Genomic DNA, 125,323 nt, shown 5'->3' with positions numbered 1-125,323 from the left:
TCCTCTTCCCACTGCTTCTGCCACAAAACCGTGTCAGCCAGATCCATCAGATCCATCACTGCTGTGCCGATGGTAAAGCAAGTTACACTGCTTAAAACCAACAAACAGAACAGCCTAAAAATACCTGTTCCTAATGATATTGCATCATTGTTTTTTCCAGAAGAAGCACATATACGTTTCAAGTGAAAAGCCTGATTCTTCCTACTCCCACCAACAGCTTTTGGCATTAACGGCTCTGTTCTCCACAAGTGGGGTTACACCATTTAAAAAAAAGCGTAAGGATAATGTGACCAGTATCTTCCTCTATGAGCTGAGGCTCCTGAAACGGAAATTTCAAATTGAAGTATGCAGGGGGATTGGACTAGATGATCTCTAGAGGTCCCTTCCAACCCTAAGCATTCTATGATTCTATGATTCTAAGTGAATTGAGAAAAAAAAGAGAAAAAAAAGAAAAAAAAAAAAACCTTTGGACACTTGGGTACTCTGGGACTAACTGGTTCTAGAAAGTGCAGGAGGGCCCCGGGCAATCCCAGGGCTGAAGTTCCACCTAGCGGTCAAATGCACAAGGTCCTGGGGCCACCACCGCCTCCAGCAACTTGCCCGGGAGCGCACGGGAATGGGGAAAATGGCAGGGAAGGAGCCAGGCAGGGTGGGAGCCTTCCCACCGCCACGATGGGGAAAACGGCAGGGAAGGAGCCAGGCAGGATGGGAGCCTTCCCACGGCCACGATGGGGAAAAGGGCAGGGAAGGAGCCAGGCAGGGTGGGAGCCTTCCCGCGGCCACGATGGGGAACACGGCAGGGAAGGAGCCGGGCAGGGTGGGAGCCTTCCCGCGGCCACGATGGGGAAAAGGGCAGGGAAGGAGCCAGGCAGGATGGGAGCCTTCCCACGGCCACGATGGGGAAAAGGGCAGGGAAGGAGCCAGGCAGGGTGGGAGCCTTCCCGCGGCCACGATGGGGAACACGGCAGGGAAGGAGCCGGGCAGGGTGGGAGCCTTCCCGCGGCCACGCGTGCTCTGCCCAGGAGCTCTCCACATCGCTAAACCACGAACAAGACCCCGGCTGAGCAAGGACAACCTTGCCAGGAGCTACGTAATGATAAGGGACAGCAAAAACTGCCATTTCCAAACTCTCCTTTATACACATAAATGTACACATATAGCTCCCAACTTTCCTAACGCTCTCACAACATTGCAGGTCTACGCTGAAAGCAGAAATCACTGCTCTTTGCTCAGTTGTGTATTTTCTATTCAGCCAAGCAAAAGGGCCACGATGCAGATTAACCTACAGATTTCAATCCTGCCAAAGCTCGTCTTGGACTGACTGCACCAGGATCAGCTCAGGTGCCTCACACGTGATATACATGAATGAAATAAAGAAGTTGCATAAAATTTATTTTTCCATCTTGTTTTACAACATTCCCTTTTAAATTCTTACATATCTGCAACATAGAACTCCACAGAACAATAAATAATTGGCATTCATATTTCTCTTGAATCAAGAGTATTTACATGTTATTTAACTAGACAACAGGTACAAAACACCGGCATCACAGTAAATATCATTTTGACACCAGAATCCATTTCCCCAATTAAAAATTAAATTAAATTAACATTGTAAAACAATTTCAACAATTAAAAATGTTTTGAAAGGCATATAAGTACACAAGTTGTAGTAGGCAGTAGTAATGGACCATATTGACAAAGCTGTAGAACCCAGGATTTCATGCAAATCAGAGACTTAATTATGCATTAAGTAAGTAAATAAATAGGTAAATAAAAGAGCACATCCACCTCCCCCTGTGGGATGTCCCTCCTCCAGTGGGAAATGGGTTGGCCCTTAGCCCTGCAAGGGTGGAGATGGGACCAGCTGTGTGCACAGGACTCGTGCAATTAGTAGCTCATGTATCTGCTTGAGTGCAAACCAAGGATTAGCTGGTGGAGAAGCTCTTTTTTAGAGAAGAAAAGCAAAACACAAGCTTCAGGGATCCACACATCTAACTGACGGGGGTCCTCGGCAACCCCTGCCCACCCACAGCGAGGTTTCCCTGGGGAGTTGCAGGGGGTAAGAGCTCGTCGTGGCGTTAACTGCAACAGCTCTGCAGACTGCAGCAGAGCCAGGGACTTGGTGCTGCTCAGTTTGGCCCAGGAGCAGCTCGGCACGTATTTCTGAATGCTGAGAGGACATCAGGGAGCTCCCTCATCACTCACCAACCCAATGCTGGTAAGACACTGTGCAGAGTGTGTCCTCGCTGCAGTTGCATTAGGAGCTGAGCAAAACCACCACGAACAGGACAAGCTCGGTGGCACTTCCAGGTGTGAGCAACAGAAGGGAGGCAACGCGTAAGAGTTAAAGAAAAAATAGAGAGGGTGACAGCAAACCCTGAATTCCTGCAGTGATGAAGAACACGACAGGGGTTGTCACAAAACCTACGTGTTAAACAGCCATGGGAGCAACAGCACTGACCAGACCAGACACCTTCCAAAGCTGCCAGGGGAGCAGGAGCCCACGGGCGACATTCGCTGTCGTCCCACAGCATCATCCGCAGCACCGCAAAGCACACGAGTTATCTGAACTGCTGCAGTACACCAAATATTGAAACAAAAGGAACATGAACACAAGACAAATTCTATGAACAAACAAGGTACTACACGGAAAAGGAAACCTGCTTCACCCTGCATGAGTTATGAGCACACTAGAGGAAAAAGATGCAATTAATTTCCAGCAAAGAATACATTTATTCAAAGGTGTATTATGAACATATGCATTAAACTTTGCTTTTAAGAACATTTTTTAAATAATTTAAGGGAAATGGTTCACAGACAGTGCTAAGCATGAAAAACACAAAATCATTTCTTACTCCTACTGCTTGTTAGATAGCAGTTTTAATTTTGATTGCTTTAAAAAAACGCAATGTGTACCCAGAGAGAAATTGCTTCCTGGATTTACAACCTTGTGCAAAAAACTAGCTACAAAGAAACATAAGCCCTACCCTAAAATACAGCTACAGATTACTAGCAATGCCACTAAATATGAGCTCCTTATTAAGGTTATGATTCAATAAATATTACTGAAATCACAATTCACTCCCTTTCTTGGTATAAGCTAGTATTTTGCAAATATGGTCCACTCTGTGTAAACTGTATTGACTTCAGGAAACGGTGAGTTCTACCATATATACTTCTCAAATATTTACATACAGTAGCATGGCACTGTTATTCTCGCAGGACATTTAACTACTAATACACAATAGATAGGGACAGGGCTCTTACATAGGTGTATGTCATGTATTTTCCAAAGGACAAGAGAGACTTGACTTGTCTGTCACAAGAAAGTGCCTGAATAAATAAATAAATAAATAATCTTGACTTAATATTTAAATCTACTGAAATCAAATATTGATTGGGGAATCCAGAGCATCTGCAAGGCTGACGCTATCCAGAAACTGAAGCAAGCCACGACAAAGACGACACCAAGAACCCTTTTAGCAGAGTGGCAACCACAGCAGGCTGCTTGCCCAGGGCTCCTCAGGCCCTCCTTTTCCTCTGCCAGACAAGCCATTTAAAAATATGGGACTTTCAGGGCACTTCCCAATTTGTACATACTACTAAAGGGGGTGGATTTTGGTCTTTGGAACTTTTGGAAAAGTTTGGAAGAGAAAGAAAGGCAAGTTTTAAAACCATTACTGACCAGATGCATACTGAGAATTAGCTAAGTGTCCCTAGGCGCTAGGTTGTTTATGAAGGTGGTTGCTAAGAATTAGGACCCCACAAAAGAGCCTCATCAGAAGAGAGCACAAAAGAAAAGCCCTTGTTTGAGATCTAAGGGTTTGCCGTTCTTATTCCTCCAGGATTTGGAAACATAACTTTCTAAATTAAGCACACAAAGAGGACACCATTGAAACCAGCCTGTTTTGACATAGAGCTCTCAGTCCAACACTGTCATCTACAGCACAAATTCCACTCCCAAAGGTGACATAATAGAACCCATCACCTGTATGGATTTGATTGACTCTCTTCCCTGAAAAAGCAGAAAAATAAAAGGAAGAGAAGTAAAAGGACACAAATTAACACGGCAGACCTGCATGACCTGCGTGTGCTTTCCGCCTTTTCTTTGGACCTGCAGGAGGATCACTGAAAAAAAATCAGAGCCCCATGAGCATGGGTGAAGCTGCCTATTTTGCAATCTCCCCAGTTCAGTGTGTTTCCTATGAATAAATAATCTTTAAAAAATAATCCAAGAGGAGGTCTATAATCTGTGAATATTTTTAGAATGACAGAGAAATAGGGTGGCTAGCAAAGTGGCTATGAAGAGAAGAAGGCTGAAGGAGAACATCAGACGTACGCCAGACAGAAAGGCAGGAGCAGCAGGACACGGCACCCTTCAGTCCACTACCCCTGACACCACTGCTGTTTACTCTCTAAATCACACCAAATGACATGGGTGGATGGACTGGTACCATCCTCTCGCCCTGAGCCAAAGTATAATGAATTTTTCCAGTTCTTCTCCAGATCTTTTGGATGTTGCTTCATCTCATCTTTGATATTCACTCCAATAAATTTAATAAGTTAAAGCATGGAAGGCAGGCCATGTTTCACAAAGGCTTCCTCAAAGCACTTGCCACACACCAGCCACAAAAAACACGGCTTTTTAGAACTGAAAATTCAAGATGTACCACTATGGGTCAAATAGAGGCTCCAGCTCTCCTTTTAAAACAACACTCCCATTTTCCACCCTCATTTTGACAACAGAGCTTTTCCCACAGTGTTGTGCTGCTTGAGACAGTGGGATACCTGCAGCAATGGCAACAGAAGCTGGTGCTCCACTGAGAAGGCCCAGGGCAGCACACGGAAGCCACAGGAGCTCCTGCCCCTCACACCAGCACAGTTTCCTTGATCTGCTTTTTAGAGGATAAGGGAGTTCTGGTTGCTGGAGCCCCCGGCCTCTCTGCACAGCCAATCAACCAGGTACAACAGTGGCTTTTATGGTGCAAGAGACAGCAAGCAACTAATTTATCACCGACTGAACAGCTGTTAGATGAGACCAGTGGTCTCGAAAAGCTCAGTCACGTTCAACCCTTCAAGGTTCCTATAACTCTCTGTTGTTCTCCAGAGCAGTCTGTGCATGCATTGTTTATACATAGCCAATGCTTGCGATAAAAAGCAAAACTCAGTGGGTATTTTGAAGTTTAAAAATAAATAAATAAATGAATAAAACCAGTTTGCTCTGCACACTGGGCTACTACCCATGCTACAGCCTCCACGCCTGCCTCTCTGATCCAAATTTGATTTTGAGGGCAAGTTCTCAAAAACTGCCTCTCTGCAGAGATCGTGTCACGAACATCATCCACCTTGGAGTGCCTCAGCTTCTTTGTGGCTCATCTTCACAGTTTCATGCTAACAGGAAACAGATTTTGTGTAGCTGTGCAGAGCAGCAGCTCCCTGACCTTTCCTTTCAGTCTCCAAGGATTTGAGACACGTCTGCCGCATTGTCTACGGGACACTTCTCACGTTGTCAACACACTTTACGGCTGATCAGCTGCAAATTTCTTTTCCAGCAGGGGTTTTTGATTTAGATAATTTTCTCTTACACAAATAAACAGAGAGTAAAGCTGTTATGTCACCAGCTCCTTTCAACAGGAAGCACAAAAGCTAAACAAAAAGGATTTTTCTTCACTTTGGATTATATTTCCTGCTCTCCAATCGCTGGATACTACCAAAAACACAAGACTGACCACAATTCAACTGAAGGAAAATCTTGAACAGGCTTAGATTCTCAAATGTGTGTAGATGTGATGTTATGAGAATGGCATGGCACAAATCAGGAACTGGCTGTCAGCAATATAGTGCATCACCTACAGTAAAGACTTTCCAAGATGGAAAAAGAACGTACCTACTTGACTCAAAACCATAAATAATATAAAACAACACAACACCATGTAAGGAACATCACAGATACTTAAAAAGTAACTTAAAATTTTCATCACGTATAAATTCCAAGGTCAGTTAGCAGCTTTCAGATACTCTGCATCACACATGAGAAACCAATCGTCATTGCAGTTGCATGCATTTTACCCCAATTAATTTGAACAAAAGTGACAAAATTGGATGAACTAACGAGAGCCTTTACTCTCAAAAAACTCCCATTTATCATTAAGTTTCTGTTCACGGCAGTTGTTAAGTCTGTTTCAATAAAGCAGCATATAACAGAGATTACCATGAGATCCTTACGCAAATACCAGACGCATTCAGCATAGTTACAACTACATGATTTTCGTCTCTCAGCCATGTGCAGGATTTGTCTCTGGTGGGCAAAGAGAGTGGCCCTATGACGTGAGCTTTGAATAGCTTGGGGGAGAAAACCTTCGCCGCAGGTACTTGAGGACGTAGAGGGGCAGGCAGCTCACCAGGGTGATGACCGTGACCTTCCACAAGAACGACAGAGTTGCAATGAAGTAAACATCTGTTTAAAAAAAGGAGAAAAAAAAAGAGGGGGGAAAAAGGCACGAAATCAATGAAGATGGGAAGTAGCTTTGGGAGAAGGCAGAGAGAAGAAATATAATCTAACTGTACTAGCAGCTTCACCTCTCCAGATGCACAAAAGCACAAAATCCCTGCAGTTTGGTTCCTTGCTCTCCCTCCCTTCTCCTTCACCAAAGACACAAGCTTTCTACACACACAGTCCTCATGGGATTCCAGCAAGGCATATAATTCATCACAGGCAACTACAGACATAAGCCCCATATGAAATAGGGCTATCCATCTTCTGGCACTAGTCAGCTTTCTTTCAATGCACTGCTTGGATGCTGACTCCAGGAGTTCCTGTCTTCTGCTTGCCTGGTATTCCAGCAAATCATTCAGTTCTGGTATCTTGGAAGCAATGCAAGAATAGCTGAAGGATCATTCAAAATGGAGCCAGTATATCCATATGCAAGAGATTCAGATGTATCACACTGGGAAGCCATCCTCATTGCCCTCAGAGCTCGCACAACTTTATGGAACTAGCAGTGACATCTTGTGGTTCCCAACTGAATACTTAAACAACCTCTAGCGAGCTGGAATTTGCCAGCTACGAGGAGAACCTGGAATTCCTCATCCTATTTCCTTTTGCAAGGGACATGAGAGAAGTATTAACTCTGCTTCACGCAAGTGGAAGGGGAGTGGGCAGGGAAAACAAACATGACAAGAGAAGGGTCCCCTTGAAGCAAACAGAATTAGGAAGTTTTACAAGGCAGCCACTTCACCCAGTTAAAAGACAAAACCTTTCAAGCCAACAATATGGGCTCATATTTTTAGCCTCAAGTTCGGTTCCCATAGGGAAATAAAGACCATTACTGTAATGATAGTTTACATGTGCTGGAGCTCTGAAAGTAAGGGTGAGATTCCCTGGGCAACACATAATTTACTGACCACCTTCACCTCCTCTAGCGCTTGGCTATGAGCAGGAACGATCTCTTAAGTGCCTCCAAATCAAAGAGACTTTATTCCCTTCAGAACCACTGTAATTATAGATATGCTGACTTCATCAGCAGCCTTTAGGCTCAATTCATGCCCTTACAGTGCTGTTTCTGTTCGGGTCACTAAAGCGATTGGAGTGAAGAAGATGCGTTTACCCTTACCAATAAACTCATGTAAGAAGACCAGTGAGGCTATGTAGCAGGAGAGACTAAGCAGCTCAGCCACTATCATGAGCCAGTGCCACGTCTGGATGGTCAGAGCCACCATCAGCAGCTCGGTGAGAATGAGGGACGTGAAGGAAATGGCGACGATGTGGACAAACTCCGACTCGAAGAGGAGCAGCGCTCCGTACATGATGATGCTACCTGCCAGAAAACAGAGAGTTTCCACATTTTACCAGTCTTAGCCCTAAAACCCACTGCTAGGCCCAAAAAGGCTGAAACACACTCATATCCCGAGCCTGTTTTTTTTTTTTTTTTTTTTTATAAAACCTGTTGGATTTAATTACAATGGATCAGTTAGGAGAGAATTGATGAGAAGACAGGGAAAAGTTACTGCCGAGCTGCTCGGACTTTTACAACATTATCATATTTATAGACACATGGAGCTAGGAAATTAATGCGTACGATTTTGGCAATTGGAGACTTCTAAGATCATGAAACTTTATCCTCCCAGCAAAGCGGTTGGTCACTATTTAGAGGCTAAAAGATATCAAATACTTCTAAAACACACCAAGCTGCCTCAGTGCCCAGATGGAAGTAAGGTGCTGAAAAGCTCAGTGAATACAAACTAACCTCTTTTTGCACTACTTTGGCCAAATTCTCTCCTCTTTACATTTTCCCCTACAAGAAGCACACATTAAAGCACTATTTATGATGCTCTGTTTCATGCTCCTATTCTGGCTAGCCAGAGAGGCTCACAAGGGCCCGGACAACCACCTGCACAAATAAGTCATGTTAGCAGCATGAGTAATCTGCACCAACAGCCATCACATGAGGCTAGTTTCGGAAGGGAAAACCTGCAAGTGACTGGAGCTGGAGCCACAAAGTTCAAATCCAGCTGTGAACTTTCCAAACTTCAGGGCTGCTCAAGTTTTCGGAGAGGCTCTTCTCTGCTAGCAACTAGTCCAATTGTTTGGCCTGCTGTTTTCTAGTTATTTAGCCCATCAGCAGTGAAGTCACTTTAACCAAGTATTGTAACCAGATAGTGGTCTTAGCTCAAAAAGAAATCTTTCCCTCAATGCATCACCCTCTGGCTTTAGATTTCCACTGCTTGTGAATTTTCTATAAATGCCTTGGCTTTGCCATCATGTTTATATAGCAACAGAAGACCACTGTCTCTGTCATGGTGTTCTACCACACTAGATTTCAGGGGATAATCTAGAAGTTTTATATTCTTGGCTTTGCTCTCTTCTTAAGGATAGTAATATCGTTTAAATCAATAAGCATTAGCTGCTTATTCTGGCACATTTTTTCCAACTCTTGTTGATAAAGGAGTTTTGGAAAACAACATAATTTGTCACAACATCATATTGCCATTTCAACTTTATAACTCCGCATCGTGTGCCCATTTTCCATGATTTCTGATTATCAGTAGTAGAAAATATTTATGTCTGAGATTATTTAATCAAAAAAACAAACAAACCAATCGTAAAGAAAAGGCCTGCTTAGACATACACTTTAATTACTATCTCCACTTTTGCAAAATGAAAATTATAATTAAGGAATTTGGTTAACTGTTTCAACAGCTTGTGCGTAGGGATATGATCAAGATTTTGAGCTCTGTTCCAGTACTTTGTTAGAGATGGCGATGAAGCAACCTCAATAATTGTACCAGCTAATGGACAGGTTTAGATAACACACACGGGAATGCAAATCCACAGATTCTGTATTTTGCAGCATTAGTAACCTGCATCATTCATGGATTTGAAAAGATTTTTCCAAAGAAAGGAAGAGTCACGAGCTCCACTTTACAGATGGAACAATGGAAGCACTGAAAGGAACTTGTCCAAAATTACAAAGGATGGTCCCAATACGAGGAGACACAGAGCTCTGAACTTCTACGTTGTTGCCTATGACAGTGTTGGCTGCACAGCTAACTTAGCCGACTTATCTAACTTCCTACAGAAGCTAGAGAGTCCCTATCTGTTAATACTGATAACAAATATGGACAGGTATGCACAAACAGAAGTTAATTTCTTACCTTGATAGATGCTAATCAAGACCCATATCAAAAATGTTTTGTATGATAGTGGTCGCCCCTAGAGAAAGAAAAAAGAAAGTCGGTTAGAGTTTTCTTTTATGAACATTCACTTACAGACCAATCTAGCAATTAATAAAACAGAGTTTGGAGGTGACTTGGAAATAAAAACCACAAAAGCAGACAACCAGCCCCAAGGCATTATCTCTTTATTCTTATTTTTTGTGCTGCACGAAGGAGGCCTGGGATTTCGGATGCTTGCTGCTTGAGCAGTACAGTACAGCCTCTTCCTTATTGCACACGCAATTAATTCAATATAAAGATGTCTCATGAGCCTCATCATTGTGCTGTGAATTATGTGTGTGCATATTTGTAGGCACATATATATGTACACATTAATATTATATTTCTATACACATGCACACAAATCACATCATATTGGAGGCAGACAGGTTTTAAAAAAGAGCATCTCCAGCCAACAGAGCTATACCAACACACACAAAAAAAACAAACCCTGTGTTTCGACCAGGCCTAAGGATGGTTGGAGAATTAGTGGTTTATGACATCAGAGACAACATGCAAGTGAAACCAGATGGAGACTTATTCAGGCTGTTGGAAAAATAGGCTTTGCTTCTGAAAGTATCTGTTTAACAGAAATCCTTGAGGGAAGGATCTGTTGAAGACTCAGTCCACCCTTTCCTTCAATTAAGAGAGATGTTCCCAGTACGCATACCCCAGTTACTCACAAATGTTTCCAGGGGGAGTGGGGGTAGGGAGAAAGCAGCACTGAAACCAGAAAACCAAAATGCACCAAGGACAAAGTTTACCTTCTTGATCTTTCTATGGCAAATATTAAACACATTTTTCTTTGTTTAAAGAGGAAAAAAACCCCTCTCTCTTCCATGCTAATCCAACAAAAAGGGCACATAAAAAGGTCTTTAAATCCATTTAGAACATCTATGAATCAAATTTTCATTCTAGAATTCAGGTGACAACCTTTCTCCTCATTAAATGATGAGATACCTTCACAGAATCACAGAATGGTTGAGTTTGGAAGGGACCTCATCTAGTCCAACCCTCCTGCCCCAGCACCTAGAGCACGTGGCACAGGGTCATACCGAGGCAGGTTTTGAAGAGTTCCCCTGTGTTTCTTTTCCGGCTTTAGGAAAGTGCCAAATGCCTGAAATTCTCCTCCCTCTTCATTTTGGAACAAACTGGTAATATTAAATCCTTAGAATAATCCACAGAACAAAAATTCTATTTCCCAGCCGTTTCTAATAAATTGTATTTCATGCATCATTCAGCAACAAACTGTAAGGAAATCAAGTTGTATCTGTTAGCTCATGTTTGCCTTTAAAAGAACTTTGTTTGGAAAATGTATGATAAAATTCTGCATCTACAGATAATATATTCAACTCTTCTAGAGAAAGTTCCAAATCAAGGCAAGTATTGTAAAGCAAAACACAAAAGCAAGGATCTTCCAAACCTTAAGAAGGTCTTTATAGAGCTCTGGGTACAACATTGCAACTTCAGACTTAACATCTTTGTCCAGGACTAAAGAAAACACTGGAAACATCGTGTAAATTGTAGAGTACCTGGGAAGGAGGTGAAAAAACACAAAATGATCTAAGGATTAGATGAACAAACAGAAACACTTACCTACAGAAACGAAACAGTACTCTCGAAATCTTAATGCACATTGTAAAAATCTGCACTACACCAGAGCTTTGGATGTAGGAAAAACCCAAAATGTTTGTTTTTTGAATAGCTTTTGATTAGAAACATCCAGAGCTGGATGATTCAGGTACTGCAACGTTTATTAAGGAGTCTGGAACAGACCTATCCCACCCCAAATACTGCTCCGCAGTTTGGGCGCAAGGAGCTGTTTGGGTCAGGAAGGAGCAGGGATGAATTTGCTGTGCTCTTTCTTTTTAAAATTAATTATGTGCTTGATAGTATACAAAACTGTGATTGCAAGGGAAATACCAGTGTACTTTACGCTGCAGTCGTTGGTCCTGTTGACAAGCCCAGGTGAGGGTGTCTGGGGTGAGCACACCTGGGAGCAAGAGGCTGCAGGATGCCCTCACCAGCCCCTCTTCCTGGAAGAGCAGCTTGCTGTTGCTTTCTGCTATTCCAAATCAGCCCCGTTCCCTTTGGGAAGGCTGCTAGAAGGGTTTGCACTGCCCCAGTGCCTTCATCCCACTCTTCTGTGCCACGCGGAGACCAAGATCACACCTGCCCCCCCAGAGCAGCATGTGAAACACTCAGAGCAGAGCCAGGGACATGCCCTGCGTGACAAGGGGCCAAGATCTATTCGTTATGTATAGGTTTTCCACACAACTAATAAAAGAAGTGAGCTCTTACCCAATGATGAGAAACCCCTGGTAGAGGGGAACTGAAGCAAAGTAAAATACTGATGAGAAAACAGCCTAGAAAAGAAAAAAAAAAAGAAAGAAGAAAAAGCTTTTCAGACATGAGGTACTGCAGTACAAGTTGCAGCTGAAAAATATATTCTGTTCGAACTGGAAAGTACTTGCAGTGGGATCTCCAAATCCCTGGAATGAAGACAGAAGAATGTAATATCATCTCTTTTAATTCCTACGCAAACCATGGATGAAAGCTATGTTTAATAGCAAACACTGGAGAAATGAACATGGAAAACTTTAATTCCATGAAAAAGAACTTAAAGAGTTTCCTCCAAAGCCCACTGGCTTGATCAAAGCCATGCAGATGTTATGAAGGTCAGGTGCATATTTACTTGCATCTCACCCTCAGATAATGTTTTCAGAATGTAAAAGGAATGAGCACCCACTAACACAAACTCCAAAGCATTAAAGATTAAATTCTGGACAGATACAGAAATTAAATTAAAAAAATGTAAGTTTTAGATGTATCTCTCAGAGCAGGCTGGTTTGTCCCCCGAGTTCAAACCTTTTGCCTTTACTCATCCTTCTCCAACATAGTTATACTAAAAAGTGGAGAGGGAATAACCAGACTTCTCAAACATATTTTACTGAAAAGTCTTAGTTTTGAAAGGATGTATTTATTAGTACACTATGGTGTAAAAACAACTCCCAAAGAACAACCTCTGTCCTTAACTGCATCTTTCACTGAAGTGAACACAGCTAAGAATGGAATTTGGCTCCAACCTCTTAAAATGTCCTTAAGCTCTCCCTGCCAACTGGCAATTGCATTTGTGTTTCGCTGGGGCTCTGCACACCAGCAGGGCTTGAAATTTGGTAAATACAACATCTGTTTCTCAGGTTCCCTTTGGAATGGAGAGGAGCAGACTGCTTCCACGTTGCTGCATGAGCACTTGGGAAAGGCAGTGTGTGCTTCAACCACCTTCCCGGACGGCTCCCGGGAACGCTCCTCCCCACCGGACCGAGGCTCCGGCAGCCTCAGCGGGGCCCGAGCCAGCTCCTCTGCAGAGGGTTGCTAAACTGGTCTCACTGAGCGAGGACCTAACTTAAAACGTACCTGTAAGTAAGAGCACTTGTTCTTTACAAACAATGCCCTACTACACAATTAGGTGTTTCAGAACATCACTGCATAGCAGCAATAAATATGCTATTTCATAGCAGTGTTTTCTAAGGCAAAATTCTGTTTGCCCAGTTTTTAAAAAGTTGCTAATGTTGGTCCTGAACCAAGAACTTTCTCGCATGTTTTCAGTTCAAAGTAAGTCTCAAGTTCTAACCCATGAACATTTCAAGGAGAAGAAATAGTTGCATCTGATTTGAAATGCAGAACCTTTGCTTTTTAATGCTTTTTTTTTCACCTCACCATTGGAAAAGCCCACATGAAACATCCCATTTACCTGCATTGTGCTGATGCACAAGCTCCTGTGGATTACAAACTGGCTGAGAGCTGCCGACCTTTTGTAACTGTTCCTTCCATGCACCATTAGTAAACGGCCCAGATGTTTGAACTGAGTAATAGAGAAATCTGCTGCAAGTGAAGCCTGTTTTCCTTCCTGTGTACAAGAGTAAGTAAAAGCGCAATGAGATCATTTCATTACTGAAAGCAAAGAAATACCATGCTATTATTTAGCTACCACAGACAGAATTTCAAAGAAAATTTACATTGCATTAGGTGGGGGACAGCATTACCTCAGTAATTCTGCCTGTCACCAAGCTCTTCAGCAAAGAGCAAAACTATGGAAAGAATTCGCATTTGACCCTTGGCCTCAGGCTCTGAACAACCAACCCTCTGCCTTATGATTCACAACACACATGTTAACATGATACGCATTTTACATCAAGTCCAATTTAAACACAAATTTTCAGGCTCGAAAGTTCACTCAGTCTGAATGTGTTGGCTCACTGCAAGCAGCATCCCTGTGCGGCTTCCAAATCCCATCCCTGCATTCCAAGGAGCTCCATGCACAAACCTGAGTTCTAACTTGGGGTTTGCTTTCTACACTGATAAAATCGGTTCTTAAATTGTACCTGCAGTAAGTATGTTATTAGAGCAGTTACAGCTCCATTATTTGGCACATCAGGAAAAAAAGAGTCCAAGATCAGGGCATCTTAAAAGACTAAATAACGAGCTTGAGTTCAACTAAACAGTAGCCTAGTTTGCAACCACATTATTTTTTATGTTAAGGCTTGTGGTCTGGTAATTTGTTCTTCTTGCATGAGTTTCTGATGATTTGTTTAAGCGTAGCTAGCAAACTAACTTCAGAGGTGTCAAATGATGTGGGATAAACTGGGAGATGATCCCACCTTTCCTTCAACGCCAACACCACAGTCGGCCTCCTGGATCATGCTGACGTCGTTCCCTCCATCCCCTGCAGGGCAGAGCACAGGTAAAGGACATTGGCAATTAAACAACACAGGCAACTTGCAGTCCCACTGAAGGCCTCTGCGCCAGACCGTAATGCTAGAAGAAACATTCAACCCATTAACAAATGTGAGACTTTAAATAGAAACTAGGAAATTAAATTCTTTAAGCAGCTTCTTACAGAGCAGCGAGTACTCAAAGCTGCTGACCACCCAGTCTGGTTTGTAGGGTATAACATTTTACCTGTGTGCTGAAATAAACATCCCATATTAGCAATGGCTTTGCAAAGACAGCACCCCAAATATGTGTCACCAAAGTTTCCATGAGCAAAGCTTCACCTTACCAACCCCCCCACAAAAAAAAAGAAAAAACGAAACAAAACAAAACAAAACACTCTGTTCCCTAACTCAGCATTTCCAGGTGTTACAAATGACCCAGGACAAAAAAAAAAAAAAAAACTCGAGGACAAAAAAAAAATTTGACACACAGAATCACTCAACCTTAACTAGTGAGGCCATTTCTTAGTTCAAAAATAAGCATAATAAATCTCTTATTGTGCAGTTGGACAGTAAAACAAACAAACAAAACAAAAACAAACTAAAAACCAAACACTTCTTTCCAGCTTCAAACTCTGATTGCTTGCAAGCTTAAGCTCACAGAATTCAGGCCTTAAAAGAAAAGAAACAAAAAAGAAAACAAAGAAACCAGTTTACATGCTTAAAACACTCTTTAGTCTTTCTGTATTAGGCATAGCTATAATGCCCACATACACATTAAATCAAAGATTCTTTGCCTGATACATAACCAGGAGTGAGCCTGAGGAGATGCTAGGGGAGGCCTTACCTGCGAAGGGAAGCTCTTACCTACGGCACAGGTGAGTTTGCCAGTTCTCTCCTGGAGCAAGCGCACGATCTGAGCCTTCTGCGTGGGGGCACATCTGCAGCACACCACGGCAGGGCACTGGCAAGCCAGCTCCATGAACTCATACTCGTAGTATTTCAGACACACCTATTTCACAGAGAACAGAAGCGTCACTGATTATTTGTGCTACAAATATGCCTGTAAAAAGCCAAATTTGGCTGTAGTGTGTGGAGACTGTGTTCACAAAGAGTCTGAAGGGGCTGGAGTTTACCTCGAGCGAGTCGCCAGAAATAACAAGCGCGCAGTCGTGTTTCCGGCGGAAGGCGTTCAGCTCCAGATGGGCTTCTCCACGGTTGGTCACCTGGAAAAAAACATAGCAACTGTGGAAGGACTCGGTTGAGGTGAAAAAAGGAAACAAAACAGTCCCAAAGGGAGCGAGAGTGGCATGGGCAGGCAGCACATTTTGCTATTCAACTACAGCCAGATAAACAAAAGCTCAAATTTGGGTCAAAAGAACATATATATTTATATATATATGTATATATAAACTCCCTCTACTTCTGGGCTACAGTTACAATCTCAACACCCCTCCTGTCCCCATATTCCGTGTTTGGAACAAGTCCTGAGAGAGGCTTGTGTGCTTTACTCACTAGTCGGAATATATGGATGTCCTGTGTTCTCGTCACCAAATGTGCATTCTTGGCTGTACACGTGGCTGTCTCCAACTTATCCCCTGTCAGCATCCACACCTGAAAACAAACGTTGAAAACATTAAATGCAAAACTTGTCAACTACATCTTCAGGACATCTGGAAGCATAACCTGCCAGTTCAGGCACATAATAGGATTGTTTGAATATATACACATTCTTAACTTTCAGAAACCCCTATTTTTAAAATGGGCAACAAACTCTCCTGTATGAAAGAAGGCAGAGCTTTTAAAGGCAAAGGAGATTACAAACTGAAAGGCAAAGGAGATCACCAACTACGTGCAACATTTGTCCACCTGCAACATTTCAAGATGCTGCTGATAAACCCCACAAAATGCAAGCTAAGGAATGCGTATGCGTGTGTTAATGTGTCCCATCCCAGCTATTTCTTGCAGGCTGAAATAAGCAGACTGTGCTGCAGAGATCCCTCATGGCCCTGCCTGAGATGTGGATGATGCAACTGGGTTAGCTCACTGCTGATGTGTGCGTCTGGAACAGACCTGGCTGTTTTCATATACACTGCTCCTTTTATTTTGTGCTTCGGGTGGGGGGCATTAGAGAGCCATGTCAGCAGCAACACTCCTCCAATCTGGCAGGGAATTCCCTCAGTCGTATAAATATATCAGAGCTGGGTTTGTTTTTCCACTGCCGTATTTATTCTTTGAAGACAACGCCCAACAATATTTAAGCAAACTTAAGAAAAAAAAAAAAAAAACCCAAAACCCAGACAAACAAACAAAAGACGACAGCTATTTGTTTAATGATCTGAGGTTGGAAGAAGATTTGATCTCAACAAGATGGTTCCTGTAACAAAGTATAAGGCTGTTTTCAGCCTGGCTTTCCCTCCTGCAGGCAATGCCCTGCTAGATGTGCAGTGATGGTTGGGGACGATAGGGAGACCCGCGCTCGGGTGACAAGGTGACAGGGAAAGCGAAACCGCTTTGAGCACGAGGTGGGGACGGTGCCGCCAAGGACCCGGCTGTTCCCCCCACTTCCTTGCTGAAGTCCCTGTTATCCATCGGGATGTCTCCGAACAGAAAGTGCTTCTGGAAGCCCATACAAAGCTTTGGATTGTGCTTCCTATCCCAGACAAGAGCCCTGCTTTTGCATCTGTAGTGCAGCCCAGATTCAAAACGGAGAATCCACAGCCTCCTGCTTTTACCTCCTTTTTGCCCAACTCTGAGTATTTGGTGCCTTATTTTCCTTCTGCAAATCCGTGATCTGACTGGCAAATTTTTAGTGGGGAATATTAAGCAGGAAATATGCCTGGTTCTTCACCAGTACGTACAGCTCGGACTATTGGTGTTCGAGACTTGGAGGCAGAAGGCTGCAAAGCGGGACAAAAGCCTCCCTGCTCCTCATTCTTTTGGCTCAGGCCCCCTCTGGCGGCTACTCCAACACATTCACAGGCACAGCTGGTACTTCAGCCTCGGCATGAGAACTCGCATGCAGGGGACAGGACAGATCTAACCAGGTCTCATTTTATGCAACCACTCGAACGAAAAGCTTATGCAAAAGCAGACCTTAATGCCAGCGTTTCGTAGCGTCTCCAGGGTAGGGCGGACGTCCGCCTGCAGCTGATCCTCCACTCCGGTGAGGCACAGCAGCTCCATCTCCATCTCCAGGCTCTCGATCACCGTGGCCACCTTCAGCGAGCGATCGTGCACGCTCAGCTTCGCCTGCACGTAGCGAGCCTGAGGACAGGGCAGACACACACTTGCAGTCACGGCTGGTCAAGCAGCCCCTCTCTGCTGCTGTGGAGCACAGGGTTAACCATGAGCACCACCCACGTCTCCCCGTCTTCAAGGGTGGCACCTGCAACGGCCCAGGAACACTAGATGTGCCTTACAGAGCAAGGCTAAAATATCTGAGGAAGTTTGGGGTACTTTGTCCCTATCCTGAGCTAGCTGGACAGTCAGTGCATTCTGTGTCCTTGGCACACAAGTGCACAACAGTTACTGAAGTGACACCTGCAGAAAGCCTGGAAATGACTCCCTCACACTACAGGTCTATCAGTGGCTTTCACGACTAGCACTTTTTCTACAAGCAAGGACAAGAAACATGTCGACCATCATATCTCTGCATTCAACCAAGCAATTCTCCTTTGAATTCTGCCTCTCTGGGGTAAATAAATTTATGCTGTGGTTGGGGTCTCACATAGGGACTCTGTGCATGGGATTGGCTATTTCCATGAAGCCTGGCTGGGTTATATTCAGGGGGACTGCCGTTTCCATAGATACAAATGTAAAATTAAAAGCCAATTAATCTCCCCCTCAAAACACAAATTGACTAACAAATGGTTAATTTATAATTCATATATTTATAACAACAAAAGACTATAAGGCAAGATTCCTGAACTGTTCTGGAGGGTCCTGGATAGGATCCAGTTTTTTACATATCACTCAAAACAGTGTTTTGATTAAATTAACGCAAGATGTCTAAGAACAACAGTTCTGTCATGAGGACAAGGAAGATGAGAGGCTGTATTACCATGAGAGGTCTGGGAGAATCACTTCAGTAATTACTTGTTTAAAAACAAAGGAGAAACAAAACAAACAAAAACTTACTTCAAAGTCTTGATACTGCTCCTCAGTCAGAGACTTCTTGGCTACAACAAGAACCCTCAGGCCTTCCCTCGCCATGTTACCACACTGCAAAGAAGAATCACGCTGAAGACCATAAACGGCTTTTCGAGGAAGAGGATTTATGCACAGCATTGCAGAGATTGCCATGTCAGATAGCAGGTTAAGAAAATAACCGTCCCATTTGAGCAACCCCATTGAGTCTATAACATTTGATAAAGTGCACGATAAACTCAAGGGTAAAAAAAAGGAGGAGATCTGAAATGGTTAGTAATCTCCCCCAGTGATCAGAAACAAAAATGTCCATATCAGTATGGCAAAACCACTCCATTAATTTCATTTTCTCTGGCTGTAAGTGATAGGACACAAGCCTTTGACTTGAAGACCTACAATCTCTGGCCATAAAAATCTTTGAAACAAGACTAACATATTATCTCTATGATCACAGGGAAGAAAAATCAGTAACTGAAGTTCCTGCTATGAAGTCTGCATCCACATTACTGCTTAAGTGGCAGACACATGATCCCAGCAGAAAGCTACCAAATGTAGTTTTGAAATTAAACAAACCCTTCAATTTAAAATAAGTCCAAATGCAGTATCAAGTACATGATAAATCTGGTGATTTTGAAAGTCAGTCAATTTTGAGTAAAATCTATTTCACCTACAGGAATTATCTTGCATTAACTGTATTGAAATTGCCACCTGCCCTGTTTTAAAAGGCAGTATTATTGCATGTATATTTGTCCAACTGCTAATCCAATGAATTGTTGTATCAACGATCTTTCAGCTTGCAGATGTTATAACAGGTACACCCATCCTAGTACATTAACATCAGCAGCTTTGCCCGTGTCACCCCGGCACAGGAAAAGCTCTTGCCCAAGAAATCCTCCTGATATCTGAGGATGTGTGTACCTCTTCTTCCAGCCAGTCGTTGTACTGCACGATGCCAGCCATGACCACATCGGCCCCCTTCATGTAGAAAGTGATCTCGCCTGTTGATTCATCCTGAAGAAGACAAGCAAAAGCATCTCAGCTGGGCACCCCATTAGCATGTTTTGAGTGGGTTTGGCAAGCTGGGACGAGATTTTTCTGCACAATTCATAAAAATGCAGTGCTGTTAGGTCAGGCTGAAGGTCCACCTAGCTCATGGCCACAAGGAGATGCCTATTCGATTGCAGTTTGGTTACTCACAGCAGGAGTTAATGCTTTAGACAACGATGATCAGCTCTGAGTCAGCAACGCATGATCCCCAGATACCTCTTGCTTCTCACAGCATGTGCCTTTGGAAGAACCACTGTGCACCCCAAAAACCTGACTTCAAACCTTATACCTTCCTGAAACAATAAAACAGGCATGCAAAGCTTGCAGAAATCACTAATTTACCCTTCTGTTAGGAGCACAATAAGCATTTAAACTTGTCACAGAAAGGTTAGGTTGCTGTCTGCCTTATCTGATGCAAGTAATTTGCAGGCTGCGAGCAAGGCATATTTACATTACTGCAAATTAAAAAATCCCTTCTAACCAGACAGATACCTAAGGAGGTCACTGCTATTAGGATTACAAGCTAATGGAAACCCTGGCAATTTCCTCAAAGGAGACAAAACAATGAGTAAGGAACAAACTGCTCTGTAAACGGAGACAGCCACCAGGGATAGGAAGAAAATAAACTTAACACGCAAAACCAAAAGGCCCAGGAAGGTCTGCAAATAGACATCTGTGAACGAAGAGGGGGAAAAAATACCTTAAAAGTCCTACGAACACTTTTATTTTTAAACTATTTAATATACTTGTCAACTTGTCATTGCAAAAACCACCAGTGAAAATTCTCAACCATCTGAGTAGAGGTAAAAGCCCAAGAGCCTCTGATGCAAGGAAAAGAGAGCTTCCATAGGTAGCTAGGAGAGGCAGGTACTAAACATGCAAAAAACGTCTTCGATAATGAAATTTAGAAGGAGACAAGGATAGCCAAGGTCCTTTGATGAGCATTCTTGCCAAAGTCATAAAGATCTTTACAAGAGAAAATCTTACAACTGAACTTCAGGATGTTTTTCAGTGTCTTCTGGCATGCTCAGTGTTCATATACTGATAGACACACACCCCACATCCCCCAGCTAAAATACATGTAACTACCAAAACAACTAGAATCTGCTTAAATAAAACATAACACTTCTGGCAGCAGCAAAAGGTAAAGGTTTATCTATTAAATTATTTGATTAAAAAGTGTCTAACAACATCTCTGTAGGAAACTGAATAAAGGCTCCACTTCCCGTGCTGCAGAGCTGGCTTAAGATAGTTTAGATTTTTTTGTCCAATATAAATACTGTATCAGCTATCTCCTTGCATTAGTCATTTCCTCTCACCAAGTTCAATAGGAGGTTAGTGCGTTCTCATATTATGGTAAGATCACACTATAAATCTGCCCAGAGATTTGCCAGTTACATTGTTTTGAAGAGGCATCTTTTTCCACCGTGGTCTGATTCTGGCCATAGTTCAAAGGCATCTTTCAATTTCAGATATGACAATAGCACTATCTGTGTGTTACAACAAAGACCATTCCACACGGGTAAGGGGAAAAAGAGCAGAGAAAGAAGAATGGAAAATGTGGTCAAACAAACAGGCCTCCTTTCAAGAGGGAGATAAGTAAACAGGACTGTAAAGAGTGGCTGCCACACTCGAACAACACTTCTGAGAACTGGATAAGAAGCTACCAAGAAGCTGATCACCTGCAACAAGCAGATATCGCAAAAACATCTCAGGGCCCGGGGGGAAGATGGACACCTCCACCAAGGACTTCAGCAACAGTATCACTGAGCTCGCTGCACACATCATTCAGTGAGCTTCTCCACCCAGAACATGCAGGAAGCCTGACGAGACGGGGTAACCACCTCCTGCCAGCCTCAGAAATAGCAGGTTAGAAGAACGGGTGATATCTGAGCAGGAAGTGTTACCATTTTAATTCTACTTACTGCACCTCAGAGCGCGGACTGTGGTTTCGCTCTGCAGTTCCTCCCTGCCCCGGCTGCTCATTGCTCCTGCTGCCCTCTGGTTGCTTTATGCTGCTTTCCCTTCCATTATTTCTGCTTTTTACAAATAGGCAACGCAGTTTTATAAAATATGCTAAAGAGGTAAGAATCAAAATCTTATAAAAATCTGAGAAAGCAAGCCGAGAATCAAAACCAACGTGAGTGCCTACACATGCATATGTGTATACTTAATGAAAGAAAATTTTACTTGTCAGTTACTGATTTTAAAAGCATTTTCTTTTTAAATAAAAATCTGCTCGAGGATAGTATTTCAGAGCAAACAGGAACATGACAAGGTAATAGCCAGGCACACAGCCAGGGTCTGGGACAGCCAGTTCCTGTGTTTTGCTGCAGCTCACTGGGGGCAAAATAAAGATGCTCAGGTAACAAGTGCAACAGAGAGGGGCTGACGTCCTATTAACAAGAAAGATCTTGTCAATAACAAGAAAAAAGAGCGTCTTAGACACTCACCGTCTGGGGCCTGATGTTGCTCCCCGTGACCACCAGTGGGAGTTTGGCCATTCCCATCAGTAGCACTAGACCAAATACAGAAGGTACAGCAGAAACCTTTTCCTTCTGAAAGGGGAGGAATACAGCTAACTGCTTTTTAAAAATACTGCACATTCAAATCACTGGTTTGTCATGCTGTTGTATGAAGAAGGGGAAAAAAAATGCTCAAAGACAGCTCCTCTCCAGTTTTCCAGTTGGATTAAAATGAAGTTCAGGGCATTTGCTTCTCTGCTGAGCATATGAACACAGTTTAATGAAATGTGCAGCAGTTGGGATTGTTATTCCCCTCTCTTTTTTTTTTTTTTTTTCTTTTTTAAAACAGCTTTGAGAAAACATTATCTCTTCAAAAGCTACACGCATACAGCTACAAGCTTATGCTAAGCCATGGAGATGGAGGCTGTTTAATCCTCCCTCTTCTATTGCTAATAGCCTTTAAAAGTCTAAAGTTGTTTTCACTATAAAAATAATCTATCTGAAGAAATTACACCTGTTGAACTTGAACAGTGAGCCCAATATTCCTCGCAGCCCTCCAGTGCGGTACCAGACACTCGTCACAGCTCCAGCAGCAGCTCCCTCTGTTCACGCGCGCTCGGTCCCTTCTCCAGACTCAGATTTGACACGCTGGTTACTTTGCACAAGCTCATCCTGCCAGCTCCCTTCATCTAACACTCCTGCCCTCGGGCACAACTCAGTGTTTCAAAGCCCGGAAAACTTCAGATGGAGATTTGTATTCCTGTACCATCCTGTGGCCTCTGCTCCAAAATGTAAAATCCTGAGCAACAGGAGATGGAGGCTGGAAATGCACAAGTGCATGAGCTTTAGCAATTTCAGTTTGTGCTGAACACAGACTGCCATTAAGAGTGGAAAAAAGTTATATTACGGGCACACATTACAGTTCCACCTTTATCACTTTTATTACTTAAAAAAAAAAAAAAAAAAAGAAGACAACTGAAGTTCTCCTTAATTCCTGCTGTTGAGCACAACCACTGCTTTGCCCAGCTTCACCTTATCCTTCCCTAGTGCACAGCTGTGTGGCACAACACGGGGAAGGAGAACAAGTTGTATTATTAGCTGGTCACAGCAATGGGGAGCTGTGAAAACCCAGCAGCAGTTTATAACCTTAAGAGATACGAGCTGCTGCCAAGTCCCCCCAGGAGCAGCACCACTTCACACCCTCATGCCCCGGCTGCAGGAGATGTCCAGGGACCTTTCCGCAGCCGCTTACCCGAACGATGATTCCCATCCGTTTGCTCTCGTAAGTGAAGGGGAAGATCTGCAGGATGGTGAAGTTCAGGATCTGGCCGCCCGGTGTCCTCAGCTGCACAGAGGACTGGTCTCTGCCCACCAGCGTTAGGCCCACGCTCTCCGTCCACTGCACCAGGGCCACCTAAAGGCAAGTGGGGCCAGAGGTCAGGGGACTGCTGGGGCCGCGGGCAGAGGTCATGGCAGGGAGCGCCACAAGGGAAGGGACAGCGGGTTGTAGCTGCAAAAGAAGTTCCTCAGTCATTAAGGGCACGATGGAGCTGATCCGATTCCTACCTCGGCCACATGAGGAGAACAAGCGATCCCTTCAGTGCGTTTTTCCCGAGGGTTTTCCCTAGGGCCCGGCCCTGACAGAGCTTCGCTCCAGCCAGGGGAGGGTTTACGGATGGTGCAACCTACGGCACAGGCCACCACGTCCCCTTTGGTCAGGAGAACAACGTGAAAGGCAAAATAGTGTCGGTGGAGGAGCCGACCCGAACATGGCAGCAGCTCCAGCACCAAGCCCATGGGACAGGACCACGAGCGTCACCCCAGCTGGGAGCAAGGGAGGTTCCTGGAAGAGAACCAGGAGTCCATGGACAGCAGGACGACAGACAAACTGCCAGGCAAAGCCCAAGAGCCACGTGGAAGCTCAGCACCTGAGAGAAGTGTTTATGTGTATATATATATATATATATATAAATAAATAAATAAATAAATAAATAAATTTTTGTTTCCTGGCTTACTCTGTTCGTAGGCTCACTGAAAGGTTTATCTTTGTTTTCATTTGTATAATCACACCTATTTGTAGCATTTAACTTCTGGTAAAGCACGAGGAAGTATTCAGTTTATTCCTCGCAGGGCTGAATAGTTCTTTACTTTGGCAATCTAAAACAACTACTGTAACACTTGGGCTAAATCATTAATATATAATCTTATTCTGAAACTTGTGCTTTATCACAGGCTAAAGCTGTTCACATTCATGAGCAAAAAAGCCCAACACCAGCCTAGCTCCAGCACTCAAACCACTGCTTCGATTACAGCACCTGGGTCCAGTCCAAACTTCCCAACAAAACCGACCGCCCCGGGGTGAGGCTGTTGAGCCCTCAGTGTCTCATCGTGCACTTTGTACCCAGGTGCTCTGGGCACTGCCTGCCCTCCTTCAGCTACATGCTCCGAAGGGAAACCCCTTGGGAAGTGAAGGCAGAGATACCCTCTGCACAAACCTACAGATATCAAACCTAGGCTTGGGAAATCCTGTTTAAAAGCCACTTACTTCCTGAACATGCTCCTTCAGATTGCTCTCTGAAACTTCAAATGAAAAGCTTTGCATTCACCTTGCATTTACAAGTCTCAAAGCCAGAAACACTAATGCACAGTGGAGTAAGTCACCTTCCAGATTCATCTCATCATCTCTTGTGTCTTTCCCCAGAGTTATTACCAGTTTACATTCTTCAATAAAAAAAGGATATTTCTATCATGTTCCTCCAGTTTAATGGACAGACCTATAATGGACTTTTTATTTCTTCAGACAGTCTTAAATCGTCAGATAGAAAAATAGTTGATTTGGCTTTGCTCTAAAAGACCTTTAAATCAATTTATATTAACATATTAATATGAAGGCATATTTTCAAAGGTTAGAACAAATGTCATAGAATCTTCCAAGCTTATATTTTTCCAAGGTATCTTGAAAACACCATTAGACTAAGGAGGTGCATATTTAGCAATTTCTCCTAGCAGTTTTCCAGAGCAGAGATGCTTCTGCAGCTCTGGATAATAAATAATTGTTGAGACTCCTTCACGGCACAATGTCACACGGGCATTTGTTCAGCACACACAGCACTAGATGTTTGAGTGTCCATGCCCATAAGGTAGGGCATGGACAAATCCCTGCTCCCAACTCGGCCTATTAAAGCATCTTTTATGAAGTTCTTTGACAAGCATCTCCTCCCTCCATCCCTGCTGGGCATCTCATTTAAATCACATGTCAAGAAGTATTTAAACCTCCCCCAAAAATAAGCTTTGAGCAGAGTAACAAATGGGAGAGTAGTTCACCATACGTGCTATGTCATCTGTCTGTGACAGACCTTGCATTGCACGACCCTGTTCATGTTGGATGGCACTAAGTCTCCAAAAACACACTCTAGCAGAAGGGGAAGGATAATGAAGGAAATTCCCCACTTCTTGGGCTGTTGGTCCCACAGCATTTCTTCTTTCAGCCTCTGATAGACCCCAGGTGAGCAGCATCCAGGAGCAGCTCAGACCAAGCACTGCTGGTCCCTTCAACACGCCAATCTGCAGCCTCTGTAGTACTTGATGAATAACTATGGAGGGGGAAAAATCACGTAATTTAGAAGCGTTTATCCGATCTACTGAAAGCATTTCAATGGCCATCCCTGTTCAACGTGTGACACACCAGGACCTTGCCTGTAGAAAGCACCACTGTGCCAGCAGCCAGTGACCGCAGCAAAGGGCAGCCTTGTCGTGGCACGGGTGGGAACCCGCGCGTGGCAGGGGACGTTTCCAGAGCAGCCCAGGACAGCGGGCGTTTATTCTGCACCGCTTAAGCAGGTAAGTAGCTGCATGGGCTCCCAGGCATAGCAGAAGAAACATTTGAAGACGATATATGAACAAATATTTTTACGGCTTAAACAAGTAAGATTCAACCAGGTTGGAAGCCCCTCGCACATCCAGAGTGCCCCTGCTCACCAACGTGCAGAAATCAGTTCATCTCCTTGCTGCATTCCCAGGGCCAGGGCAGGCTGGCGCAGCCTGGCATCCTCGCCCCCAAACTTCACTCTGACAATTAAATTACCCCAGCCACCGCTGAAATGGATATCGACTAATAAATTTCATTCTAAAGAGACAAATTGATCCTTCTGTGTTATGAGCTGCTCGACAAATGTCCCATTTAGGGCAGAAGCCGCTGGCTCGGTGCACCCTTTCATGTCCTGGCAGCTGCGGGACGTTGTGGGGGTTAAAGACTGTTTGCCCGGGAATCCCGGGCGCTCTTATCTCCCATCAGATTATATCTATTTCATTTCCCCTGTTAGTTACTGTATGGCTACAACTGACACGCTTGCAAAGCCCCAAGGCTGTAACCGATATCTGAATAAAGATACTTCAAGAGCTCTAAATGGCAGCATGCACAGGAAACAAATTTAGGAAATCCTGCTTTCTGTTACAGGAAATGAATCCTATGCCAACTGGTAGAAATTACCCTTGCCGTTAAAGTAAAGAGAATACAAGTTTTTGTACTCATTTCATAAACTGACCTTCCCTGCCATGGCAATATTTTATTGATATAGGATTTCAAAGGCTGGCTTTAACAGGAGTCCAAAGCCATTCCCCTACAGGGGATGTTATTTAACAGCATTGCTCTCATCTCAAGGACTCCATTTGTGCTGATCCTGCATTTTCTACCATCTAGTATGACACAGGCAGAGCATGTCTAAACAATATTTGTATATCTAAGAGCTACAGACAAAATGTCCTAAGTGCAGCAAAGCATATCTGATTTCTGAATCTGCTGTAATTCTCTACTTAGGGCATCACAAGAAAGAAAAAAGAATATAAACAATAATCTTGGAGGAGTTAGTTATCGTGTTATAACAAATCAAACAAACAAACAATAAAACTTGAGGTATTTTAAACAAATTGCTCTGTAAATATCTGAAAGACAAATGAGCACAAAGGGGAAAAAAAAAAGGAAAATCAAAATTACTGATTTCACTACATACCACAGTATACAAGTAAATAAACAGAAGATCTGTGTATAAATAGTCAGTATATGCATTATGGGAGAGAAAAAAAAAATATCCCACAACCTTAAATCCAGATCACAAAAATTACCATCTGGAAGTCATTCAGATCTCATTTCAATCCAGAGACAGTTCCTTTCTGTAAAGCTCCCTTTATGGGCAAGGGAACACAGTAGAGGAGGAAAGCAGGTAAGCATGACGCAGAACCGGATTGCAGCGCGAAGGCAAACGCACGCACACGTCGTATCACAGAATCATAGAATCGTTAAGGTTGGAAGGGACCTCTAGAGATCATCTAGTCCAACCTCCCTGCACATTTACGTTAGCTGTAAAACCAGGGAAGAAGTGTTCGTTGTTGCTGCAGGCACATCTATGGAGGAGGAGAAAGGCCAAGCAGCTTTTTGGCCTTTTTGGCCAAGCGGCCAAATGCAGACAGATCGGGGACACAATCTCAGTATATCATCGACAGGATTCTTATGGAAAATTTCATGTTTCTTAATGGTGAAGAGCAAGTATAATTACACAAATTAATAGAAAACTAATTGTTTTTCCTTGGTTGCACTATAAAAGTTGCAACCAAGACATGCAACCAACATGAAATATTTTCAAAGATTTTTTTTTTTTTTTATGCAACAAGGAAAACTGGAATTATGTTTTTATCAACCCAAATGGATTCTGACCTCATCAGGGCTGGAAGCCTGGTACACCCTGCAGGAGTCCTCGTAGTGCCTCTCGGCCTCGGCCTGGTCCGTGACGCCGTTGGACTCGTACACCGGAGTGACGTTGTGGCACAGGGCGATCGCCTTCACCGCCTCGTGCACTCGGCTGCTCATGGTTTTTCGCACCTTGGTGGCCAAGGTGACACCTTTCAGAGCAGGCGGGTCCTGAGGTTGCTTATAGAAAAGGAAAGTGGAAGAGACTCTTAGTAAAACTGATTTTACTTGCTTCCATGAAGACCATCTAAGTATGAGTCCATGAGGACTCTTATGATGTCCCTTGGATGGAGGTGGACTCTTTGTGTACCTTTGTGCTACCATCCCAGGAACGCTCCCCAGCCTAACGCAGCCATAGTGTTCTAGGTGGAGGAAAGCACCCCAAGAGATTCATGGAGAAAATAACCCTTTGTTCCAGATCCATGAAACAAAGATGAGTGAAAGATCAAAGTTGCACAAGACCCAGCGAAACTACTCATTGCCCCACAAAAGAGCAATGGCTCTGGAAATTGAAAGTCAACTGGGTTTTCACATGTAAGTGCATATAATTGCTGATAACAGAAAACAGATGTCTCGTATGGATCTAGAAAATCTTAATTGCATTCATTTAATTTTTAATACTATTTTTAGTATCAGAATGGGACTTCTCAGATAATTGCACAATTACTAAATTATCCTGGTGGAAGAGGGGACACACAGTGATCTAGTTTCCTGCTCTGTTAACCTTTAGTGTCAAGAGGACAAAAGTTTCGCTTCCAGGTCAAAGGCCACAACATGGTAAAAATAAGAGTAAAGAATAAGAACTACAGTTCAAAATGAATCATTGCCAGCAAATGCTTCTCATTATAAGGAAACTAGCTTTGTCATGACAAATGCTTTGAGACATGCCCTTTACCAATATTAATTGCACAAAATGAAATGTTATTTTTCAAATTCTAGTGATTAAGTAACATAAGATCTTCAAAAATAACAGCGATGATGAGTAGCAATATTTTGACAGGCCTTTAACCAAAACAAGACAGTAAACTCATGGTTGAAGCGCACTTAAATTGACACATAGCACTATTTACACATTGGCCTCGGTCCCATTCAAAATGTCCTTGACAAATATTGAATATTTTGGAAAGTAATTAACAACTAGCCAAGTTTTTGCCCTCTGGAGACTGAATACAGAAATGGAGGCCACTAGATCCGAAATGTGTTTTACACTAAATGTACAGTTCAGTCATTCTGGAGTCTCTACACAAGGAAAAGCAGCAGCCACTACGAAAGTTGTGAGTGCAGAGGTAGAAGAGAGAGATGTCTTAGGTAGTTAGTCTCACGATTCACACAAAGACTGTGTTGTTGGAAAATGCTACCTGAGACACATGACAATGAAAAAAAATAATTACTCAAAATACCAGATATTTATCAGCTGCCATATGCTTAGTTAAAAATAGATCATAGTCTGACTGGGGAAAAATCAGGGCACTAGATTACTGAGTTCAAGGAAAACTGCTGTGCATCTTCCCTCACCATGAACAAAAATCCAAAACCAAGGGCCTAGCTAGAAAGTACAGAGTGCCTTTTCCCAGGTGAGAGCGTAGGCTTCATGTTTTAACATAGGGTGCACAGAAAGTGCACTTAAATCTACAGTCTTTAGAGCAAAACAAAAACAATGTGATACGTAAAATACAGGCTACCACCTCGGATGCATTTGCTGAAGGGAAAAGCACAGGCACTTTGTAAACTATCTCTGTAGTAACTGTAGGAATGAAGCAATTCCACAAGCATTAAGAATTGAAAATGCTTGGCTTACAACATGGAAATATTAACCCATCACTAAGCACTGCAGATTGCAGCTGCGGAATCACGTTTTAGAGAAACTCAAACAGCTAATAAGTGCCCCCAAAGTCAGAAGTTGAAGCTGTTAGCTGTAGAAACAATCTACAAATGCAATAAACAATTGTGACAGTATTTGTGTGTTAAGCATGCAGTGACCTTCATACTTTTCCAGAAAGTAAAATTTAATAGCTAGTCCCTGTCACATTAATTCAATAGTAGCCCAGTGACCTAGAAAATTATTTTGTGAACATGGAGTTAAGTAAACCAATTTAATTTTACCTGCGTGTATATACTGAATATGTGGCTCTGCACTTCGTCCATAGAGTCCAGTCCATAAGCTACTGTCCCCAGGTGAAGCCTTTTAAAAACCATCTCATTCTGTGTAAGGGTTCCTGTAAGCAAACCGGCACCAGAGCCTGAGTGTTAACCACCACATTATTCCCCAATGCAAGTTCTGCCCCTTACTGTACCCCAGATCAAAAAGAGAAACTGGGCCAGGAGTGCAGCTGGTTACCGTGCCGAGCTCTCCGTGCAGGGTGAGGCCTGGGAAAACACCGGCACTCATGAACCTGAGGGCAGATTCTCCTGCAAACAGTGGTGCACTTCACTACAGCTGGGAAAATGAGGTTATTTACCCAAAAGTCAATGCAACTAAGAATGTGTGGACCCAGTTTTGGTACTCCCGGAGCCAAAGAAAATTTCTGGGAACAACTTGAAGAGGGGAAGGTTTTCCTTTGAGTCCAAACTGTGTTCTCTGGATACACACCTGTTTTGTCTGTGAGCAAGTAGGATATCCGCCCCAGCTGCTCTGGAATAGTGCTGGATCGAACGACCGTCCCAGGGATTTTGGAATCTCTGCGGATCACCCAGCTGTAGACAATTTTCCCCATGTCCAGATTCACACGTAAACTACACCGGAGGAAGGGAAAAGAGAAAAACAAAACATATCTGCAGTGAAGCTTTGGATAAAACCATCATGAACTTCCACAATGTAATAAAGGACAGGTCTTGCATACCAAAATGGAGCAGCCAAACAGGTTGCTGAGGGAGAAATATATTCAAAGTGAGTGGCCAAGTGGCAAATAGGGAAAAAAGCTGTGCATTGCTCCACTGATACGGTCATCAAAGAAGATATAATTTGAGAGAAAGATGAACATGTGTTAGAGAGGACAATATGACTGAGGATCAGACAGCAGGTTAAAAATGGAACTGAAATTAATTCAAACCTACACTGAAAGTAACAGTTTGAATATGACTATAGAGTAATTAAGCATTACAATTTCCACATCCTATCAAAGACAATATAAAGACGGTATAAATCAAGACAGGATAAACTCTTACACTATGTAACAGAATATGGCGATACTGTATAAATGTGACATCTCTCTGCCCATTTTCTGCTCTTCTCATCAGAGAAACCAGGCGACCTGTACAGTGAAAAAGGTCTGCCTGCACCAGGCACTGTGGTCTATTATTTCTAAAGATATTCCAGCCTCATTTTGCACTCAGTTTCCCCCGGCATCACATTCTCTGGGAGCTACAAAGCCTCTACAAGTCTGTCTCTTGCTAAATTCTACCAAAGCACTTACACCCTGGGGAAAACCAAGCTGCTACCTCCTTAAATAACTAAGCTATAGCTTAAGTTACAGAGCATCAACAGCAAACAGGCTAACGTGCTGGATGAATTTAGCAGGAACAACCAAGCAATACCTATGTTTAAACACTCATCAGATTTCTGTTTCTGGATCTGCTCAGTTACCAAATGAAGAACTAGTAAGAATTCAAATGTCTATTTGTACAAGAAACATGGAGGAATATGCAAAAGAAGCAATGTTTTCCTGGGAAAAAATAGCAAGCGCCTTACCTGATTGGAATGATGTTTGAGAAGAGGAGAAGAAATCTTATGATCTGAAGATACCAACGGCCAGCAAAATGCTGAAGGGCCACCATGACGAGTGAGACCACCACGAGAGCCCCAAAGAGGATTTTGGTGAGACAGTTCACTTCCAAGTCAAAGAGACCAATCTAAGCAAATCAGAGAGACATCTCAATCGCACAAGTGAAGATGTAAGCTCAGGGCAGTATTCACAAAAGGAACAAATTATCATGTCCAAAGAGCCATTCCCAATTAATAAGCAGCTTCTCTTTATTTAAAAGATCACAAATGTTCAAACTGCCGAACTGTCATCAGCTCAATAAATGAGACTTGCATCCTCTGGAAGCTGAGAAATGCATGAAGAGCAATGCATGAACTCATGTTGTCAAAAGCTGCAGATTGTAAGTATCCCTTCTCTTGACCTTGCTAGAGTAGAACACAAAACATTATATATCTATATATAAAGAACTGTATAAAATGACAATTTCACTGATTAAAAAAAGTAGACACAAATAGAGTAGAATTGAAAAACTTTTTAGTGGAATTTGATCAATATTCATATTATGTTTTCCCTGTAGCACATACACATACCATTTGGAAGGTTCTTGGAAGATTATTATTATTAATTTATCTCTCTTTTATTTAGTACAAGGCTCTGCTTCCTTACCATACCTTACTTCTTGGGTTTGAAGTATTCATCACACTGCGCAGCTCCCTTCCAGTGTAGAGAACAACTCCCACAACTGTACCTAAACAAAACAGCGCCTGCATCAGTCTAGGAAGAACAACTGCAGTTTCATTTTTTTCTCTAAAATGCCTCAAAGACTCTTTGTTGTATCCACAGCCTCAACATGTAGAGCAGTTTCTAGCAGCTTAATTGCAGAAGCAGTAGCAACCAGGGACTAAAGAAATAGGTTCTTGCAGAATAAGGCCCAGGAACACAGACTTTGAACATGAGACATCCTACAAGAAGTCAGCAGATTGCAATCACATTGCCCATACTTGATGTGACACCACATCAACTAATAAGCATGGAAAGAGAAGTCAACACCTCTGCTCTCTCACCTTTCCCTGGCACCCTTTGGATGTCAGTTGTCTCTCCCACTATAAATAAAAACTGCAAAGAAGGAAAGATTTCAAGTGTTTCCTCCCACCACCTAAATTGCATTTATGTATTTGTAAATTTGCTTTATACCATACAGTGATCCTCCATCTGCTCTGTCCTGAGCTGCAAGATATTGCCAGCTAGCTTGGACAGCACGTAAGCAGCATCACGATCAGTTCTGCAAGCACCCACAAGCACCAGGCAGCAGCAGAACCCAAGCATGTCCCTGCTTGAGGAGCAGGGTTGGATTACATGATATTTAGAAGTCCCTTCCAACCTCAACCATTCTGTGATTCTGTGAACTGGGGAAGGTGTTAATCAGATACACCCAACTGAACTTCACTGCTGGCCGTGGGTACATCTACATACAAACTGCTGCTTGTTGAACTTCTATGGTGTCCGTTATCTTGGTGCAGAAACATTCACCCTGACCATCCTGTACCCGCAGGGAGAACCTGAGCTCCCACGAGTGAAAGGAGCCATGGCAGCACCACCAAAGTCGTGCTGGGACAGCTTCATCCAGACTTGGCATGGCCTGCAGCAGCAACAGAAACTCAGAGAGGACACGGGTTCATGTTTAGTGCTCCTCACCACTGCATGGTAATTCTTCTGATCTCCACTGACAAACAGCAAAATCTAATGACTAGTAAAGCTGTGAAATTACTAAGTCACTAACCTATGTCAAATTAGTCTGGTTTTGAAAAAGAGATCAAAGTCTCCATCACGTTTTAAGCGTGTCAAAATTAAATCAGTGCTCTGGGCTGTGGTTCTTCTCTATTGGTGAAGGCTGCTACATATCAGAACCAATGAATTTCATCAGCTTTTAAAAATAGATTTTAAAATGAAGTAATTCTATGATTCAGCATAAACTATTTGTCCAGTTGTTGTTCACACCAGAAGGGGAGTCATGCTAACTCCTACCTTACGCAACAGATGGAGCTGCTGGGAACCTAACAATATATTTTAATGTTGCATCCCACAGTTTCTAGAGAGTTAAGAGCAACAGCGCTCTCCCTTTTCTTCCTGCAGACACATAATACCATTTAGCACTACAAGCCACTGTTTTTCTACAGGTTTCTCTCAAAGACTTTGCAAAAGACTACTAACAAAAAGTTGGTTACTGTCAGAAGTTTAAAAGCTGCTATTGCCGAGGTCCAAGTTGCTGCTAGAAAATTTTAGGATCTGTAAAAATGGGGAAAAACAACACTTAAAATGCACTGCTGGAAATACATTGCCATTTTATATTCTGCTATTCCCCTGCTCCCATTAACGACCAAGGTTTTAACAAGCTGCAAAGTGAATTATTTTTAAATAGGACTAATGCAAAAGAGGTGGTTTCTAAAAATACACTGGGAAGCATTCTCTTAAAAAACCCAAATCTCTGGAGCCAGATGGCAGAAGGTGGCAAGATCACTGCAATCCAGATCAGCAGATGGCACAGCAACTCCAAATCAGCTGCAAACAAGCAGAGTTAGAGCGGCTCCTACTATGGCAGCAGATGGAGAAAGCCACATAGCTCTGTTTCATCTTCAAGCAAAGGCTGTCCCAGGGAGATGGCATCAGCACAGCCTGACAGCTTTTACTTGCAGAAGAAAAATACCCACAATTTTTTCATAACCAATAGGTTTTTCTATACGGAAATAGCATCCAATATGCATGCAATGTATGTATTACTGTAGGATAAACAAAACAGACTATTCTCTTGATCAAATACATCAAAATGATAAAAAAAGCTATCAGAACTAGAAAACAGCTTGAAGACACACTGATATGTACAAAATGAGTGTTTCTAATTGGTTTAGGAATATCCAAACCAGACTGCATTACATAAACCATTCTGACAGATGAACACATTTCTAAATGTTTTTCATATTATCTGAGGCCACAAAGATGTTCATCTACTAATAACCTTGCTTATACTCAGAGAGAATATTAAATTCAAAAGGCAAGTTCATTTGGGCAAAGGGCAGGTCTTTGCATGTGTTTATAGACAACAGGACGCAGCAGTGCTGGTCGAGATTCCTAAAGGTCCCTAGAAGAGCAAACTAAGGAGGCAGAGCAGAGCGTGTGCCCTCTGTTTGGGAAAGGGCCTGTTCACGGACGTGCACACACACAACACACGGGCAAAGGAAGAGCTCCAATCCTGCACGTGCACTAGATGGGCTCCTGCTCATGGCAAGGGACATTTTCCAGTGGTTTTAGTGAGACAGTTCAGTGTAACACAGCCTTGTGCCTAAAATTCAACCACACCACTGCAGTGCCATGAGGAGGCACATAGGTTTTATGAATTAAGAGCTGATAGGAGTTAAATCTGCAATAAAAGAGATGAGAAAGGATAGGACGGAATCACAACAAAAATGCAAATTGACTTTCCTTTTTATGGTTTTTTAAAGCTGCAGGAAAGGGAAATGAAGATAAGTTACCTACCTCATGACAATTACTGATCTATAAATAAAACTTGCTGGACTAAACTATATTTGGATATCTAGAGTTTTACGATCCTTCAGTCATATCACTGTGACAGCACTGTAATACATTGCAAAGAAGGGTCAGCAGAATCAGATGGAGACATGCAGGAATAAAATTTATTCAGCATTTTCTGCCACCAAAATGGCAAATCAAAAGTTTTCAGTGCTTCACAAAATCTACAGAAATTCCCATTAATAACTCCATATACAGGTTGCTGCTGCCCGGTGAAACTTCTCCGCTCAATAACTTTAATCTGAGAACTGTATTATAGAACTTCTTGCTCTTTCTGTTACCATCCCATAAACCTTGCACACCACACAGGAGGGGAACAAGGCTTTGGTTTTGATAAGCCTGAACATTAATCTCGTGCCTTGCAATTTCCTTAGATAGAGACACCAAAATCTGTCAAATTTGTTTTTTTCCTTTTCCAAAGTATACAAGACTAGAACTCTTTGGAAGCACTTACCTGGAGATCTTTCATCTTAGCTTCTGTTACCAGCATCTATTTGACACCATTTCTGTTACAGATTAGAGTGTCAATGTGGAGGGCAATTAAGTGCTATTCTGGTGATAGATATTAGAGAAGTGCCCAAAGGCCACTCCAATTCTTTCTCATCTAGGAATGTCCAAGAGGCAATTAGAAGTCAACTCAGTTCCCCAGAGGTGTTAGGACAAGTGGGAAACTTCATTCGAACAGCTAATTTCTCTAACTGACAGAGATCATTATTCCATTACCAAAAGACCTTTAAAAATTGTTAACATACTCCCTTAAAAAAATTACACATGCCTGTGCCTTACCTGATGCAATCACTGTGCTGGCCCATAGGGTGTTTTCTATGCTTAAACTTTCATTCACTGGAGGGTCACTGTCTTCCTACAATAGGGGAAAAAAATAGTCCCAAACTAGTCAGTAATTTAAGAGAGCAGTTTATGGCAGAGTTACATATAAGTGGACAGGGATACTGGGGAAAACTGGCAGTGGGCTTCTTGTATAAGTTGGAGAATTTTCACAAACCTAGTTAAATCTCTGGTTGAGTTAAGAACACAGGCACTTTGTTTCAGTGTAGTGGAAAGGTTGAATAATAAATCTATTAAAATATCTCTTCCTACTGAACACCTCTGGGAATTATAAATGAGAAAGGGACTTGTCAGAAACCCTCCTGGGGCTACAGTAAAATGTTCTTCTCGGTAGCTTCATGCTGCTTACAAGTGTTTCTCTTTCTATGCAAGATCTCACTGAGAAACCGCTGCCAGGCTCAGCAATTCCTGGAAAGACATCTGACATGTACCAAAGAAGAAAAGTTATAAGAAAGTGTCATTCCTCTCAGGTGATTAATCCTGTAGATATTCTGATAATTCTGTAGAATAGCAGCACCTTTGCATGAGAAAGTAAATTAATGCTTGCTCAGGGTTAATAAAAAACCTGCCTCCCCGAGCTATATGCGCCCCTTTCCTGGCAGCACTAGTTTCTATTAAAACAGATTAACCATACCTTGTAAAGATAAGAGGGCAAACTCAAAATTTTGTTTTCAACTGAAATACCAGCAAACAGATGGCCAAAAGTCCTGTCTCCTCTTTGCTACCCCAGCATATGTTTTCTGAAAACTCCCTGGAGGATTTAGATGCATCTCAGAATTTTCATAGTCCCAGGAAGATGAGAGATACAAAAAAAAAAAAAAAATCCCAAATAGGCAGTGCATCTTCCTAACAAGCCAAAATAGCCTTTTTTTAAACAGGGGTACTTTAGAGCAGCTCTGAGCCTCTGCCCTTTTACAAGGTATAGGTAACTAGCTTACATCAGCTGCATGCAATTCAAAGCACAAACACACCTGACCTAGAATCAAGACTACTATTGTCTCACCTAAAGAAGATCCCCTGCCCTATCACAGCTGGGAAAATAACTTTAATCCTTGAGAGTCTGTGGTGGTCCTTCTGAACAGGCACAATGATTACACACTGCCAGACTTGATCTATACATTCAGATCCAGTATCTTGAGAACATGGTCCTCTATCTTGAACAGTTTATAACATTATCTTCAAATTAACGCTTCAATAACCATATATTTCTTTCAGATTTAATTATTGTAGGATTTTTACGAAGGAAAAAAAAGTTGAAGGAATAGCAACTCCTCTCTCTCTCCTGAAAATATATTGAAGTTGTTTCCTTGAAACTTTCAAAAGGTTTGCACTGCAAACATTACCTATATTATTTAAAAGGTATATCAGGAAGACTCACCCTTGTGAAGGTTCCCACAAAATTATGTATATCAATATTGGGCTCTTCTGCATACACATAGGATCTGATCTGAAGCAGGTCCTATAAAACAGACATGTTTTAGCAGATGGTTAAACATTTTAATAATATACAATTTTTTCCATCAAAATATTTCAAACAAGAGCCACTTAATCAAATTATGATAATTATTAAGTCATATTACTTCCCAGATACCAACTCTTCAAGTAGCAGAAAACGCAATCATTATCCTAGCTTCACTGACAGGATTTTTCTAAGGGTATTTCTTGAAGTGGCACCACAGACTCCCAGGAGTTCCTAACCTGCTGGTGCCTCCATAAAGAAAAGTCTCATCCTGAATAATCCAGAGAGTCAATGACTCTCTCTGCTTTTGAGTACAGATGATAAGAAGATATGCCTATTCTGCACAATGCTTTCACTGCTGACTCCTTCACACGTAGGAACTGTTCACTCCACTAGTGGATGTCCTTCTTCCAAATATTTGTATCAAATAAACTTACTGAGTGTTTTACAGGGAGAATTTCAAAAAAATCCCAGGTATTCACATTCTCTTTGTTTTCTTTCTTTGAACATGCAAATTATTTTTGCTAGAGGATCTTGGAAAACAGTGTTTGATGGAGGTTATGTGCAAAGCAATTCTAAATTTACCATTTTTCTCAAACAGCTGATTAGCTGAAGGAACTGAACATTTGCAGATAAATCATACATGCTTAGCTGGCAAGTGAAGTGTTTTGTAGGAACGTGGCTTACAGAAGCAGTCGGCAGTCTCTGGGTGCAGGTCACGGGGAGGCGCAGTTTCCAGTCCGTCTCACCATCCAGCTGATCGGTGCGCAAGAAGCAAGACCCTGTAGGTTTTCAACAGCAATTAGTGCTCCCTCTAGATGTGTTTTAGGAACATCAGTAACTCATGAAATTGCTTCATAGCTAGGACACTTTTCTTGCCCTGAAAACAGCATCCGATTTAGAGCAACATTTGTTAATGTTGCAGGAAGGAAAATAACATCATTCTTGCATCACGCACTCAGTTCCTTCCAACAGTCTAGATACAATGAGATGCTGCATTATATTTTCAAGATATTTAAAACATTCTCATTAGCCTTTATGTTTTTCTAAATGTTCTGACCAAACCCCTCCTTATCTCACACTTAACAAAACAAACCTGAATGGTAAGTAAAATGATTTACATCAACAGTGCAAGCCACTGATTCCAATTATCTCCATCCTTTAATTAAGCAAAAATTAGTGTATAACAACATGACAAGCAGCGTTCCACTAAAATTTCTAAATTCTCTGGCTCCCTAAAATTTAACTACTATCTACTTCTTTCATGTTTCCAAAAGACAATTTTATCTAAGCAACCAGTGAAAGGTTAATGACTATTTTGACAATTGGTTCCAGATGTTTACCATTCTTCTCCGACGTCCTCAGGAAGATCATGTCAGCAGGGACCCGCTGGTTCTGTTGCGAGAAGAAAGGCCATTATTGTGCACGGAGCCCCGCACGCGTGCGCGACCTCCATCCCCAGCCCCACGGTGACGAGGCAAAGGGCTCGCGAGGAGAATGTGTATTTCTTTGTCGGGCTGGGCTTGGCATTCATGTTGCTTTCAACCCCGAAATCGCTTCCCTGCAGAATCCCAAGTGCAGAACAATAACCGGTGCCAGCTCCCACTGACCAGCCCGCGCTAACGTCTAGGTTTACAAAAGAGCCACTGAGCAACCCTGGAGGTACGAGGGAATTTTAGACTAGTGTTGATTTTCTTTCAAGAAGCCCTGCGCTAGCGGAAACATGCATCTTGAGCATAGCATCCTTTTTCTGTCCTCAATACTATCATAACGATGCTTTTAGGGTGCACGCTTACTTGCATGGAGATTTGTTCTTATTTCTAAAGACTGTCATGCTATTTTCAGGATGGGGAGAAAAAATTGAGGAAAAAAAAAGAAGTGATTAAATATCATAATACCTGGCACCCAATACTCTGAGCCAATCACAAAGCAAACTAGATTTCAAAATACTCCCTTTTTTACAGGCTTGCGCAAAAAAAAAGTTTTGCAACTAGCCCACACACACGAACCTTTTCAACGATGATGAGGTCTCCGACTTGTATGTTGGAGCTCTTCACCTTCACGGTGCCTGCGGAGGAAAGACCCAGGTGCATCAGAGCGGGACACGCCATCGCCACACGCTCCTCGGCAGGAGGGCAGCAAGGCGTCCCCACATGGACTGTCCTGCCCAAGGGAGGCTCCTTGTGCCCACCGGGCAGAGGGGTGGTTGCCACCTTCAACAAGGGTTGAAAACCCTTCACTTGAACAGCAGCTACCCGCCTCGGTCCTGAAACTGAACCCCCCGTTGGCTCTCTAGTGACAGCTCTGGAATGGGCCCTGGTGATTTTTCACACAGATGACAGGGTGGGAACAGTGAGGTGACAACAGAGCAGCACCCACCTGTGACTCCTCTTCCCCAAGCAGATGAAAATTTAAAGCTTAAACCTTCAAAGCAAGACCTGGGAGCCACAATTAAACAGGCCTGTGTTTGCATCAGGGCTCTTTCCTGTGGCAGCCTGTCCTCGCCACCCGCCTCAGCCCCACTGCCTGCACAGGCCACCTCTACCCGCATTGTGTGGTGGTCTCAAGGGCCTCCCAACCGTGGTACAGCAGGGGACTCGTTTAACAACCAGCTCCAGCCATCTTCGATCATTAGCCAGCTCCAGCTCGGGCTTGCCCAGCAAAACTAGCGATCTGTAATCAGCGAAGGCCAACGTGGGCTCTGCACGTCGCCCTCCCCCGGCCAACAAAAGCCTCTTTAAGCAGCAGCGCTGCGAGCGGGAGTCGGGGCAGCCCGCAGAGCTCGCGCCCAGCACGGACAAGGCTCCTACTGTACCGCCACGCTCGCTCGGGGGCCGCGCGGAAGGGGGGATGGAAATTAGCACGAGGCACAAAGGTCAGCGGGGTTTTACCCCGGCAGGCCCTTCATTAGCATCCTGCGCAGGATACGCGCCGGCGTTCCTGCTCCACGCTGACAAAGAGCGGCATTCTGAGGCAGCGGCGGCCTGCTGCTCCGCCGCGCGCCCCGGCCCAACAGCGCGGCCACAATTACACCCACAATCATAAGCAGTCACAGCCCATCTCACACCTATCTCCTAGGTCTTTCGTAGACTCGGAGGTTTGGCTGGTGAGGGTTTTTTTAAAGTTAAAAAGGGTAAACAAAAATCAACGCTGGGCTAAAGTGTCTCCGAGGGGGCAGGAAGCATAGCAGGGATTAAGAGTCCATTACGCAGCGGCTTAAAGAGAAAAGCTGCACTCCAAGAGGATCCAAAAAAAGCATCCCTGGCAGTCTCTGTATGGGCTATACAAAGTTAGGCGCTATGACACTAAAAGGGTCTGACAGATAACATCTCTTCCTCCCCTTTTAATACGGTTATTCATGAAACAACAAAAAGTGCTTGTGAATATTCTCCTGCACAGAGGAGGAAAAACTGCATTCTCTCCCCACAGGCATAAAAAATCCTAAATCACTGTGCAGAGGGTCTTGCTGAGGAGCCGAGGTTCTGTTTAACCATATTTTATGTGCTTCCCTTGACGGGCACAACTATTTACTTGGTGCCTAGCAGCATGGGAAGCACTACCTGCGGGTTTGGAAATGGAAAGGAAGCTTATTTTCATAGCACTTCTCTTAGTGATGTAAATTCACGCTGAAGGAAAAAAAATAATAATGCCTGGACAAAGCTCAAACATGATGATTTCCTATCATTACATGCATGAAAGGATTTTTGGACCATTATTCTGAAAACAACATGATGTGCTTCAAAATTTGTTTCACTCCAAAGAAACTGTGCCTGGAACAGATTCCTTGTGCCCAACAAACTTCTCAAAAGCTTTGGCTATTTTAAGGTGAAAGAGAGGACAGAAGTACCTTTCTGATCAACATGCTTTTCTTTCTCTCCTCCTCCCATCCTCCTTAAATAACTGTTGTATAAATTAGATTCCCCTTTTAGATAGCAAAACTAATTCTGCTTTTCCAGCCATACTTGTGGCCTCTGATGGATGACATCTCTGCAGTATGTACCATATGTCCCACTAAGGGGGCACAGGACCAGATGTTTCCTTTGACTCAGGACTCCCACAAAGCAACTTACTTGCATTAGTTTTATTTTGATCTTGGGAATTCCATAATTCCTTTTTCTTTCAGTGTAAAGACTGCTAAATACTAGATGCAGATTTTCTCACACATGTTTAAGAAACTAGCTAAGATCCGTCACTTCAATTCTCACTTCATTTCACTTAAGAACTCCACTTCTCAATATTGTTCTAATAAATTAGTGCTTTTGTAAATGCAGAAAAATACTTCCCTCTAAATACGAACATGCAAATTTAGAAATAGTGTGGATTAGTGTCTTGTTACCAGTCTATATTTTAAAAAGTTAATCAGAATACAAGTCAGTCAGATACACGAGCAGCTAATATTGAGCTCTAAATGCTAAAATGAATCAATTCTTAAAGTTTTAATAATATTTGTTTGCATTTTGTATTTATCATTGCTTTATTCTGAAAAATGTGTATGATAAAAAAGTAGAAAAAAGTAGAAAAAGAAATGGAAATAGTTTGTATCATCTTCGGCTTTTGGAATTATCACCAAACCAGCAGTGTGATAGATGTATCACAATACAGGTTATCTAAAGGCTTAAATACATTAGCCAGGAGAAATGCCTCTTTGTACCAGATAAGCACCTAAGTGAGATCTCACAAGAGAGCCACATGGTTTTTAATCGAGGTAGAGATCAAAACACATAATGTGGAATTAAAGATGAAGCAATAGGTTATTAAAACATGTCAAATGTACCCCAGAAACTGAAAAGGGGATTGTTTGGATCGGCTGCACCAAACTCCTGGCTTTTGTAGCCTTACGCTTTATAAACTGTGGAGTAAGACTCAGAGGGTTTGGGAAAATATTGTTTTTATATGGCTGGTAAATGCCAATGATCTGTATCTTAAGTAGCACCCCTCAGTAGGAGGTCTCTTCCCATTTCTTGCTGTGGAGTTTCTCTCTATTATGCTGTGTTACCCGAGGGGGGTGAGAGAAGAAAAACAAACCAAGAATTTGCAAGCATGGTTCTAGCTTTCTGTCAAGCAGAAAGCAAGCACGCAGCCCCCCGAACACAAGCGGTCTTGTAGGTTTATGAATAGGGGATTGAAATTTGATTGTTTTTTGTTACAATCCAACAACTGTCCTCTAAATAGAGCGTTCTATTAAAAAAAGATGCTTTCCAGAAGTCTGCTGGGTTCATCATTTTGGAACTTAAATGGATCAGAGCAGTAGAAAGGAAAAACAAGTTTTAGAGTGTTTTTTCTTTGTTTGCTCTTTGTTATGTAAACTAAAGGAACCTGGTCGTACAGAAAACACACTACACTCTACTCTGCCTCACACCATCCTCCAAAAAGATTAGTCACTGAAATTTAGCAACTATATTCAAAGCAAAATGTGATCCAAAGAGGATTCTGCCTTTTTCTATTTAAAGAAAGCAGCTTAGCAAATCTTAGAAAGCTTAACAAGTGCAAATAAAAAATATAAAATAAAATAAAAGAAGTCATATAGAGCAGCAAAGCTGCAAATCGCCTATAGTTACAGAATACCACAGGTATCAACGTTAGCAAGCTGGATGCTGGAGAGCTCCTCGTGTTGAGGCAGAAATTGTCCTTGGAAAGGCAGTAGCAAGGACCGCTCAACTGAGCATACAGCTGGTCTCTGCTGAGTAAAAGAATTCAAAGCACGGGAAAATTCACACAAAGAGGACAAGAGGATCCTGGTTCAGGAAAGCACTTCAATCTGTGCTTACTTCTATCCCTATTCAGAAAAGCATATAAGCATGTGCTTAAGTCTCCCCATCTCCATTCAGAGCAGAGTATGCGCTTACAACCCCGGGCCAGGGAGGCCAAGGTTGGAGATGGGAAAAACTCTTCTCCAGTCCTCTGCTTGAGGAGCAGCTTAGCAAAATTACTCAGCAGAAATAAAAATAGCTTGAAGAAAGCTTCAGAGATCCATTAGGCCTGTTATAGCCAGTCCTGGAGAGCAGCAGTGCACAGCTTCCATCTCTGCTAACCTCCACGTCACCAAGCACTAGCTTTAGAGGTGAAGCTATTGTGCAGCAAAACACATATAGATCTCAACATTTCTGATGGCTTTTGTGCACCAGCACCCTTGTGCACTGCCCTTTTCATACAGGACTGTGCTAATATCCTGAAGCATGAATTGTGTGTTACAACAAAAGAAAAAGTGAAATTACCCATAGGCTGTCTGCAGCAAGGCCCCTCTGGAGTTTTGTCAGCTACACTGAAAATTCATGGCAAGAATGTGTTTAAAAAAATTAACTTTGACATTTGCTGCTTCTGCTTCTCACTCAAAGAAGTATTTGTTAGAAAGCTTATCTACATCTCAACCATGCTAATAGATAAAATTAAAACAAATAAAAAATCCTTTGGTTAAAAGCATCCAGTGCCCTCCCATGTGGGCATCACAAGCTACTCCTATGTTTCCATGTTTGTAGATGATGCTTGCAGGTGTTGAAGTTTCAGTGAAAAAAAATGAGTACTTGAGTCTTCTTGATAACTAACACTATTAAAGGACTCTGAAGCATGAGTGTGAGAATGAATAATTTTGACTTTTCTTCCCAAACTGTTAGGTGATTATAAATGATTTTCTGTGACTTTTTCCTACTCTAAGCTATACTGCTTGGAGACTCTCATTACTTTTTCTTTTCTTCCCCACACACAACACCAAACGTATGTTACAAAGTAAAATAAAATGGCTTAAGATTTTCTGCTAGTGCCCAGCTGCCAATCCTCCTTGGTTTCTTTCACAAAATTAGAAAAGTTAAAGGGTTGGGGGGAGGGAAATCATTCATGGGAAACGTAATAGCAATATGAAAAGAACTAAAGGAGAGGTCAGGCCCCTTATACATCATTGAATGGAATCCAGAAGGCAACTCTTTTATATCTTTAAATAGATGTAGTACACCCCTCTTGGATGGGGCTTTTGTTGGTTGCCAAGCATTTTAAGTGTTGTAGTAAGAACATGTTATTAAAAGGGGATTTAATATTCAGAAACTCCAATTCCTTAGTTTGGAGTTGCCTCATAAGTCCCAGCATGTGAAATATATACAGCCCTAAGCAATCACGCATAAAAAGAAGGCTTACTCTTAAAAGTGCAAGTGTTGAAAACAGCATATTTTTCGTACACCTAGTTCACTACATATTAATCCAAGAGTATAAACTTTATAGCAAAAAAAATGGAAATAGAAAAAAAAAAGTTGCTTAAATAGCAGCTTAGTTGCTTAAATTTAGTTCATTCTCAAAAAGGCAGCCCTGGCCTCACTGATGTTGTCATGGTATTAGCAGCAACTCCACAGTAAAACAGCCTTCGATTTTTCAAATGAGAAATCAAGTTAGGTACAGGGAAGCTGTACACGATAACCAGCATCAATGACCAGATACAACTGACAGGCTGTTGTCCTAAACAAAAAAAATGAGCTTCCTGAACTCCTCACAGTTGCAAGAAGGGGCTAAGGAAAATATATACAAAAAATACAGGAGAAGACACTGCCGATACTGTGGTGCTACATCAGCCACTCCTAAGCACAAAACACGACAGAACATCTCACCCGCTCTTTTAGTCAAGGGCTGGCAGGGATAAGTCCCTACCCAGCTCAACCCAGAAAAAAAACAGTGGGACTCGGCTTCACATGCTCAATAAATGATAGGATATGTCAGCATGACAAGCAAACACCATAAATCCAGAATGCTCTTGCAAGGTCCTTCGTGCACTGCTTGCTTCTGCATCATTATAACTTGCAAGGCAAATGCTGGAAGGGTTCCCAATACTAGATGCTGTATCTAGGTGTGATTTCAGATTAACAGCCGAAGTGGAGCATTCAGAGATACCTCCTGATCAATGACAGTGTCAGGGTACATAAACATTTCAAGCTACCTTTATTGCTAAGGATTTTACCCAACTTTATACCTTGCTCAGGAAGCCTACTCTCACCCGAACCCACCTTGCACAGCCCCTTCTGACACCATCACACCCTTCCCACTCCCCTTTCTCAAGTAAAGTCATGTTCTTTCCATTAAAGAATATGAAGCGCTAGTTTATAGGAATCCTTCCTACAGTGGTCTCTCTTTCCCACACAGTGATCAAGACATACAACACAGAGAGACTAAAATTGGAAGAAAACCAACAAAAAGCCAAGCTGTAGAGCCCATGTTCTATAGCCCCACATCCTTGTCTTCTCCCTCTGATGCTGCTCCCTGTGGTTGCACCCCTTCCTTCCCAACACACTTGGGAGGACTGCTTGCACATCACAGCTTTGTGGGAAGGGAAACATCTCCCCTTGGAAAAATCAAATTCCAGACCAAGGCCCAGATTTCATCATCTTCAGCGACACCAATTTGCCAAGGAAAGACAATAACGATGGGAAAAAGGAACAAACGTAGTGAGCCTACATCGGGGTTGGGGTGGGCAAAGGGGTGAACAGAGAGGGTTTAAAGGAAAAGGGCCGCCCGTGCGGGCCGACCTCTCGCCGTGAGCTTGCTGTAGATCTGCGAGTTCACTTCCTTGTCGCGCATGTAGCACCTGATCTCCTCCGTCGCCTCGCGGATCACCGTGACGGCGAGCACGAACCCCTGCGACAGAAACGGGTGGTGGGGAAGAAACGGATGAATAAAAGGCCAGGAAAAAGGAAAAAAAAAAAATACATGAAATACATCCTTCTCTCAGCAGCGTTCCACCTTTGCAAAATAAATCTTGAAGTCAGAGCAAGCATCTACGCTAGAATACATGCACAGGATGCTTTAAGAAAACAAGCAAATAAAATGATTTAAGATATACATTTACACTCCAAGTAAAAGGCAGCAAAAGAACTCCTTCCGGAATAAATAAATTACCTACCAGGGGTACCCAGTACGTGTAAAGTGCGCCGAGCCTCATTTCAACCACAAACTGAGAGCAGGCCAAGAGTAAGAAATAAAGATTGAAGAAATATTTGAACTGGTTAAACAACACCTAAAAAAGAAGAGGAGAGAGAAGGTGAATGAGTTCAGAAGTTATACGTACTGAACTAACTATAAGAAGCAGTTTTGCTAGCTGCTCCAGTGTGTGAATGCTAACACAGGGCAGGCTTATTGCAGCCAGGGAAATTCATTTCTAAAGGTCAACTTCCTCTGCCTGCTGCAGAACAAGTCGTTGCGAAGCTGCCATGCAGCCGGGCTGAACTCCTCAGCAGAAATACATCATTCTGCATTTATTTTAAACTTCTGACAACCCCCACTCTGCAAAGTAATGCTCAGACCAAAGAGCAACAGAGCCGCCTACTATATTTAGATTGCAAAATCATGCTGAGCACATGCTGAAAGAATTCAATGAACTCAGAAAGTCTGAGCATCTCCTATTTAAATAGCCAACACCACAGCGCAGAGTTGGGCGCTGGGTTGGGAGGAGAGATGGAGAAGGAAGCGTTAGGAGAGCAATCTTCTCTCCCAAGGGGGAGGGACTCGAGAAGGGTGGAAAAGCTCTCAGCATAGGAAGGATGAGGAGAGGAAAACAAAACAAAAAAGTGCCAGAGAACATCCCTGGAGAACCGCCCTTGTTTCTCCTGTTGCCACCAAAACTGCATGTGCGACGGCCAAATCGGCAGCTCCAAAAGCAGCCACTGCCCGTCCCACACAACCCTCTCCCCAGCTTCGTGACTGGCATTTCAGGCCCTTGCACAGCAAGGGAGGCAACGAGGGCCTCCCTTTTCATCATCACACCAGACAGGCACCTGCTTTGCTGGTGCCCTGAGACACCTTTGCAGGAGGTCCATGTGACACCAGGTCCTTTCTTACTTCCTCTGGCTCAGTTTTATACCTGTTCCACTCCAAACCATTGGTAACGGGGAAAGGAATAGGACAGGGTGACAAGAAGTGACTTTGTTCATACTCACCCCAGGAAGGAAGGTGAAGAAGTTGTACTTCTGGTTGTTGATCACATTGCGAGGGTACCTCTGGTCTCTCTTTTCGGGGTGGCCAAGCCAAACGGTTCGAGGCCTCGGGTCTCTTCTCCCACAGCATCTCATGCACTCGCAGCACCTAGGGGAGATGCAAAGTCAATTTACAACCCATGTTTCTTTGAGTGGCACATGCTTAACATCCCGAATCCTCTCTACAAGTTGAGCATCACTCCTTAGCCCATCACCAACCACCTCTCCCCTGTTGATTATCTACTATATCACAAGCACCTTAAGACCAAGACCTCACCATTTTCCCAGATGCAGATGCCCAGCTGCCCTGAACCCCCGGAGGCCTGACTCAAATTGCTGAGCTACAAGCAGACATCTCATCCAGTGTTACAGTGTCTAATAAACATGGGAAGCTCCATGTCCGGAGTTGGCTAGACACGTGTTGGTGCTCAGATGCCCCAGAAGCCACGCGTGGGTTCACGGTCTCCTCCACTTGCTCTCTGGAAACTGATGTGTGGGGAAGCATGGACTACGTTCATGCTATGTTCACTCATACTAGGCCAATATAACCTCTTGTACTTGTTTTCTTCTGCAACTTAATCCACTTGGTCAAAAAAGAGCTGCTCTTGTTTCATTAAATATTTTCTATTAGTATGTAGCTCATTAATTCTCAATTACGTAGCTCAAAAAATTACTTTTTACATCTTATCATGCCAGTTTTCCAGGAAATTCTCCAAGATAAATAAAGCAAACATTCATATCACAGCATGCTGATTTTCTTCTTTCTCAGTTCATGCCCAGGTTAAAGAGATTTATTTAACATTTTCCTGCCCGGTACTAAAGGCAACATGGAACATCTGCAAGCCGCAGCACCTCTGCTGTGACCAGCTGAAGAGCCTGCCCTCTTCTCTGCTGGGGAGATAACCAAAATGCAGGCTATCAAACACAAACTGAGCTGGCCCTCTGGACATGAACCTAACCCAGGAGCTTGCAGCCATCCTCACTCGTCCCCGCAGCTCCAGCAAGGCCAGCCTGGCTGTCACCCATCCCTGGAGCACTCGAATGCAGCGCATCATCCCCCCAATGTAGGGGGCTGCCCTTATCCAAGGTGATGTTTCCCCCAGCACAGTCGGGTATCACACACGATACATCTGCTGCTCTGAAAGTCACCGAGCTGCCTGCGAACATCCAGCGAGATGCTGCTTCCCTCGGCCAAGAGCAGGGATTAGGATACAGGAAACCAGCAGCGGGAGCGGAGCAGGAGCTGGAGCGCTGGAGCCAGCAGCCCAGCACTGCCCCTGCTCCTCCTGCGAGGGACCTCATCTGCAGAGAGCGGAGCCTCTGTGCCCAGGCACCAGGCTATTCCCAGCCTCACAACAGGAACGCGTCACCACGTGTCCCACGGGCTCCTGGCGGGCAGTGCCACACGCTGGTGCCAGCTCTGTATGGGTCACCGGTGACGTTACAGCACTGGCCGAGCCCGGGAGCCTCCTGTACCAGCATTGATGCGCTGGGAGCAAATCCAGCTCCCACGAGGTTACCCCAGGAAGGTGCGAGGGGTTACCTGCACCTCCCCAAGGGAAACTTGAAAATAGCCTCTCTTTCCAAAAACCGAAGCACTGTAACCTCCCAGACCACTACAGGGTCATTTTCCTGTTGTCACTACTTCTTACTGAAAGCCAACCTCCTCCCAGGCCCTCTTGTTCCTTTAGTAATAGTCCTATCCAATTTCAGTGACATTTGGAAAAAGCTTAGAGCAGCCATACTGACTAACCGAGGTTTCAGAGCGCTAACAAAAATCTCTCCAGAAAATAACACTGAGATCTCCCTTGAATTACAGCTTTCTGCTGCAGAGGTAGAGATAACTACACATGTAACGGAAAGAAAGAAAATAAATAACCATTTTGGGAAATCCGGAAGCATCCGGCTCCGAAGCCTCTCACTTGCTACAAGATACATAATATCATAATGATGAACAGAACTTACCACCGCCCTTCCCAAAGTGGCTTTATACAAATACACCATTTCTTGTTTCATTCTGCGCTGGATGCAAACGAACAGAAACAAGTCTTACCAGTTAAGTGAACTCATTCAGCATATAAAAAAAATGAGAAAACAACTTGGCTTCAAGAAACAGGTACAGCAAAGGTATCCCGATTTTATTCGGCACTACAGGATTACTGCTATGAGCACAGGTGTTGTCCAAACAGAGGAAAAGCATTTTATGGCTCAAAGGGGCTGCAGAGCACAACACAGCACTCTGTATGCAGAGTGCATATGAATTGCAACCTTTGCACAGTGTAGAAACATCTCTAACGAGATCTAGAGAACTCAAATACTCATATCCAAACCCGAGTGCTTTAAATTCTGCCACATTTGGTAAAAATCCCTACTGCTTTAGCATTCACCCTGATACAGACATCAGCAAAATAAACTGCTGGCAGTACAAACAACTCAAAACACTGATCACTACGAACAGATTGGCCAAGTTATTCAAATGAAATAACTGGAGCCATGTTACCGTTCGAGTACATACGAGAGGCATCAGACTCGCTGGGGTCTTCTAGTACCACTACTGCTGCTTCTGATTATCCTAAGAAACATAATCCACGCCAGAACCCTAAACAGAAGTCAGCCCCAAAGGTTACGCTTGCTCCTGAAATTATCAAGCATTTTGGTTTTCCTCTTTAAGACGAAAGAAAAAAAAAAAAAAGTCTTTCTTCCCCATCTTCCCCACTGTTGTATATAATACCTGCCTCAAAAAAAAAACAAGGCAGTTAGATGGTAGAGATGGTATAAGCATTAAAGCTAAAAGACATTGAAGACATTTCTGAAGTACATTTTGAAAAGTGTTTATTAGTTTGATTCCTTTAAATTATTGCAGACCAAGCAGCAAAAGAAGTCTTCAAGAGTAACTTGTATCCCAAATATATTTTAAAGGAAAATAGTGAAAACTGTGGTTTTCACTCCACAAATTAATAGAAAATACATTTGCTCTATGGAACAAATCATTTCCTCTCCTTATGTGACGGAGAAAGACACAAAGTTTAGCCTTGATTTCATGTTTTAAATATTTTCATTTCGAGTGACCTCTGTTATTAAGCTTTAAACAGCCTTTTGCCCAGGGGCGTAAACCTGGTGTTTACACACTGAGTTTCATCACAGCTTCCCAGTTATGGGCACAGCGAGCAGCTCCTTGCAAGCAGACATCTGAAACCAGCCACCTTTGTTTACTTTTTAGGCTGGGCCTCTTTTAGGGATTTTACTGAACAGTGAGATAAAGAACTACGTACCTATATCATATTTACAATAGGATAAGGCTCGAACAGAGGACTACTACAATCTAATAGGTATTTTATTTGTGGTTTTCATTTTTTACAGAGTAAAATGCACTCACAAAGAGAAAATTTAAAGACAAATATAAAATAGCAAAGCCAATATCCAAATATCTCACCCAATTTTTAAACTAATATTGGAATTTCCCAAAGCAGACTTCCAGATGTTTTAAGAAAATAACATAACAGCCTTTTTCTTTATAAACATATATGAAAATGACAAATGAACACCACGAACTAGCAGAATGCTTTGCCTTAAGAAGGCAGCACTCTGCCCAACTGTTTACACTTGATTAAATTGCTCTTCACATTCCTCAAATTACTATGAATTCAATATACCATGAATGCTAACACCTATCACAATATCTTAAACACAAGCTCGTGGTCCTGCAAGGCTCCTCACCCATGTGCTCATCTCCCTGAGGCACCCATGGCAGTAGCCCCCAACACTGACAGCAGCCTAAGCAGAGGGAAACAGGAGGCAATTTCACAAAAGTGAAATAACCCAAACTTTAGCACACGTTTTGCAGTGAAAAGCACCACCTCTCACTGCATACCCATCATGCAGAAACCTGTTGCTCTAGGAAATCTAACTTGCAAATACTCTGTTACTATTACGCTTGAATTTTTTTTAAATCAATCAAAAAATAAACAGTTCATGTAACAAGAAAGGACATGAGAGAATCTGTTGAATAAAAATAAATTTTGTGAAATTCCTGTTTTAAAGTTTTAACAACCTGCTAAGTTACAGGGAAAACAAACTGAACAGCTAATTAGACAAACATAAGGGAAAATTTCCTGCCTAGTGAGTTTTTGCAGGCAATTATCCCACATGCAGAACATCCAGTATTCCCACCAGTACTAAAAAGGCTCCTAAACAGCCTTTTAACAAGGTTTCTGTGCAATACGGAGGGGTCGGAAGGCAGCGGCAGGACCCTCTCCCTGCTCCCTCCCTGAAGATGCTTCACGTGCACTTGCAGAGCTGTGTTGGGCGCCTCCTGCTCCTTTACATCCCATCCCTATTTTTGGTAACAAGCTTAAGGACGTGTATTTTGTAAGAAGGGGCTGCTCAGGCCAGCACAAACTCAAGGTCCCCTCTTCAGGGCAGGGGCTGTGTCACGCTGCAGAAAGCCTGAGCTTCCTGCCAAGGGAACAATATTGACATTATCAGGATAACACATATTTACCAGCAAGAGATCAAATGGCTATATTCTTAATAGGGAGAAAGAAAATGCTCAGAAAGAGAGCTAGAAGTGTGCTTTCCTGCCTCAATACTCTTGATTTTTTTTCTAATCAATCTTATAAAAAGAATATGACAACTACATGAAGCAAGCTTACACAGGGTAAAGAGCATTGATTTTTACAACTTAATCACAACTTGTCCAAAAAAACAAACAAAAAACAAAAAACCCACCCATCCACCCACACGTACCATAAAGTGCAAAACAAATTACAGCCACTGAGAAGAATCTAACACAATGTGAACAGTATCCCTGACTTGGAGTCCTAGAAGTGACCTGGTCCTTACTTTGCACAAGGGTTTACACTAATGTAAGCTGAAGAGCACCGAAGTCCACTGCGAAACAGTGCAAGAAACAGAAATAAGATGGATGGACCATCAGATGCTACATTAACTGCCATGACCGAGGGGGGAAAGGGTAGGGGAGGTATTTATCTATTAACTGTGGCATATTTTATAGAGAAATATTTGAGAGGAAGAATTAAAAAAGGCTTTCATAAGTATTTTCATACAAACCTAATAGAGTGTGCTGTGTTGTCCTAATGTTGGAGTAGTATTTGTCAAGACAACACTGAAGTTCACCAAGGTATTTCTCATGTCTAAACCACCACTCACATTTCTCATACGCTTTCTCGGTGTTTCTCACGGGCTGTGCCATTCAGCAACAGTCCTTGGCATTTTTAATATACAAACAAAGATGCCTTGTTTTGGTTTTTTTTTCCCCTCCCATTAATAAATAAAGATGCCAAAGGCGTTCATGAGCAGGCAGCCTTGCGCTGTGTATCCACATTGCTCGGGCACTTCCCGGTTCCCGGCAGCATGACTGTGCACGGGAGCGCCCGGGAAGGGGCAGGGAGCCAGGCGCTTCCTGCAGCCGGCCCTGCCCATCCAGCCGGCCGTGCAAAGAGCCTGGAGCAGCTGGACAGGGGCACATGTCACTCCCCAGCTGGTTTGATGGGGAATTTGCCATCTAAATGGAGCCGGAAAGCACGTGCAACAAGCACCTGAAACCGCGCAGGAATCTTCCTCCTCCCCTGCCTCATTCCCTAGGCTCTGCAACCCATTTATGAACCAAGGTCTTTCACACTGCTGGGTTCAGCAACGCCTTGCAGGACTGCAGGCTTAGACCATCGGCTGTTAGGGAGGATGTTGTACCAGATGTTGGATGGAGCATCTGGGGGTTCCAGGAACGGGCAGGTTTTCTGCCCAATCCCAGCCCTTTGCTGCCACTCCATCCCATGGCACCTCCCGCTATGCTTCCTCCCTTCCCAGGCGGCAGAAATACAGCAACTTTCCAAATGTTGCAAGCACTGTGAAGAACATGGATGAATTCAAGGAACACGGCTGCAGAATTTAGCTCGCGCCCTTTGGGGACGCCCGGGAAGATCCATGCTAAAGCTCTACTTGAGGATAGACAACCAGCTCTCACCAGTTTACTGAGCTGTCTGTACCATCCTGCTGGCATCTCTTCAAAGCAAACTAGAGGCTGAGACTATAATGAAAACCTTGCAAGGATGGCACCTGCCTCTCAACGCCTTAATAATAATTATTTTCTTGTTTTCTTCATGCACAGGAAGACTTCTATTAAGTCATTCAGTACGTGAGGAGAAACCTGTTCCCCATCACAGAGGACGAGTCAGACAAGAAGGTACCTGCCTGAGAAAAACTAACAAGGGAAACTGCAGCTAGGGTTGAGTTAAGGTGAAGTCTTGGTTATCCCTGGGTTTTATGTATGAAGGAAGGTGACTTACAAGCGCTTTGGTCTATGCTTTTCTCTGAGAGAACAGAAGAAAGGTCTTGATCATGGCCCAAGTTTCCCAGTTCTCTCTGTTCTGCACCCAATATCAGGGACTTCCTGACTGATTTCTCCTTCGGTTTACAATCTGGATAACCTGCTTTGGATTTGCTGTGTTTAGACGCTTTTCTATACTCCTTATTACTTAATCCACTAACTAATGTGCTGAAGGCGACTCACCAATAAAAAAAGAGTTCCCAATATGTATGGTAAGTTGCCTCTTCAAAAAACAGAGTTACAAATTCAGACTACTATCAAGAAAAATCCCAAGCCATCTTCCTTCAGACCATTATATTACCAACATTCCTGGCCAACACAGAAATTATCTCTGTGATTGCTGAGCAATTAGGGCACCATAACCAACTGGGCTGTAACTTAGGTTACACCATGTTAGTTTCTGTTAGACACTGCTAACCACATGATAATACCTACGAGGGACTTGGAGGACACTACAGAACATCATGTCAAGAAATCCACCGGGAAACTTCCAACATTCCTCATGTCTCCGCTTCTCTCTCCACCACGTAACTGATGCGACCAACTTGCTGCAAAGGCAGCTGCACCCTGGGGACAACCTCTGCTCTGCGGCGCGAGGGAGGCTGCGTCGCATGCAGGTCACAGCTCTGTCTGCAGCACAACCTGGTGTGAATGTTACTACGTCCATTCTTAGAAACCACATTCTGTCAGTGAATAAGCGACGTGGAGCAATTTCAACTAGAAGAACCTGAACCAAAACTGTCAATAAAACCCATAAGGAATAAGGAAACAAGTCAACTTTCTTTTGTTCCTAGAGTCATGATCGCCTTTAAGATTTAGGGTTATTTGCTAGTATCGCTCATCACACTTTAAAACATGTGATCCAGGGACAAATTGTGTACTGCCATAATTGACAGGTAACTTGAATACCCTGTAAAACCCAGTGTGTACAAACCCTCGTGTCTGAACAGTGGCGCAATTTCTTACTGAAATAGCACGAGCTTTTCCCATTTAACCTCCTGCATGGGAAAACAACCCCACACACGTATCTCCTACACAGAGACACACCACACCTGGGATTCCGGATGAAAACAGCCCACGCCCACGATACTGTAACATCCCCCGGCAAGGACATTGTGTTGCTTCAGTTGAACAGCGCTTCCCGCATGCAGCTACAGATCTTTGTTACAGAATTATACGGGCTATTTCGACGATAAATAAATAAATAAATAAAGGCAGCGCTTGCCAGGGCTGTGCAGGGCGCACCTGGGGGGACACCCTGCGAGCCCCGGGCCCCTCCGCGGCCGCCCGGCCCCGGCTCTCCCCGCCGGGCGCCGCTTTGTGCACGGGGCGGCCGCTCCCGCTCCCGCCCGGGCCCGGTTCGGTTCGGTGCCAACGGGCCGGGGCTGCCGCCGGGAACGCCGCGGCAATGGCGTCAGGAGCGACCTGTCAGCGCCTGCCTCTTCCTCCTCCTCCTCCTCCCGCCGCCGGGCTCGCACCGCGGCCGGGCGGCTCCGCCGCATTCCCAGCGCCCGATCCCGCGCACCGGCCCCGCGCGCAGCGGGGGCAGCACCGCCCCGGTCCGACCCCTCCGCGCTCCCCCGTGCCCGGCCGGGCCGAACCGGGCCGCTCACTCGCTGCGGCGCTTGCTGTCCATCCGCTTCTTGTGGCGCACGGGCTGCAGCGGGATGTTGTCGGTCATGGCCGCGGCGGCCGCGCCGGGGCGGAGCGGAGCGGGATGCGCTTCCCGGCAGCGCCGCGGCTCGGCCCGGCTCGGCTCGGCTCGGCTCGGCCCGCGGGGGCCAGGCTCGGCGCTGCCAGCGCGCAGGTGCCGCCCCGCCCAGCCCCGCCCTGCTCGGTTCGGTTCGGCCCGGTCGCGCTCCGGCTATTGCAGCCGGCCCGGCCGCCGGTTGCTCGGCTTTTATCCCGTGCTTGGCTCTTATCCCGGATCCTCCCCGCCGCTGCCCATCCTCAGTGTGTCCCCGGCCCGCCACCCTCCGAGCGCTCCTTCACTCTGCCCCTTCGCACCCCGCTCCTCATCCTCACAGGGCTCAGCTCGGCTCCATCGTCCCCGTGCACCGGGCCCGCCACGCGCCGGCCCGTGGGTTTCTGGAGCCACCGTGGATGGCAGGTGCCCACGAGGGCTGCTGGCTGCCAATGCATGGAGGATGCTTGAGGTGCAAGTCGCATCTCCGTGTCATTTGGCCATTTACCCCTCTCAGCTCAGTTTTACAGCGCTGCTTCCTGCACTGCTTCTGTAATGAAGCCATTTAAATGATGTATACTTCTCTAGCAATGTTATAATCAAAAATGTTGGTCAAATCATTTAACACATTCTTCTAAAAATGTGGGATGTTAAGTTATATCTAGAAAAACCACAAATAGGGAAGCCTCAGAGGCTAAGTGATATCCAGTCAGCCACCAGAAACAGAGAGGATAGCCTAGTTTGATCAGAGTCAGTGAGAAAAACAAAAAAAAAAAGTAGTTGAGAAAATAATAATACTGGAGAACAGCAATTTGCTTTTGCATGGTGTGACTCGTTAGGCTGGTTCCATGTTATGGTTTCATGTCTGGTTGATGAGCACCCAGCCCTCATCCTTGAATATTCCTCTTCTTGCCCCACGAGGCATAACTCGTTGTGCTCTACATCATACCTGCAAAGTGACTGAACTTATATTAATAAAACAAAACAACAAACAAACAAAACTGAGAGAGGTCTCATTTATTTATTTATTTCAGCCAGATCCTGTTACGGGTTCGATGCTGGGCACAGCCTTCCAGCAGCTGGACAAGGGCAGCAACTCAGGAGCACCAGGGCTTGGGCCAGAAACTTCTCCCGTGGGACTCACTTCCCAGAAACCACCCCGTGGGCGTTAGGTATTTCACTATTGACAATTTGTTAGATGTTTTCTCTAACTGAAGCCTTGTTTATGCTGCCCACTGCCTGTGTATCCACAAGGTCAGTAGACGCCGTCTTATCACAGTAGCATCTTCCTGTTCAAAACCACTGAGATTTATACCAGGGCACTTACACTGACGGCGGAAGCGCCCAGTGCAGATAAAGATCACAAAAGTCGTCCGATTGACACGTCCATCTCAGCATCTCACACTGTAGCCCTGTTCCCCGCACAATCTGAACCTTTTTCAAGTGCAAGATCCCCAGGAGCTTTCCTAAAAGGATGCAGCACCTGCCCCAAAAGCTTCTAACCCACAGCTTCAGGTTTGATTTATTCGGTGTGATTAGACCATCTGATTCCAATGTTAAGTTTGCGTGAGAATCATGTAAGCCCACAAGTTTTCTGGTGGAATTTTCTCTTCATAAAATAATTTATAAGCTATTAATGAGTAATTTAAATGATAATATTTTCCAAGTGAAAAATTAAGGCTATTAGAAAAAAATAAAAGCAAAGACTACATATGAAATAGAGAGAGGAAAGACCAGTGAAAAGTAGCAAGTCCTATGAGAACTCACCAAGTGTCAGCTCAGGTTATCCCATGGATTACAACAGCACAAAACCTGCAACCGTCATTTAAATTTTCTCCTTTTCAGTTGAAGTGGAGTCATCCCGACGTTTTGTAATAAGGACATTTCAACAATGTAATTAATAGAAAAGTTATACCAGTTTCAGCCACAAATACAAAGAATGCTTGTGTAGATATTTTTAATGCCACTCTACACCTATTGCAGTTTTCCTTACAAAAACTGTTTGTAGAACTGGCTTTTAGACTCTCTTTCAACATAATTATATTTTAACTTCTTACTCTTATCAATCTTACTTTTCTTATCAACTTATAAGGACAGCTGAAATAGAAATCCCTTCTCCTTGCATAAACATTTCAGCTCATGAAACATGTTCCAATTTTTCTCAGTTTATTTATTTTTAGTGAAAGGAAGGATATAGACGATAGAATTCACTTTATGTGATAGTAGTTTAGTAAGAGCAGCAGTTGAAAAACCTAAACAGGATATTATACTTGACCAAAACTGTTATGCAAGATAAGGCCATTGCCACAAAACCACTGGTCTAATGCTTTATAACTGGCTTAAATGAGAATCATAACCTCAAGACTTGAGGCTCAGCCTGTAACTGAAACAAAACCTCTCAAACATCAGGGGTATTTTCTTTGAATTGGAAGTGGCACCAGCTAGAAGGTTTGAAAGTGCCAATGTTCTTTTAAAGCATCACAGTTTGGCTCTTGCCATTTCTGCGTTTCAGGACAGGGACGGATGACACGACTCCTTTGCATGGAAAGGAAATTTGTCCTTTCTGTAGTTTCCTCACTTTCCCCGACTCTGCAATCCAAGAGATCCAGGCTGCTGGATCAGCCTCGATGGAGGAGGGAAGGGACATGGGCCCGGCTCACCTGGAGCTGGATTAAAAAAAAAGCAGTAACGCACGTAGCAAAGAGCAGCAGCAATTGAGCCTTAGCAAAAGGAAAAGCCATCACACCCTGAGGCACCCAAGGCGTCCAACAATTGCTCACCCCCTTCTTCATATTTCTGATTTGAATTGTGATGCTTTTGACTTTCAGTTAGAAAAATCACTGCTAAAATTAAGACAAGGCTGGGCTGTAGCCCAGCAGGCTAAATATTGTCCTTACCGTTGAGCTTGTGCAGGGGTAGCTTTGCACAGGGATGTGAGGGTGACTTCTCCGTCCGCAGCAGTTTGTGCTCCCCAGGCTCCCAATTCTTTGGTTTTGGCGGGGGCGAAGCCTTTTTCATCTTGTCTGTTGAGAGGGAGTCCCCGGTGGAAAGTCTCCAGCCTCAGATGGAGAAGTTGGCTTTGTTTAATCAAGTGCAATAAAACCTGCTTCGGTTTCTCCGATGCCCCTGGCTTATTTTTCTGATGTTTGACTTTAGGAAGTGCAGAACTTGAGCTCACTGGCAAGCCCTGCACATTGAAGAATTCATGCTGTACAGCTGCTAATTAAAAGGACTTAATTAGCTTTCATAGTTTTAAATTATTATCTATGTTTTTCTCCTCTTGTCCCTGCTTGTTCCAGGGTTTCTTTTGCTCAAATGATTAAATTAATCAAGTTTTTTTTTTCTTTTCCCCCTTGAATGGTTTGTCTTAGCACCCATTCTGAGCCTCTTGTTCTGCAGCTTCTGAGACTGTCCTGCAGGGAGTCTTTATCACATGCTGTTAGTGCCTTTATTGCTGTACAATATCCTGTTTAACAGTTTTTGTTTTTGTTTTCCTTTTCAAAGTCCAAGGCTGAGCTCCTCTTTTTAATGAAGAAGGCTGTAAGAAGCCATGAGGCGACTGACTAGAATGACTGAATACCTTTTTCCATAGCAGAGAGCACAAGTGTGCTGGTTTTGGCAGCAGGACTCTCTCTGGTGCACTGAATACTCACGGGGTGCCCGTGTCTGCCACGCAAGGACACCAAGATGAGCAGAGGTTTGCTCTGGCCACTGACCGACTGCAAGTGTCTAAATCAAACTCTTGTGTACAGCCATTTCATATGACATAATGAGAACAAAGTCCAAATCCTCAGAGCAAGTATTGAGAAATCAACGGCTTTAAAGAACATAGAAGTAATAAACAGTATTACAGGTGGGTGCCTCATCTCCTCCAAGGAATTAGTCCTAGGTGACAGTTTCCCACTGAAACCAAAGGATGTTAATTTGACAGTGCGCTTGCAAATTCTACTTACTACCTATCTAGGACAACACGCTATATATTTTATTCTGTTTCAATTGTGCTAGAAAACGAGTGTTTGAGTCTTTTATGCATAGGACTCCTTCCTTGCTTTTGCCCGATGAACATTGCAGAAGATGAGAACAAGAAGATTGTTTGGATTTTTTAATTCTGGAAGGCTAGTTCCGTTTTGGAGTGAGACGTACTGAGCTACATTCACTTTTACTGTCCTTGGCATTTTTCTCTCAGATCACAACAAATTTCAGGTAATTCTGCCTTGTAAAGAGATGGCTCAGACCAGAGGTGCATCCTGGCTGCACAAAACACGTGGGATCACACAGGCAACCCAGGCACAAGCAAATTGAGACATCATTATTTGTGCCTGCTCTCAGAAGTGCTTGTTTTACACATATGAGGATACACATTCTCTGTCTGAGCCTTTAGCCTGGTGCCTCTGGCATTCTCCACTTTGTTTCAGAGGTGGCTTTGCAGCTCTGCCACCTGCAAGGAGCATCGCCAGCTGGTTCCTAGGGGCTGGGAGTGGTGCTGGGGGCTGGAAATGCTGCATTTGGGCTTTCCTGGGCAGCCGCAGGCACGGGGCTGTTTGCCCATGCTGTTGCCTCTAACCATAAGAAGCAAAACCAGCGGTTTTGGAGACAGGAAGCATTGCTTTTTCTAGAGGCAGCATTCAAGCCCACTCAGACCAATACATTCACTCTCCTTTAAAAAAAAAAAAAAAGGACAAATGTAAGCAAGATCAGCCTAGTCCAGGGCTAAGAGCCACACATACACAGGCACTAGGAAGGCACACTTCTGTAAGAGAAACACGAACGTGAACCAGGATGCCAAAGCAAGAATCATTAGCAGCACAGTATCATTGTATATGTGCCCTAAGTCTGCACAAGATGCATTCGTCTTTTAAATTTATCTTTTAAATGTCTGAACTCAGACAAGACTACTGCGATTAATTGGCGAGTTAAACACTACCAGATTATAATGCACTGTTAACACCTGCATCTCTGATCTGAACGGATGGCTTTGATATTATTTTTCCTTTTGACAAGTGGGCGATAGCGGATATCCTTTAAGCCTATATTTAATGAAGCCCTCCATAAATCTATCAACACTTGCTAAGGGAAACTACAATAAAGCTCCTGCTGCCATAGGCTGTTACTGAGGGAACATTTGGCGTTCCCATAATGAAGTTTCAGAGCAGATACTTTTCACGTTGATCTGAGGAAGAGCAGGTTTGGTATGGGATCTTTTTCTTCCTTGCACAATTGGATGTTGCAAATCAGCAAAACAACCCTTCATTACATATCCAAAACAATAATATTGTCAGACGGTTGTTCCTATACGTAGTTGTTGAAAAACATAAACAAATTAATAGAGAAAAGAGTACTTTTTTCTTTTTTTTTCTGGAAAATAACCTCAATTATTTTCATTTTGCTAGCTCTTGAAATAATTTTTCTGATAATTATTTTATAAGCTTTCGCCATATTGATGGTTACTTTTCTGTTATATACCCTACAGGTGCAATAAATGAGTAGCCTTAAACTGAGCATAAATTGGTATTTGTTATTTTATATTTGCAAACTTTACAGAAACATCTGTATGAAGTTGTTGCTCTGTCAACTAGAAAAAGACTGAAGAATTGATAGGGGGAATAGAAAAGCCTTAGATACCTCGAATCACTCGCTTGAATGTGTTGCTGACTTTATGGGCCCAGGTAATCTAACAGGCTTCATTGAAACAACCGCTGTTTGGCCAAAACCAAAAGAACCCAAACCTATAAACTCTGGAGCAGACCCAGACTTTGCAAGCCCGTGTGGTTGTTTGCACGAGGAAGGACTGCAACAGCCTCGAGACACTAAGTGCATGTGAAAAGAAGATTCACTGATTTTAACAATCTTTGTTTAATATATAAGTAGCCAATATATGAAACAGAACACTGCTGCTCACTTAGTGGATTCAAAAGCGTACTTTCAATTGTATAAAACATCGCTAGGTGCTGCCAGCTTAGCCTGGTTCGTTCACCTCTGTTTAGAGAGAGGCTTTCATATAAACCCTCAGTAATGCTTGGGTACTGCCTGAGCCCACTGTTAGAAAATAAAGCAGACGAGATCTCCCAGTTCTCATTTGAATTAGACATTTTCTGCATGAAGTAATTTACTCAGAGAAGTTAATGTTTGGGGTGCAAAACACGCCAGCCAGAGAGGCTCATGAAGAGCTCTGAAAGGACAACCTCGCTGCCTTAGACCGGGGGCAACATCCAGCGTGCAAAGCAGCACAGCAGGCACTAAAAATCCTGTTTCCCAATAAATCAACATTTGCCAGACACCTTCTCAAGTATCAGCGGTATTAAGAGAAATCAAAATGCTGTAGAAAACCCTTGTGTTCATAAGCAATGGGCCCAACGCGCGGCGGGCCGGTGCGCGGGCCCCGCTCCCTGCTCTGAGCTGCGTTTCCTGCCCTGCAGCGCGAGCGTTTCTAGGTCAGCGCGAGCGTGGGACGGAGCGCGGCGCAGCGCCCACCCGCGCGGGGCAGGAGCCCTCCGAAAAGCAAAGCTGGACCTTCCTGCTGCCAGGCACGTTGCAAACACAGCAGCGAGGAGGACAGGGAAACATCCCATCAGCTGACACCATGTTGGAGCTCAAATTGACCATTTTAAGTAAAGCAAGCTTCCCCATAGCACCTGCTGGTAAACATGCCGCTTTCACAGAGCGGAAGCTGCTATGCAGGTGCAGTAGCAGCAACACCGAGACCAGGACAGCGCTTTAGGCCAAGAGAGAGGCTGATGAGCCACGACGGCACATGTGCAATGCTCAGTTCTCCTCTCACACCAGTGTTAACTCACAGTAAGCTCACCGCTAATTTCCAGCAGCATAGAAAAGAAGATCAGCTGTTTTTTTTAGCTGTTAAAACTCAAGGTGGCTTCTACCTCACTCAGTTGCACACTGGGGTGTGCAAGCAATAGCTGCAATTGAGTGGGCAATTCTCAGCACTCCTGGCTTCAGGAATGCAGCCGCTCTCTTGGCCCCTTACAGCAGAAACATCCCGGTAGCACCGGCCACTTCTCGCTCCGGTGGTAGACAGCAGAGAGGTCCTACCTGTTCTTCACATTTCAGGGCAAGATCCATGATTTGTCCCCAGCACGAGACGCACGATCACAAGACACAGCTCTGCAATGCCAGGCACCAGGACCTGGAGGATAAATCATTGCAGCAGCGCAGTGCCAAGGCATGCACTGGTCCACTTCTACCAACAGGTGCCCACGGAGCCACAACGTGGCTGCAATTCCTCTGAGCAGCAAGGGTACAGGGCAGCCACTCACTGAGCAACCAGAAGAGCTGGCCCCCATGCCAAGCAGGAGACTTTGAGGAAGTATTCTGAGCACTTGTATCTTTAATTAAACTCCTCCTGCCCGTCCCATTAATCTCCTATTGGCTAGCACACTCAAAGAGCACAGAGATCCAAATACATGTTTGTATCTTGTTAACACAACTAGATGGAGCCCCCAGCTTGGTACCTTTGGCGATAAAGCTTCACTGGACACAATCAGAATCTACAAAAAAAGACCCCAGATCTTAAATGAGAACACACAGAGGAAGACACAGCTGCATAGGCACAGTAAGGCAGGTTTGTGAACTGCTGGGTTTCTGCTTATTTACTCCTGCTCATGCAGCTATCATAGCAGCAAAAACATACAAATGGTAGCTTTTTCCTACTTCTTATCATTGTGATCTGAACAGCTATGGTTGAAGCAATCACTCGGGTTTCCTGGAGCAGAAAGGGGTGGTCACATCATCTATTTTTACCACAAAGCATTCTACCTTCTGGAACTCCAGTGCTACTTTTAACCAATCCACACAGAACACACAGTTTGAGTGAATGTTTTCCACCTTTTTGTGCATATCCATCAAAGTTCTGTTAACCCTGCTCCTGTCCCTTCCTTTTCTTTACCTTCCTGGACAACCTCTCTTCTCTCTCCTCATCCCTCCTTTCTTCCCTCTGGAGCTGTTGGACTGCTGGAACAGTGCTAGTGCCTTTGCCCTCTGCCCTTGTGCCAGGGGCCCTATGATCAGGGCAGCAGCAGCATACCCAGGTTCTGCACTGTTTCCTTCCAGCATCACATCCAACAGCAAAACAGAGGCAGTAGTTCAGCTTGCAGGTAGGTGCCAGAACTTTTAACTCTGTTCTTTGCTACATCAGGGTCAATGTTCCGAGCTCAGTTTTCCTTTTGCTCTAAGGCAAAGGGAGTCTTCTGGCTTTCTGTGCACCTGGCATCATTGAGCACAGGCAATGGGGTGACTTGGTGTTCCCATTCCCTAGGGTGAGCACAGTACCTAGTTATTGTGCTCACTGCTGCTGTTCTGCTTTAGCATGGGAGAAATCAACATTCCTGACAACTATCAGTCCCTGTAGTAAGCCCCAAGCAGTCCCTAGAAATAGATCTAGTGGAGACTCCTCCACTGTTACCCAGAATCTATTGTTTGAGTAAATAGACAGGAGGAAAAAAAACAAAAACAAAAAAAAAAAACAAAAAAAAAACAAAAACCAAAAAAAAACAAACAAAAAAACCAAACACACACAACATATAACCCAGTATCACAGACTTAAAAAAAAATAATAAATAAAATAATAAAAAGAGTCCTTGCACAAAGAGCAAATGCTGCATACCCAACTTACCCTTCAGGAAATAAATGTTTTGCCAGAAAAAGTTAGGCATTGAGTGTGGAAAAAGCCATCCCAAAATTTATTCTCAAAATTTCAACAGAAACGCATCAGTAGATACTCAAAACTACAGAGTTCTTAAAAGTCATACATTCACAACGCAGAAACTTGACAATTGGGATGCCTTTGCATGTTCTATGTAACAATATCCATTTTACAGTGTAAACAGGTACTGGTATGTTCTTACTTACAAGTCCAGCAGGAAAGGCACAACTCGGCATACAGAGATCATAAGCAAGAAACAGGTGCAACAACATTACACAAACTTGGTAATATGCAGTTTTATGCAGGGCCTTCCACAACTGAGACTGGACTTGAAGATTTCCTGCAGCCAAAAATTAGATGTCTTTCCATCATTCAGTCCTTTCACACCAAACGCTCAGTTTCCCATCTAGTTCAGATTCCATTACACATACAGTTCCAGCAGACGTTAGAGGAATAGTGAAAGGTAAGTCCAGTAAGTCTTCAGGTGCTTCCACTAATACATCAGGTTTTGGTTTCACATAGTGCATGGAAGCATCTGCTTGAATCTCAGTTCATTACAGTGGTCATTAATAGAAAAATAGACACTACATCTACAAAAGGAAAAAAATGAGGTAGATAACTTAGAATCCAGATGACTATCCCAGCAACCTTCATACAACACGCCTGGATCATTAATTACCATTTTGGTAGAATGCAATTCACAGACCACCAAGAAACTTAATGACCAGAGTAGGAATGCCATCCAAAAACCCACAAAGCATTTAACCTAAGCATGAATACTTCATATTTAAATACAGGTTTACACAGAATGATCTTCTATATTACCCAAACAAAAATAAAAAATAAAGTCTCTTGCTAAGGAAACCAGTTCCCATGCCTACTTGCAACAGTCACCTGAGATTCCTTGCAGAGCTTTTAGACCTGACTTCCCAAGGCAAGTCTTCCCTTTCAAAATACAAGAAAAAAAAAAAAAGTATATACATACCCACCCATGCTTGTTTGGGGCTCTTGGTATTGAAATAAAACATCTAGGAAAAACTGCACATCTTTGGAAGTAGGAGTTTTGGCACTATACTTGAAGGACTGTCCTAGTAGTAGTATTAAATAAGCAGCAGTCAACAATACAGAGAATCCGTTCCTTAGGAGCAGTGATTAAAGAAAAACAGCAACTTTCTCTTCATAGAACTTTTGAGGCAAGAAGGAACTCATATATATATAAAAAAAGATTTTTTTTTTGTAGTTTTTATAGCCATTATAGTAAAAAGTACATTCAGAAACCACACAGAGCCAAAAACCAAACAGAAAGACTACTTCTAAAAGGGTGGCAGACATTCTAGGATATTTACCCGCATTAATAATTTTCATTCGCCATCAGTAAATATAAGCTTTTCCATTAACAGTAGGTTGTGTCCACTCGGTCAAACCCCCAAGTATTTTACTCAAAGAGGTAAATATTCTAAACTTTGGAATTTCAAGTTGTAGAAACTTCAGTAAGGCTGTACAACATTAAAGTCACACGTAATAACTACTTTGCAAGACCCGCATCTTTCCAAATAGAAGGAACTCCTATTCTTTATTATTTACTATTTGCAAAGCAATATCATGATTGTACTCTGGGCAACTCTTACAAAGACAACCATAAAATCATTTGCACGTCAATAGGAAAATAGGAGGCTGAAGTGGAATCTCTTAAAAATATATGTTTGTGTATATATATATTTGTTCTGTATGTCAACTTCACTAGAGTTTTTAACTAACAGCAATTTTGTTCTCCTCCATGAAGTGAGGGAACTGGTGTTTTGGCACATTGTCTGCAGCAGCACCACTGGCTTTCTCCATATCAGAACCAGTCCCAGACTGGGTCCCGTCTATCTTGGAGACCGTAGCAGTATTTATTGTCGAACCACCCGCAATGGTGACCGGCAGGGTCGGTAAACCACCACTCTGGATCACCGAGATCTCATTAGTCTTCATTGCTATGCCATTGCTGAGTACCGCTGCGTACTGATTCCATACTGTGGGGTCAATGCTCACTGAAGGAGGCATTATATCCTTTGGAAACATTTCAGATACCTTCTTGGGATCATTGCCCAGCAGAGCCATGGGGTTATCAATTGAGAGCCTTCTTCCTCGCCTGGCAGAGTTATTCCACATGTGAGTTCCTACATGGACCTTTCAGGGAGGGAGGAAAGTAAAGAGAATCATTAATACTTCAATTTTTATGGTACACCCACGCTCCACCTTGCATAAAGCCAAGTTGCTCAAGAGAAGGCATGTGTGCCCAATTTGCATCCAGGTTAATAATTGAGCTAGCTAGTTCTTGCCTCACATTGTTTTGTTCCTTGAATTTGTAGGATACAGTCATTCTGCAGCTGTACATAACCATGGCTCTTTAGATGTCACTGCCAGAGCGCTTGTAGGATAAGGTTTCTTACATTTAAAGAGTAAGCAAAATTGGCTGGGTTTCCTCCTCCACCAAAACCACATTATTTCTCATGAACAGATCACACTGACAAATGCTAGCAAGTGGAAAATGTCGAAGAACAAGAATTTGGAGGAGACGTTACACCTAAGCTAAGGTCTTCCACACCACAATCACTGCCAGTGCTTCCAGCAAATGATTGCTCACAGGAGCTAAGCATTTTTTCCTCTCCATCAGCATTTACGCAGAGACCAGAGAGCCTGAAGAGCTCGTGGGAAGTGAGAAGTCACTGTGAGGAACCTTTGAGTCTCTTATAGAGCAAGTGGATTAACCTGACAATACACCTAGACTTGTAGCATTTCTCTAGCAAATGCCTAGGCCCATATACCATCTCCTGCACCATCTCAGGAATACCTTCTTTCAGTTTTATCCCTCCTCTCCCCACGGCCTGTTTGAAGCAATGAAGTATAGTGCACATATTCTTTTAAACACCATTTTCTAGCATTTAATATGCTAAAAATAACACCAATAACACCACCAAATTCAAATGAAAGCGAAGCAATCACCTTGATAAGGTCTAAACTATCCCCTACTATCAGGAATGAGGAAAAAAAAATCCAGTTAGGGTAAGACTTCTGCAGGGGACACAGTTGCGATCTCAATAAAACCATTTAGCCAGGAAGTTGCATGAAGAAATTCAGGAAAGAAACAGAAGTCAAAGATACCCACTCAGGAACTTGAAGTCCAAGTTGTCCCCAAAGACCAGACAGGCAAGTCTCCCTCTCTAGCACGGCTTTCCTTGACAAAGGAAATCACAGCCTAAATCCCTACAACAGCAGCAGTTTACCTTCAGGTTTCCTTTCGTTGTAAAGGCCCTTCCACAGATGGTGCAGGCAAAGGGCTTTTCACCGGTGTGGGTCCGCTCGTGGATCTGCAGGGCGCTGGCGGAGGAGAAGTTCTTCCCACACGTGGTGCAGATGTGCTGCTTGGCCGGGCGGCAGAACTTGGGTCGCGGCACGAGGAGCGGGGCAACCCCCGGCGAGAGCGCTGGCGGCCCGATGAAATGGCTGCTGCCGATGGGACGCTCGCTGGGCATTTCCATTTTTATGAGGGCTGGTGGGGCTCTAACGAAAGCAGCTGGAATGCTATTTCGACCTGGAAAGACAGTGAGGATGACGTCTATCCCACCTTCTTCTGCTTCCAAGCTTTAATCTGACCCAAGATAGCCAGCCCTGCCTTTGTAGCTGCACGAGCCTAACAACATCCTCGCAAAGCCCTCGCTTAGTCCCATGTAGCAGGACTGCCAGAAGCTTGCAGGCAGGTTGAGAAAGTAATCAGCCCATCCCTGATGTTATTTGTGAAATTAGACATTAAGGCTACTCATTTTTGATCAAATTTAGCACTGAGGCTGATATGGGTCTAAAAAGCTCAAAACTCCCACAAAGCATTCCCGAACTTCAATTCCATGTTCTCAGGTTAAACAGTTTTGCATTAAATGCAAACCTAGAGCAGCTTGCTTTAGGGAGCTGTAGAGAGTTACTTGGTGAATCTGAGAGATAGGTACACAGACTCTGCTTATTTTAAGGATCTCTATGCCCTCTTGCAGAGAAAGACATCATTTAATCTTTAAATTTCATTTAATTTTGTGCCTGATTTTACAGTCAGAAAAGTGAAAAACACCCCACCAGCTTCCCACAGCACAGTCCCTTCTCCCACAGGGAAGGAAGAGGAGGAGCAAACCGAGATGGTTTGGACGCCTGTTGGATCTTTTTGGAAAGGGTTTCCCCGCTAGCGACACCACCCAACACACTACTGACAGCATTTCAAATAACTCACCATATTCTCCATTGGCAAAGTGTAACCCAGGCTCCTCTTTAATGACCTTTCGACCAATATTGCCGTATGTTAAATCCAAAGCACCGACACCTTCCATTTCTGTAGACATGGTCTCAGGACCCTCCGCTTTATTTCCCACACCTGCATCTTCTTGATTGTTGAAGCTTGGTGACTTGGACCTCACGCTCTCAGCCTGGCTGGTGGCTGGGGACAGAGCTTGGAGCGATGCAGACTCAGAGGCTGCAGGACTCCTGCCATTCTGGTAATCTGGATCTCCCACCACCGAGGAAGAATCATTCGTCATGCCGTCGCTTTCCGCAGAGCCGTTGTCACTAGACTTCAAGCTGCTTTGCCGCTGCAAGTTCAAGGTGGAGTTTACAATTTTCATTTGATTCTCCAGTGCAGTGATCCCAGAGAAACCAGCTGCTGCGGCTGGGGAATCAGACTGTGCATCATACGGAGTAGGTGGCTTTGAAGAATTCCTCGGGCCATCCTGACAGTCCAAATCCTCTTCCATCTCTATGCTCTCCACATTTTCATCTGGACGATTGACGTCTCCGTTCTTCTCAGCCACAGTAGGATCCACATCAGCGCTGTCGCAGGCATTTTCTGGCATTGGTGTGTTGGGTATTTGTCCCCCCATATGCATACGGATATGCTGCTGCAACACAACGGCATTTGTAAACTTCTTCTGGCAAATAGGACATGAATGCTGCATCTTCAAAGGGGTATTAGCTCGATGGACACCATAATGGGTTTTAAGGTTCCCTTTAGTGGAGAAGGCACGGCCACAGATTTTACACTTGAAGGGCCTTTCCCCGGTGTGAGTGCGATAATGCATCTTGAGGGAACTCTGGCAGCTCAGCACCCTGTGACAGATCAGGCACTCATTGGGGTCAGCAGTGGATTTATCAATGTTTTCAACCAGTTGCTGAAGTTTCGATGTCTCCGAGCCTTGCTCATTGGACCCGCTTACATGGAAGATGCTCACGCCGCATGTCGCTTGAGGCGAACTCAAGCTCTGCTCTGTGCCCGATTCATGACCGACTGCCCCTGATGAAGAGGATCCACCTTCGCTTTCTGGAGAAGGCCTTGATGGCAGGTCACTTGAGAACGTACCAGTGATGGACTCCTTGATGCCTGATAGATTGGAGACATTCTGAGGTGTGCTGACGGCCACAGAGGTAGGCAGGGTTGTGAGGAGAGGTTTGCTATCCACAATTAGGTTAGACTCATCCAGCGGTACAGACATCCCATAGGGGATTCCACTGCTGGTGGGAACATTGTCCAGGTGCTCAGGAACTGGATAAGGATTCATCTTTATGTGGGGGTACTTGTCTTTGTGACGCTGAAAATGCACTTTAAGGTTTCCTTTGGTCGTGAAGCGGTTACCACAAATGTTACACTTGTAGGGCCTTTCACCGGTGTGGGAGCGGAGGTGAATCTGCAGGGCGCTGTCGTTGCCAAAGACTTTGCCGCAGAATTTACACTTGTGTTTGAAGAAAGGCTCTTCGGCAGCACTCGGTTTGCTTTCAGACACACTAATGTTGGGGGGTTTTCCTTTCCCCTTCTTTGAGGGATCTATTACTGAAGAAACGGCCGAAAGCGGGTTTTGGAAGATGACCGAGTTGGAGGCCTGAGGTAGCAAAGGATTCGGGAACCGAGAAATGGAACTCGGGAGGCTTCTACTTGCCTCCGGCTTCAAGGGGAAGGAGGAGGAGAGGCCAGCAGCCAGCGAGCCGGCAGCCGCAACGCCAGTGTTCGAATGAGGTAGTTTTCCTTGCTTCAAGGATTCCAGGGATAGGCTCTGGCTCCCGGCTTTCTGTCCGATCAAGGCAACGGCAGCGGAGAGCTGCTGGGACATGTGAGCACCCAGCGCTTTGAGCGGGTCAGCGGCGGCCGCTATGGATGGGTGCAGGGCGTGGGGAGCCATCATGGCGATCTGAATGCGGATCTGCTCCGTCAGCTGGATCTGCTGGAGCTGCTGCTGCTGCAAGCACACGAGCTGCTCCAGGATCATGGGAATAGCGTTGAAACCGGCCGCTGAGGAGGAGATGGCATCGGAGGTACGTTGGTTCACAGCCACTTTAGTGCCACGTATCGTCTGCAAAGTCACATTAGTGTTGGGTACTTTGGATTTTGGTAGATAGCTCAGCCCGGGAGCAGCAGGTGTAACAGGGGGCTCTATTTTAAGATACATTCCTCCCACTGATTCCACATCAATTTTTCCTTCTCTCTTTTCCATAGAGCCAGTGCAGCCCTTTGCCTGAGCATCCTTGCGGGCCCTGCTATCCAGTCGATCACTTGAGAAGCTCCCTAGAGAGGCTTCAGAGAAGCTTTCAGGGGGTACTGTTCCCTCACTGTCATTCATGATTAGGACAGGTGGATTTTTAGTGCAATTTTTCTTATGTTCAAGAAATTCAGAGAGATCAAAGAATTCTGCACAGCATTTCTCACAGATTTTGGTTTCTTCCGTTCGGCACCTTTTGGAACTCATTTCACCATCTCCGTCACCTGGGACGCCTTGTGGACTCCCTTAAAGACAAAAAAGGAAGTCACATTAATTACTCAATTATTGCTATTTTTTTCTCATTTTTAAGATCACTGACTTCACCAGAATATCAAGCTGTAGGTACAAGAGACTGGAATCAAGTTCACATGTAGACCTAGAATCCTTTGGTTTTCTACCAGTTCAGTTGCATCCCAATCCTCTTTTCCATAAGAAACAGTGCGAAAGGAATCACACAAGGCCTGACAGAAAGAGAAGGTCACTGCAAGACCCTTTACACAGGTAAAAAAAGGGTCAGTGCCGTTAAGTCTGTCAGTCCCTGAAAATGGCTGAAAAGGACCATCACCCAAAGCAAAACAGAGAAGGTGTCTAATATATAAAGCAAAAAACCACAAGCTTAATTTGCATTTTTAATTAATTTAGTAATGCGTATTTTACTTACTAGGGTCTCAGTAATTCATACAAGACTTCTAACCCAAGAATTTTAGAGTAGTTTTAATTCAATGTCAACATGAAGCAGCAGCCCTTCCTCCCTTGGGGAGGTAATTACTACCGAAGAAAGCAAAAGTCCAATGCTAGCTTTGAAAATACTCAAAGCAAATCTATGTAAAAATATAATCTTCAAAAAGTCACAATAGCAAAGTGACTAATTTATAAAATCCCCATAAAGGTTTGAATCTGCGAGTCTGAGGATTAGAAGAGCCTACGAATACGTCCTGCTTGCTGCATTCACAGGTACTGAACTAACCCCAAATCACCCTAGAGCAGGTACTGCGTTTAGCTGTGCTTGTGACTAGTCTGCCCTTTAAACGGAAGGAATAGGAAAGTTTGCCAGCCCGCTCCTGCCTCCCCATTGCCCACAGATCACACACACCATCGCGTGCCAACAGCAAAATAAAATTCAGAGAAATATTAGTACTGGAACAGAGGTTACAAGAAACTGAATGCAAACAGGATGTTTCTGCCCAGTCCAGCCTTCCCCAGACAGAAACCCACCAGCCCCCATTGCTCAGGTGTGCGGGGCAGGAGCATTTGAGAGGTAAAACCCGAGGTTGTACAACCACGGGAGATGGCCCACACTGGGGAAGCATCTCCTAACTCACCGGTGGCCGCACGCAGCAGACCCCGACGACTCGCAAGCACGCGGTGCGAGACCCCTTAGGTTCACGTCTTGCGTCCCCACTAATGCACCTTGGGCTTCAGCTCTGATTTCACATTACTAACCCAAGACAGTCTTCAAAAACAGAGCAAAAGGTGGTGCAAACACGACAGCTTCTGCGGCTTTCGTTTCAAAGGTGGAACAACCACACATCTGATACCCGTGTATATCCTGTACATGGCAGGGTGGGGAGCCAGCATGTCCAGGCTGCAACCCAGGCACGTTCGCTCGCTCGTGTGGGCCAACGTGAACAGCTCTGTGGGGGAGGATATTGTGAACCCTGACATTTGCAAGGGTAACAAGGGAATTACATACAAACAGCCACAATATCAAGCTTCTCTTATGTTGAGTGACAGAAAGTGCACATAAGTCTCTTTACCCCTCAAAAAAGGGAGAATAATTAAGAAAAAAAATCCTAAGTACCACAGACCTGTTGCGCTAAAGCCTACAAAGCAATAAATCCAGATCCCCAAGACGCAGTTCTGTTAATAAGGGTTAAAAACCAAAATCCCAAAGAGCAAGAGAATGATGTTTCAACACAACTATGGAAAAATAATGGTTGAACCTGTCATATCTAATCAGCTCCACTGGGAGAGTAACTTTGTCTCTTTTCATTTAACCTACATAACTTTCATAAATGAAACAAATGAGGATAGAGATTTTTCCATACATTTGCCAACCTAAAAATTATTAAACTGATACTACCTGCAGCTGATGTAATTTTATGGGAAAACACAAAAGGAAATCATCTCTGCCAGTTTCTTAAGTATAAGAACATTGACTAAAAGTTGATTAATAAATAGGGTCACCTGGGGTGGAGAAGAGCTGTTTCTAAATTGCCATCTTTGAAGCTGGTGTCTGAGCAGACACAGCCGAAGATGCTGCATGTTGGAAATGAAGCAGCTCTCCTAACCATGCCACAGAAACGTGAGGGTTTTTCGTAAGCGCTTTCATGATAACTATTCCCATCCAACAGGAGCATGACAGAACTGCAGGCGAGGACAACACAGCCTTTTCCCTACCAAATTCTACAGTATTTGGTACTTTAGCCATCCAGTCTCCCAAGTCCCTCTGTACAGCCTCCTCACACTGCAAAATAACCTCAGGTTTGAGTGCAGAAAGCACAAAGCTGCTCTGCTGTGAGCGCCCACGTTTCACACCACAGCTTGGATCTCTTGGCTTCAAGGTGAACTGAAACGCCTGCATGAGAAGACTGCTGCCAACCACAAGGAGATACCCCAATAACTACGCATAGATGCATCCTCATACTTACTGCCTTAGAGTGAAAAGGCTCTCTTTGTGCTCATAGAACCTTCTTTGGTTTTATACCATCTGAAGTTCCCTTTTGCACATGCCACCACAGTGCCTGCTCCTGGTTTCCAAAATGCAAGAGAAATATGTATTTTTTTCTACCCCTAGGCATCAGTTGGCACATTAGAGAGAAACTGCAGCAAACCAAGCATGGGCACATCAGGAACGGGCAGGCAGACGAGCCCTGCCACAGGCAGCGCTGCCACTGTCACACACTTTGGTTTCCGGCTCCCCTGCTTGACAGTAAAGCATCAGCTCAGGACTCTTAATAAATCCAATTTCCAGCTTGTGCTGCCCTGCTGCATGCTGCAGGACAGGTAGGATGGAGTTGGGCTTCCTTTTCCTTCCACCTTAGTGGAAAAGGAGTGAGAGCTTCTCCCCGACCATCATAAGGGTTGAGATGCGGATGGTAAGAGCAGGATGCTAAAATACTGTGCTGTGGTTGGAATAACAAAGGAATAATTTACTGATTCTTAAATAAATAAGGAGGGGGAAAAAAAGCTTCTTGAAGCTCTTCATCTTTGCTTCTAGCTACATCCTCTCCCAAGTCTTGAAGGGGCACCCAGTGACTCCAATCAGAGCACCTCATTTACCAAAAACAACAACTGCTCAGCGTGGGGGAGGGCAGCGCTTATCAGTGACATGTATTTAACGGTCTTAAAACGTGGGCTTGCTTCTCTGCAAAGAGAAGTGCCTGTGTGTGCCTCCCTCTGCGGCTGCCTCTGTCCAAATACTGTAAGAGTATTTGCCGAGGAGCACGAGGGTCTCCAACAATTGCCGGTGCACTTGGGTTAACCCGCTCCAAAGCTTCCCAGGGATAGACCTTCTACTGATTTTTTTTTTTAATCTCCCCACCCCCGAATTTCAGGAATGTTATCTCTCAGCATCTAGTTATCCAATAAGTTAGAAGAATGCAGTAAACCCAGCAGGGGGGGTAGACTGAATCACCAGCAAATGGATGGAAAAAATCCACTATTGTGTAGGACAAGGCGGCCATCGACAAGGAGGGCTGATAAAGTCCACAGAGCTTGAATTAATTTTTGGAGGGAATCATGAGGCAAGGAGGAAAATTAGTCTTTATCTGGCGTGATTTGATTTCAGAAAGGGTGTTGCTACTGTACCACTCACCCAGGCAATTAATGACCTGATTTTTTTCAACTGTGAAAAATTTATTTCACTTCAATTAGGAAGAATTGCTTAGAGCTCAACTTTATTTTATTTCTTTAGAAAAAAAATACCTTTGGTGAGGTTACTTCCCCCTGCTGCCCACCCCAACTAGGTTTTTATCAGCTTGAAAAGTACTTTAGCATAAGCAAGTTTATGCTTATGTCAAATAAGCAAATAAGCTAAAATTAATTTATGAAAGTTAAATAAATATCCTGTCCCTAAATGCTAAAACCTCTGCCACAAGCTCCCCAATCCTCTCAAGACATTTTTCTTCTTGCTAATCCCATATGGAAAAGAAAAAAACAAGAAAGAAAAAAAAAGGAAAAAAGAAACACACACAGAGGACATTTCAAGAACTTTAAACTGTAGAATGTCTCCTCTCTTCCTCCACTACAACACACCATTTTAGATATACTTTCTGTAACTATCACTAAGCAAAAATAGCTTGCTCGAGCAAGCTAAATACATTTGACCAAACCCTTATCGAGAAAGATTCCCAAGGCCTTATCTAAGGTTTTCTACACTGAATTTATCAGCAACATTTTCCTACCCAAGGATAAGCCATAAACGTGTCACACCTCACCTGAAAGCACGTTAAACTGTGGTTTTCTGTCAAGGCTTTAACTTTTGGATTATCCATCGACTGCTCTACCTAGGTGATTATCCACTTAGCAAAGAGGAGCATTAGGTAGGAAAAACGATAGGAAAAGAGGGGAAAAAAGCGCAAAATAATATATGTGAAGAGATGTGAACTAAAAGTGCTCGCAGAAGCTATGTGCTCACACGGACTGGAAAGGGGCTGCTCGGAGACACCAGGTACCTGATTCACACAGCGGGCACGGCACTGGCTGCAGAGAAGCCCCTCCACCCACTCCTCATGAATCCTCCCAAAGCGTTTCAAAGGGCCTTAAAATAAAATAAAAATAAATGATAAGAAGAAAGAAACCCGCGGCCCGAAGTGCCTGCAATGCGGGACCACCCCGCTCAGAGCGGCGCAGCCCCCGCGGCCCCGGCCCGCGGGCAGCAGCGCCCGCGGCACGGGCGAACGCCGAGAAAAGAGAGAAAAAAAATAAATAAAAAGAGAGAAAAGAGGTAATAGAAAAGGAAGAAAGAGGCAAAAATCTCACGGCCCGTGGCGGGGGATGCCCAAAACAGCACGGAGCGGAGCCGCCCCCCGGCTCCGCGGCGGCCCCGACCCCCCCCTCCCGCCTCCCCGCGCCCCCCAGCTGTAAACGCGGCGGCCCGAGCGCGCACTTAACACTAGGCCAGTGTTTAAGAGCGAGCTAAGCGGCCCAAACCCCGCTGCCAAGGTCAATTGCATGAGAGTCCTAATTGTGAGCCTGACATCAACTTACCACCCACGGCAAGCGGGAGGAGGCAAAGGTTAGAGCAGCAGCTCTGTCAAAACGTCACATGCCGCCGAGCGCAGCCCGGGGCCCGGCCACCACAACCCTCTAAAGTTGCACTTACGTAAAAGGAAAAACAAGGCAGCCCCCCCGCCCCCTCCCAGCCCGGCGGCCCCCTCGCCCGCAGCGCTCAGCGCCTCGCGGGGCCGCGCGGAGCCTCCGCGCCCGCGGGCTCCCCCCGCCGGCCGGGGCCACCGGCCCCACCAGGCCTCGTTTGGGCCAACGGCAAAAATAAATAAATAAACAAACAATCCATTTCTTCCTTAAACCGCCCCCCCCATCGCCTGACCCCTCTCAGCTTGAGCAAAAAGGGAAGTATGAAGTTGGAGGGGACTGGAGCACGATTGCTAAAATTCGCGATTTTTAGCCAGCCAGCCTGCGGTTGGATACTGCATTTTTAAGGCCAGAGCAGCGTTTTAGCCGCGGGAGCGCCGCACAAGGGGCATCTTCTCGCCCTTTGTGGCGATGCTAATTCGCAGGCCGCGGGGCTTCGCGCCCCGTGCCCACCTGCTGCGGCTTTGACCTGGTAATTGCTGCCCAGGTTGGCAGGACTGTCCTGCAACCCGCAGCGTGGCGCGGAGAAGAGGGTCCCAAAACGCTTCCCCCCGCACAGGGGCACTTGCAAAGCGGCACAAAGGCGGCTCCGTTTTGTTATGGCGCTTCTGCATCTCCTCGCTAATTTCTCTCCGGCAGCATTTCCACTTGGCTCGGCGACTCCTTAATTGGGGCACTTCAGGGCACATCTCGCAAACGGGCAGTTTCAGGCCCGTTTCGGAGCCTCGCGGGCGCTAAGAGACGCCCAGGGGGGAGCCTCGGGGGGTTCATCCCCGCAAGCGCCCACGGTGCGCGCGGCGGGACGGACAGCGCTTTAGCGGCTCGGGACCGGCTCGGGACCCCCCCGGCCCCGGTCGGGGGAAAGGGCCAGCTCTCCCTCCCCCGGCCCGGTCCGCACGGCGGAGCGCGGCCGCGGGGCGGCGCCCGCAGCACCGGCAGCACCGGCCCCGGTGCCCCCCGCCGCCGCCTTCACCTACAGACCGGCTCCGCGCGGGTCGGGGGGAGCCCACCCCCCAGGGCCGGGCAACTGCTGCAGCTGGGGCATTTTCACTGAAGGTTTTGCCGATAAAAAGGAGGAAAAAAAAAGCCCCCACACCCCAAACAACAACAAAAAGCAGCTGCCCGCTGCCCCATAGGGGCCGGTGCGCAGCGATCCTCCCCCCCAAGCCGCCCCGAGCGGGCCGCATCAGGAGTTATTAACCCTTTTGTCCCGGCGCAGCCCCGGAGGTGGCTTTGCAGCAGTGGGCAGAGATTTACATGTGGAAACATCACCTCCATCCCCCAACCTAACCATATGCACAAAGGAAAACAGTCATGCATTAAACATGGGATTTATTGCCTTCTGGCCAGCTTGCTGTTTCTTAAGTCACCATTAACCGGACCCAACAATTGCACATTTCGACTCAAAGAAGAGTTGGGGGGGGGGGAAAGAGGAGGAAAAAAAAAATCTCAAATCTCCTGTGGTTTGGGAATAAGGCGCTCACGTAACGTATTGGTATTGATCAACTCTAGGACGGGGAGAAACCCCAAACCAGCCCCTTAGAAAGGCAGAGAGCTCCCAAAAAGGTCCGGGGGGTGAGGGAGAGGTAATAAAAGCTTTGGAATCAGCAACTTAACAACTCCTAATCACAGCGCAGCCCGCAGAGCAGTCGCCCCCTCGCCCCACGCGGGACGCGTTCGCTCGAGCCCCGCTCCGCGCCCCGGCAGCCCCGCTCGCCGCCACCCCTTGGACTGCGGACCCCGGCCCCGCTCCCCGCGCTGAGATGCTGCCCCTCCACCTCCCCGCCTAATTCTGCGGTAATTTGGGTCAAAACGCCACTTCGCGCTGCCCTCCTCGGGGCCGGGAGCGCCGCGGAGGAGGGCGCCGAGCCACGCTGCGAACCGCCCCGCTCCAAAGCGCTCCCGCACACCCGCCCTGGCTCACCGGAGTTATTTTAGGAAGTCGGAAATCAAAGATGGCTGGAGGTCAAGCTACAGAAGGTCCAGGGCGACTGGGTTTTCCAACAAAAATAGTCCAAGGGCGCTTTTTCTTTTTTTTTTTTTTTTTTTTTTTTACGCCCTACGAAAACCCTCACGTAACCACCGCGAAAGTGGTAAACGGAAAGATCGGGAGACCCAAACTCGAATCATTTCCTACCCCCGAGGAGATGGTTTGTGACTCCTTCCCCTCCCCCCCCCCCAAAAAAAAAGCGAAAAAAAAAAAAAAAAGTCCTTCCCGCCTCGGGCGCCTTTGGGGGTCACTCGTGCAGGCTGCGCCCCGCGCGCAGCCCCACGCGGGGGTCGGCGCAGGCTCCGCGGGGCCGGGCGCAAGGGGTGCCCAGGGGAAGGGCGGGGGGGGGCACGCGGCAGCGCGGCCAGTCGAGGGCCCCCCCCCTCTGCTCCAAGCTGCCCCCCAAATTGGGGGGTAAATAAAGACGCGCCGTTGCGCCCTGCAATAACATCGTGGGGGCCCCATCGGGGATTTAAATGGCCCCGCAGAGCAGCGGGCACTGGGGGACCCGTGGTGGAAAACGGGCCCGTGGGAAGGAAGGGGGGCACGTGGAGGAAAAAGAAAAAAAAAAAAAAAGGCGCCCCGCGCCCGGCCGCTCCGCGGGGCAAAGTTGGGAGGCTCCGCGCCGCGCTCGCGCCTCGCTCCGCGTCTCACCACTTGCAGCATCTGGGGGCTGCTCCTCGGAGTTGATGTGCTGCGGTTTCGCCTGCTTGCGTCGCGACATGGTGCACCAGCATCGGGAGCAAAATAGTAGCAATTATTTTCCTCTTCACAACAAATTCCTAGAGTTGGGAAATTACCCCCATTGGGCGGAATGCGCATGTCAGAGTAATTATGATTATCAATAATGCATTGCGATTTATCATGGGGTCCTGACAGCTGATTGGCCTGAGTCCAAGGGCTCGCAGATTATTCAAATCAGGCCCATTGATCCGGGCGCCCAGGGGCACCCTGGGCCTTGTAGTCCCGGCCCGCCCTGGCCCGGCCCGGCCCGGCCCGACCCGCCCGGGCGCCCACAAAGGCGCGGGGGCTGCGCGACTCGCTGCGCACCGGGGCCCATCAGTGGGAGCGAAACAGCAGGGCGGGCTGGGTGGGGGGCAACACGTCCACCCTCTCACCTGCCCTTCTTACACCGGGCTCTAAAGTATTTACATATTTATTTATTTTTCCCCTCCCCGGAAAGCCGGCACGGGGCTCGCGCTTCCCTTTGTCGCGATAAGGTCACGAGGGAAAGGGCGCGGGTCGCCCGAGTGGCAGAAAGTGGGGGGAGCTCCCGGGGGCCGGTGCTGCGGCAAGTCAGGGCGCTGCTAAAAGGGGGGCCAGGCGGCGCTTCCCCTTGTGTTATTTGCTCAAAGACTTCTTGTGAGACTCTTTTTTTTTTCTGTGAGGTTGAAAAAAAAAAGAGCCAAGAACGTTTTTAAAAACAAATTAAAAGGCAGAAACGCAAAAGTGTGTGTGAAAAAAAAAAAAAAAAGTGAAGCAAGGGAAAAGCAACACGTTGAGAGGCTTTGCAGAGCATCGCGCAAGCCCGTGCACTGCAGGACTCTTCATGTCGGCTCCCCCTTGCGCTCTGTTCCGCGTGTCACCGCGGCGCGCGCTGCCGGGGCAGCCCCGCCTGGGTGGCCCCGGCCCCGGGGCGGCGGGGGGGGTCCCGGGGGGCGGCGGCGGCTCCGGGCCGCGGGACCGGCACCTCCGAGCTGCGCTGGCGCGGGCGGCCCGCGGGGCTCCGCGCAGATGCGGGTCGCAACATCTTGTGCCTCTTTGTTCGCCCCGGCCGGGTCTGTCCATCGCAAATCAACCGGATTGATGGAGAAAATGGAGAGGAGGATCGATTTGTTGGTTACGGATTTTACGGATTCAGGAAACCTAGGCTCAGTTCCAGGGCTTGGGGCACCATCGGGTTCACCAGCAGCGATTTCCCGTGGCCCGTGCCTCAGTTTCCCACTGGCAAAACGTGGGCGCTAGTTCCCCAAGGTGCAAGGTTGTCTGGAGGATCATCCAGCAGTGTCTGTGTGGGGTTCAGATCCGCGGTGTGGTGACAAAACCGAATCTTAACAGCTGGCAGGAAGGTAGAGGGAAGGAGCGATGGTTTATGACGAGGTCGTAGCAGTTGCCACAGGCCATTGCACAACACTACAATCTCCTTTAACAGTTACCTCATTAGCATTTTTAATTTGCGAAGCACCTGGGTTCTGTGCAGAATTTGCTGTATTCTGAGGTTTGTGCCTGCAAACACGCAGTGTTCGTGATGCTGCTTAGGACTGACTTTTTGTGACTCTTCAGGAAGGGGGAGCTGTCGTTTGTATGGGACAGCCATGAAAAGATCTTAACATTGGAGACCAATGTAAACAGTGCATCATGATCTAATTAGTTATATATCCTCTTGGGGTTTTGTTTTGTTTTTATAGTGTCTCTTAAGGGGCTGTATTTAGCTAAGGATAATACAAACTTCAGAGAAATCTTGCCGAGCAGAAGGTACCAACTCTCCTCTTTGGACAATTATTGAACATGGAGGTCAGGGGACACATTTTGTTTTTCAGGGTACTTTCCTTGCTGTTTCCTCTGCACGCAACTGCTTTGCACCCCCTGCTCATGATGCACTTGTGTGCAGAGAAACTCTGTATTTACAGTACAGAATAAAAGAAATTATCAGGTATTTAAAATCACTCTGACCATTTTTATGTGGTGATTACTCCACCCTCATGTTGCCTAAGGAGCTTCTATGCATTTGTTTGCTTAACTGGCAGCTTGGTATGCTCTTTGTTTCCAAAGTGTGTCCCGAGGAAACAGACTGTTAGGCAAGATTGATACCGATTGATCCACAAATAGATATTTATATTGATTAATTTTCTCCCTTTACACTTGATATGCTCAGTATAACCAACAGATTTTCATTTATTACACCTACTGCTACCACCCCCCCACCAGTGAATTTATTAAACACTGTTTTACGCGTCAAGCTGAGAGATAGGCATCCCTGTACAGTAGATCTATATTTAAAATAGCTAACTCATGTGGAGCATTTGTACTGAATGTAAAAGAATATATTATATGAAATCAATGGAAATTTTGGTATTGATTTCCCAGGCTTGGCTTTTCAGTCAGTGTAGCTCTGTCTCACTGAGAGAATGGAAATAGAGTAGGAAAGTGTTAATTTAAAAAGAAAACAAAACAAAAAAAAGGAAGCAAAAACCATGAAAACCCAGCGCAAGGGACCCTGGTGGGAGGCTAACACAGGCAGGGCAAGCACCACTGGCTGGAAACTGTAGGAAGGAGAAATGCCACCAGGAAAGCTGCTCTGCCTGTACCTCTCCGGGCAGGAGTTCCCAGGCAGCAGTGATTACAAACAGGCTGTTCTGAACGGTTACATCATACGCAAAAGGCATGTTCCTCGGCTTCGCTGCGGTCATATGGATTAGCATGATTACAGCTTCTGGATTTGAAAAATAGCAGGCTTCCTTTCCTGGCTTGACATTTATTTATTTTTTTAAGAGAAGTCCAGAGGAACAATATCCTACCACCAACAGAGCCCAGGCATCGCTCTTGATAGGCAGCGTTCCAGCCCCGGCCCGACCCACCTCGGTGCTGATAAAAGCACCAGCTTTTCCTGATGCCCCACGTTACGGGCACGTGCGACTCGGTGCCACGAGAAGCTGTTGCCAGAAGCAGGAACCACCGCTCTGCCCAGCCAGGGAAATTCCCGTCTTCAGGATGATTAGGACTATGAAAAATCTCATAAGAATCCGTGTATCTAAGTATACATATATGCCCCCCCGTCCCACAACAGACACTCAATTCCACCCATGCAAGGAACACTTTTCTCTACCCATGCTGTTCTGTCCTTATCAGCTCAGTTTATTGCAAATTAAATGAAAAATAAAAATCCTTTTCTTACCTCCAAATTCAAATTTGAAAGACAAATAGAGAAGTCCTATTTTCTCAGTTGCCCTGCTACCTACACCTTTATAGGCATATTCTCTTCTGAGAATAAAAAAAAAAAACATTCTTCTATAATCTTATTGCAAGATAAGAATACAGCTTATTACAAGTTAACTGCCCCACTATAAACTCGGGCTCCTTGAGCATTACCTAGTTTGGACATGGTTAGGAAACCTCAAGTTTGCTGAAGTTGACCACAGCTCTGTAGGTAACGTAAATCAAAGTAATTTATGTTCATTGTTGGGGCAGCTAATCAAGATTAAAGGCAGGACCCAAGACATTCAAATTTGGAAGTGGTTATTAAGTAAGTTAAATTGCATATGGTAAAGTACAGAGGACTCCTTCAGACTAACTGAATCCAAAGTCAGGAGACAGTCTCTATAAACAGTTTTTATTCCATTATAACTGTGGCAATTAAGGGATATTATTTTTCCTCTATAGGAATAAAAATAAGGTTCATTCATTTTCTTCCTTCATTCCTTCCTTCCTACCTTCCATCCATTCATCCATCCATCCTTCAAATGGCTTCTGAACCTGCTGGCAATTTCAGCTGAATGACCAAAACCAGGCAGCAGTTCTGAAGACCTTGTGAAGGTTCCTGCAGACTGCGTGACCCTTGGCACCTGGGTAGGGAAGAAGGGTCCCAATCAACGTCCTCACTGAAGGAAAGCAGTAGGGTTCAAGCCCTCTCTATGTACAACACAGCAGCTCCCCAGGCAGGGCAGGTCTATGGCTGGTGCCACTGGCTGGTGACAGGTGACACCAGCCACTGTCACCCCAGAGCCACATACATCCATTGGCACTGGCTGCCCCAATGCGTTAGGGACTGAGCAGGCAAAGTCCAAGGGGTGGGATAATGATGCAACATAAGTCTTTAGAAACAGGCTCTTTTAGCTCACTGCTCTGGGAACAAATTGCTTATTGACCTATTTGTACTTGTAGTAGCACAACGGCAGTTATATAGGCACCATATACAATTTAATCACTTTATTCACAGGAATGGTTAATACTAATACAACTACCCTCACTAGAGGGATGGCCCTATGTTTTACAACAAATACATATATATAATATTTATATTTACAGAGCAACATAATCAATGAGGCACCATTTTGCACAACTAAGCTTTAGTTTAAACAAATTTAGAAGCTCTCCTGGAATTGCTTCTCATTTCCCAGTCACAAGGCTGAAATCTTTAGGGTAGGATTTTCAAAAGAGTTGGCATTAAGGGGACTTGGACACCTCATTCCATTGGACTCAGTCTTAAATATTCAAGACATTAAACAATAAGTAAAACCGTAATAAGAACTTCTACGAGGTGTTAGTAGAACATCATATTTTCTTCACATCACTGAACAAAAGCAGTGTCCGTGCTACACCATCACAGACCTGCTATTAATAATTAGTTGTTCTGTGTGAAAAGCTATTTATCTTGCAAGCTTTCTGATCAGGGCAAGTCCTGTTGGCTTAGGAGCTGAGGATCTGCAACACCAGCCTATTGCTCCATTCCTGGTATCTGGTCTAGCTCTAGTCACTGGGAAGAAGTCACATAATTTTGCAGTTATGTTGCAAGAATGATATTTGGAGGCTGCTGGATGGAGGGGGAAGGTTTGAGGTAGCATGATCAGCTCTCCTCCCTTGCAGCATGGGAAGGCGAGGGACAAAAGTGAGGGTTTAAGGAGCAGAAATGAGTTTAAATGCTTTGTTGGCCTCCCTCTTCACCTTGTAAACCCATTTTCTGGTGCTCAACTTGACAGCGCTGCCGATTCTAAGACATTTTGTAAATGCTGGGGAACCACCTTCATAACGATACTGCTAACGCAACTAATGGACTGTTCAGTCCCATGGGTTCCACGCTGTTACATCAAAGATGCATTTTACCAAAGATGCGTCTGATCAAAGATGCAGGAAACAACTTAATTTGAAACCTTAGATCTCCCAAGCAAGGTACCGAGTAACACAGGAATTGTAACTTTTTTTGGGGGGAGGGAGAAAAAAAAAATACACCCTCCCCCTGGCTCCATAGGCAGGAGGAATGAGAGGCATGTGGGCTAGGCAGGTAAACAAACAAATCGGTGGCTGTTTGTTAAAATGCCCAAGCACTTCATCTAGGCAAGAGCAAACACGAGCAGCTCCATTGCTCACCACATGAAGAGTTGTCTCGTGTAGTATCTCGTGTAATGCGGAGGGTGATCCAGCTTTTCCACAAAACCAAAATGAACGTTTTTAAGGAATGGATTACATGCATGTTAAGTGAATAGCATCCCTCGGGTGATATTTATCCATTTTCAAACGCTTGCTTCTGAATAACAGTAAGATCAGAAGTAAGTGGTAACTTGTCACCATGGGACAAGTTCCCATCCTTGAATTCATCCTTGAATTTCATGACCCAGTGGTATGTGGAAGATAGGAAGGGAAATCTTGTGAGATCTGGTGCTTCCAGACAAGGTATGCTTTTTTTTTTTGTAAGCACTAAACTGCTTTGGAGCCTTTGGAGGTGTCTAGTTATTGCCCCTTCCCCGGTGGGGATATAGGCCCTGCAGAAGAGCTCAGGACTAAGGGCTGTGAGTGGCAGGTGTTGCCACCAGTGCCTCGGAGCTGCCTCCTGCCCTTCAGTGACTTGCCTGGTCCCCTACAGCAGGGTCCTCATATCACGGATCTTGGACAGTTGGTTTTCATTAGAAGGTCTAATTCTGCAGTGGACATCAGGCCATAGCTGGATGCAGTTCTGAAATACTTAGCAAAATGACACAATGCTAGATACAATTTAGAAGGTAACAAATTAGGACAACCTCCTCTCATATCCTTATCATCCTAGATAACTGTGATTGAATTGCATGGAGTATTGCTTCATAGTCAATTCCTCAATACATCCTGCCTCTGCGTTATCCTAAAGTGCAGCTCCTTGCGCTTCATGAGCAGCAAATGAAACGTGTTGCCTGTCATAGCAAAGGACTGAGCTCGCTTTCAAGAGCCTCTTCCCAGGTCTGTGCTCCTGAGAGCTGCAAAGAAAAGTGGCTCTGGGTCCCAGGCTGTGCACAAGAATTTTGAACCCAGAGCTCTGAACCCAGAAACTGGCACTTTTTGATTTAAACGCATAGCTCCAATTTTGGTGATATTTCCAATACCACGCACATAAATAAATATTTAAAGGGATTTTGCATGTCTGGCTTTTCATACAGATGTTGAGGTACCACACTAGTAAACTGAGAACCCACTGGGGTTAGGATCACGTATTTGATAATATTCAGTATCTCTACTTATTATATAGAACAAATCAAAATTTTACATGGGAGTCTATTTACACAGAAACATTAATTTGTGGTTATAATGAGATAAATCCCCATTTAGCTACTGTATAGCCATGCAGTTATACTATGATAATTAAGAGAATTCATATAAACATGTCTTTAGTCAGAGCAGATGATTCAGTTTGAACTGGGGTAAATGGCATTTTCTGCAAGGTGTTTCTTCTGCCGAATGCTGCTTTTAGCAAAGGACATTATTGCTACTTAGTTTTCTCCTCAAACAAAGGGAATATCTTTTGGTGTCAGTCCAGCTACAGTTGTCTCCCAACACGGATCAAACAGGCTTCAGTCTTCATCAAGGGAGCTTAGGTGCAACCAGTAAAACTGGGAAAAAAGACACCTGGAACAGGTGAATGAATACACTGGAAACCAGCAAAGTTGGGACAGAACTAATTAAATTCAATCTCTGTCCTTGAGTTTGATTAAACCTGATGGACATTCTTGCTGTTTTGCCAACCAAGGTCACTCCAGCCTCCCAGTTTGGGGATAAATAATAATAATTTCAAAAAAACTAAAATATTTTCCCCTATCAATCTCAGCTGTTTAATTGCAACCCTGTTCACGCTGTCTGATCAGACTGCTGTCCGACTTGCTTTCCGAAACACCGGATAACTGTCTAGAATGAAAAGTTTCTCTGAGTGTGGAGCAGCTGCGATCAGTGACCTGTTTGACGCTGCACTTTGCAGCACGACGGGCCAGAGGAGCCAGCATCGCTGTCACTCCCCGCACGTCCCGTCCCCAGCGCTCTGCTCTTGCACCTCATCGCTGCTGGGTATTTATGCCAGCCGCACGGATGCCCCATGTCCCTGCACATCTATCCGCTGTTCCTGCCTCGTATGCTCTCCGGGCATGGAGCAGCCCAGGGGAGAAAACAACAGGATAAGGCTAAAATAATCATCGCATCCGTCTCAGTCCAATAATACTTATTAGGGCCTTTCAGCTTAGCAGCTTGTCAGAGCTAGCTATAAGGAGAGCCTATGTTTGAAAACCAAGTGAAACTGGCCCCTCACAAGCCACTTTTCAACATCTCCTGCTTTCCAGCTCCTTGCGGCTATAACCTGGTTATCCCTGATTACAAGTGTTCTTCAACAGCTTGAATTTAATTTAGGTATGTTAGCTAAGGTGCAGTCTACTCCACAGACTGTAACTAGATTAAGGGACAGATCGGCTATAATTGGAGGCCCTGATTGAATTAGATTGGGATTACAAATATAATTGGATACTATCCTATTTGAGACACTTCAAAGGAAATATATCTTCAGAGCATGAAAGCTCAAAAATCAACAGACCTTTTGGAAAACCTTGATCCGTTTCCTGTGTGGATGTAGCGGGTCCTGTATCATTCCAGTGCCTTTTGCAGAAATATGTTACTTAAAAAACAATTGCATTGGTGGAAACTATAAAACAGGCTCTTGGACATATGTTCCCAGATCCAAGATAACATAACCCTGCAGATTCATAACCTTGCTAGTGACACAGCCAGATTAGGTTAAAACTGTGCCCGAAAGGCGCTTTAAAACTCAGTAACAAGTTCTAAGTATAGACTAACAGGCCTCAGGTTTTATTGTAGGACATAAGCTCTGGAGCCACAGTTTAAGCAAAGAATTCCTTTTGCTGACATGGCTTTTGTAGACATTTACATCTGAAAAGAGCAGTTGGCTGAACAATGGTGGCAGCCCTGGTTCAGTGCTTGACACCTTGCAGCATGTAGAGGACAAAAGCTTGAAAACATTTTTTTTTTCATATGATATCTTTTCTTGTTTGTGGCCTTTAGTCTTTGCTGTACTGTGAGCTTGGAGCCACCAGAGACCTGGTTAAGTAGGTCACACCATAAACAGGCTTATCAGAATAACAGCAGGCTCATAATTTAAGCAGGAAAAATGTGGAGAATACATTTTGTGGATGAAAACTGTAAATCTAGCAGTCTCTAGCAGACATTAAGGAGAGGGGGAAAAATGAAAAAAAATACAATTCGGCCTTCAAAAATACATAATCCTACTTCAATATAAGTTTCCAACACTGTTCAGTGATGACTATAATGCTCCATTCTGGTTCATGTATGAATGACTTTGGGTCTTTTGGGCATCTTCACTTTATTCAATATCCTTATCCAGAATCTTCAAAAGGTGCTTCTATTGGGGAAAATAAATAAATAAATAAAGCTATACTCACACAGGAAGCTATCCATGTCTCAGGGGAAGATACCAAATTTGGGTTGCTCCCAAGTTTGCCCCTCTCCTGCTCCACATGCATAGGAGTCTCTGAAGCAGCCTCAGCAAATCTATAATGTCCTGAGCCAACTCCTGCAATTCTCCACTCTGCTTCATGCCACAGAAAACACGTCAGCCCCGTTGCCATTTTGGATTAGGTAATCTCAGGGAAGATGACAAATGCATTCAAGAATTTCCATGCCCCTAAATGAGACCCATAACCACCATCCCAGCAACAACAAAAAAGGGGACTTTTGGGCTTCTTTGTGAAACAGCATCACATATCCAGGAAAGTTTTTATCTATATATTGCTTATATACACAAGATTTACGTTTGCAATTAAATTTCAGTATAAATTAGAGTAGTCTGTGAGGCTATTTAATTGCAGGTGCAAATCAAGTAGGTAAAACCTCCTTTTGCTTCCCTTTTCTCCCTTGGATTTGTATGCAGTTCATTTCTGAGCTTCACAACTCTGCATATATTTTGCAGGTGACAGTTTACTTTGAAAAAGGCATCGTATGGCCTAGCTCTTTTAAAGGATCACTTAGTAAATGATCTCTTATCCATTTTAATTAAAGTGATTATTCAACAAGAAACTCTTCTTGTTAGGCTTAGGTGCATAAATTCACTCAATTTTGTACATCAAGAGAGCAAATCATTTCCAAATATTGATATATGTTGAAACTATTGATACAACACAAAAGATATCTTTCTTTTAATTGAGATTTTCCCATTTCCAAGGCTGGTGTTATGTGACAACTTTAGCATGAACAATCTTTATCTCCCTGCTAGTTAATTGAGAGAGGTCAGATTACTTCAAGGAGCCAATCACTCAGGGTGGGGGTTGCTGTAATTTAGGACATCAGGAATTTTGACTCCAAAAACAATTCTTTTCAAACTTTTCTTTTCATCTCAGAGATTAACTTGTAAATTTTCGGGAGGTGGGGGTTGGAGAAGAACAAAATAGAAGCACAGAAAAGATTGGTAGTCATCTTAAGCATACTAAAGGCTGGCCAAAAAAAAAAAAAAAAAAAGGCAATTTCCTTTATTTACTAAGCTTGCTCCATTCTGGATTGTGCATGACTTGGCAAAGATATATTGATTTTTCAGGAGTTTCTTTTTACAATTACAAAAGAAAACAAAATTACTGATTGGGAAGGAAAACTTCATTGTTCTGTTTTGTAAAAGAAACAAGTTTTGCTTGTACTTGGAAGAAACAGAAATGCATTAAAGGAAAGACAGAAAGCAGATGATGCTACAGAGATCAATACAGAAAATTGGGTGAAACAGAACATCTAGTATGTCTTAAAAAAAAAAATCATATTGTTTCCTATAAGCCTTTGCAAGCTGCACTTTGTCCCCAAGACCTCCTGATATGTTTTAAGATAAATGATTTTTTTTTAATGATTATTTTGAGAGAACTAAAGCATGAGAAAAACTTGGGGTCTTCGGGACTATGTGAAGTGATTTCTGTGAGGCTGGTGAGGTGCCAGCGGTGCAGGAGGGCAGGGGTGGAAGGAGGAAAGGCTCAGAGCAAGCTGCTCTCCTGGTGACAGGGGTGTTGGAGCCAGCAGGGAGGTTTCAGGGGCACAGAGCAAACCTCAGCAAAAGGAACATCTCCCCCCTGATCCAGCTTTGTACCACTATATTTTTAATTCCAACAAATGAATGCTCTGATTGAGCAACCAGGATGTGGTTCCCTGCACCAAGGTGGACTCATGTCAACTCAGCACATCGAGTCCAATAGATAAAGCTTTATAGCTTTTATTTTTTTAAACACCCTACTCTACCTAGCCAGAGCCCATTGCTAATGCAAAAGAGGAGCACAAAGTCATGAGTCAATTCACCTGGTCAGGCTTCACAGAGCCTAAGGAAGGAGATTTCCAACTCTTGGAGCACAGGAGACACCTTCTCCCACACATCTCTGCAGAGCCTCTACTTGCCCCTGAAGCAGGGGCCACCCTTGGGGTGGGAGGTATAAATGGGCTCCAGCAGAGCCTGGGTAACTGTGACACCTGGAATGACCCATCCACCCTCTTTCCACATCACCCCTACCTTCAGCCTTCCTTTAAGCACTGTTGCTTTCATTTACCCAGCCTCACATACAATCATGTTTTATCTGCGAAATGTGATGAAAATTCCCTCCCTGCATCCATAAGAAAAGAGAGAGAAAAAAAAAAAAAAAAAAGAAGGAAAGCATTAGTGCTAGTTTGAGAAGATATTGAGGAAAACTTCCTTCATTTGAGGAATCTGTTATTGTAGGGGCAGCTGACAGCACTTGGGGACATGAATGACTCCTATTCAGGGCACTCGCAGGGAGCAGTTTCTCCATCTAAATGGTGCTGCTCAGGTTCAGGTTACCAACTCCCAGGATATTTGATGTGTCATTTAGAGCTGAAGTTCCTAGAGAAACAAATGATTGTATGAGCAGCCTCTCTTCAGCAGAGCTGTAAAGTAATCTTAAAACACTCGGTCACAAAGAAAAGCCTGGAAATGTGGGGTCTCCATAGGGTTCCCCCTAAAGTCACAAAACCACAGAAAGTAAATAAATAACACATTTCATGTAAATACATATGCATATTTATATATATGCACACATACAAATCTCAGAGGACTCTAATTTTGAAGCTATTGGGAAATGGAAACTAATACCTGATTTTTTTGAATCCCTGTGCTATATAATGCTGTGTTTATCTCACTCTTACGTGAAATTTATTCATCCAGACCCAGCGCATATTCAGTTTTGCAGATACTATCGATGATATGTGAATAAAAGAAGACACAAGAAATCGTGTTTCAGCCTGAAGGGAATATGAGCCTTGGTCTCTATCTGGTTTTAGTCTGATGATCACAGAGGGTAAAGCGAGTACAGAGATACAACTTCTAGGGAATATTAAAAACAGGGAAAAGAAATATCAAAGGAAATAGACGTAAAGTAATGGCAAAAAAAAAAAAACAGCAAAAACCCCCAAATCCACATGCATTCTAGCACTGCTGAAGAATGGCTCGTCAGCATGATCTATGGGTGCAAAGTGACAGATTCTTTGGTGGCAGAAAGTTGCCTCAGCAAGATTGAGTCTAACTAAGTGTGTAGATCCAAGGTGGGCCCCTAGCCATGAAACAGATTTGCCAAATTGCTTTTGATTCATTATATTTATGATCTCAAAAAGCTTATAAAATATTTTTTATTTTCCTTTCAGAACAGAGTAAACATAACTGAGGAGGAGGCTGGGTCAGCAGTGCCCACCTGGGTTCTGGTGCATACGAGGTCTAGGCATCTGGAACAGTGCCCAGCTGCAGTGAAACCCTGGGGATGGACTCCAGGGTGCAGGAAAATTCCTTTCTAGCTGCACAGCTGGATCCTGCTGCATTCAGGGTTTATCGCCTCTGTTTTCTAGAGCCCCATTCCCTCTGCAGGGTGTTTGTCCACTTCCCACAGTGCCTGGCCCCCAGAAAATGATTTTAGGACCACTGAAATGACTCTTGAAACCTCTTGAAAGGGGTTATCTTTCTAATCGAATAATTATTTTTGACACAGGACATCGGCAAATGGTCAGGAAAAACAGTGTGAAAGACTTAGCTTTAAGCTGCTGCAAGACAATCAGCCACCACATTAGGTTTCATCTTGATCCAAATATCAAGGTGTAGATCAAACCCTGAAGCCTGAGATTAAACCACCCTAGAAAAATAGAAAGCTATTAGCAATAGTGGTTCAACAAAGATAGCTCTGTCATCCAGCGCAGGAAACTTTCTAAATCCTTGTTCTTGGTGGCCCGTGAGTCCTACAGCCTAATAAATCACTTTACAGAAAAAGCATTTCCTCTGAATTTGCTGTCTAATATGATAAAATATCTCTTGAATGTCATGTCCCCTTTTTATCTGTCTCTCTTCAAATTTTAAATGATCTTAACTTCCTGCTGGAGTTGGGCTATTGTTTAATCTTTAAAAGCTTCTTGCCTGATTTTCAGAAGTGCTGAGCACCCAGAAACTCACTCAATGAGCCTTCAAAATCTTAAGATCCACGCATGGTTTTTACGCTTAGCCAGTTCAAGGATGCCATTGGTTTGAGCCCATTTGATATAACAGATTTCCAAATTAGTGGACAGGGGAGCATCACGTCTAGGCAACGTGTGCTTCATAGAGGGACCCAGCATTTGCTCCAAATGCTCATTTAGGGAATTAAAAACAGCAATAAACCCCAAGTCCGTTTCTTGCTGCAGCTAGCAACTCACCCTCTACAGCTCTACGGAGTATTTAATCTTGCAGAGAATATTCACAGCCAGCAAGCACATTAGCAAGATGGGCTGCGAACCTGTGTGTTACTGTTATTGGGTCTCCCTGTGGGAATGTGGGTGGGCTGAAGGCTGAATTTTTCAATAAAAGATGCACGGGGCGAGAGCAGGGGTGCGGGCGGACGGGCCGTGCTGGCGAGGCTGCTCTGCATCTGAGCCGCCGCGATGGGAGTAAAATATTTTGCTTATAAAGAATTTTCATAAACATGTCTTAGGATGTGTATTAGAGGTACGTCTTGGGATGTGCATTAGGACTAAGCTAAACAAAATGGTATAAACACAGGGACGGCCTGCAATAGGAGAATGAATGGGCTGCCCCGGCTTGCTGCCGCGGCTCCCGGCCCTCCAATCTGGGCCATGCCTAAGCACAGGGCACAGGGAATTCGAGGAGCCTGTTTAAAAATAAAAACCAAAAAAGCACATTACCACATCAACGGCTCTTCGGCTAAAATTAAAAAGGGCAGACATACCTCAAGAGGAGTCTCAGTGCCAAAAATATCTAAACGTTTCTGAGCCAGAGGAAAGAGCAAATCAAAGAGATGGAGGAAATCACTGTTAAGTCCGTATCCAAAGTGTCCTGCTGTATTTTTAAAAGTATTTAGGCTTGTAGAAAGTATAAATAGGCAGGCAGCAGGATTTCCAATAGAGTCAAAACAGGGCAGGTGCCTGATTCTCGGTGAAATTCAGAAATACCTCCAAGCTAACTTCCTTTTGTCTCCCAGTCTTGATTCCAACTTAGCCCTGACATAGGCAAACCTCAACTGGAAAATCAGATGTTTAGCTTTTAAAATCCAGGGGATGCCTAAATATAGATCCAAATACCTAATTTGAGAATTCCACTAAACTTCTGTTTTAAAACTACTACCACATCTAACCTATATAAAGGCATAAATGCACACTGAATAATAATAATTGGATTCAAATGCTTTCATCCAGATAAAGTGCAGCAATTGAATTAAAATCTCCAAGGGTTTTGGAGCCACAGTGGACAGTGTAAGTTATAATCTAGTTTACTGTATAAAGTACTAATTATGTGTCCATGGTATTCATCAGACTAGAATGTTTCCTGTGTGATGGAGAAAAGAAATATGGTAAAGATTAAATTAATTATGCATTTTTATAGATGAAACTGTTTCTAATATTTTGTGACTAACAATAACTTTAAAGAGCGGCCGCAAATATATAGCATTTTGGAACCTAGAGAGATTAAAATAAATAACATATGGACCCAAATCATCTGTCAGGCCTGGATTGCCGTTTTGGTAATGTCACTGTTAGAAGTACAACACTTTATTGACAAATAATAAGAGCCAAAGAGCATGCTCGGTATGGACTCAGTAATATTGTCTAAAAAAAGGACTTTTTACTGCCTCAGACTAGGGAGTGATTTAAGCTAAACTGACAGCAAGCCAATAGGGCCTGGCAGCCCAGAGCAGCTCTGTGCTTCTGTATTTGCAAACTGTGGGGAACAAATAACTATGCATTTCCCTGCTGTCAGCACTACCCATTCACCTATTGCAAGATAAATGAGGAGTTCATCCTGTTTTACCTAAATCTGATCTTCTTGCAATGCTGTCACTATATTTTCATGATGATTTTGTGCTTTGCGTCCCAGCAGAGCTGGCATTTCTCAGGGATGCCCCATTGCAGGGAGCCCCATGGGCACTTGTCCTGCATGGAGCCACGAGCCTGACCCTGCTTTGCCTTCCCTACCCTCCTCTGCCTCGGCTCTGGACCCCTTCCCATGTCACTGTCCCAGCACGGATTCTCCCGGGAAGCTCATGACCAACATTTTAGAAGAGGACTCCTGTTTACAAAGCAGACACAAATTTGTTTTCCTGATGGGAGCAATTAATGGCGATTTTTTTTTTTTTGGAGCAGAGGCTCTGCTCTGCTCAGCCCAGCATCAGGGTTGGATCGTGTCTGTGAGAAGGGCGAGCACCTGGGAAAACCATTTTAAAGCCCAGAGTAGGGCTGGGGCATCACCCCAAAACACCACCCGCAAGGAGCCAACAATTCCCAAACAAGGATTATCCGTGTGAAGAGCTTCACTCTCATCCAGTCTTTTATTTATTTATTTATTTATTTTTACTGTTTTTAACCATTTCCCCATATACTCTGTGGCCCTAGCTTGCCCAGGTTCCCCCTTTTTGTGCTTCTGCTTGGCCTCGGAGGCTGCATCGCTAACAGCTCGGTGCTATTTAGTTTTATTTGCTCTTAAAACGAGCAAGGCATTCTTAGGATGTGTTACGTGATACTACTGTTTTGTTACTTCCCCTGGATAATAAACAGTCTGGAAATTAATGATTTATAAAGGGTTAGTGTTTGTGTGACAGAAACTAGGACAAGTGGCTTGACCCCGATCCCATCCCCACCTGAATACTGCAGATGAGTCACTCCTGGCTTAGGTTCTTTCGGGATTCTCCGAATGCACGGAAGTCAAATGAACATATAAGCAGTGCTGGCATCACGGTCCCCGTCGAGGGGACAAAACGTGGGTCACAGCTCCTGACTGCAAAGAGCAGAAACGCGAGTGCAGCCAGGGAGGCCCCGTCCCGCTGGCACGGGGCGATCGGCCCGTGTTTGTTGTACAAATAGGATTTGGGAAGACACGGTGTTGGCCCCTTGCACAATCCTGCCGGGAAGCTGCTCCCATGGGCTCATCCATGGGCTGCACGTCGCGGCAGGGACGAACCTTATCTGTGGTTTCGTGTTACTGAGGCGCTGGGGCAAAAGATGTTGAGTTTCCAATAATCCAGCCCCGAAAATACACCCAAATATACCCAAGTGCAATCGCTCGAGTGCGCAGCTCTGATTCTCTTGAAATTATTTACTTACCCTTTTTTTGGTGGAAAGATACTCAATCACACCCCTTATAAAATAAACCTGAGTAATAGTAAGTGATCTAGCAACAATCCTGAAGTCACTGCCCAAACAAGCGGCTCCTCCACCTACATTTCAGAACAACTTTGGAGGATTCGAAAAGGTTGTTTTCTTTAAATCCTGCACCTGCACAAATGTCATTAAAAAGCCAAACAGAAATACTAGAAAGCAGTTCTCATGCAAAATCCTGATGCTTTCAGGATACCTGGACAATCCGTGGGCAGCCTGTGGGATACAGTGAGGCCAGGGCACAATGGCCCTTTGTCACCGGCTCAGCGGAGGCTCCAATATAATTTACCATACAATGGCACAATGTAAAGGATGTGCAAATCTGTAAACACCCCCCAGGGTTCGGTGGGTTTGAAACAGCCTGGTGAGATCGCATAACCTCAACTGCAGCTGTAGGAAGGTGATGGACATATCAGCCACCCTGCAGCTCAGTTACCAAGGCTCTGGGTCAATGTCTTTAAAATGCTTCCAGCGTCACGGATCGGCGGCTGTGGGAAAAGGAAGAACATCGTGGGGTTACGTGTGGGGTTTTGCTCACGTGCTCCTGCGGGCAATGGATGATGCTTGACATCTCACAGGGACTTCCTGAGGACACGCGAGCAGCAGCCCCGCTGACTCCGTGTGTTTTGTAGCCAAGAGCATCAGCAGCTCGAGACTGCAGGAACAAAAGGTGCTATGAAAACTATAAGTTGTTATTGTACTTTCTCAAAGATTAATGACAGATCCCAAAGAAGAGGGCAGGTCTACAGGCTGCTAATTTACTACCAGTAAAACTTGGTTTAATAAAGTTGTGGTAAATATTTTCTACTTTTAAGACCCTTTAAGCCTTCAAAGGCTCCCATTTGCTTTAGGGTCCGGAGGGATCCTGGTGCCAACAAGACATGTTTCATTAATTACATTGCACAAATAAGCCAAATATTGCACAAACGTGTGTAGCAACAGCAGGAGGAATGCAGCAGGGGCTGTTGCGGTTCCACAGAGCACGGCCGGGCGCTCTTTGAAGGCCACTGTCGCTATCTGCACCCAGACCTATCACCAGAACAAGGCTCCCAATATTCCCCCCTTGAAGGCACAAATCCTGAACTGCCTTTCCTGATGCATGGCATGGTTTTTTTTTTTTTTTTTTTTTTTTTTTAATCAAACAAACAAAACCCTCACACAGACATCCCTACTCTATGGTACCTTGCTGTTGTATGGGGATTGCACACAAATTGCCAGAGGATGGAGTCTGAGGGGAGATTCCTACAATCCCTTTTCCACGCCAGACTCAAAGCATCTTGCTTTGAGGAGTCAGGAGGTGCCAAATTCTGCAGCCACAGTCAGGACCTTTTCACTTTACCAGAAAATGAAGAGACCAGGCACAGTGCAGCAAAACTGGACCTAGAGGCATGAGGAACACCCAGAGATTTCACAGCCATCAGCAAAAGATCACTGAAACCACACCAGGACCAAATGCTGCTGGAGGAGCTTCAGGCAAAGATGATCTTCCCAGTGGGCATGAGGGGAACAAAATCCCCCTTTCGATTTTGCTGGGATCCTCTTTACCTTTCAGCTTGCATAAGCCATGCACAGGCCAGAAAACACTGCATTGCACTGGGCAGATGGAACCTTCCTGCTAAAATGCACTTGCAGACTGCAAGGAGATAACTTGTCCAGCATTTCTCCCTATTAACTCTCCTCATAGCTCAGCTCGACAGAAGAGCAAGTGCAGAGGCTGCTGCGGCACTTGCAGTCGAGGGAGACCTTAAGAGCATGTGTTGACAGTGCGCCGTATGTCAGGCCACGTGCTGCTTTATGTTACCGGGAAGGAACTGTACAGGGCTTGTATATGAATTTTAAATGAATTGTTAACACGTTTTATGAATCTGGTAAAGGAGTGCTGATGGGGGAGAGCGCACATGTCTGTTGGGCAAGATGGAGTAAATAAATCATGGCTTTCACAAGATAAAACTTTATGGAGCAGCAATAAACAACAGAAATACTTCTAGCAGCATTTAAAGCCATGTAAAAGGAAGCTCGGAGGGCTGGCTGCCCCGCAGGACATGCTCACAACAGCTTATGGGGGATGGATGGGAGAGAAGCTCCTTTCCTGGAGGAGGGAGGGCCAGAGCTGTCAACCTAGGACCTGCTGAGCTGTTGTTGTTCAGGGTCTTTGGTCCATGACACCTTCCAGCACCTGCAGGTGCTGCTTGCAGCAGCCATGACATTTTGGTGCCTTTGACATCGTCCCGCTCGTGCTCTGCCTTCCTCCACCATAAATTCCTCTGCTCTTTTGTACCGAGAAGCATCCTGGACCATGGGAGGGATCTGGTGTGTCTGCCCCATCCCTCCCATCGGGATTCATGCTCCTGGCAACTATGTGGGAAGTTGTTTTCTAGGGGCATCGGGGAACACTAAGCCAAAGCTCAGCCGAAAAATGGGGGGAAAAAAAAACACGTTTATATCATTGCTTCTTGAAGTTCCTCATGAAAATGCACTGCCTGGAATGTGTCACAGCCTGCTGGCCAGCCTGGTGAGGTGGCCTCAGCAGGTCCTCTGGGAGGAGGGTCCACCCTGGGCTGGGCAGGCAGGAACTGGGCTGCACATTGTGCAGAAGGTGCTGGTGACTGACATATCGTTACTCGTGAGGGATCCAGAGGAGAAAATTGGCTGAACTGAAATTTACCAGAGGTTTCCAATATATCACCCGAGTGGTGTGGACACATCTCCTACCACAAGGAAACAAAACTCCTTTTCTAAAAGTATTTACCAAGTTTTAACATGCACCTGCACAGAAGCTGAACTCTAAAAAGAGCTTTTGCAGCTATTTTCACAAATTAATTTAATGCCAAATCCTCTTAGACATCACAGACTATCATAATGCAAAGAAAGCAACCAAATAATTTATCTGAAAAAAAGTAGCTCTGCATAATTGACATTAATTTTATAGATATACTATAGAGATTTTCCTGAAGAAAATAGTAAAGTGATCAATTTGACTGCTCGCAAGATTACCAAATCCTATTTACACCTCAGGTTCTTCACAGTGTCTCTGCCAGACATTGATTGATGCTGCTAGAAAGTCCCTTTGCCTGCCTTTCCCTGCCCTGTCACAGTGGTTTTTCATATTCGCTTTTGTCTAAGACCATTGCTAGTTATTTTTGAAATACACCAGCTATTTTATAAGGGCAATTTATTTGTTCTCTGTTTGCATTTATTTCCCCAACATTTAGAGAAGAAATAATTGTGAACAGTGGAGGTGATATTTTAGGACTACCTGAAGGTCTTTCCCTTGGTTTTGGGGCTCTTCGAGTTTGTCTAGGACCGAGAACCTGTGGGTCTCTTGGAAGTGCCTCAGCTGCTGTCCTGCCTTCCTGTACAATGAGCTGCTCAGACTGGCGCTTAGAGCCAAGCCTGGGGCTTAGAGCCAAGCCTGGGGCTTAGAGCCTTGCCTTCTCCCAGCTCAGCTGCTTCCTTCACTGCTCATCTCTCGGGGACCTCCTGCTCCCACCAACGATGCTCTTCATGTCCTGGGGCAAGTCCGGGAGGTTTCCCTGGGTCAGGCAGCAGCTTGAGATCCAGACGTGGCTTCAAACAGAGCCACTGCCCTGGACAAAGCTGCAGGAGGATCTGCAAGGCAAAAGGGCAACTCAGGATCTGGAGATTTTTCTCAGTAATGGGACTAATTTCTGTCACTGTGATCCTTGGGCAGCAAGAGTCAAAACTTGCACCAGAGCATCTGCTGTCATTCTTCTGAAGAACAGTTTGGAGCAGCATTTTGAAGGGTCTACACAGCACCTCCAGGGATGACAGAGTCTTAATACCGGCATGATAGCCTAGTGCTATTTTGAGAATAATTTAATTTGATCATCCAGCTCATCAGCTTTTACTAGTGGGAGTCAAGCCCCATGTGACCCATGCAAGGATATCTTCACTTTGCCAGCCTGGCTTGGTAGGCCTGCTCTTTTGAAAAACCTAAATGCAAATACAGCTACAGTGAGGAGCTTCAAGTTAAGATAGTGCCATGAGAAAGCACAGATCTCCTTAATCAGGGGATTACTATTCAGAGGATTTTTTTCCCCAACTTGAGTCAAAGTGCAAATGATACTTATCTAAACTTACCCAAATGGCTTTTAGTTCAAAATCTTATGTAAACAGGCTTTAATAAAATGAGAAATTTGATCCTGCTTTACCCAGCACTGTCAGATTTGGCATGAAATAGTTCACTATATTTGTAGGTATATCCTTTAGCACAATGAAATCAAGAGGCGTTTTCACTGAACAAAATGGGACTGATTTTGGTCTCCCATATGTGAAATTCAGATTCTCAGGCTTTTGATTTCAGTTTGATTTTGCTCCAGAACAACATTCTGACCCCTGATTTCTTCCCTGTCTGTAGATAGTGGAATAATCACAATTTGTTAAAACTAAGATACCAGAGAAGCACCGAGTTGGCTTACATAAGAGCCACAGGCAGTGGGAGGTTTCTGGTCACAGGGGAAGTTGGTACTTTGGACAGACTCAGGTTTCATTTGCCCCCATTGAGAACGAGGAAAAGGCAAGAAGATTTTCCAGCAACCCTGAAGTTTCTGAGTTCCCAGAAAACTCCCCTTAAACCTCAGGCTTATGGATATACCCGTAGAAGATGACAGCTGAATTATTAAAAGGAAAGAAAAAAAAAAAGCAGAATAGTAAATTAAAAAAAAAAAAAAAAGTCACTTTCCTGATTGATCCCTTTGGGTTCAGTGGAACAAAACATACTGTGACTGGATCCCAACAGATCTGCTCCTTGGTGTCATCATACAGCCCTCAGCTGATCACATCTCAGCTGATGTTGCAGCTCGGGGAGGGCGTAGCAGAGATCCAAGATAAGTAACTTTATTTATATACGACAGAACCCCCGTGGGCACATTTTAAAGCATCTTGATATAGAAATAAAACAGGAAGATGCAAAAAAAGGGGTGAAATTATTCAGGATATACAATGGAGGAATTTTATTACCAAACTGACTACGTTATAAATCAAGAGCTCTGTAAATGCAATAAAACAATTGTTTAGTCTGCATGATTCATACCACAAACCTCAGTATTCCGTGTTTTGATCTTATTGCAGCAATAAACTGTCTAGACAGCAATTAACAAACTGTTTTTTCTTCAGATGTTTGGAGTGCCTTTGCTGCCTGATCGGCACTCAGAAATACAGGGCTTTTTCTTCTATTCCTATTAATTATCAGGCTGATCAAGAAGCATGGTTAGCCATTCTCTGTAATTGTACAACATCTCTCTTTAAGTGAATTGCTATAGGAAAAATACCAATAATATTGTTTTTCATTAGTACTAAGTAGCTAAGATAAAGATTTATTTTACCATGGTGCTCTGGAATGAGCTTTAGAAGTATAATTTATACTGAGAAATAATATAACATTTTAGGCCCTGCTTCAACGAACTGCTTTAATGTGTGCTCGACTTCAAGGATATGAGTAATCCCAGGAGAACACACGCATTCACATTTCGATATGTAGCAGAATTATGTCCAAATAACCGATCTATGGGGTGTGATTGTCCCCCTGCAGGACACCCCACTTTTTCCATGGCAAGCGGGGCAGTAATTTTGCTCCTTAGTCTTATGTTTAACTATCGCCAACAGGAGGTGAAGGGTTCCTAAAGCCTGGGATGGTTTCTGGGGGATTAAAAAGAGAAAATGGAGAAAGCCCTGCAGAAAAAGATGAAAGACATCTTCTTTACTTATTATATATACTGCACACATTATACACATACATATATATATGCCAGAATGAAGCCTTATAAAAAATGATGGTACAGTGGCACAGTAGTTTACAAAAAGGGGTATGACCATCTTTTCCATGGTGGCCTGTGCTGGGACCACTTGTTTTTCAGGAGTGACTGAGGGTGCAGAAAAACACATGTGTCAGCCAAAGCAAACGGTATCGTGCGGCTGTGCCCTGGGGTGTAGCGTGTTTGTTCGGAAAAGGCACCGAGTTGTTACATGTGTGTGTGCCTGTAGTTACGCTCATGGACAGGAAAAGTAACAGAAAGGAAGAAAATGAAAAAAAAAAGAAAGAAAAAAGGTGAATGTCCCTGTGCTGCTGGACAGCTCCCGTGAGCCCCCACCGTGCACACGTTGGGGGGACCCGCAGCTGCCAGCTCCGGCTGTAAGTCAAGTAAAAACTGCCAATATGCAATAGCTCAGAAGCAAAATCATTAAATTAAATCTGAAGCGTCTTTTCAGAACTTATTTGCAAAGTATTCCTTCCTTTTTCTTTTTAAAAATGTTTTTTATTATTATTTTAAACATGCATTTTTTTTTAGTCCCTATTGTGGTCGTAGAAGGAAGAAAACTACAGGAAAAAATAATGATATCTTCTCAAATTATCATTAAAAACCAAAAAGTGGCATTTTAGCTGAAAGGGAACTTTTCAGCTAAGCTCGCTGTGTTTCACAGCTCTTATTCAAAGTGCTTCTAGATGGTTCTGCAGAGAACTGGAGTTCTGGGTGCTGTTCTATCCCTGAGAGGCAAAATAGTTGCCTCTGCACACTATTCATAAAAACACATATTTATAAAACACACTGTAAAACACTATTTATAAAACACACTATTTATAAAAATACTCTTATTTTCTTTTTTTCTGTTTCTCCCTTAAATAAACTCATTCTCTTGGGAAGATGGAAAGAGGAGTTTGCATTCATTCCACCATCCTCTCTCTCATGTTTGGGTGCCAAGCGGGTATAACAGAACCGCCCATGAGACAGACCTGCAGCTTGGATAGAGTTTCCCTAGAGAAAAACCTTGGTCTTTGGGAACGGAGGAGAACACCCGTGGGAAGAACCGCAAGGACTTTTCAAGCGGTTAGTAGGACACACGTCCAGACAGATCCACCCCGAGCGTGCCAACCTTGACCGTGGCCCTTTGGATCAACCCCAGTCTGCCTGCACACACAAAATGCTTTTAAGAGTTTCTTATCTGAAGGAAAATGGGGGCTGGTGACATCCTGGCCTTGTCTGGCCACCAGGACAGGGCCTGGCAAGCGAGGAAAGCTGCAGGAGCGACCAGCTGGGGTGGCAGTTTTCCCCTTCGGTTCGGATGAGATAGTTTTGCTGTATCCCCACTAACACCCTTTCAAACTGTAAATCCTCTTCGGCCACCCATAGGATTTTACCTCCTCTGAACCCACTCACCAGACTGGACATCTGCAAGATGCACCAGGTCGCACTAGTGCACTCAGAATGGGCTTCAAAAGGCAATTTAGCAGAGCCCAACACAAAGGTAAAACCGTGTTTCAGCGAAGACAAACAAACAAAAACTCCTTGGCTCCTTTAGTTATTTTTAAGATGCTGTAGCACTACAGGGCAGCTTTCACAAGAGAGATGCTAATTCCTCTCTCTTCATCCTCCCCCTCTTCCCCAACACACACTGGCCATAAGCCTCTGCCAAAAATATGCAGCTGCTGAAAGAGTTTTTGCTTTTTTTATTTTGTTTTATTTTGTTTGTTTGTTTTTAATCATTTCATTGATTCACGCTCTTTCAAATACCACATATAAGTCACGATACTGGTCTTGCTACCTAGGAAATCTTCAGAAATGCTTTCCTTGGAAAAATTACTAGGACCACATCAGTTGCTTAAAACAGAAACAACACATCCCGCAAAGCTCACCTGCTTGTAGTTTTATTCCAGACCCTAAATTCAGACTGTTTTCTTCTGAAACATCCTAACTTTCTCAAGGCTGAGCCCAATTTCCCTGAAAAGCCACAGTCTGGTAGAAGAATTCGCTCTCCCTGGGAGTTCTGCAGCAAAATCAAGCAAAACCAGTTTCACATGGCTTTGATTCTAAAAAGAAAGATCAGCTGATGCTCATTTATTTCAGGTGAATTTCAGATTGAGAATGAGCTTTCTTTAAAACTCAGTGGGGATTTATATGGTTAAAACCCCGAACTCCTCAAACCCTGGCAAAATAATCCAATGAATGCTATTAATCTTACAAAACCAAGTTTTTACACAGCTCTGGATATAGCCTCGTAGGAAGGCAAAACAACAGCAAAACCCCAACAAAGCCAAATCCCACGGAAGCATTTCAATATTCCACATAGATTTTGTTACATTTTCCTTAGGTTCAGGCAGCCAAACAGTGAATCTAATTAACTGGACACAGGAGGGCCCTTATGAATGGAATGTAACATAACCATACAAAGTAATCTCGTTACATTGTAACAAGAGGTTAAATACCACTTCCTGCTATGTAGTAGCTGTTAAGTATAGTATTGATGAAAAATATGCTAATAACGCCCCTGAAAAGAATGGCTTAGTTCTTGTTAGCTAATCTCTGCAAGCTGTTTGGTAAGCGGCTTTTGTATTATGGTTATATCACATGCACATCAAGCACAACTGCTCTGCTCTGTCTATCACCGCGTTTTAAACGCCGCGATTGTTTTTTTCATTGTTTTTTTCCCCCTGTAGGGCAGATTTACATATATATACATACAAATATCCGTGCACACACAAATGGGCAGCGGTTTGATGTGCTCCCCAGCACCCTCCCGACCCCCCTTCTCTCTCCTCCTCCGGCATCTCCGACCGAGGGGATATTGCGGGACACGGTGCTGCCAACTGCATCCACGCTAAGGACACGAGGGACACGACAAAGTTTGCGAGAAGGGGAAATGATGGCTATGCTGAAAAGGCATAAAGTTGCAAATAGGGCCACACTAGGGCTTTTTTTTTCTTTCTTTCTTTTTCTTTCTTTTTTTTTCCCCTCCCCCCTCCCCTTTCTTTCTCTCTCTCTCTTTTTTTTTTTTTTTTTTCTCCCCAGATTTATAGAGCTGCAAATGAGAATTGGGCCTTTTTTTAAAAAAACTGAGAAGTCAACAGAAATCTGCTCGTAAATGATTACTGTTTACACCTGGGGGATAATTATTAATCAAAGCTCACAGTTAAACCTCAAATTTTAACTTGAGGATACCATCAAAAACGCTAACCCCTTTACATGGCAGTAGCTGGTGTGGCCTTTCACAGCCCCTGCGCCCCTTTGCAGCTGGATTAGAGTGTCCGCATCGTTCTCGAGGTGTCCGTGGTGCAGGCAGGGACACCCTGCAAAGCCTCTGTGTCTCATCTGGGCATGGGACCATCTTTATCTGCAGAGCAACCCTCTGTTTTCTTTTCTCCCTCTTCATTTCCATAAACAATATGCACAATTCTCGGAGCCATTCAGTCTGCAAATAAAGGCGGCGGGCTAAGTAAATTTGCTTCACACCAATTATTTTTGTGGGGTCAGTGAGTTAAGCATTAAAGAACACTGCTGGGGACAGTATGATTTGTGCTAGGAGCTGGACAAAAGCACTCAGCACATGGCATAACATGACATTTATTGGGAAGCTTTGTGCCATGAGTTAATAGCAGAATAATCTTTTTCTCTTAACAACCCTGAATTACTCATTTTACCTCCTAACCCAGCTGCACTGTAAGTCACTTTTGTAAGTCACAGCATATGAAAGAAAGTGAAACCTGTGCGATTTTTGGAAAAAAATAATAGAAGGAGAATTGATTGCTCGGTTCAGCAGTAAGTGGTTTTGCCTCTATGCACAGCGTGAGGGTGAGTAGTCGTCAAATTATTGTGTAGTGTTTCTATGCAAATAAAATTACGGAAGGAGAGAACAGATTAAAATGATGGGAAGCCATGGAAGCAGCCCAGGATCCAGTTGTTGCAAATTTACTCAGCTTTATTGCCACACTCCCCATAGCAGCTCCCACCAGCAAGAGCCTGGCCTGGGGTCTCTCCACTGACTACAACACAGGGCTGGTGCATGAGCAGTAAGAAACTGTGACAAAATGCTCTGCACAGGGTAATTGCTGATGATTACATTTCAGACAAAGCGCTCGGGCTTTAACAAAGCAGCACGGCAATATTTGCCTCATTGGAAGCCAAATTATACAGCAGTTATATTGCTATTAATGGAAAAAGGAGCAAGTCTTGCAGTCGCCCTCCTCATTTCAGGAGGGGAGGTCAGAGCTGGGCCCGGATGCTCTAGAGAATTTCAAAAATCCAACTTAAGCAGAAAACCATGATCTTGCTGAAAAAAAAAATAGAGATCAGACCGAGACTAGAATCAATGGAAATTAGATCTGGAGAAATCACTGCAGGATCTGATGCTTTATCATGCTTCTTTGGACAGAACTAAAAAGTAATACCTATGCTGGCACCTTTAGGAGGACAAAGTTGCTTTGTTTTCGGAAATTTTATTGGCTTGGAGTAAACCAAAAGTGACTATCATATCTGCCAATAGAAAAAAATACAATAAAAGTACAGATGTTTGATTTTTTTAGTTTTTTTTTTTTTTTTTAAAAAAGAGATCTCATACATCTAAAGGTGCATGCCCCTTGAAATGGAGCGAAAACTTTGGAATAGCAGCAGACTGAGCCGTCGTTCTCCTGGTCCCTCTGCGGCTCGGTCCGTGCCAGGGTCCATAGCCAAAGAGGGGGCTGGGAGATTTCCAGCCCAAAAAGGTGAATTAATTAACAATTTAAATAACTTCTCATCCACCCAAGTTCATACTCAACTTCTATGAGCTGACTGGCTGCAGACAGGATGTTGGTGGGATGCTGAAGTCATGTTGAGATTATAAAACAAGTCGCGCAATACAAGTATCACGGTAGAGAACTCCCCCCCTCTCCTTTTTTCCTTTTTTTCCGTTTTTTTTTTTTTTTTTTTTTTTTCCTCCTGATTTTAGAATATTTTACTAAAGGAACATAGCTCCCTCCTCCCGCTCCTCCAAAAAGGATTAAAAGAGAGCTCTATTCTTTCTGTATTCTAATGCCTTGTTTGTTTTTAATAGTAGAAATGACCATAGCTCTTTCAAGATAGGAAAAAAATAATAATAAAAAAAGCAATTAGAGGCCTCATTGGGTCGTCTCTTTCTTCAGACAGTGTGAATATCACTTAATCACAATCCAACAGATAAACCTATCCCTCACCCATTTGCGGTACTTAAGTTGGTAAGGGCTGGAGCAGATCAATACACATGTGCTGGGTAAAAGATGTCATTTTGTCATTTACAGTAAGAGACAGTGCAAGGGATGCGATATTTGCTTTTTTCCTCGAGACGTCTGAGTGTCAACGATAACATCCAAGGTCTTTGCCTTTGTCACAAATATTTGATTGTCTTTTTAGCACCCTCCGTCAATAGCAAACACCTCCGACATTTACTGTCTGCTGCCCATTTTCAAAGGGACAACAATGCCAAGAACCACACATCCGTCTGCTGCAGAAACTTGTGAAACTCTTTGTTTCATTTTTTTTCCCATTGCCCTGAATAACCCTCTTGTCCCATATGGCAGCGAGTTTCAGTTCATTGCACCTCTCAGATCTGGGTGAACCAGGCTATGGTGCTGACAAAGGAGTCACTTCCTCCAGGTATGAAGCAGAAGGGGAAAAAAAAAAAGTTTTATAAGTTGCTGAGTATTTTCTTGGAATTTGGTGCTATTTTGTCAAGCCTGGGAAAGAATGGCAAATTTCACTTGAGTCATCTTCCCATTCTTCAGTGTTAGAGCTTTGAATGCCCATGCAGTGCACGCATCACACTGCTGCTTTTAAGGGGAAAACAGGCAGTGTAAACAGTGCTGAAATGAAAATAGCAAATTCCACAGTTATGACTCCAGTAAAAGTTACTCAGGCATTTAAATAATGGGACTTCCTATTCCTCAGATATCTTCCTTTCTGAAGAATTGTCTCAGGAAGGGATAGCATCAGGGATCATAAATTGTCTTTTGGCTTTTCAACACTTTACAGGCTCCCATGCATCTCCAACAATAGGAGTGGGGAATGACTCTTAACAGCTCATTAAGGCTGTTTTTGCCAAATGCAAATAATAAAAAGGCCTCTTAAGAGACTGTCTCATTTTTATTCAGAAAAGCCCACTACAGAATATAAAAAGATGCCATAAAATGGAAATGCAATAGAAGAGCCAGCACAGTTATCTTCGGTGTCCTTTGTAAGATTTCCATGCTGACTGGAAATCTCATGGACATTTCTGGATGCATTGCTGAATGATTCTGCTCCACACTAAGATGGTTCCTTCAGAAGGGCACTTGAAAATCATAATGTTGTGCTAGCAACACACAGATTTCTGAGGAGTAAGGGAGGAGGAATAAACAGTAAGGAGAATTTAGTGGACTTGTGTAACACCCACTATAAGTTTTTTACTATTAATCCACAGTTCATTTTCTCAGCATTGCTCTTACTGTAGGCCTCACTCGTTAGTGAATCTGGTCTTCCTATAGGAAAGAAAATACACCACGGCTCTGCATGAAAGGCCATTCTGTCCCCGGACAAGAAGCTCTTTCCCTTCACGCCATGTGTTGGCCAGAAGCTCCTTTGAGGTGGCCGTGCGGGATGGCAGGAGGGTCTCTTGGCCGTGCGGGATGGCACCTCGAGGGGACGCTCCATGCAGCCCTCCTACCTCGTGGCTCCCAGCCTTGCTAAGGCTGTGAGAGAGGATCATTCCCAGGACCCCAACAATCCCGGTACCCACTTCCCAGCATGGACACTGGTATCTGAACCACCTATGGAAAGGGAAATATGCACTGAGGCCAAATGGGTTTGGAGCTCATGCTTCTGCCTTTTCCTCCCGCTGCAGGAGATGCAGAATTCAGTCCAGATCATGTTAGTACCTATCATTCTAACACCTAATTTTCAGAGATTTTAAACACTTAACGCTTTCCTTGATTCTGCTAAGAGTCTTGCACGTGTGTTACTTTTAAAAGTGAGGCCTGTAGGTAGTCTATGGCAAAAGTCACCAAGGTATCCAAAGCTGGAGACAGCACTGCAGCCTGGTTTGTATGCCCAGGATCTTTGGATCCATCTCGTTCTTTGTTAAATCCCAGTCCGTACATGCGCCAGGGGCAGTGAACAGACATGACCACGGATTTTAACTGAATAAGACAATGACTTCAGCGTAGCTTGACAATAACCCTGTGAAGATTAATAAAATGATGACATCAAATTATAGTAGTTGATATGCTGGTGATTTACTGAGTTGATTTACTCCATTTTTTTTTCTTATAATATTGTCTGGAAAAAAAATCCTGAAAGGTGAACACTTACTTAAATCTGAATTATACAAATACCAATGGATTTTCCTTGTCTTTGTTATCATCACTATCATTTCTTATATAATAACACTAGAAACCCACACTCCCCCTGTGTGGATGAAACTTTCATTACGGGAATCAAGCGTGTTATCCAAATTGCCCCACAGACACACAAGGGATTGCCATGAGGAGCTCGTAGTCTTTCTTCACAATTAGGACACTCCATAAGTATGTTGTACTCTTCTAAATCAAGTTTAAGAGTTAACATGAAGATCTGACTTGGTAACTTTTCCTGAGTAAATACTGAAAAGAAAAAGTGAAACAAAAGAAAAATTTATGGGGTGAGGATAACAGAATTTGGCCCAGACGCTAATTTGGCCACCTCTGAGAACTTCTCTTCAGCCAGTTCTCCTCTGTGTTCATTCCTCCCATGGTTTCCTCTGTGCTTTTCTTGGTACAGCCTGGGTCACTGGGATCAACCCTCTGAATCTAGATTAGATTTTGCTGAAAAAATACTTATATATATATTTATCGTGTATATATATATATATATATATATATATTGCTATATATATATATATATAATTGGTTTGGAGCTTCTCTCTGGTGCAAACTTGGAGGATTTCTGTTTTTGGCTTACACAGTTGCTGACGCTGTGCCACACACAAGCTTACTTTGTGATTTATTGCAGTTTTCACTACCTTGGCCTTTCGGAGTGGAAGGATGGGCAGACTTGACTTTTTAAAATGTAAATGAACCAGAACCTTGAGAGGCCTTGGGATATTTTTCAAACTTCCTGAGTGCCAGTAAAAATGGGTCTCTAGCATTTTGTATGGTGGGAGACCTGCAGGAACCAGGAGGATGGAAAACGGTGCTGAGGTCTTAAACAGGGGAATCCAAAAACCTCTTCCTGCTCTTGAGGACTTTACCTCCGGATAAGTTAACTTTCCCCGAGATTGCAGTCTGCTTCCCGCATCCCCCGCCCTCCCACATTTAAAGATTGCATTGATTTGATAGTGGCTCATTGGCACCATGCCCTATAAGGAAAAAGACAGTAGGGTTAAATTGTGAATAGCCCTTAGTTTTGAAAAACTGCTGAGCTCCACCATATGGACTGCTATATGGCAAGGAATATGCTTTATTGGCATTGCTTGGAGGTTTACAAGCAATCTTCTTGAAGTTTTAATGGTTGCTTGGGTGATTTATCCTGTCTTGAGAGTCAGTGCTGTTAGGAGGCACCCAATTCTTGAGCTCTTGCTTTCCTTTATTATGAAAACCTTTAATCTTTCCTACATGTACCATAAATAACCTCATTATGGCCACACATAGAAAATGTAACAGTTCCCATGTAAGTTTTGACTTTTTACTTAGCACTTTTATGAGCTTCTTTAACTTCACGAGGGGGATACTTAATATATAGCAGCAAAGATTTGGGGGGCAAGGAGTAAGACCATGAATGAAAGCATCATATACAATATTGTGTCTTTGTAGCCATAAAGTCTAGTGTCATTTTTCAATCACGATTGCTGGCATGAAGACAAGCTTTCTTTGCTCCCTTGAAATACTCAAGGGCATCTTTTTTTTTTTTTTTTTTTTTTTTTCTTTCCCTCCTCAATGCTTCAGACCACTTGGTTCCCCAGGTTCAATCTCATAGCAACAACCTTCACCAAACCAATATTTCTTCCGCAATACACAATTTATTCTGCACCAAAATGTTTTCACAAGGGGAAAGAATAGATACCTTTGGAGGCTGGGATAGGAAGCACTGATAGAATTAAAATGAAGATAGAATCTCTCTATTTAGCACCGATAAACACCGAGAAAAAACATGATAACCCCTGTAGTTGTCTCCAGCTATACCACCCTTTCAAAAAAGTATTGTCATTTCAAGAAAAACTGGGCATAACGTCTTCAAACTCACCAACTACGCATATCAGGTCTGTCTCTATCCAGGTCTATCACATGCACTCTTCCATTCTTTGCCTCAATTTATGTACCTGTAAAATGCAGATGGCAACATTTACACCTCTTTGTGAATCTTTGTAAGGTCTGCAGAAAGAAAAGGACTTTATGAACAGTCAGCATGGTACTGTTATTTTTGTCTTTTGCTTGAGTGGTTCTGCCTAAGGGGGATTTCCTTAACAAAACCAAGGTCCAGGCGAAAGAGGTAGCCTTTGGGATATGTGGGATGTATATCACCACACCCAAGGGTGGAAAGCATGAGACAAAACTCAGATAAGGAGGGAATGATTAGAGAATTCAGACTGATGTTTCATGGGAAATGACATTCAAATTAGCATAAAACAACAGCACATAACTTGAAATGGAGGGATCTGTAATTGAAGCAAAGCTCTAAGTGCATCTCTTCAGCTAATTGACATCTCAAAGATTGTAAAAAAGAAAGAAAGAAAGAAAGAAAAAAACACCTAAAAAAAGGGAGAAGGACTAGAGGGCAAATTACAACTTTGGAGTAGGGATGGACTAAAGTTAGAGGATGCATGTGAGAGTTATGCAGGGAATTTGCAAAGGGTTGGGCAGTGTTTTATGGAACATTTGCCCTTAAGTTTTAAATATGCCCTTGGTTGTATAGGGGGGATGGTAAATACAGGATAGAAAATACCTTTGGATAGCACATTTCATTTGCAATTGAATAGAATAAATACAAACTATCTAATAACAACAGACCATCATTTAATTATTTTCTTACCAAAGCTAATTTCCTATATTCCTGGAGATTTTCACTGTTGTCCAGATTACAGAACTTGTTCTCAGCCCAAAGTTGAAACCCAAATCTGAGTGTATAACTCGGCGGTTGGGAGCAGGCATTCCCATATAACAGTTCAGATCATCACAATTTGGTTTAATTAGTAGTCACTAATATCCCCTGGAAACACTTGCATTACTACAGACTGTAGAATGGGATACTTTATCAGCATACCCAGTGTGGTGTCCAGTTAAAACTTAACAACAAACATATTAGTCTGCAACTTTCAAAGGTTCAGGCTGTTAGTCAAATCCATTTGCTTTTGTCTGTTTCCTACCTTTCCGTCCCAGTAATTTGAAAAAGGAATTGTCTTTTTGTAATATTTTCTCCATCACCTAATACAGGTGAAATCTAGGATATTATGAGTGTGTCTGTGTGCTTCAGCTACATGAAATAAACACCTGATATGACTTTACAATTTTTTAAGATTAGGATTTAGTTGAATTTGACAATTACCGCCAAGAAAAAAAAAAAAAAAAAGTAATTATGTTTTCCCGCCCCCACATTGTAGAGCTCAGTAAGGTCTATAGATGCAAAAGACACATGTGATGTCTATACACATATTATTTTTGCTTCTTGTTCAGCAATTCTGCTAAAGGGCCTTTGGTAACAAAACACATGTGCTGACAATTCATTATTCATTAATTTAAATATCACTGTTAATACCAGGACAATGAATTATCAGTGTTAAAGTTGATCAGAAATGCTGAAATCTCCCTAAAAGTCCATTTCCCCATATGGGTCTCGGAATCAGGCCAGCCCGTGGCTGTGGGCACACGCTCTCCCAGGGTCCTTTATTTTAGCCCAGCAGCATCTTCCCATAAGGCCGTAGCTATTTCCCGATGTTGAGGATGGTGTGGGGAGGGGACAGGGAGCTGATGATAACGGGATGGAGGAGATTAGGCAGCTAAGCCGTCCATTTTAGTTCCAGTGATCAGATTTCACAGTCTTTATCTGCAGCACTGACCAGCTAACTTTTCAAGGGGGAGTAAAATGAGGGAGTGAATGTTGATCACCACCGAAAAATGGTTATTTATCTAAAAGTGCCTGCGTTTTTTTTTTTCGCTCTCTGTGTGCTTGAGCTTGAGGATCTGATCTTACAAATGCTTATTCTTGTTATCAGCAGAACTACATATAACAGAAAGCTCTGCTCCCATTTGTGATTATAATCGCAGTATTCACAGTGGTAAGTATCATAGCACCAGCTGAGGTTTATAAAGATCAGCATAGATATCCAGGACCAGATTCTGCTCTTAGGCAAACAAAATGCTTAAGGACTGAATAGCAAATGCTGAATTGGGCCATTAAGTGGAAGTTTCTTATCAAGAAAAAAAGAAAGAAAGAAAGAAAAGTCTCAGGAAAATTAAGAATCAGTGTTGCCCAGACATTTTACAAGGCATTGTAAATGCTTAATACCCTGAGTGCCAAATGCCATGAAACAATGCCATTAAACATTATCAAGTTTTTTTTTTTTATGAAAAAAGGTAACTTTCTCTCTATATATATATTTAAACTAGCAGTTATATTTGTTTATCCTCAAAAATAAAAATCCTCATTTTTTTAAAAAACTAAAAATGCAGTGGAATACATATTAACATTCTTTGAAGGCTCCCAAGACTTTTCCAGACCTCCCATAGATACCCTGAGGGGAAAATCAGAGCCACATATGGGGAAGTGTGGGAGTGAGAAGAGAAAGAAAAGTTAGTTCCACGTGGATTTTAATACATCACATCTCAGGAGGCAGAAAAAGACAAAAAAAAAAAAAAAAAAAAAAAGAGTGCATTTTACAAGGTGAAGACTGTATTGATTTAAGATCTTTATATCAGAGGGAGCTCAATTAATGCGGTTTCAGCCAACTGATACTATAGCTTTACCTTTTAAGCCCAGGAGGAACCACCGTAGGAACAGAATGTAAATAAATGTTCATGGGGAAAAACGCTGCAACAAAAGGTAATGAGGTACATTGTTAAAAATGGAAAATACTGTAAAGTTGAGGTCTGCGATGCTTCAGAAGTGATCACTGTGGTATTTTGTTACAGGAAAGACTTGAGGTCAGTTTTAAATATAGATGGTGATTTAGCTGTTTTGAGCTTTGTTGTTATTTTATTCTAATGATTATATGCTCTACAAACAGAAATAGTCGTCACGTTTCTTGTCAACTGCTGAAGTAATAGGCATATAATTTGAATTAATACTGCAGGGCTGACTATATGAAGGCGAAAGGAAAAGGTAGAGAGGAAAGGTAGGAGTTTTGTGTCAAACATGCTCCGAATTGTTACCATCCACATTTGATCAAAGTGATTCAAGAAGAGAAAGTTTTAACAATCTTAAGGAAATTTCCTTTGTAAATTAAGAGAAAAGTACTATTTTTGCAAACCACTCTAGGAATAATAGCAACTTGTAGAGTAATATCTTAATCCTCAAATTGTCCAGCCTCTAGTACTTTCACTGATCAAATAACACAATGATAATAAAGAGCAATAATAATCACTAAGAACAATTTTGTAAAGAACATCTGTAATTTGAAGGTGGGGTAATATAGGTGGGTGTTGGGGAGTTCTTTTGGCCAGATGGACAGCAGAGGATATATAATACAGCATCATTTTAGAGTTAAGAGTCAGCTGCTATGTCATTATGAACAAAGATATTCAGAGGGTTATAGATCAGTAGAATCAGGCTAAAACTTCATGCAAAAGCACTACAAATAGATAAAATGGATTTTTTTTTACAAAAATGACCAGAATCAAAATCTTTCATGGCTATTAAAATAAATGAAAATTTTAATTTTCAAATGGGCTGATGACAATTAATTTCCATTATTCTGCTATTTTGAAAGACACATGAAAGCAGTAGCTTGACATTCCTATACGGTTATAAAGAGATGACACAACGGTTTGGGCTCCAGGGCCACCTTAGTGCTGCAGAAAGGCAGCAGGAGATGCCTGCCCTATCTCTGCTCTCTCATAAGGGTTAGGGCTGCCCATTTAGAGACTTTCTGTCCCCAGATGTCATTGCTGGAGCTGCAGGCAGGGTCTGACTATTACAGTACCACCGCAAAAGCACCTGCTCTCCAGGACATGGTTGATATTTTCCTTCGTTGTTTCTCATAAAGGAATTTCAAGAGCAGGAATGTTTTCTTATCAAGAGCAGCAACTTTCAGACAGGTAGACTCATGACTGCTGGATCAGATAAACTACCTATGGAATTTATATGGTCCCCATTACATAGTATCTGAATATGATATGTCACAACATCACGTTGACATTGGGAAACATTATAATCTGCACACTTCCCTGTATAAAGGGTGAAACTGGAGCAAAGAGAGATCAGTTGTTCGAGGTTATGCAGGAAGTTTGCAGCAGATGGAGGGGATTGAACATGCGCTGTCAGGGTCCATCCTTCCTCTAGACATTTCTTCCTCTCTAAATTGACATTTCATGTGACAACAAGATTTTCATTAGCCACGGTATCTAATGAGATGTGTGAAGCATAAGGACAAGGTGCACCTGATGGAAGCACTGTAAGAGGTGCATGTCTTGCCCTGTGCACCCTGTACAAAAATATTCCCACTGTCACTGGTGACTCAGTGAACAAAGACCAATTTTAACAGCAACTTTGCTAGCAGGGCTCCAGCGTAGCGTGGAAATTGGAGCGTACCTCCTTGCTCAGCTCTCAATACTTAGCTCTTTCTGCTTCACACAGCTCCAGCGGTGCATCGCAGAGCAGACCTGCCCTGTGGCACGTTGGAAACTGCCCACCACGATCTCTTCTCTGGGAAATGCATGGTGCTGGACTTTGAAAAGTATAACTGAAGTGACTAAAAAAATGCGTGGTATCAGGGGGCACAGGCAGCCACACTGCTGTAATTCACAGAAAATGATACTCTTCGAGGCCAAACAACATTGACTGTCACCAGCCTAATCCAAAGGCTTAACTTCTGCCCTCACTTAATTCACCCCACTGACTTCTACACCATTGCTCACAAGCTGAAAGTTGAGTGTTTGAATCTTGCCTGTCTCCTTTGTAGCACAGTAAACAGCAAATTGCCCTTCCGGGGCTGATGTAACATGTAGACACAATCTGACATTCTACTGATGGAGAGACATCCTGACCTAACCGAATTTCCTTGCTTTGGCTGGTAAAAATCAGCGGCTTCTCTTTGCTTTTCTTTACCTGCACTCCTGTGTCTGTGATTTGGTGCAGATCGGTTTCTACTAGTTCCTTTTTTCAGGGTGAATCAAGCCCTTTCTCTTCTTGGTTACTGCATGACCACAATAACGGCCTACAGTAGGTTGAGCCTGAGAAGGGTGTAGAGCTCTTGGAGCCAACCTCAGCGCTTCATGCTTAGAGAGAGATGCTATCTGCTGCTCAGCAAAAGCTTTATTTTTGAGCAAGAGGAAGAGATAAGATAATACAAAAAACATTAGACATTTATTTCCATTTCTTGAATTCAGATGTGGTTTGAAGACCATAACATGGTGCCTTCCTAAGGTGTATGACATCAGACGTTTTTATATATTGCTAGTGGGAATCAACATCTAAGAAATGGGCATATTCAGAAAGCTAATTGGAAGCCAATAGACTATTCCATCTACATGGAAATTGTTTATATTATAGCAAATAAACTTGAAAATAAACTTCAGAAAGTTTGTTTGGGGGTCTACGAAGGGAGACTGCTGGCATTTGGGAACAGCATAACTATAGATAAAAATGCCACTTTTTAAGGTATTTAAGAAAAAGAGTGTATTGCATCAGTATACCTGTCTTCAAGTAGTCATTATTAACAAAAAGTGAAAGAGGACAAAGGTAGGGATTAAATAAAGTTATTTTTGTGGGCAATTCTCTCTCACTATCACATGAAAAGATAGAGAAATAGATTAAAAAACAAAACAAGCAAAAAAACAAAACAAAACAAAAAAAAAAACACCCACTTTAGCTTTAGGGATGAACCCTTCAAGCGAACTGCGACCACATGATGTTCAAGGGAAGCTTCCCTCCCAATTAATTTCTGAACCTTTCACATCACTGTGATATTCACTGTGATAAGGCACTTGAGCACAAAAGTTACTCATGTAACTTTTAACATGCTTTTAACAAAGAGCTTTTAGAATTTGCTATTTATCCGAATTCAAGGAGTTATATTAGACTGTGTTGCCCCTTTGGGTCAGAAGAACTATTGGGTTGCTCCAAGAGAACAAGAACAAAACCACAAAGTACTCAGAGTAACTCAAATGAGGCAAAGATTTCACATAGGCCTTTACACATAGTCCTGTTTCACTCTCTTCCTGAAATCTACTAACAAATATCTAAATTTTCTAAATCTAAATTTTCTGTAGATTATAAATTGTTTCTTTTTCTTAATATGGAGAATACACTCCAGGAGGCATTATCTACTTTTAGAAGACAAGTATCATGTTAATGTAATTAAAAAAAGCAAACAAAACCCTAAAGTAACTCCCTCAAAACTTATGAATTCTCTCTTTGTTCCAGATGATCGTAACACTTCTGAATTAGGCAAACCATTTGGTGTGTGTGTGCGAGACCATAGAATGAATTTTATTACAGCTACAAACCAGATTTTCAGAAGTCGCTTAGTAACTGAGAGCAGATGAAAGGGGAACCAGCTGAGATCTGTGCACTGCAAATTGTTTCCCCATGATTAAACTATTTCATCCTCCGGGCTAACATCTCTGTACTTGTTTGGCAACAAGTGATAATGTTAGTGATAAAAGTCTCTCCTGGATGATCAGGGAAGGATGATAACAGTTATTATTACCAATCTTGTGGCTAATAAACACAACTTTTACAGATATTTTGCCAAAATGATAAAATGTGAGGTATTACAATAAACAAATTAAAAAATAACATGGTCACATTGACACATTGGAGATGCTTGTAATAAGTTGCTAGAATTTTGCCTCGGAAAGAACAATAAATTATTTTATCAGTAGTTGAAGAGTATGGTATGGGGCTGTGTTCCAGCTTGGTGCTTTTTTTTTTTTTTATAATAATCACTTTTGCTTCTAAATAACAACAAATAACTTCTACACATTATTGTTATGTACTACTTGTTTTGATGAACTTAAATGCATTACTTGCAGCAAAACATACAATAGCTATCCTCTACAGAATCGCAGAAATGCTATTTTTCTCCCAGGATTTAATAAAGAAAAAAAAAAAAAAAAAAAAGAACACATGTACAGAGCAAATGGTACGTATACAGAGCAAATGGTGTTTGTTCATTTGCTTATTTTAAAATTATTTTTATGGTGTTGTATTTTGGTGATAGCACTGAAAACTGCTCATTATCAGCATCATTTTCAAAGGTGAGTGTCGACCCAAGTCATGCCCTTATATTCATGGCAGCTCAATGGGAAGTCCAAGCATTCACTATCTTTGAAAATCAAATTACATTACCAGGTGGTGCGGGTGCGAATCTCGAACAGTGCTTAAGCACAGCCTTTCAGCTGATGTTTGCGAGTGTTCCTGAATGATGGCTACGTTATCAATTCAAATGCTGGTTTTCAGATACCCACATTTACAGTTTTGACTGATTTTTTTTTGTCTGTGCATGAGGAAAAAAAAAAAAAAAACACCTTCTGGAAATATCTGCAAGTTTAAAGAAGCCAAAAGAGACTTTTCTGAGCCATGCAAAGTTGGGTGGAGATTACAAAAATCCAAGCAAACTGATCCTTCCCCTATGACCGAGAAGAAATCTGAGCATTTGGGCTCCAAGGTGGGCATGGACATAGAGTCCCGCAGGACTCCGTGTACCAGCGGGTGCAGGGTGCTCCCTGCCGCCTATTCAATACCAGAACTTCTGCTGCTAAATGCTTTGCAAATACAGTTCATTTTCATGCCCCGATCCTTAATGAAAAGTGCCTGCTGAGTGCAGTACAAACCATTTGGTGCCCCAGTGTCAGGGGAGGAAAAGAACAACATTCAGCAAAGCTGAAGGTTTTTATTATCACGTCGTAAAGGAACAAATGGCATCTGTCAATACAAAGGAGCTCATAGGGGGTATAGAAAGGAAGCTTAGTTATTACACTCGGGGTGTGCTGCTGAAGTGACAAACTGGAGTTTTATTAACATGCCAGTTATAGATCTCCTCTTCCTCCCCCACCGCCCTGGCCGCTTCTTTTCCCTCCATCAATTTGGTACATACCAGAGCGGCTGTAAAAGGCGCTCGGCTCAGCCGGCAGCAGCGGCCGAACGCGGCGAGCTGGAGCCATCTCCTCCAGGAATTAGAACGTGGGGGCCTCCACCTATTCCCCAAATGAAAACCTGGCCCCCATTTTGGGCCCTCCTTTGGAGAAGGCAGGGAGCTGGTGGCCGCTCTCCTGGAGCCCCATTGGAGTTTTCATATCCAGGCAATAACCATCTCTGGCCGCGCTGATGCGGGACGGAGGTGATGGTGAGTGTCAGGAGATGCTCACGCTGCATGTACCAAAAGGATGCTCATGTTAGCAGGGATGGGGTCCGGGGAGCCCAGGAGGAGAAGCGGAGGTGCATGGATGGATCTGCTTAGGAGGGGGTGTTACTGGGCAGTGTTAAAGGGTTTCCATGTGAAGCAACTGAGCAGCCTTGCACAGATCGAGCAAACGCTGGGGAGGCTGCAGCCCCAGGTGAGCAGGGGGTGGCGGTGGAGGAAGCGCCCCCGTTTTAGGCCTTCAGGGAAAGCGGTGATTCCCCTTTGCAAAAATCATGCTATTAGGCCTGCAGTATGTTGAAAAGAGTATAGCAGGCCAGACCTAAATCACTTCAACAACCACGCAAATACAGGACAGCAGCCATTTCTGATGGAAACAAGAAAGTCTCAGAATTGTGTTTTAACAGCTTTTAAAACTGCAGGAACTATTTCGTATTTTAGGATTAGCAAGCATCACAGCTGCATTTGAAGCATGAAAGGAAGCGCTTTTCAGTTATGACTAGAAACAACAATTTCAGCCAGACTTCCTCTGCAAAATACCTGGAATAAAACGTGAAGCAGTTTCCAGGTGATGCATTTAATGCAAGGAGAGGTTGTGCAGTGTCCCAAAGGAAAGGGCTGTGCGCAAGGAAAGGCCATGTCTGAAACCGTGGGGCAGGGGTCTTGGGAGGGCACTGAGACCTGCCGGAGGTGCCTGCACAGCTCAGCCCGACCTCCTCACCACGAGGCTCGTGGTGCTTGGCTGCTGCTGGGTTATCCACCACCCCGACCAGCCCCGCAGCAGCCTTAGCTTCAACGGGGTGAAGGGTGCATGTGGTCCCCCTGGTTTTTAGGGAAAACAACATCCTTGCTGCCACAGCCCGTGCAGCAGCGGTGGCTGCGCTGCCTCCTGGTGCCTGCCCCGCTGTGTGCTCCGTGTTGCAGCAGGGCTGAGCAGCACCGTGGCACAAAATCTGTGCTTCCTTTCACCCTTTTACATGTTAGAAAGTCTCTTAAAACAAGAAAATCAGCAGAGCAACGCGCCCGCACAGCGCCAACGCGTGCAACGGAGGCTGCCGAGCTGCCCCGCAGCTTGTGTCCCTTTGGGTTCATGTGGTGGGAGATAGAAGGGCTCAAGTGTCCTTAGCACACGGAGAGATGGGGAAAAAAAAAACGGAAAATGTGTGTTTGGGAAGAACATCCAAGCTTTGACATCATGGGATTCAGGGATGCTCTTACACGTCCTCGCAACAGCTCTGGACCCGTACAAACATTTTGGAATAATTCTGAACCAAGCCCTCCATGGCTTTATCCTTATGGACACCAAGGTGTCTTTCCACAGGGTGATGAGCACTGTGCAAGAGGAGTTTTACAGCAAGATAACCGAGAGCATGCAGATTTAAAGCCATATTACAAATTGGGCTCGCTATTTGCTCTAATGATGCAAAGTAATTCCATAACCTAATGCTGTTCTGAGTAAAATTCCACACCTGCTCACTGAGACCGAGTTTCTACAGGAGGAATGGTTTCCTGCACAGCAAGTAGCTGGACTCTGTAGCTTAACGAAGGTTGAACAAGACAGTCTGGAAATGCAGATACCCTATAGCCCCAGTGAGCAATTTTCAACAACATCTATCAGCATCTTTGACACTTCTCCCTCTCTGGCAAATTTAGGTCAGACTAGGCAACAAATTCTAGTCCTACCTTGGGAAGAAATATGCACAGAGACACAGACACTGCATTACCACATAGGCCTCCTTTCCTGCAAAAAATAGGACAAAAAGCCTTAAATTTATGAAGACTGACTTTATAGCACAAGAACTAGAGACTGAAACTACTAACACCAGCCACTGCTGCAGCTATAGCAGTGTGACCAGATTATTTCATTTGTCAAGTGTTTAGACCTTGATCGTACATAGGCCTGAGATGTTTGAATTAATGAGTTAATTATTCTGAATGAATCACGTAAAACTTTCCTATTTTTGCCACTTAATGGAGACGCGTACATAACTGTCCAAAGCTCCTTTTGTAGCTGGCGGGCATGTGACTCATTCACATGAGTAGTTTAAGCACAAAATTCTGCTAACCAGGCCTATGCGTGTGCGTGCACGCACACACACACTAAATTGTCACTACAAACAAGGGAAAAAAACCCCAAAACCCCAAATATATGCAGTTGAAAAACTTCAGCTGAGGACTTTCTGCTTTGCTTTTCTAATATCAAGCAATTATTTGAATCACATGACAGAAGGGGTTACTATGCAAAGAAGCTCAGGCAACAGTCACCCTTATCTGAGGATGCTAAAACAAATAGGGTGAGATCATCCCAAATAAGTTATTAATGCATAAACTATGCTGAGTACAAGTGCTGTGACCCGCAGTCATCTTTACAGCAGTATAGCAGCTACAAAAGGGATATAAAAACCTATGGAACATTTTTCACCTTTTAGCTCATGCAGTGGTAAATTGTCTTGTAATGCTGATACGCTGCTATTTGTCATGAGTGATCTAGAAATGAAAGGAACGAGCACAAAACAAATCACTGAAACATTTCACACCTCATCATCAAACTCAGGTTTAGAAACATTGTGGAGAAGCCTTTTGTTGTGCACTGCAGATGAGTGGGATGGGGCAATCGACCCATATATTTTTTTTAAGCAATTAAAAATGCTATTTTTTAAGCAACTAAAAAATTGGTTTCCACTGGAGCAACCTACAATGCAGATTTATGAATGCAATGTTTTCTTTTTAAGAATGAAAGCGATTCTGATAATACTGTTACCAGTAATTCACATTTTTTCCAGCAGTTCCAACAAACTTCACAAACTATTTTGTAGGGGTGTGTGGAGGAACTTATGAGAAATTAGTGAAATTAAATCTATTTATGTTACATAAGTGAAGCACTGAGATGATTTCTGTACATCTTCCACCACAAACAGCACTCTGGGATCTTTTCTCCCACTATTTGTAGGCAATAAATAACTTTGTGCCCTACTACTTCTGGCATAAACTGTGGCATTCCTTTAAGATTTATATAAGATGATTTGACTGCAAAATGAACTGACATTCTACCTGACCCTTCAGTCAGGAGAACCTTTCGAAATAATATTTTGAATAAAGCTGGGGAAGGGCAGTGTAATCGCAAGGAGCTCAGAGAGGCTGTGCAGGACTCTGGAAGGATAACGCCGTGGTTGTGAAACCTCTGTCTATTCCTTTGTCTTCTGGAATTTATAGTAGTCATATTTTTTTCCCCACATACAAGAGAAGACACACAGAACTTTTCAGTTTGCAGTGGCAATAAAAAATGAGTCATTTGTTTAATAAAATTATTTCATGTCCAGAAAGGAGCTTTCATGAGATCTATAAATCAGCCATAAATTTATATATATATACACAAATATATATATTATTTTATATATATATATATATATATATATATATATATATATATATATATATATATAGGATTGAATTAGATACAGGGCCATTTTTCTGAACAGGGAACAAGGTGAAACTCAGATTTTATCTCTTAGTCTCACAAGAGAGATCTGGGCTTTCAGATAACACAGTGATGACTACATTATAAACCCTCCTATAACGAGACAGAAAGAGGTGGGAACGCTGATGATGTGAGAGCATTAAGGAGGGAGACTGTATTTAAAAAAAAAATACGTGAAGCATTTCAAAATTCTCAAGAGCCTCTGAGCCAAAGGTCTCAGGACATTTGTAAATGTGAATGAATTAAATTTTCTAGAAACATCCATGAACCAGATTTTGCTTAAGGTTTAGCCTCTCAGTGACACTCCTGATGTAGTCAGAAATTGTCTGTACAGATGCACGCGTGAGCCAGCTTGATGGCATGATGAAGGGTTACGCTTTGCTGGCACATATTGGAAAATACCTCTAGAAATGACCTTGGATGCTCAACAGCATCTAAGCCACTGCTTTGCGTATTAAATTTAAAAATAATGTTAACTATGACAAAAAGAAAGAAGAGAGGCTGATTTCATAAAGGTTTGGCTTAGGAAACAGAACCTAAAGTGACGAATACTCTCAATTTGAGCCAATGACCTTTCAGACTATCACTAATTAACCCAATTTACAAACTGGAATTCAGTCCACTGACCTGAGTGGAGGAATAGTGCTCATCAGTTAAGTTTAGAAGAAAGAATTTTTCAGAAATGCAGGAGGGAGTTATGTGCACAGACCTCTGTGGCCTATTATGCCTGCCCTCTGTAAGCTTTTATTTTATTTTATTTTATTTTATTTTATTTTATTTTATTTTATTTTATTTTATTTTATTTTATTTTATTTTATTTTATTTTATTCTCTAAGCTTATCTCACTCCTGATTTACCTTCAGTATTACCGCCTAAAACAGGCTGTTTTTAAAATTCCAGCTTTATTGTCTTCGGCATGTTTTAAAGTGCAGGAAATCTACCCCCCTCGCAACAATTTATCACAAGCAGCATTAATGCTTGGAAGTTCCAGCTATAGTGCAAGGTCTGGTTAGACATTTTAGTCATATGACCTTCATCTTTGCAAAGATCTATTGTTACATTCCATTTATTTTTGTCAATATTGACATCTGACCATGGACACAAAATGATCTTTTTTTTTTCTTTCCTATACTCTCCTGTCCAACTTTGCATTAAGAAAGCAATTGAAAAGCCTAATGCATGGAAAGTGAATCTTTTGTATTCACTATAATGCCCAATTTTTCCTTTGGAGTAACCAAAGCTGTCCAAACAAGAGCTAGATTTTCCCTTTCAGAAGAGAATAATGGAAACTTTAAATGAAATCAGAAGGTTACTTGACCTGTTAGAAACTCTGAGGTAAAACTGAAGTGAAATTATAATGTAAAGACATGTGAGATGATTATATAAACTATAATACTTTATGCAATCTCATATTTTCAACATAGCTAAAAGTGAGAAAAGCTTGGAAGCTTGCAATGATTATGCCAGCTGCTAAGCTCTTATGTTTATATTGTAACCAGGATGGGAACCTGAATCTGATTAAATTTCACTTTACTCGGATGGGAACCTGAATCTGATTAAATTTCACTTTACTCATGGTGAAAAACTGATTATAAATGATCTATCAACATGCCCTTCAGGTAACTATGACAAAGAGTGCATTGCATTCAACTATATTTTGCTCTAAACCTTGCAAAAGGGGTCCCAAAATATTCTGTGAACTGCAAAAGACATTTACCCCACCAAAAAAAAGCAAATTTGGGGCTCCTGAACCTTGGCAGCATTTTAAAATGCATCAAGTCCTGGATGTGGCATATAATTTCAGACATTCCGAGTCCAACTATTACATTATCTCAGAACTACCATCAGAAAGTGCAAGACCTAACACATGAATACAGCCCTTCCTTGAAGGTGTCTTTGCAACCTCTGCTGCACGGTGACACAGAGGGGAGAAAAGCTGCTCTTCACTCACGGCAGCAAAACTAAATCCATGCTCTATTGCTGAATCTGGAACAGATGTAACACCGCTTGCTTCCTTAAATCTTCTTCTAGCCCCCTAATGCTCTCTGATACGGAGCCAGGAGGAAAACGAAGTGGAGTTTGCACCACACACTCCTTGTCCTTATGAGAGCGAGGGGGGGGAAAAAAAGGAAAAGAAAAAGGAAAAATTGTGTTTGTGGCCAGTTTACCAGCAGAGCTATTTAATGTCAGCTTGTCTCTGTGCTGTCTTTGCTTAGCAAAGCAGTCGGTGACATTTCTTGTGCGCATCGGAGTTGCCAAAGTGACCACCCTGCGTAAGGCATCTCCAAGTTCAGATCTCTGAACTGGGCCACATTGCAGAACTGCCCAGCTATGCATCCAGCTAACCACACTCCTAGTTTAAAGAGAGCAGAATTGGTCTCGAAGATGATGAGTAATACATGAAGATAGTGGTGTGCATTCATCACAAACTCAGGCATTTCCCAGGATTACACAAATAGGAACTTGTGAGTCTCTCTATCTGCATTCCAACCAAGTGAATCCAGGTCTGAATAGTTAACATGAGCGGCAACACAAACATCTTTGCATATACGCATGAAAAAACCTCAAATACTTTGGGAACTTTTTCTTAAAAAGAGGTTAGAAAAAAAGAAAAAAAGCGCATTTCAACAAAGTTACCACAACTGAATCACTTGAGGATTTTTTTTTAAATAAATTGTATTTTTTTATTGCACAAGAACTAAATGAATGCTTAATACTGTCTGTGTTTAGAAGTGTGTTTGCCCTTTAAGCCGAGTGCCTTTTCTTCTCTCTACGTGCATTTTGCCACCATTTCTTTCTGATGAAAGTGTTTTCTCCCCCAGTTCTGCGCATTAGGTTGACAATGCACAGAATTGCCAGACAGTTTTGTCGCTTATGCCATAGACTTTACTATTCCTTTGAACCTTGCTCGGTGCAAAAGAAGTTTTTCTTAATAAGTAGTTGTTCATCCTTTGATATGCACATCTGGATGTGCCTCTTATCTGCAACATGGTAATGCTGCTTCCTGAAGATAATGATAAAAGAACAACTGCAAATAACAAAAAAGAAAAGACCCAAATGCCCTCAGATTTCTTTTGAAAAATTAAGGGGGTGGGAAGGGAAGAATTGGAGAACTCTCCCATCATTCCTGTGGCCCTTTTAAAGTTTTTTTTTAAAAAAAGTACAAGAAACAGCATAGGATTATAGGATTTGCTCATACAAATCAACTGCATGAGAAATGTGATGAATAAAATGTCTTTGAAATATATATATATATATGTATTTTCCAAATGAGCCCTCCTTCGATTTCATTTTTTTACTATCAATAAATCATAACATGAATATGAATAATCATTGATTAAAAAGTACTTTTCTTAATGCAGCAGATAAACTGCAAAAGGAAAGAGAATTCTGCATCCAAGAAAGGTTGTTCTTTCCAGCATGTAAGGCTGGAAGTGTGCTTTGTATCATGGAATTTACAATATTTCCCTTCACTTCTGCTGTTGACCCTCTCTTGAAGCCCATTGGGGCCGGTTTGCCAGCCGGATCCTTGGGCTCCTTCATCCCCCTGCACTGCGGGGAGGAGGGGGAAGGGGCCGGATCTGGCCTGGAAAAGCTTCCCAAGCGCTTCCCTGTGGAAGGCACAACTCGGCTTTCCCCGGGCTGCCTGCGGCAAGACGCTCCCAAAGCCCCAAACGTGGAGGTTTCCGAAGCCCAGAGTTCCATCAAATTCACACAAATCCCTGCTACTCCCACGAGCTGCCTCTGGAGCAATTCCCTTATCTCGGGGAATATTTCACGACCGGTTTTCCCCGTGACACATGCGGAAATAGTGACTCAACGCTCCGGGTTGGCGACGCGGCGAGCGCCGCGTGCCCGAGAGCCGCCTGCTTATAAAACCCTGCCGGGCTCCCAAGGGAGCCGATGCCGCTCCGAGCCGTGAACGCAGCCCTGATCCGGCAGCGCCGGATCCCGCTTAGCCTTACAGATAACACTCCTGAATTGATCCCTCATCAGTATGCAGCAGGCATGGGAAAATGATA

The 125,323-nt window shown here is 43.7% G+C and overlaps 2 protein-coding genes across 4 annotated transcripts; both read right to left on the bottom strand.

Annotated features, from left to right (window-relative positions):
• Nucleotides 1-5,743: 5,743 nt before the first annotated feature.
• On the bottom strand, nucleotides 5,744-55,412 carry ATP9A (ATPase phospholipid transporting 9A). Of its 2 annotated transcripts, none has more exons than XM_088528282.1 (28): nucleotides 55,331-55,412; nucleotides 47,336-47,480; nucleotides 46,303-46,416; nucleotides 45,929-46,037; nucleotides 39,437-39,495; nucleotides 38,771-38,822; nucleotides 38,115-38,209; nucleotides 37,347-37,427; nucleotides 35,909-35,984; nucleotides 32,209-32,285; nucleotides 31,525-31,685; nucleotides 30,427-30,569; nucleotides 29,940-30,052; nucleotides 27,804-28,016; nucleotides 23,346-23,507; nucleotides 19,500-19,592; nucleotides 18,573-18,656; nucleotides 17,529-17,699; nucleotides 15,948-16,046; nucleotides 15,569-15,658; nucleotides 15,300-15,444; nucleotides 14,379-14,443; nucleotides 13,472-13,627; nucleotides 12,019-12,083; nucleotides 11,141-11,249; nucleotides 9,658-9,715; nucleotides 7,617-7,820; nucleotides 5,744-6,460 (listed from the first exon to the last, which is right to left on the bottom strand). In XM_088528282.1, the coding sequence occupies exons 1-28, from the start codon at nucleotides 55,396-55,398 to the stop codon at nucleotides 6,324-6,326; spliced, it is 3,144 nt and encodes a 1,047-aa protein (XP_088384408.1). In that variant the 5' UTR covers nucleotides 55,399-55,412; the 3' UTR covers nucleotides 5,744-6,323. The 2 variants fall into 2 exon arrangements, with proteins under 2 accessions (XP_088384408.1, XP_088384412.1); XM_088528286.1 differs by having other exon boundaries at nucleotides 27,804-28,007.
• Nucleotides 55,413-64,071: 8,659 nt separating this feature from the next.
• On the bottom strand, nucleotides 64,072-78,635 carry SALL4 (spalt like transcription factor 4). 2 transcript variants are annotated; one of them, XM_010220088.2, is made up of 4 exons: nucleotides 78,566-78,635; nucleotides 68,316-70,850; nucleotides 67,327-67,634; nucleotides 64,072-66,229 (listed from the first exon to the last, which is right to left on the bottom strand). In XM_010220088.2, exons 1-4 carry the CDS (start codon nucleotides 78,633-78,635, stop codon nucleotides 65,807-65,809), a joined length of 3,336 nt encoding a protein of 1,111 aa, XP_010218390.2. In that variant the 3' UTR covers nucleotides 64,072-65,806. The 2 variants fall into 2 exon arrangements, with proteins under 2 accessions (XP_010218390.2, XP_088384504.1); XM_088528378.1 differs by lacking the exon at nucleotides 78,566-78,635 and adding an exon at nucleotides 77,846-77,894.
• Nucleotides 78,636-125,323: the final 46,688 nt, after the last annotated feature.

This window comes from Tinamus guttatus, unplaced genomic scaffold, assembly GCF_059628265.1.
Source record: "Tinamus guttatus ecotype Peru unplaced genomic scaffold, ASM5962826v1 Tinamus_guttatus_pri_ptg000027l, whole genome shotgun sequence".
In the NCBI taxonomy this organism is placed as follows: Eukaryota; Metazoa; Chordata; class Aves; order Tinamiformes; family Tinamidae; genus Tinamus; species Tinamus guttatus.
This window is presented reverse-complemented; position numbering and strand designations above follow the sequence as displayed.

Bases quoted from the DNA above. Each gene is read 5' to 3' on its own strand.
- ATP9A (XM_088528282.1), bottom strand. From the start codon at position 55,398: ATGACCGACAACATCCCGCTGCAGCCCGTGCGCCACAAGAAGCGGATG. The intron at 37,428-38,114 runs GTAAGCCACGTT...TCTGTTTTATAG, and splicing joins AGAGACTGCCGACTGCTTCT to GACCTGCTTCAGATCAGATC. The intron at 13,628-14,378 runs GTGGGATCATCT...TCTTGTACACAG, and splicing joins GTGTTGGCGTTGAAGGAAAG to GAAGGAAAACAGGCTTCACT.
- SALL4 (XM_010220088.2), bottom strand. From the start codon at position 78,635: ATGTCGCGACGCAAGCAGGCGAAACCGCAGCACATCAACTCCGAGGAG. The intron at 70,851-78,565 runs GTGAGACGCGGA...TTTGTCTTTAAG, and splicing joins GCCCCCAGATGCTGCAAGTG to GGAGTCCACAAGGCGTCCCA. The intron at 67,635-68,315 runs GTGAGTTATTTG...CTGTCTTTCCAG, and splicing joins CTTTGCCAATGGAGAATATG to GTCGAAATAGCATTCCAGCT.